Here is a 144179-nt window from a genome sequence, read left to right as displayed (position 1 = left end):
CATTGCTCTGATACCAACTGAAGCGACCCGTCCTAATCCATCTGGACGAAGTCCATATCGATTATAAATGATTCACAACAGTTGATTACATCGCGAGGTACTTGACCTCTATATGATACATTTTACAAACATTGCATTCGTTTTTGAAAAGACAATCTTTCATTACATCGAAAGTTGACAACATGTATACCATTTAGTAATATATCTTACTATAATTGACTTAATAATAATCTTGGTGAACTCAATGACTCGAATGCAACGTCTTTTGAAATATGTCATGAATGACTCCAAGTAATATCTCTAAGATGAGCAATTGCACAGCGAAAGATTTCTTTCGTACCTGAGAATAAACATGCTTTAAAGTGTCAACCAAAAGGTTGGTGAATTCATTAGTTTAACATAAATAATCATTTCATAATTTTTAATAGACCACAAGATTTCATATTTCCATTTCTCATAAACATACGTCCCATGCATAGAGAAAAAAATATCATTCATATGGATTGAACACCTAGTAACCGACATTCACAATATGCATATAAGAATATCCCCATCATTCCGAGATCCTCCTTCGGACATGATATAAATTTCGAAGTACTAAAGCATCCGGTACTTTGGATGGGGCTTGTTGGGCCCGATAGATCTATCTTTAGAGTTCGCGTCAATTAGGGTGTCTGTTCCCTAATTCTTAGATTACCAGACTTAATAAAAAGGGGCATATTCGATTTTGATAATTCAACCATTGAATGTAGTTTCACGTACTTATGTCTATCCCGTAAAACATTTATAAAAAATACGCATGTAATATCAGCCCAAAAATATAAAGGGTAAAAAGACAAATGAAACTCACCTAATGTATTTTGTAGTAAAAATACATATTACGATATTGAACAAATGCAGGGTTGGCCTCGGATTCACGAACCTATTTCAGTAATATACATATTAAAACACATGTAATTGTAATCAGAGAAGTTTATATATATAAACAGTGATATGGATTTTATATAAAAAAAATATTTATAGGTTTCCTTAATAAAATAAATACATTTATTTTATATAAATAAATTAATATTGTTAAGTTATATGTATTGCGTATAGTTTTATTAGTTATTTGATAATTTGATAATATTAAATAAAAAGTTGTATTATCTTCTAATAGTAATAATAGTATTTATTTTTAATAATAATAATAATTATAGTAATAATAACCATGGTAATAATAATGTTAATAAGGTTAAGTTGTATTGTTTTTATAATTTTAAGTATTAATAGCTATATGTAAAATAATAATTTTTAATAGTAATGCTTATAGTAATAAAAATGAAGTCTTAACAATAATGATACTTCTAATATTTTTAATAATTATGCTGATAATAATATTAATGATAATAGTATTAATATTAGTAATAATCATTTTTATGTTAATATTGTTAATAATGATTCTAATAATAATAATAATAATAATAATAATAATAATAATAATAATAATAATAATAATAATAATAATAATAATTATAATAATAATAATAATAATAATAGGGAGTACTTAATAATTAAATAAAATCACGCGGTTTGTTTTCTCCCAAATTAGATCGAATAGCAGAACACACACAGATGGTAACACAATTTAGGGTTTCTTCGATTCATCACAAATCAATCAACTTAACAGCAATCGTTGGTGTTCAATAGGTCATGGATTTATCATCATCATCGTATCCACCATCATCATCTGTCTCTATCATCATCGTTAATCATCACCATCATCAATTGACTAAGAAATCCATCCATCAATTGATTGAGTAAGTAATCAGTTCAATAATGTTTTTCTTAATTTCTTTAACTCCTCTATGTTTTCTGTGTTCTTGTTTGATTTGAACAAAATCATTAATTAATGATGTTCTTGATGAGTTTGAGGATCGGGATCGATAACGATGATGAGGATTAGTGGTATCTAAATAGTGAATCAAAACAAGAACAGAGCCGTATCAAAGTAAAGATAAGATTTATTAGTTTTGTTTGAATTGTTATTTTCTATCTATTAGTATGTAACATACTTATTAGTTGTTTTCTCGTGTTTTCTGTGTTGTTGTAAGGCTATATGTATCCAGTTATAGTTTATAAATAGAGTAAGAATTTGGTTATATGAATTCTATAATTACTGCGTACCATTATAAAAGAGTGCCTGCAGATTGGTGGTTGGGTTGGTTTTTGGCTGCAATATTCGTGACAATCAATGATGGAAGTAGCATAGGTTGCAGTTAATGATGGTGGAGTGGTGGTTGTACAGGACAGTAGTTGCAATAGTTGATATTGTATTAGATGGGTGAGGTATTTGATTCAATATATAATGAGTATAACTTGCAGTAGTTTGCTTGTTGTTATATTGTTTTGGGTATTCTTGATGTTTAACAGATACAAGGTGAAAATGTTGTGTGTTGAATAAAGTGGAGGTGTTTGAAGGTGATGGCAGGTGGTTCGGGTTTGTTTGATAGCCATGAACAGACGTAGCAGTTCGTAGCAGTTGTTGCGGACTAGATAATCATGAACAAGTGTTTGTTTGTGTGATGTTTTGCAGGTGAAATGAGAAGAAGCAGGAAAAGACAGAGGTGATGGTACTTGTGATGATTTTCAACTGGAACAGAAAGACAGATGTGGAATCGTAGCAATGGTAGCAATAGTATTACACAGTGGTTGTTCACATGAATTCTAGGGACGTAATTATGGTGGTGTTGTGAGAAGGAGAAGGATGATTCCAAGGTGATATGCTTTCTCACAGTTCATGTATATGTATAAATATCTATGTTTAAATACAAAGATATATAGATATATATATGTTGGTAGATTTGACCATAAACAGAGAATGTAAATTTTTAAAAGAATTTGTAACACAATATCAATTGTGAGGTTCATTGAGAGTAATGGTGATTGAGATAGGAAACAGAAATTGAAATGAGTACATGTTGTTTTTTTTTGCAGATTTGTTTGATGGGCTTGTTCTGGTTCACGACCAAAGGTAGGAAGAAGTATAGCAGTGACAAGAAAGTAGTTGCAGGAGGGTTTTCAATGGAAGTGATTATGATGAGTTGTGGCTTTAATCGGCATAGACAAGGGATTCGATTTATGAGTAAAAAAATAAATAAAACAAATGCATAAAACAATTTCTGTTACAGTTGATTGTAAGTGGTAGTAGTTGATAGTGTAAAGTCAATTGCTCTCCTTTAACAACTTATATTAATTGGTTTGTATAAGATTTTGATATTGACAGAATTAGTTGGATCATGAAAAGAAAGAAAAAAAATAAAAGTAGAAAGTGATTGTTTACAACTTTGTACGATCTTGATCTTGATATCTAATAGCTTTTGGATTGATTCAGTTGTTTGATTCTGCTTGTAACGAGTTTGACAGTTTAATCACCCTAGGATTAGTGCAAGTAGACTGAATACGTCCTATATATTCATATATATATATATATATATATATATATATATATATATATATATATATATATATATATATATATATATATGTTATATTTATATATTTGATTCTATAGTTTATAATTAGTATTACTAATAATTATTATAACTATAATAATAATACTATCAATGTCATACATACTAATAATACAAGTTTAAAATGATATAATAGTAGTAATATTAATACTAATGATAATGATAACAATTACCATGAATGTATAGCACTAAAATTGTTAATAACAATAATACAAATTGTACTAATGTTGTTAATAACAATAATATTAATAATAATAATAATATATATAAATTTTATATGTTATCTTATTCGTACCAAATTTCAAATATATATATATTTAATTGATATGTTATATTCTTTTATTAAAATAATTTTCGACATAACATTTATAGCTTTTATATATATTCCAATATATATAAGATAATAATTATTATAAAAATCACTTATTTATATACATAAATTTATTTTAGTAACAACTTATTTTGTATAATATTTTTCATATTTAATTTTTAATGAGTTATTAATATTTTATAGTTTCAAATACTTATATTTATATTTATATAAATTTATATATATATATATATATATATATATATATATATATATATATATATATATATATATATATATATATATATATATATATATATATATATATTAGTTATTTACAAATATTTGTTCGTGAATCGTCGGAAGTAATCAAAGGGTAATTTGAAGTTATGAACATAGTTTTTAAAATTTTCGAGACTCAACATTACAGACTTTGCTTATCGTGTCGAAATCATACAAGGATTAAGTTTAAATTTGGTCGGAAATTCCCGGGTCGTCACAAACGGCACTTGCGGCCATACAACGCTTCAAAAGGCGCGGCTTTAATACTCGAATGATAACTGTTGTTGTAAGAGAATTCGTCTAGCGGCAGATGCCTTTCCCAAGACTTTCCGAAGTCAATAACACAGGCACACAACATGTCCTCCAAAGTCTGAATCGTTCGTTCGCTCTGACCGTCGGTCTGGGGGAGATACGCGGTGCTCATGTCGAGACGAGTTCCCAAGGCTTCTTGAAAAGAACACCAGAATCTGGAAGCAAAACGGGGATCGCGATCTGAGATAATTGATAGAGGCACACCATGACGAGATACAACCTCTTTGATGTACAGTTGAGCAAGTCTTTCCATTGTATCTGTTTCTTTCATTGCTAGGAAATGAGCAGATTTGGTAAGACGGTCAACGATAACCCAGATTGTATCATATCCGCCCACCGTCTTTGGTAGCTTCATGATGAAATCCATTGTAATTGCTTCCCATTTCCATTGTGGGATTTCTGGTTGTTGGAGTAATCCAGATGGGCTCTGATGCTCAGCCTTAACCTTCGAGCAAGTCAAACACCTCCCAACATAAGTTGCAACATCCTTCTTAAGATTTGGCCACCAATACTGTTCCTTAAGATCGTGGTACATTTTTCCGGCTCCTGGATGAATTGAATATCTCAACTTGTGTGATTCATCAAGTATAAGGCTTCGTAAATCTCCATAACAAGGTCCCCAAATTCTTCCGGCATAACATCGGAGTCCAGACTCCTTAACCTCGAATTTAGAGACCATGATGTTCAGGTATTCACGAGATATATTCTCCTCCTTGAGAGCCTCTTCTTGGGCTACTCGGATCTGGCTATGGAGGTTCGAATGGATGGTGATGTTCAGAGCCCGAACACAAAGAGGTACCATCCTCTCCTTTTGACTTAAAGCATCGGCTACAACATTGGCCTTACCAGGATGGTAACGAAGTTCACAATTATAGTCGTTCAGCGTCTCAATCCATCATCGTTGTCTCATGTTCAGGTGTTTCTGGTCAAAGATGTGCTGGAGGCTTTTGTGATCGGTGAATATGGTACTCTCTGTCCCATAAAGATAGTGTCTCCACAGCTTCAATGCGAAGAGAACGGCTCCAAGTTCGAGATCGTGAGTAGTGTAGTTTCGCTCATGAATCTTCAGCTGACGAGATGCATAGGCAATGACCTTCGTTCTTTGCATCAATACGCAACCAAAACCATTTTTCGAAGCATCGCATTACACAACGAAGTCGTCACTGCCTTCGGGAAGAGATAAGATAGGTGCGGTGGTTAACTTCTGCTTCAGGGTTTGAAATGCTGCTTCTTGTTTGGTTTCCCAAACGAACTTCTTTCCTTTGTGAGTCAGTGCGGTCAAAGGACGCGCAATCAACGAAAAATCTTCAATAAACCTTTTGTAGTAACCGGCAAGACCTAGAAATTGGCGGATGCGAGTCGGAGTAGTGGGTGCCTCCCACTTGCTGATAGCTTCAATCTTGGTGGGATCAACTTTGATACCTTGATCACTCACAATATGACCCAGAAATTGGACTTCCTTCAACCAAAATTCACACTTGGAGAATTTGGCATAAAGCTGCCCTCGTCTCAAGAGTTCAAGCACTAACTGAAGATGTTGCTCATGTTCTTCTGCGCTCTTGGAGTAGATGAGGATATCATCTATGAAGACGATAACGAACTTATCCAGGTATGGCTTGCATACATGATTCATGAGGTCCATGACCACGGCTGATGAGTTGGTTAATTCGAACGGCATCACGAGAAACTCATAATGACCATAGCGGGTTCTAAACGCAGTCTTCATCACATCACTCTCTTTCACCCTCAACTGGTGGTAACCGGATCGCAAATCGATCTTAGAGTACACGCTCGATCCTTGTAGCTGATCAAAAAGATCGTCAATTCGGGGAAGAGGATATCGATTCTTGATCGTTAATTTGTTGAGTTCACGGTAGTCGATACACATGCGGAAGGATCCGTCCTTCTTCTTCACGAATAAAACAGGCGCGCCCCAAGGCTACGAGCTCGGTTGGATAAACCCTCGGTCGAGCAATTCCTGAAGTTGACTCTGCAATTCTTGCAGTTCTGAAGGTGCCAGATGATAAGGCGCACGAGCTACGGGTGCAGCTCCCGGCACTAGATCGATCTGGAATTCCACGGCTCTCGGTGGCGGTAATCCAGGCAGTTCTTTCGGAAAGACGTCGGGGAATTCATTCACAGTTCGCACATCATTCACACTCTTCTCCTCTGATTCTAAAGCCTTCACGTGTGCTAAAACAGCAAGTCGTCCTTTCTTCATGATCTTCTGCACTTTCATACAACTAATGAGATTCAGCTTCGAGTTACATCTCTCTCCGTAAATAGTCAATGGCTCACCGTCTCCTTGTGGTATACGAAGAGCTTTATCTCCACATATAATATCGGCCCTTACTTTAGTCAACCAGTCCATGCCGACAATCATGTCAAAGCTTCCCAATTTGATGGGTATCAAGTCAATTTCGAAATCTACGCCAGCTATGTTAATAATAGCTTCTCGGCCAATTTGGTCAACTTTCTCAAGTTTCCCATTGGCTACCTTAACTAGAATATTCTCCTCTAAAGGCACTAATGACCAATCTATCTTAGAGCAAAAGTTTCTACAGACATAGCTTCTATCGGCACCAGTATTAAATAGGACAGAGGCTAATAGATTGTTGATAGTGAATATACCTGTAACCAAGTCGGGGTTCTCACGGGCATCCCTTGAGTTCACATTGAAAGCTCTTCCACGCGGTGGTCCTCCGTCCTTTCGCTTGTTGGGACACTCATTCCTAAGGTGGCCCTACTGTCCACACTCATAGCATTTCCTTGGTCCGTTTGGATTTGTCCTCACAGCTGGGAGGGGAATCTTGCAGTTCTTGCCAACGTGCCCGATCCTGTTGCACTTTTCACAGACTGCATTACAGTACTTGGTATGGTGCTTGTAGCACCTCTTGCACTGTGGTAGACTACCCTTGTAGTTGGGGTTCGAGCTAGTGTTCAGGTTAGGGTTCCTTCTGTCGTTAGGCCTCTTAGCGGGGGTTTGATCATAGGTTCTCCCCTTGATATTGTAGTCCCACTTATGCTTCTCATTACTGGCTCCCGATTCGGATTTAGCCTTTTCCGATTCTTTGCTGATAATTTGGTTCATAAGGGTATGCGCCATGCCCATAGCTGCTGGGACATTGGGTGGATTAGAAGAGGTGACATTTCCTTGAATGGACTTGGGAAGTCCCCACAAGTATTGTTCCATTCTCTTAAATTCCGGGTGACCATCGTGGGACACATCAGCGCTAATTCCAGATACCTACGGTTGTAACCTTCAAGATCGTTGCCCACAACCTTTAACTCCCAGAACTCTGCCTCCATCTTCTGTATCTCTGTCCTGGGGCAGTACTCTTCGATCATGGCCCCCTTGAATTCTTCCCACGGAATGGCATAAGCCTCATCAATACCCTTAGCTTGAGCCAGTGTGTTCCACCTGGTTAGGGCACCGTCTAACAGCGTACATGAGGCATACTTGGTTTTGTTCGCCTCTGAGCAGTTGCTGACGCGGAACACAGCTTCTAATTTCTCAAACCACCTAGTCAAACCAACTGGCCCCTCAGTGCCACTAAAGTTGTGGGGCTTGCAGCTTTGAAACTCTTTGTAAGTGCAACCGTTCAGGACGTTCTGGTTAACCGGTGGGGCTGGGGGAATAGCATTTTCCATGGCTGCGGCTACTCGTTCCGCAATCATTTCCTCAATTTGTGCTACTGTGGGTGCTGCTCTTCCGTTTGCCATCGCTCTTCTAAACCGAAATATTGACTTAAGTCAAAATCCAGCATTTAATATATAATAATACAGTATGTGGTAAACAGGGGAACAACACAACGCATGCCAATTAAGTAACGCAACCAGGTATAAATACCGCAAAACCAACATACAGTAACGTAAATAGAACACTGTGCAAGAATTAAACAATACAAAGTTCCATTCATTAATAAAGAGTTGCATACATCCGCATAGGTTTGTACAATACATAAGTAAAACATGAAATACAAACGAGATTATATAATGAAATCTACTACAAAGCTCTATGGTGACGGTGGGTAAAGGATGTCCATTACGTGAGACATCTAGTCCTCGAGCTCAGTTACCCGAGCACGGAGGATCTCCACCTCCCTCGTCAGTTCCTCGACAGAGGGAGGGGCTGGCAGAGCAGGTGGTGCAGATGGTCCAGCACCAGAAGCAGATGCTCCATAGCGGTAAGGCTTACGCACGAAAGGATCAGCAGGGTAAGGCATAACCCGCTTATGGGCGGTAACCCTACGATGCTGACCATGTGCGTCAGTGAACGTTCGACCTCCATTGATCCCCGGAATAACGGTGCCGTCGAAACGGTACCGCTTCTTCGGCGGGGTGGAGGGTGGCTTCACAGGTGCATCATCAGGGTCCTCCTCGTCAGAGTCATCGTCACTAGAGTCGTCTGTGGATGAGTCGTCGGATGATGAATCGTCGAAAACAGCTGGAGGTGGCAGGGCTCGGCGACCGGTAGTCATGATTCGGTATCTGAAAGGTGGGATCAGTATGACACGTCCATCAGGAAGGCGTTGGCACCAATGGTTATGCTCATTACGGAACGGAACGTCCGCGTATTCCCCAGGAATCACCACTACTGGAGCGGGGCTGTGGCTCCGAGGGTCTTGGGGCAAGTAGAGCTGGAATCTCCGGGGGGTCCTGGGCTCCGCTTGAGGTAACCACTGGGGCAGGCGTACGGCTGCTGGTTCCGGAGGATGAAACGCCGGGGTCACTGGTGTGTGTCGCCGACGGGATTGGATGATCGGCAACAGTGGCAGGTGAAGTGGCTGAAGAGTCTGAATCGCTGCCCAAAATGATGACAGGTGGAATATCCGACATCGGAACAGGGAAAAATAACTTTTCCATGTCAGTAAGTCATAAAGCAAGCACGTATTAGGTACTACAGCAACCTAGCATGGCAGTAATAATAACAGTGCTAAACAGAAATAACATGTGAAAGCAGATAGTAATCATGAAATAGCGGAAATAAGCATACAACAAGTTTGCATGGCAGTGAAGATAAGCAATAGCATGCAGTAAGATCATACAGCTGAAAATGTAGACAAAAGCATGCAATAAGTTTCGCAGAAACAAGTACTAGTAAGTTATAGATTAGTCCTATTAGTGAATCCTACTTAGGTTCGGTCTAGACTCACTAATGCAACCTAACTCCCTACAACCAATGCTCTGATACCAAATGTGACGCCCCGTACAAAACCATCGTGTACGATTTGTCATCAACAGGATCTTCACACGGTCAAACACTATATGCTGTTTGAAAACCAGTTTGCATTCATAAACGATAGCGTTTTACAAAAGATAACGTGCATCCTACGAATAGGAGCATAAACATAAGTATTTAACCCTAAGGTCATTACAAAGCCATTGTTTGAAATTAACATAAACTACGAATGCAAAAGAAAAGTTCCATGAATGAGACATCTCTAGATGCAGCGGATAACTAATACAGCAGGTCCTTAACAGCAAGACAGCAAATCTAACAGCGGAAGCAAGAAACCTCTAGGCACCTGAGAAATACAAGCTTAAAAGTCAACACGAATGTTGGTGAGCTATAGTTTAAGTTGTAACAGTAACGTAAGGTAGGCCACGAGATTTTAGTGTAACAAAACAGTATGAAAAGTATATGTATAACCGTGGGCACCCAGTAGCTAGACTTAACGTTTATAACCCCCTGAAAGTACACTTGGCGAGTGCGTATGTTCACGAAGTATTAAACACCCGTTAAATGCTAGCGCGACTAGCCTGAGTGGGGATGTCAAACCCTATGGATCCATATCTAAGATTCGCGTTCACCGGTTCAAAAACCAATGACTAAACGTTACCGTTCTAAGGGGAATGTTTATGCCGTTGTATAAACCACACATATATAAAGTTTAAGTACTCGTGCCTAGTATGTAAAACGTAAAAAGCGCATGTATTCTCAGTCCCAAAATAATTAAAGTAAAAAGGGATGCTATAATTCACAGTGATAAAAGCGGTAAAGTCGGTAATGAAAGTACGCAAGTAGTGTCATAAACCTAGCTTTTCGAATTAAGTTGTCTAGTTTGACTTCTTAAAATTTCAATTTCTGACTTGACGAGTAAAACTTATGATCTATGTCTTGGTTTATTTTAGGGTTTGTATAACTCTAAGGATACATTTTAGGATTTACTTGATTAAGTGTTACTTCACACATTTTGCACAATGTCCTGAAACCTTAGCTTATTAACCTAAACCCTAGACTTATAATTTATATCTTTGTATATAATAACTTAATAAATAAACTTATTAACCAAGTATTTAGATTAAAAACTTGTAACCAATTCACTTTAATATTAAACCTTAGGTTAAGACATTTGTACACTTAAAAATTTATTCACCTTCACACTTAATTTTGATTAACTTATACTTGTCATTGTTTCAATTTAATCAACCTTAACTTACTTTGATTTAAACCTAGCATAAGTTTACTTTCTAAACTTTAAAATTATAATTTAAAACCTAAGCTTATACATTTATGAACTATACAAGTATATGTACATTTAATTTGCAAAATTTAACAAAAATATCAACCTTGATCATAACCAAAACCATCCACCATATTCATCATGCATATAATCACCATTATCCTTATATATATTCATCATGGTCATGCAGGATTACCAACCAAGAAACATAACTATGCAAGCATGATATTAAACAACTATACTATGCAAGCATGCTATTAGTTTAATCTTCCATGCTAGCATGTTTGCATGAACTTTAATGGACACTTGTTTACACCTTACTTAACATTAAGCTTACTAATCACATCCTTTTTCCTCTAAACCACACGTCATCATCATCATATTTACAAGTATCTTACATGTCTTAAACACTTGCAATTTACTTAACCTTTATGTATTAAAGATACTAAGCACATTTGCATGTACTTGCATGGCATTAGACTTGTCATACTCTTCTTTTGCTCTCCTTGTGCCACGCCTACAATACCCTCACCATAAGACCACTTTTTGCTTCTTAAAACTCTAATAACACATTCAATTATCACACTAAATCCTCTTAAGTTACAGCCATTTCTTTCTTCTATGTTCATCTTCATCAACTCATACATCATCATTACTCAAGGTATAATTACCAAGAACACTTCTTTTATTTCTTACCAAGTTACTTTCAAGAGAAATGGGTGTAAAAGCTCAATCTAGAGTGTTAAAAACACTCAATGATGATTACATGGCTAACTCTAATCTTGATCATAAGTAACTAAAAATATGTTTTACATATGTTTAATAACCAAAAATAAACTTAAAATGAAAAGGGATATAGCTAAAATGTATTGAGTTTACTAGTTAGTCCTTAACCTTCATAAGAACCAAGTCAGTCTTCATTTGGTGGAATTTTTAGAAAATACTTACACTCACTTTTGCTACTTTAATTTTTGAGATTCTTAAACTTTTATGAGTCCTAGACTTTCTATAAAAATCCCATGATTTATAAAGTAGCCTAAGTATTTATTTTGTATTATTACTTTTAAAAAGGTCCTGATTTGGACAGAATCTGTCCAACTCACATGTTTCACCAAAAATGTGGTACCAACGTCTAGATATGAAAACTTAGGAGATTTTTATTATAAAGTGGACTAAAAATAGAACATGTTAGGCTTTGGAATCATATAAAAAGCTTAAGAAATGATTAAGATATGACCTTGTACATTTAAACAATGGGATTTAGATTTGCTGAAACTGTCACCACTTAGAATATAAATAAAACGTATCAACTGATGTTTTCTGAGCAAAACGAATTTTTGAACTAAAATATAACTAGATTGGAGTAAGACTTCAAAAGGATAAGTCTAAATAAGTTAATTTACTATTTTTAGTGATATTAAACTTTAAACTAGTCAAAACAGTCCACTTGTAGTAAAATAATTCTATAAAATTCATTTTTATGATATAAATTACAAATCTTATATTTTTAAACCTCCAAAACATATATCTTCACATATAAAATAAGAATTACCTTATATCACTATATTTTAAATAAGAAAATTAACTTCTAACACTACTTGTAAAATCAATCCACATAGAAACCTTAACTTGTAAATAGAGAAATCATCTTTTAAAAAGCCGAGAACACTATGTTACATTTGAACATAAATAAAATCATTATTATTACTAATATTAGTAATAACACACCTCTGACCTTAACTTATGTATTTAGGTCCCGAGCTCGAAGTACATCAAAGTACTTAAACCACAAATCCAAGCTTTATACCGCATAACATCACCTGTGAGTATCATAGTCCCATTTTACTTGCTTTTAGCAAACTTACTATTTTGGGATGAGAAACATGATTCTTTTATGTTTTACATTATGGACATAAGTGCTTAAAACTATATTCTATTGTGTTGATTTTGTGACTTAGCTTAAACCCCGATTCTGATATCGTTAATTACTTGTTTATGGTAAACGCGAATAATGTGGATAGATCTATTTGAGGGTGACTCCTCACATCCAGCATAGTCTTCAGGCTAGCGAATACATAACCTTCGACTTTGTAGCTCTAGCTAAGTGAGACTACATGATTTCGGGTTCTTGATTGTTAAGTTCGATATCGGGAGCTCATGTTTATTTAGAATATATTTACAACTGTTTATACTTGAAAATCTTATGGTCCATACATTTATATACATTAAACCTATGATCTCACCAACATTATTGTTGACATTTTTAAGCATGTGTTTTCTCAGGTCCTGATAAGGCTAAAAAGGAACATATATTTCATAGCATTATCCCCCAAGAAAGACAAGATTTTAGTTGCAATTGTTCCATTTTCAAGTAATATTCGTTTATATTAAATAAGTGCGAAGACAAAAGGCGAAAACGACGAATTGAAGACACAAAGGTCCAAAAAGCTCAAAAGTACAACATACAATTAAAAAGGTTCAAATTATTGATGAGGAACGTCTAAAAATGACAAGAGTACAAGTTACAAAACGCAAAGTACACGATATAAAATAGTACGCAAGGACGTCCGAAAATCCGGAACCGGGACATGAGTCAACTCTCAACGCTCGACGCAACGGTGTAAAAATTACGAGTCAACTATGCACAAGAATAAAATATAATATTTAAATAATTCATAATAAGAATAATATTAAATAATAAAAAGTTGTTAATTGAGCATAGTTAAGGGGTCATAAGTGAAAGTTTGAATTCAAAATTCGTCTATAAAAGAACGAATATCGATTATAGATCTATTCCAAAAATTCTCTCTTTCTATCTTTCTGTAAACATATTTATATATATTATAATTTTAATTTTAATTTTAGATAATAATAATAATGGTATGTTAGCGAATATTGTAAGGATTTAAGTCAGAACTCTGTCCGTGTAACACTACGCGATTAATCATCACTGTAAGCTATGTTCTTCCTTTTTAATTTAATGTCTCGTAACTAAGTTATTATTATGCTTATTTGAGCCGAAGTAATCGTGATGTTGGGCTAAAATATTAAGACGGGGTTATTGAATTTTGTACCATAATTAAGGTTTGGGCAAAAGACCGACACTTGTGGAAATTGGACTATTGACTATTAATAGATGGGGGGTATTGTCTAATTGAGTGACAACTCATTGGAGTCTGTCGAACCTATCTTCAAATTAATTAACCTAATAATTAATAATGATTATGGTTGTCCTATTTAGTGACGTTGTCCTATTATAATCATTTAATTAATTATTCGGGTTGGGTAATTGATTATTCAAACTGATCAAGTGGGTAAATTAATATTCATATCTAATCAAAACAGGGGTGGATTACATACAGTGATAACTGGTGTAATTGTTGACAGAAGTGATAACTGCGTCACAGTTTAAATCCTTAATTAGTTGGAATATTTGACTTCGGGTATAAGGGTAATTTGACGAGGACACTCGCACTTTATATTTATGACCGATGGACTATTATGGACAAAAACCAGATAGGTATCAAATAAATCATGACAAAGGACAATTAACCCGAGTAACAATTAATTAAAATCAAAACGTTAAACATCATGATTACGGAAGTTTAAATAAGCATAATTCTTATATTGTATTTCTCATCGTATCTTTATTTACTGTCATTTTATTACTCTCAATTTTATTTACTGTCATTTTATTTATTGTCATTATTTTACGCACTTTAATTATCGTCATTTATCTTTGCGCTTAAAATATAGAATCGACAAACCGGTCATTAAACGGTAAAACTCCCCTTTTATAATATATTACTACTTATATAATTATGTATATTTTGTATAAATATAGTTGTTAAAAATATAGTAAGTATCACCAGCTCCCTGTGGAACGAACCGGACTTACTAAAAACTACACTACTCTACGATTAGGTACACTGCCTATAGTGTTGTAGCAAGGTTTAGGTATATCCCATCCGTAAATTAATAAAACTTGTGTCATATTTTGTAGTATTTTGTATTAAAAATAATACTATTTCGTACCCTCACGCTACAACATCAAGTTTTTGGCGCCGCTGCCGGGGAGCGCTAAAACGCTATATTTTTTTATTATAATAATATTGAAATAAAATATAATAATATAATAATATTGAAATAGAATATAATAATATAATAATATTGAAATAGAATATAATAATATAATAATATTTTAGAATCAAAATTTGATACGTAAAGTTGACTTTTTTGCTCAGTTGGTCCCTCTATTATACCCCAAATCGCTAGTTTGGTCCCTCAGTTTTTAATTTGGCAATCAGCGTCCCTGAGTTATTTTAATTTTGCAATTGGCGTCCCTCCGTCAAATTTCTGTTAAAAAGCTCCGTTAACCTGGTCATGTGCAATGCATGTGAGGGTAAAATCGTCTTTTTACTAAAACAAGGGACCACCGGCGCAAAACTAAAACTGAGGGACCACTGGCGCAAAAATAAAAACATAGAATTTTTCTCTTTTTTTCTGTTCTTTTTTTTATTCTTTTTTTTCTCTTTTTTTTTTAATTTTTTTCTTTTTTTCTTTTTTTTTAACTTTTTTTTTGTATCGAAACTTTTTTTTAACTTTTTTTAATTCTTTTTTTTAACTTTTTTTTTGTATCGAAACTTTTTTTAACTTTTTTTTAATTCTTTTTTTTAACTTTTTTTTCTTGTTCGAAACTTTTTTTTAACTTTTTTTTTCTTGTTCAAAAAAAATTAATGCCATAGCCGAGACTCGAACCCGAGACCTCTCATTGACCCGACACCTCCCTAACCATCTGAACCATTCTGTTTTTCTGATTAAATGTGAGACCCGTAAATATATAACCCGTATTAATAATGTTTTTATTCCCTTCATCATTTTCTTCAAACCAATCGGCCCAAAACAATACTCAATCGTAATAATCAAAACGTTGAAATGGGTTTTAGGATTAACAAACAGAAACGATTTTACTGGAATGATCAAACACGAAAAGAAAGGAAACAAAAATAAAGAAACAGCAGAAGCAGAAGCTGTTCGTGAAAAAAAAAATATAAACTCAAATCGTGTTTTTGAAATTAAAGCTGTTTTAACCCACGATTCCTAAACAAAATATGTTGCAAATCTTTTATAGAAACTTTCTGAATCATCAATTTCAACAGAAACACTAAAACAAATACGAATTTCGCGATGAACAAAACGTTTGACTTTTACAACCGAAACTTTGACTCGTAAATTCGACTTTGATAACAAAAATTGGAAGTTGATATTTTACAGGAAGTTTCACTAGAGGATTCCTAACAGGACTGCATTATTACTTTTTGAAAATTGAATCGAATTCGAGGTTTTGGCAAAATGGGTCAAGAACAGAGGTGTCGATGGAAAAAAAATATTCCTGTTTAAATTCGATAAAAAAATAACTATAATAATAATAATAATAATAATAATAATAATAATAATAATAATAATAATAATAATAATAATAGTAATAATAATAATAATAATAATAATAATAATAATAATAATAATGAAACCGGGTTGTCACATTTGTTGTATTATTTCGATAAAAAAAAGTTAAAAAAAAGAAGAAAAAAGGAAAAAAAAAGAATAAAAAAAGAACAGAAAAAAAAGAAAAGAAAAAAAAGAGAAAAATTCTATATTTTTATTTTTGCGCCAGTGGTCCCTCAGTTTTAGTTTTGCGCCGGTGGTCCCTTGTTTTAGTAAAAAGACGATTTTACCCTCACATGCATTGCACATGACCAGGTTAACGGAGCTTTTTAACAGAAATTTGACAGAGGGACGCCAATTGCAAAATTAAAATAACTCAGGGACGCTGATTGCCAAATTAAAAACCGAGGGACCAAACTAGCGATTTGAGGTATAATAGAGGGACCAACTGTGCAAAAAAGTCCGTAAAGTTTTAAAAAGTCGTATTTATTAAATACTTCAGGGGTATATTATGTAACTTGTAATTAATAATTTCTATCATATCGCTTTCATGTGAATAGTAAATGAATTAAAAAAAAAAGTTTTGAAAAAAATAATAATTATAAAAAAATTATTAATTTGTAAAAAAAAATCGTTTTTTAAAAAAAAAATTGTAAAAAAAAAAAACGTAAAAAAAACGTAAAAAAAAAAAACGTAAAAAAAAAAAATTATTAAAAAAAAATATATATATTTTTTTAAGATTTTGTCTATAAAAAAAAAATGTTTTTTTTAGTTTTATTACCTTTAGATTTTTAGACTATAGTCGCAACTTTTAGTATTAAGTTTAGTTTTGCTATAGTTATTTTTACTTCTAGAATTTTTAGGCTCTGCCGTAAAATCCCTTAAGTGCTTATTCCTTAGACTAAATTTTAGGTGCTTTAGAATTTTACGACGCCGTTTTTCGCGCTACTTTCTTATTTTTATTTTTCGACGCCTATTTTTCGACCTTTTATTTTTCGACCTTTTTCGACGCGCAATCTTTTTCTTTCTTATTTCTCGCTATTCTAGTTTTAGGACATAGATTTTTATTCTACTTCTTATCTAAATTTCTTAAAATTACAAAAATTTATTTTAAGTGGTTAAATTGATAGACATCAAAATTTTCTGGTTCGTAGTAATAGTTGGATTTGTACGTGGACCGGGTTATTAGAGCCAAACAGTCCTCAATTATATTGAGACCAAACGAATCCTGCCCCTCTGCTGCATCTTTTGGCTATTCGAAACGTGGGCAAAATCAGAAAAGTCTATTAATTGGACAACTTATATAAGTTTTTCTTATTTTTATAACTAATAGGATATTCTGTGAATGCACCGAGCAAAACGTTCACCACCTTTCATACGTTCACCACCTGTAACTCGATCAAGACATCTAGCAAATATTGTCGCCGTTGATTTTTCTTTAGAATCGTCATCTAGACGACCAAGTACTCCAACTCAAATTTCCGATAATCCAATTTTTAAACCCTAAATATAAAGGCTCTCACAACCAAGAACCCGGAGGATATTCAAGGACAATTCCAAGATCCTGAACCACTAATCATTCCTCCTGAACCACAAACCATTAAATCAGAATCCTCTAGTGATTCGTATTAAACAAATTCAATTATGAAAGTAACGGAACCTCTAAGTATGGAAGATCGAATGAGAGCCACACGCACGGGCCAAGGTCACGCCATTATTAAGCCAGAAGTTAATGCGCCAGATTATGAAATCAAAGGACAAATTCTACACATGGTAACTAACCAATGCCAATTCAGTGGTGCACCGAATGAAGATCCTAACGAACACCTTCGTACGTTTAAAAGAATTTGTACACTATTCAAAATCCGAGAAGTGGAAGATGAGCAGATCTATCTCATGTTGTTTCCCTGGACTTTAAAGGGAGAAGCCAAAGATTGGTTAGAATCGTTACCTGAAGGGGCGATTGACACATGGGATGTTTTAGTTGAAAATTTTCTTAAACAATTCTTTCCGGCATCTAAAGCCGTGAGACTTCAAGGAGAAATTGCCACGTTCGTGCAAAAACCAAATGAAACATTATATGAGGCGTGGACAAGATTCGGAAGGATGTTGAGAGGATGTCCTCAACACGGATTAGATACTTTTCAAATAGTGCAAATCTTCTATAAAGGCGTAAACATCGCTACACGAAAAGATATCGACATAACAGCTGGTGGTTCCATTATGAAGAAAACCGCAACTGAAGCTTACAAAATTATTGATAACACAGCCTCCCACTCGCATGAGTGGCACCAAGAAAAAGATATTTTTCGTTCATCTAAAGTGGCTAGAGCCGATTCTAGCCATGACTTTGATTCCGTTTCAGCAAAAATAGATGCTTTCGAAAGACGAATGGAAAAGATGAATAAAGATATTCACGCAATACGAATCAGTTGTGAGCTATGCGGTGGACCACACTTAATGAAAGACTGTCACATTGAACAAACGATGGAACAACGTGAGAATGTTGTCTACATGAACCAAAGGCTGGAAAATAGTTATCAGAATAATTATCAACCGCTAAAGCCAAACTTCAATCGAAATCAAAACATTCTTTACAATCCAAAAGGACCCGACAATAACTCGTATAACCAACAAGATCCGAATAACCAACCAACTCAAAACAACACTGTCAATCAACAAAGAGCTGGCTTGTATAAACCACCACAACAAACCGAAGAGAAAAAGTCAAATCTGGAAGAAGTGGTATTTAAGCTAGTTGAATCTCAAACACAATTTATTGAAACTCAAACTCAAACGAATGAGAGGTTTAATCAGTCATTTAGAACTCAACAAGCTTCTATTTTGAATCTAGAAAAACAAGTAGGTACTCTTGTTAGATTGATGAGTGAAAGGAAACAAGGAAAGCTACCGAGTAATACTGAAGTAAATCCTCGGAATGAAAATGTTAATATGGTTTCAACAAATTCTGAAAAACCAGCATCAGAAGATGGGAAGGTTTTAGATGAGAGTAACAATGAAGAAGTTACACCACCACCACCCGAGTATGTAAAGCCAGTGGTGGCACCATACAAACCACCCATCCCGTTTCCAAGAAAAGGAGTTGAGTATGAGCAAGTGATAGGTAATAAAGATTGTGATACCTCTGGAAAGAAGAAGAAGAAAAAGAATAAGAAAGTACAAGAAACAAAAGCCGTAGAAGTAAACCCGGTGAAGACAGTTCCACCAAAACCTCCTCCTAGGATAGGTGATCCGGGTGAATTTATTGTTCCTTGTCTACTTAGTGATTGTGTCATGTATGATGCACTAGCAGATTTAGGTGCAAGTGTAAGTGTTATGCCTCTTTCATTATATAAGAGATTAGGAGTAGGTAAGTTAAGTCCAACGGATATGAGTGTTCGACTCTTTGATCAAACCATTAAACACCCAGTTGGAATTGTTGACAACCTACCCGTTCAAGTAGGCAATTTAACCTTTCTAGTCGAATTCATTGTCATTAACATAGAAGAGGACCCAAACATTCCTCTAATTTTAGGTCGACCATTCTTAGCGTCCACGAAGGCGTTATTTGATGTAGGAAATGGTAGAATGACACTTAGTAGTGGTGACAAATCGATCACCTTTATGATTCGAAAGACTAAATCTCCACCAACCAAAACCGTTGAACCAGCAAAAACGATTGGTAAGAACCATGTTGTTTTACCAACTCCAACGGTAATACTTAGCAATAATGAAACGCCTAAGTGTGGGGAAAATGAAGTAACACCTAATGATGACATGATAACAAAGAACCCCGTTGTTGATACGAAATTAAATGATCCCGTTATTAATAGTTCAATGAAGAAACTTATTAAACGGATTCGCGATGCTAAAACCAAGGGGAACTTTAAGTTATGTAACCGGTTAGTATCCAATCTATCACCTAAAGAAAAGGAGAAACTAGTTGAAATTGTGGATATTACACAGGAATCCGACCAATGGCTTAAAGAAAAAGTCACGGATATGCAAGTTGATTATGGACCAAGAGAAATTAACGATGAAGTTAATCACAATTTTGACACCACGACTACCTAAGTGTGAGGAGATTCAAATATTCTAAAAAGAAAATGCTGTTTGGAGTTAGTTGTTCTGTTCTCGTGTAGTTCCGAGAATGGAATCCGATTGGTCTTTTCCGCTAGTAGACACTAAAGAACTAGTTTTCTCCCTCCATTCTGAATTTTTGTTTTGTAGGTTTTTTTTATGAAATTAATATGCATTTTAATTTAAGTTTTTAAAAACAAAATTTACTTTAATTCATTAAGTTGAAAAAATGATTTCTAAAATTCGTCGTGAGTTGAAGACTAGGTCATTAAGCCGAAATTACTTTACCCGAGGGCGGGGCGACAAATTTTGTTATCATTATTTTTAATTTTATTGATTTAAAGTATGCCAAAAATATTATACTTTATAAATTTTTGAAAAGTGGGGTTATAAACCAAACTTCAAAAATATATATATATATATATATGTTTGTATTTTATCTTATGTACAAAACAGGGTAAAACAATGCACTTTCAAAGACTGTCATTAAAGTTCAGCAAAAGGTACTAATTTTGACGACAAGACGCAAAACAACAAATATGATATAACAAATGAAGGAATGAACGATGAGGCGCCATCTATCATTCGACGAGCTTTGTAATTACAAACTCGGTATTTTTAATCACTTTTCTACGCTAATCACCCTCATGAATTTAAATTATAGTCTGATTTCATGCAAATGAGGGCATTGCATGATCTTAAGTGTGGGGAAGTGTTATAAATTCTCTCAGGTTTATACTTGGTTTATTTGCCAAATTTTGTGAAAATTTGAAAAATTTTCAATTAAATGAAGTCAAAATCATGTTTATACATATTTATGAACGGTGAAAACTAGGTGATAATACCGAAATTATCGTTACCTCGGAAAGGACATAAATTGAGAAACACCCTAAAACGATTGAATTCATTTAAAATGGAATAAAGGAGAATAAAAAAAGCAAAGAAAGAAACTAAGTGTGGGGAGAATGTACCAAGTTATTCAATTAAAAACTATCTATCACATGTTTCTGTAAAGTTATTGCAGGTACTTTTGTTTTGGACGATTTTAATCAGTATTACCCAATTTACTGTAAGAAAGATGGATCTACACGATGAATCAATTCCATCATTAATAGGAAGTAAAGTCTTCCGAAAAAGAAACGCGCTTCTTGATTTAGGTCATGAAGTTGTCGTCCAGACCAGCTGTAGGTTGACGAAAAATCTAGAAAAGTCATCTCTAAAATCAGCAGGAAATCCACGGACCTCAGCATCAAACAGGGTCGCCATGTGGTCAGATTTATCCTAACCATGAGAAGGATTTATCTCGTACAATGGGGGGCACCGTGCAAATTAGCTTGATAAGACTAATGAATCAGATCCCCAGAAAGGATAATCTCCTTAAAGATTAAAAATCAGCTTTTAAGACTGATATTACTCAATCCTAGATATTGACCTTAAAGATTGAGAATTCAAACTCATGGAATTCAATGATATCTAAACTCGAGCTTGAACGAGAAAATATTTTGATCAAAATTGCAAACCGATTTGTTTTCTGAAAATCCATTTTCAATGCGTTCATTACCATTGAACGTAAAATCCTAGGAATTCACCTGGAATTCATTAGGTCACCTGAACCAAATCGGGTGTCAACCGTAAGAACGGTGGTTGCATAGCATGGTCGGAGACAGGACCTTGTGCCAGACCGAAAAATCATAGGATGATCTTTACTATTGCTCCTACCAAGGATAGTTCTAGCATCCGACACGTTAAAAGACCATAATCATCTGCATGTCACGGGACATTGCCTTAACAGTTTCTTGTTCATCGCTTTCCTTTACAACCGGACGGTAGTTTGCCGAAAGGTAATATACGGAACAAGTAAACTGGATGTGTGCTTTCCAATACCGGGATAGCAGTGGATTACACGAACCTAAATGTTTTTAGCCAAAATATTGATCCACAAATATATTTTGCAACACCAATGGTGGATCAAATCAGAAAACTTATCTAGGGTAAAAGCTAGATTGAATTTTCAAAAGATCAAATGTTTTCATAAAGATCCTATTTCCTAAAGGATCTAAATTTTTATAGTCATGTGGGACTGTAAACCGCCTTTCAAATGTGCACTTTGCTTTGGAAACCGAAAGTAAATCGGCTATTTGATTGCAAGTGTCGTTGACCTAAACCCGAGGCAACTGTGGATGACACACCCACCTTTAACCACATTGTTACTATCATTGTTCATATCGCCGTATTGAAGTCACTGATGTACAAAGTGTGAAGAATAAAGAAGTGATTCAAGTGTTTTTCAAGACTATATTGCTTGAGGACAAGCAATGCTCAAGTGTGGGGATATTGATAAGGCTAAAAAGGAACATATATTTCATAGCATTATCCCCCAAGAAAGACAAGATTTTAGTTGCAATTGTTCCATTTTCAAGTAATATTCGTTTATATTAAATAAGTGCGAAGACAAAAGGCGAAAACGACGAATTGAAGACACAAAGGTCCAAAAAGCTCAAAAGTACAACATACAATTAAAAAGGTTCAAATTATTGATAAGGAACGTCTAAAAATGACAAGAGTACAAGTTACAAAACGCAAAGTACACGATATAAAATAGTACGCAAGGACGTTCGAAAATCCGGAACCGGGACATGAGTCAACTCTCAACGCTCGACGCAACGGTGTAAAAATTACGAGTCAACTATGCACAAGAATAAAATATAATATTTAAATAATTCATAATAAGAATAATATTAAATAATAAAAAGTTGTTAATTGAGCATAGTTAAGGGGTCATAAGTGAAAGTTTGAATTCAAAATTCGTCTATAAAAGAACGAATATCGATTATAGATCTATTCCAAAAATTCTCTCTTTCTATCTTTCTGTAAACATATTTATATATATTATAATTTTAATTTTAATTTTAGATAATAATAATAATGGTATGTTAGCGAATATTGTAAGGATTTAAGTCAGAACTCTGTCCGTGTAACACTACGCGATTAATCATCACTGTAAGCTATGTTCTTCCTTTTTAATTTAATGTCTCGTAACTAAGTTATTATTATGCTTATTTGAGCCGAAGTAATCGTGATGTTGGGCTAAAATATTAAGACGGGGTTATTGAATTTTGTACCATAATTAAGGTTTGGGCAAAAGACCGACACTTGTGGAAATTGGACTATTGACTATTAATAGATGGGGGGTATTGTCTAATTGAGTGACAACTCATTGGAGTCTGTCGAACCTATCTTCAAATTAATTAACCTAATAATTAATAATGATTATGGTTGTCCTATTTAGTGACGTTGTCCTATTATAATCATTTAATTAATTATTCGGGTTGGGTAATTGATTATTCAAACTGATCAAGTGGGTAAATTAATATTCATATCTAATCAAAACAGGGGTGGATTACATACAGTGATAACTGGTGTAATTGTTGACAGAAGTGATAACTGCGTCACAGTTTAAATCCTTAATTAGTTGGAATATTTGACTTCGGGTATAAGGGTAATTTGACGAGGACACTCGCACTTTATATTTATGACCGATGGACTATTATGGACAAAAACCAGATAGGTATCAAATAAACCATGACAAAGGACAATTAACCCGAGTAACAATTAATTAAAATCAAAACGTTAAACATCATGATTTCGGAAGTTTAAATAAGCATAATTCTTTTATTGTATTTCTCATCGTATCTTTATTTACTGTCATTTTATTACTCGCAATTTTATTTACTGTCATTTTATTTATTGTCATTATTTTACGCACTTTAATTATCGTCATTTATCTTTGCGCTTAAAATATAGAATCGACAAACCGGTCATTAAACGGTAAAACTCCCCTTTTATAATATATTACTACTTATATAATTATGTATATTTTGTATAAATATAGTTGTTAAAAATATAGTAAGTATCACCAGCTCCCTGTGGAACGAACCGGACTTACTAAAAACTACACTACTCTACGATTAGGTACACTGCCTATAGTGTTGTAGCAAGGTTTAGGTATATCCCATCCGTAAATTAATAAAACTTGTGTCATATTTTGTAGTATTTTGTATTAAAAATAATACTATTTCGTACCCTCACGCTACAACATCAGGTCCTTAAGCAGCAGTCCGCATACATTCAGGTTGGCTTTTGGGATGTCGTCAGGATGTCGGGACGTCGTTTTAAAAATAAATCATCATGCACTATGTTTAAGTGTTGTACTTTGTTATGTTATGGTTGTAATTGTTGTAGTTTACTTTTAAGTCCCGACATGTAACTCAAAACTTGTACTTGTGTGTTGAAATAAAAACGTTTCCGCTGTCGTACTGGGACACCTATCACGTCACATTTCGGGATCGAAATGGGGTCGTGACAGACATGGAATCAGAGCCCACGTTATAGGGAACCAGGACTGCATTAGTGTGTCTAAGATTCTAGGATGCATTAGTGAGTCGGGTCTATAACGGAGTCATGTTCCGTCTTTCACGTATTTTGGTTTTTTGTTGTCCTTTTGCTTATCAAAACTTCTATATGTTAACTTGTATGTTTTTGTGTGATTGATAATGCTAAAAACGAACATATATTTCATAGCATTATTCCTCAAGAAAGACAAGCTTTTAGTTGCAATTGTCCTATTTACAAGTGATATTCGTTTAAATAATAAAAGGTGAAGACAAAAGGCAGATTCGACGAATTGAAGATGCAAACGACCAAAAAGCTCAAAAGTACAAAAGACAATCAAAGAGGTTCCAATTATTGATAAGAAACGTCTCAAAATTACAAGAGTACAAGATTCAAAATGCAAAGTACAAGATATTAAATTGTACGCAAGGACGTTCGAAAATCCGGAACCGGGACCAGAGTCAACTCTCAACGCTCGACGCAACGGACTAAAAATTTCAAGTCAACTATGCACATGAATATAATATAATATATAATTAATTCTTAAAATTAATATATATATTATATTATATTTAAAAACCGTCGGCATAAAAAAACAAAGACTTTTGAGTCTCCCCAGCTGGCCATGCTATCGCATGGCCTGGAGGAAGAAACTCCATGCGATCGCATGGTGCACAGTTCCAGCCCACATGCCTATAAAAATCGAGCTTTGGTGTAACACAAAACACATCTTTTTCTTCTCCTCATTCATACGTAGTATATATTTATACTTATATTTTAATTTTAATTTTAATTCTAATAATAAGGGTATGTTAGCGAATGTTGTAAGGGTGTAAGTCGAAATTCTGTCCGTGTAACGCTACGCTATTTTTAATCATTGTAAGTTATGTTCAACCTTTTTAATTTAATGTCTCGTAGCTAAGTTATTATTATGCTTATTTAAAACGAAGTAATCATGATGTTGGGCTAATTACTAAAATTGAGTAATTGGGCTTTGTACCATAATTGGGGTTTGGACAAAAGAACGACACTTGTGGAAATTAGACTATGGGCTATTAATGGGCTTTATATTTATTTAACTAAATGATAATTTGTTAATTTTAATATAAAGATTTACAATTGGATGTCCCTATAAATAACCATATACACTCGATCGGACACGATGGGCGGGGTATTTATATGTACGAATAATCGTTCATTTAACCGGACACGGGAATGGATTAATAGTCACTAGAATTATTAAAACAGGGGTGAAATTATGTACAAGGACACTTGGTATAATTGTTAACAAAGTATTAAAACCTTGGGTTACACGCAGTCGATAACCTGGTGTAATTATTAAACAAAGTATTAAAATCTTGTTAAAGTTTAAGTCCCCAATTAGTTGGAATATTTAACTTCGGGTATAAGGATAATTTGACGAGGATACTCGCACTTTATATTTATGACTGATGGACTGTTATGGATAAAAACCAGACGGACATATTAAATAATCCAGGACAAAGGACAATTAACCCATGTGCATAAAACTAAAATCAACACGTCAAACATCATGATTACGAAAGTTTAAATAAGCATAATTCTTTTATTTCATATTTAATTTCTTTTATTTTATATTTAATTGCACTTCTAATTATTGCACTTTTATTTTTTTGTTATTGTATTTAATTGCACTTTTAATTATCGTACTTTTTAATTATCGCAAGTTTATTTTATCGCACTTTTATTTATCGAAATTTCATTATCATTATTTACTTCACGCTTTAAATTAAGTCTTTTAGTTATTCAATATTTTACATTTTGTTTTAACTGCGACTAAAGTTTTTAAAATCGACAAACCGGTCATTAAATGGTAAAAACCCCCCTTTATAATAATAATATTACTTATATATATATTTGTATTTTTATAAAATAAAACTAATATAGCGTTACGCTTTGATTAAAAGATTTTCCCTGTGGAACGAACCGGACTTACTAAAAACTACACTACTGTACGATTAGGTACACTGCCTATAAGTGTTGTAGCAAGGTTTAAGTATATCCATTCAATAAATAAATAAATATCTTGAGTAAAATTGTATCATATTTAATAGTATTTCCTTGTAAAATATAAGCTATTTTATATACACCTCGCATAACATCAAGTATTTTTAGCGCCGCTGCCGGGGAGACATCTAGCTTAAAAGCCGGAAGCGCAACGCTAAATATATAAAAAAAATACGCTTTTGTAAAAATACGTTTTAAATATTCGAAAATATAAAAAGAAAAAAAAATATAAATATTTTTAAGAGTTTGTAAGTTATATAAAAATTTTCTTTATCTTTATTTAAAAAAAAATAAGTTTTATTTAATTTATATAAATATATTACAAAATTTTTATTAAAACAGCAAAACAGGAAAAAAAAATTAAATAAAACATTCGGCCTGCTACTGTTGCAGCCCATAACCTGGCCCAAAATCCTGGCTCATGTGATCGCATGAGCCCGAAGGCATAAACTCATGCGATCGAATGAGATCGTCTGACACGCCACAGTTTACCCTAATTCAGCATTTATTACGGGTATTATTTATTATTATTAATTTAAAACCCTAATTAGGTTATATATATTATATTATTTAGTTTAGTTATTTTATTATTTGTATTATTTAGTTTAATTAGTTTAATTAATTTATAAAATTAATAGTTTTATAAAATAAATAATATAAAAATAATATTTTTATAAAAATTGTAATTTTTGCAACTTTTAGTATATTTTTATATTTTGTCCCTTTTTAATTGTTTTAGCGTAATATTTGTATTTTTCGCTCATATTTAGTTTTAAACTTAGTTTTTGCCATAGTTATTTTTATTTATAGATTTTTAGGCCTTGCCGTAAAATCCCTTAAGTGCTTTTTCTTTAGACTAAGATTTAGGTGCTTTAGAATTTTGCGACACCTTTTTAAGTTTTAGTACCTTTTTAAGTTATTTCCATTTGGGATATAGTTTTACTTGTAAGCTTTAATATTTTTAGACGCCTTTTACCTATGTATCAATTATCATTCCAATTAGTAATCTCAATTTGCGATTATAATTTTAAGTTAGTGATAGTAATAAGGTTGGGTTAGTCAAGTATTTTTAAGTTTTATAAGTCACTCTTTTTCTTTCTTATTTTTCGACGCCTTTTATTTTTCGACCTTTTTCGACGCGCTCTTTTTCTTTCTTATTTCTCGCAATTCTAGTTTTAGGACATAGATTTTTATTCTACTTCTTATCTAAATTTCTTAAAATTACGAAAATTTATTTTAAGTGGTTAAATTGATAGACATCAAAATTTTCTGGTTCGTAGTAATAGTTGGATTTGTACGTGGACCGGGTTATTGGAGCCAACCAGTCCTCAATTATATTGAGACCAAATGATGTTTCGCGAGGTGTATATAAAATAGTTATTAAATTTTAGCAGAAAATACTATTAAATACGATACAATTTTACACAAGATATTTATTTATTTATAGAATGGATATACTTAAACCTTGCTACAACACTTATAGGCAGTGTACCTAATCGTACAGTAGTGTAGTTTTTAGTAAGTCCGGTTCGTTCCACAGGGAGATCTTTAAGCAAAGCTCAACGCTATATTAGTTTACTTTTATAAAAATACAAATATATATATAAGTAATATTATTATTATAAAGAGGGGTTTTTACCGTTTAATGACCGGTTTGTCGATTTTAAAACTTTAGTCGCAGTTAAAATCTAATGTAAAATATAAAATAAATACAAGACTTTAAATTAAAGCGTAAAGTAAATAACGATAATGAAATTGCGAATAATAAAAATGCGATAAAAATTAAATTGCGATAATTAAAAAGTACGATAATTAAAAGTGCGATAAAATGAAATAACAATAAATAAAAGTGCGATAATTAGAAGTGCAATTAAATATACAATAAAGGAAATAAAATATGATATAAAAGAATTATGCTTATTTAAACTTCCGTAATCATGATGTTTGACGTGTTGATTTTAGTTTTATGCCCATGGGTTAATTGTCCTTTGTCCTGGATTATTCAATATGTCCGTCTGGTTTTTGTCCATAACAGTCCATCAGTCATAAATATAAATTGCAAGTGTCCTTGTCAAATTATTATTATACCCGAAGATAAATATTCCAACTAATTGGGGATTCGAATTGTAACAAGGTTTTAATACTTTGTTTAATGAATACACCAGGTTATCGACTGCGTGTAAACCAAGGTTTTACTACTTTGTTAACAATTACACCAATTACCCTTGAATGTAATTTCACCCCTGTTTTAATTATTCTAGTGGCTATTAATCCATTCCCGTGTCCGGTTAAATGAACGATTATTCGTACATATAAATACCCCGCCCATCGTATCCGATCGAGTGTATATGGTAATTTATAGGGACGCCCAATTGTAAATCTTTATATTAACATTAACAAACTTTCATTTAGTTAAACAAATATAAAGCCCATTAATAGCCCATAGTCTAGTTTCCACAAGTGTCGTTCTTTTGTCCAAACCCCAATTATGGTACAAAGCCCAATTACCCAATTTTAGTAATTAGCCCAACATCATGATTACTTCGTTTTAAACAAGCATAATAATAACTTAGCTACGAGACATTAATATAAAAAGGTTGAACATAACTTACAATGATTAAAAATAGCGTAGCGTTACACGGACAGAATTTCGACTTACACCCTTACAACATTCGCTAACATACCCTTATTATTAGAATTATAATTAAAATTAAAATATAAATTATAAATATAAATATATTACGTATATATTGAGAGAGATTGAGAAAAAATAAGGTGTTAAATTCGATCAGAATTCGGTTGGCTTTATAGCCAGAAATGAATTTTGGGGCTCCGCGACTCGCGGCAAAAAGCCCTTCAAACTCCGCGAGTCGCGGAGAGGTATTTTCATTTCACACCCTTGGAGTTTCTGGCTGCCGACGGTTTTAATAATATATATATATAATATATATATAATTAATATAATTAATTATATATTATATTATATTTATATACATAGTTAACTTGTAATTTTTAGTCCGTTGCGTCGAGCGTTAAGAGTTGACTCTGGTCCCGGTTCCGGTTTTTCGAACGTCCTCGCGTACAATTTAATATCTTGTACTTTGCGTTTTGAATCTTGTACTCTTGTGATTTCGAGACGTTTCTTATCAATAATTGGAACCTTTTTGATTGTCTTTTGTTCTTTTGAGCTTTTTGGTCGTTTGCGTCTTCAAATCGTCGAATCTGTCTTTTGTCTTCACCTTTTATTATTTAAACGAATATCACTTGTAAATAGAACAATTGCAACTAAAAGCTTGTCTTTCTTGAGGAATAATGCTATGAAATATATGTTCGTTTTTAGCATTATCAAATATTCCCACACTTGAGCGTTGCTTGTCCTCAAGCAATATTGTCTTGAAATACTAGAATCACTTCTTTATTCTTCACACTTTGTACATCAGTGATTTCTATACGGCGGTATAAACAATGGTAGTAACGATATGGTTTACAGTCCCACATGACTATAAAAATTTAGATCCATTAAGGAAATTGGATCTTTATGAAAACATTTGATCTTTTGAAAATTAAATCTAGTTTTTACCCTAGATAAATTTTCCGGAATAACCCTTTACCGGTGTTTGCAAAATATTTTTGTGGGTTTGGTGGGTTTCAGATTTGAAAATTTTAGCTCAAAACTTGCGGTTTTGTGTCACCCACTTGCTAACCTTGTATTTGGAAAGCAACACGTCCAGTTTACTTGTTCCGTATATTACCTTTCGGCAAACTACCGTCCGGTTGTAAAGGAAAGCGTTGAACAAGCAACTGTTAAGGCAATGTCCCGTGACATGCTTTTGATTATGGTCTATAACGTGTCGGACGCAATTACTATCCTTGGTAGGAGCAATAGTAAAGCTCACCCTTATAATTTGTCGGTCTGGCACAAGGTTCTGTCTTTGACCATGCTATGCAACCACCGTTCTTACGGTTGACACCCGATTTGATTCAGGTGACCTAATGAATTCCGGGTGAATTCCTAGGATTTTACGTTCAATGGTAATGAACGCATTGAAAATGGTTTTTCAGAAAACAAATCGGTTTGTAATTTTTGATCAAAATATTTTCTCGTTCAAGCTCGAGTTTAGATATCATTGAATTCCATGAGTTTGAATTCTCAATCTTTAAGGTCAATCTCTAGGATTGAGTAATATCAGTCTTAAAAGCTGATTTTTAATCTTTAAGGAGATTATCCTTTCTGGGGATCTGATTCATTAGTCTTATCCAGCTAATTTGCACGGTGCCTCCCCATTGTACGAGATAAATCCTTCTCATGGTTAGGATAAATCTGACCACTTGGCGACCCTGTTTGATGCTGAGGTCCGTGGATTTCCTGCTGATTTTAGTGATGACTTTTCTAGATTTTTCGTCAACCTACAGCTGGTCTGAACGACAACTTCATGACCTAAATCAAGAAGCGCGTGTCTTTTTCGGAAGACTTTACTTCCTTTTAATGATGGAATTGATTCATCGTGTAGATCCATCTCTTCTTTTCTTTCATCGGGTAAAACAGTTTAGTTTAGTTCAAAGCAAAAGTATTTTCAGTTATTTGTTACAAATATATGTGACATATGTTTAAAATAACTTGGTAAATTTTCCCACACTTGGCTTTTTATTTTTCTTTTTATCGTCCTCTATTCCATTTTAAATGAATTTTAACATTTTAGTTTGTTTCTCAATTTATGTCCTTTCCGAGGTAACAATAATTTCGGTGTTAAAACCTAGTTTTATCGTTCATAAATATGTATAAACATGATTTTAATTCATTTAATTGAAAATTTTGAAAAATTTTACTAGAATTGGGTAGTCAGTATATAAGACTAGGGCTGTTCTTTTTTATCAGAGAGCACTAGATTCTAATACAACTACTGCTTTACTAGTATTTTTAATGGTAACCAAGTGTTTAATAAAAATTTTTAAAATCCGAAAGAATTTAACCCCTTCCCACACTTAAGATCTTGCAATGCCCTCATTTGCAAGAAATCAGTAACAATTTAAATTATTGAGGGTGATTTGGGGTGTAATTGTACCTGTTTTCTTGAGTAGTTCCTAGATATCATCCTTCTCAACATGATTGTAGTGAAAAATTTGAAGATTAACGGTGAAAAATTGAGTTTTTGGGATGATTTTTGTGGGTTTTTTCGGGTTTTTTCGAAGTGCAGTATGTGTGTGTGTGTTATTCTGTTCGTGCAGCTGGTTATATTTTTTTTCTGTAATTTTGTCCCTCCGCGAGTCGCGGAGGTTTTCACTCAAAACTCCGCGAGTCGCGGAGTTACTTTTTTTTTTTTTTTTTTTTTTTTTTTTTTTTTTATAATCTTTAACTTATAAAACAATTAAGAAATTAATTTTAAAATTTTGTTTCCCTTGTTATTTAGGACGAGGTCGTTTCGGATCGATGTCCTAGTCCGTCCTCCGACAAAATTTTAAAATTTGTCTTTTTGTAGCGATTGTTTTAAAAGCTAAGATTTTTGGGTTTTTTAATGTTTTTGGCATACTTTAAATCAATAAGATTAAAAATAATGATAATAAAAGTTCTCGTCCCTCCCTCGGGTAAAGCAATTTCGGTTCAAAGACCTAGTCTTCAACTTACGACGAATTTTAAAATCATATTTTTAACTTAATGAGATAAAGTAAATTTTTGTTTTTAAATTCACACAACATAAATATAAAATTCAAAATTAAAAATTAAAAAATTCACACCAAACTTATATTAATTTTTTTTCAAATATTTACAATTTTAAAAATATTGTTTTTACAAAGTTTACAATATTAATTTAAGATTTAAATATTAATTTTAAAAACATGGTAAAAATAAAATTGAAAATCTTTTTGTCTTTTTATCCCACTTTAATCAATCAAATATTATCAAAAATATGCGCCCCTCTTTTCGGTAAAGTAATTTCGGTTCTAAGACCTAATTTAACTCATGACGAATTTTTGAAATATTTTGGGTTGATTGATTAAAGATATTTATACCTTAAGAATAAACGTTAAATTTCGCAGTGATGTAATAAATTTTTGAAGGATATCAATAATTTCGGTCGCCAAACCTAATTTTATTTAATACCAATTTAATACTTTTTAGCGAACAAATTAGCGTTTATTATCAAAAGGTTAAAAATAAAAATAAAAATAAAAACTGTACAGACATACCTGTGAAATAGATTTCTTAGTTATATGATCTATTATATTCATAAGATAGTCGGTTTAATTGGTCTTCCATGGCTGCATAGGCGTAACCTCGAGCATTCATTGTCTTTTCTTCTAAACATATGAACGGTCCGTCTCTGCATAAAGTAACAAATTCGGTATTTGAATAGGTTTGATTATTTGAACATTTACCTCCATGTGACCATTTTCCGCATTTGTGACATTTTTCTAGGTGTCGTGCTCTTCTTTTTGCTGCGGATTTTGATTTTCCTTTACCAAATTGTAACTTATTATCTTCGCATCTGGATCCTTTTCTAACTCCGTCCATTCTTTCTCTGATTACTGATACTATTTCACTCGGGAGTATGTCATTATTACGTTTAGTGATCAAAGCGTGTAGCATTAGACCATGGTTTAATTCACAGGCAGTCTTCATTTTGTAAAAACCTAAAAAAAATAAAAATTCAGAATGGGGGGAGAAGACTAGTTCTTTAGGGTCTGCTAGGGAAAGACCATACGTGTTCCATTTTCGAGAACTATACGAAAACAGACAATCTAACTCTAACAGAAATATATATTATCCTTTAAAGACTTGATTCTCCCCACACTTAGTTAGCTGTGGCATCGAAATTGTGATTAACTTCGTTGTTGACCTCCATCGGACCATGTATGTAATGTTTAACTCTGTGACCATTAACTTTAAATTCAATCCCATTTGAATTTATTAATTCTATCGTTCCGTATGGGAAAACTCTTTTGACTATGAATGGTCCAGACCATCTTGATTTCAATTTTCCAGGAAATAGCTTGAATCGTGAATTGAAAAGAAGAACTCTGTCTCCTTCTTTAAATTCTTTTGAACTTCTGATTCTTTTATCATGCCATTTCTTCGTTCTTTCTTTATAGATTAACGAATTTTCGTATGCTTCATGTCTTAATTCTTCTAATTCGTTTAGTTGACTTAATCGTAGACGTCCGGCTTCATGTAAATCAAGATTACATGTCTTCAAAGCCCAAAATGCTTTGTGTTCAATTTCTACTGGAAGATGACATGCTTTTCCATAAACAAGTCTAAAAGGTGTGGTTCCAATTGGAGTTTTGTAGGCTGTTCTAAAAGCCCAGAGTGCATCCTCCAATTTAATGGACCATTCCTTCGGATTTGATCCTACGGTTTTCTCTAGAATACGTTTTAAAGCTCGGTTGGTATTTTCAACTTGTCCACTTGTTTGTGGATGATATGCGGTGGAGATTTTATGAGTTACTCCATATCTTTTAAGAACTTTCTCAAGTTGATTATTACAGAAATGAGTACCCCGATCACTTATTAAAGCTTTCGGTGTTCCAAACCTTGCAAAAAGACGTTTTAAAAAATTTACTACAACTCGTGCATCGTTAGTTGGGAGAGCTTGTGCTTCCGCCCATTTAGATACATAGTCAATGGCTACGAGTATATATAAATTATTATGAGATTTTGGAAATGGACCCATAAAGTCAATACCCCAAATGTCAAATACTTCACATACTTGGATGACATTTTGTGGCATTTCATCACGTTGACTTATTTTTCCGGCCCTTTGACATGCATCACAGGATTTGCAAAGAAGGTGTGCGTCTTTGTAAATTGTAGGCCAATAGAATCCAGCTTCATAAACTTTTCTTGCTGTTAGTTGAGGCCCATAATGCCCTCCTGTTGGTCCTGTGTGACAATGGTTTAAAATTTTACTAGCTTCATCTCCAAATACACATCGGCGTATTATTCCATCGGGACAACTTTTAAATAGATGTGGATCTTCCCAGAAATAGTGTTTTATATCACTGAAGAATTTCTTTCGTCTTTGGTACGATAATCCTTTTTCAAGGAATCCACAAACTAAGTAGTTTGCATAGTCTGCAAACCATGGGATTTCTTTATAATCTATCTTCAATAGATATTCATCAGGAAAGTTGTCTTGTATGGCCGATTCATTCAGAACTTCTAATTCGGGATTTTCAAGACGAGAAAGATGATCAGCGGCGAGATTTTCTGCTCCTTTTTTATCTCGGATTTCAATATCAAACTCTTGTAAGAGTAAGATCCAACGGATTAATCTTGGTTTAGCATCTTGTTTTGAAAATAGGTATCTAAGAGCAGAATGGTCGGTATAGACCACCGTTTTTGCTAGAACGAGATATGATCGAAATTTGTCAAAAGCAAAGACAATAGCAAGGAGTTCTTTTTCAGTAGTTGTATAGTTCGTTTGTGCTCCTTGTAATGTCTTACTAGCATAATATATAGGTTGAAATCGTTTTTCAATCCTTTGTCCTAAAACGGCTCCCATTGCAAAATCACTTGCATCGCACATTAGTTCAAATGGTAGATTCCAATTTGGTGTTATCATGATCGGTGCATTAGTGAGTTTTTCTTTAAGAATATTAAAAGATTTGATACATTCATCTGAAAAGATGAATGGCGCATCCTTTTCTAGGAGTTTATTCATAGGAGTGGCAATTTTAGAAAAATCTTTTATGAAACGTCGGTAAAAACCGGCATGCCCTAGAAAACTCCTAACTCCTCTAACATTGGTGGGATGTGGAAGTTTAGCAATTACATCTACTTTAGCTCTATCCACTTCAATTCCTTCTTTTGAAATTTTATGTCCAAGAACGATGCCTTCTTTAACCATGAAATGGCATTTCTCCCAATTAAGTACTAGATTTGATTTTTCGCATCTAATTAGCATTCGTTCCAGATTAACTAGACATGATTTAAATGTATCACCGAAGACTGAAAAGTCATCCATGAATACTTCCATGCATTCTTCTATCATGTCGTGAAAAATCGCCATCATACACCTTTGAAAGGTTGCAGGGGCGTTGCAAAGTCCAAATGGCATGCGTTTGTAAGCAAAAGTACCATAAGGGCACGTGAATGTGGTTTTTTCTTGGTCCTCGGGTGCTATTGGAATTTGAAAATATCCGGAAAATCCATCTAGAAAACAATAGTAACTATTTCCGGCTAATCTTTCCAACATTTGATCTATGAAAGGTAAGGGAAAGTGATCTTTTCTGGTGGCGTCATTTAATTTTCTATAATCAATACATACACGCCATCCTGTTATAGTCCTAGTAGGAATAAGCTCATTTTTCTCATTTGTGATAACAGTCATGCCACCCTTCTTAGGCACGCATTGAACTGGGCTTACCCATGGACTATCAGAGATTGGATATATCAAACCTGCATCTAGCAGTTTAATAATCTCTTTCTTAACTACATCTTGCATATTAGGATTTAGTCTTCGTTGGTGTTGCACATACGTTTTATGACCTTCTTCGATAAGGATTTTATGTGTGCAATACGAAGGACTTATTCCTTTAATATCATGAATCTTCCATGCAATGGCTGGTTTATGAGCTTTCAACACAGAAATGAGTTGTGATTTCTCATTTTCAGTAAGAGAAGACGATATTATTACAGGCAATTCAGATTCACCATGTAAATAAGCGTATTCCAAATGGTTTGGAAGTGGCTTTAACTCTAATTTCGGAGGTTCTTCTATCGATGATTTATATCGATATCTGTCTTCTTCTTTTAGTATTTGAATTTCTTCTGTTGTTGGTTCATATCCATTAGCTATTAGTGTAGCTAACATTTCAGCTTCATCAATTGGTTCATTACCTTCTCCTAAAGAACATTCTCCTGTTCCTTGTAATTCTGGAAATTCTTCTAATAATTCTGCATGTGCATCTATAGTTTGAATATAATAACATGTATCATCTGCAGATTGTGGTTGTTGCATTGCTCTATCAACTGAAAAGGTAACACTCTCATCCTCTATACTTAGGGTCAGTTTCTTACCGAACACGTCTATCATTGCTTTAGCCGTGTTTAAGAATGGTCTTCCTAATATGAGAGGAACTTGAGAATCTTCTTCCATGTCCAAAACAACAAAATCTACTGGAAATACTAAAGTACCAACTTTAACTAGCATGTTCTCCATTATCCCTCTAGGATATTTTATTGATCTATCGGCTAGTTGTATGCTTATTCTTGTTGGTTTTAATTCTCCAAGGTCTAATTTAGCGTATAGTGAATACGGCATTAGATTTATACTAGCACCTAAATCTGCCAATGCTTCTATTGAACTAAGACTACCCAGAAAACATGGAATTGTGAAACTTCCTGGATCAGATAGTTTTTCTGGTATCTTATTCAACAGCACTGCTGAACAATTAGCATTCATAGTAACAGCCGAGAGTTCTTCCATTTTCTTTCTATTCGTGATTAGATCTTTCAAGAATTTAGCATATCTAGGCATTCCTGAAATTACATCAATGAAAGGAAGATTTACATTTATCTGTTTAAACATATCCAAGAATTTGGATTGCTCGGCTTCAAGTTTTTCTTTCTTCATTTTACTCGGATAAGGAAGTGGTGGTTGGTATGGTTTAACATAAGGTTTATCCTTAACTGTGTTATCTTTATTAACCTTTTCAACTACCGGTTCTTTTTCCTTATCTTGATCAGGTTGTGGTTCTTGTGTAGTAGGAATAGTTTCATCAGAAGTTACAGGTATTTCAGGTGGTTTAAGTGTTGTACCACTTCTTGTGGTAATAGCTTTAGCTGTTTCATTCCGGGGGTTAGCATTTGTATCGCTAGGTAGACTTCCCGGTTTTCTTTCACCTATTAACCTTGCTAGGTTACTTACTTCTTGTTCCAGATTTTGAATAGAAGCTTGTTGATTTCTAAATGCTTGAGCATTTTGTTCATTTGTTTGTTTTTGAGATGTGAAAAACTGCGTTTGAGTTTCAACTAGCTTCGTCATCATATCTTCTAAATTTGGCTTTTTATCATCGGTTTGTTGTGGTGGTTTGTTTTGAAAATTTGGTCTTTGCTGATTGTAAGTATTATTGGATACTTGTTGATTGCTAGGACCTTGTTGGTTGTTGTATGGAATATTTCGGTTATAATTCTGGTTTTGATTGTAAATCGGTCTTGGCGGTTGATAATTATTCTGATAATTATTTCCAGGCCTTTGGTTTATGTATGAAATATTCTCTCTTTGTTCCATTGTTAATTCAATACTGAGACAATCTTTTGTCAAATGTGGTCCTCCACACTGCTCACAACTAATTCGTATAGCATGAATATCTTTAGTCATCTTTTCCATTCGTCTCTCGAAAGCATCTATCTTTGCGGAAATGGAATCTAAGTCATGGCTAGAATCGGCTCTAGCTGCTTTAGATGATCTAATGATGTCTTTTTCTTGGTGCCACTCATGTGAGTGGGAAGCAGTATTATCAATAATTTTGTAAGCATCAGTTTCGGTTTTCTTCATAATAGAACCACCAGCTGCTATATCTATGTCTTTTCTTGTAGTGATGTCGCATCCTCGGTAGAATATTTGTACTATTTGACAGGTGTCTAAACCATGTTGCGGACATCCTCTTAACAACTTTCCATATCTTGTCCACGCCTCATATAGAGTTTCATTTGGTTTCTGTGTGAACGTAACAATTTCTGCTTGAAGTCTTACGGCTTTTGATGCAGGAAAGAATTGTTTAAGAAATTTATCAATTAAAACGTCCCATGTATCGATCGCCCCTTCAGGTAACGATTCCAACCAATCTTTGGCTTCTCCCTTTAAAGTCCAGGGAAATAACATGAGATATATCTGTTCATCCTCCACTTCTCGTATTTTAAATAGTGTGCAGATCCTATTAAAGGTACGTAGATGTTCATTTGGATCTTCCTTCGGCGCACCACTAAATTGGCATTGATTAGTCACCATGTGTAGAATTTGTCCTTTGATTTCATAATCTGGCGCATTAATGTCAGGATGAGTAATTGCGTGACCTTGGCCAGTGCGTTTAGCTCTCATTCGGTCTTCCATACTTAAAGGTTCCAGATTCTCCATAATTGAATTTGTTGAATCGGTATCACTAGATGATTCTGATTTAATAGTTCGTTCCTCAACAATCTCTGTTTGAATGATTGGTGGTTCCGGAGGAAAGTTTAGTGGTTCAGGATCTACGAACCGTTCCTGAATATTTTCTGGATTCTCAATTGTGAGGTTTGTTTCAAAAACTGGATTATCGGAAATTTGAACTGAAGTACTTGGTCGACTGGATGACGATTCTAAAGAAAAATCAACGGCGGTTATATTTGTTAAACGATGTCTTGATCGAGTTACAGGTGGTGAACGTACAAAAGGTGGTGAACGTCTTGCTCGGTGCATTCACAGAATATCCTATTAGTTTTTAAAAGGAAAGAAAAATTATAATAAGTTATCCAATCAATAGACTTTTCTGATTTTGCCCACGTTTCGAATAGCCAAAAGATGCAGCAGAGGGGCAGGATTCGTTTGGTCTCAATATAATTGAGGACTGTTTGGCTCCAATAACCCGGTCCACGTACAAATCCAACTATTACTACGAACCAGAAAATTTTGATGTTTATCAATTTAACCACTTAAAATAAATTTTCGTAATTTTAAGAAATTTAGATAAGAAGTAGAAAAAATTCTAAGTCCTAAAAACTAGAATAGCGAGAAATAAGAGAGAAAAAGAGTTCGTCGCAAAAGGTCGAAAAAGAAAAATGATTGAAAAATAAAAGGTGACGGAAAAATAAAAGAAACTTATAAAAACTTAAAAATACTTAACTAATTTAACCTTATTACTACAACTATCTTAAAATTATAATCGCAAATTGAAATTACTAATTGAAATGATAATTGATACATAGTAAAAGGTCTCTAAAAATATTAAAGCTTACAGGAAAAACTAAATCCCAAATGGAAATAACTTAAAAAGAAACTAAAACTTAAAAAGGCGTCGCAAAATTCTAAAGCACCTAAATCTTAGTCTAAAGAAAAAGCACTTAAGGAATACTACGGCAAAGCCTAAAAATCTAGGAGTAAAAATAACTATAGCAAAAACTAAGTTTAAGATTAATTATGAGCTAAAAAAATACAAAAGTTACGCTACAATGATTAAAAAGGTACAAAATATAAAAATATACAAAAAGTTATAAAAAGTACAATTTTTATAAAAATATTATTTTTATATTATTTATTTAATAAAACTACTAATTTTACAATTTTAATAAAACTAATTAAACAAAATACATATATAAAGTAAAAAGTAAAAATAAAACTAAAATTAATAATAATAATAATAATAATTAAGTTAAATAATAATAATAATAAATTAAAACTCCGTAATTAATGCAACTTTAGGGTTTTGTCCGTGTGTCAGAAGACCTCCGCGAGTTGCGGTGAATAAAGAGGAAAACCCCGCGAGTCGCGGGGTTCAGAAAAACAGTTGACAGGTTTCACTTTTTACGCGTTTTTCTTTATTTTTTTTTTTTTATTTTCTTTTTTTCTGTTTTTAGTTTAAATAAACGATTTTTAATAAAATTTATATTTTTATAAATTAAAATAAAGATAAAGAAACTTATAAAACTTAAATATTTAACAAAATCCTAAAAATACTTATATTTTTGTTTTTCTTTTTATATTTTTCAATAATTAAAACGTAATTTTTACAAAAACGACTTTTAATAAAAGTAGATAAAAATCTTTTTTTTTTTTTTTATTATATTAGCGTTGCGCTTCCGGCTTTTAAGATAGTTCCCCGGCAGCGGCGCCAAAAATACTTGATGTTTCGCGAGGTGTATATAAAATAGTTATTAAATTTTAGCAGAAAATACTATTAAATACGATACAATTTTACACAAGATATTTATTTATTTATAGAATGGATATACTTAAACCTTGCTACAACACTTATAGGCAGTGTACCTAATCGTACAGTAGTGTAGTTTTTAGTAAGTCCGGTTCGTTCCACAGGGAGATCTTTAAGCAAAGCTCAACGCTATATTAGTTTACTTTTATAAAAATACAAATATATATATAAGTAATATTATTATTATAAAGAGGGGTTTTTACCGTTTAATGACCGGTTTGTCGATTTTAAAACTTTAGTCGCAGTTAAAATCTAATGTAAAATATAAAATAAATACAAGACTTTAAATTAAAGCGTAAAGTAAATAACGATAATGAAATTGCGAATAATAAAAATGCGATAAAAATTAAATTGCGATAATTAAAAAGTACGATAATTAAAAGTGCGATAAAATGAAATAACAATAAATAAAAGTGCGATAATTAGAAGTGCAATTAAATATACAATAAAGGAAATAAAATATGATATAAAAGAATTATGCTTATTTAAACTTCCGTAATCATGATGTTTGACGTGTTGATTTTAGTTTTATGCCCATGGGTTAATTGTCCTTTGTCCTGGATTATTCAATATGTCCGTCTGGTTTTTGTCCATAACAGTCCATCAGTCATAAATATAAATTGCAAGTGTCCTTGTCAAATTATTATTATACCCGAAGATAAATATTCCAACTAATTGGGGATTCGAATTGTAACAAGGTTTTAATACTTTGTTTAATGAATACACCAGGTTATCGACTGCGTGTAAACCAAGGTTTTACTACTTTGTTAACAATTACACCAATTACCCTTGAATGTAATTTCACCCCTGTTTTAATTATTCTAGTGGCTATTAATCCATTCCCGTGTCCGGTTAAATGAACGATTATTCGTACATATAAATACCCCGCCCATCGTATCCGATCGAGTGTATATGGTAATTTATAGGGACGCCCAATTGTAAATCTTTATATTAACATTAACAAACTTTCATTTAGTTAAACAAATATAAAGCCCATTAATAGCCCATAGTCTAGTTTCCACAAGTGTCGTTCTTTTGTCCAAACCCCAATTATGGTACAAAGCCCAATTACCCAATTTTAGTAATTAGCCCAACATCATGATTACTTCGTTTTAAACAAGCATAATAATAACTTAGCTACGAGACATTAATATAAAAAGGTTGAACATAACTTACAATGATTAAAAATAGCGTAGCGTTACACGGACAGAATTTCGACTTACACCCTTACAACATTCGCTAACATACCCTTATTATTAGAATTATAATTAAAATTAAAATATAAATTATAAATATAAATATATTACGTATATATTGAGAGAGATTGAGAAAAAATAAGGTGTTAAATTCGATCAGAATTCGGTTGGCTTTATAGCCAGAAATGAATTTTGGGGCTCCGCGACTCGCGGCAAAAAGCCCTTCAAACTCCGCGAGTCGCGGAGAGGTATTTTCATTTCACACCCTTGGAGTTTCTGGCTGCCGACGGTTTTAATAATATATATATATAATATATATATAATTAATATAATTAATTATATATTATATTATATTTATATACATAGTTAACTTGTAATTTTTAGTCCGTTGCGTCGAGCGTTAAGAGTTGACTCTGGTCCCGGTTCCGGTTTTTCGAACGTCCTCGCGTACAATTTAATATCTTGTACTTTGCGTTTTGAATCTTGTACTCTTGTGATTTCGAGACGTTTCTTATCAATAATTGGAACCTTTTTGATTGTCTTTTGTTCTTTTGAGCTTTTTGGTCGTTTGCGTCTTCAAATCGTCGAATCTGTCTTTTGTCTTCACCTTTTATTATTTAAACGAATATCACTTGTAAATAGAACAATTGCAACTAAAAGCTTGTCTTTCTTGAGGAATAATGCTATGAAATATATGTTCGTTTTTAGCATTATCACCAAACGAATCCTGCCCCTCTGCTGCATCCTTTGGCTATTTGAAACGTGGGCAAAATTAGAAAAGTCTATTAATTGGATAACTTATATAATTTTTATTTCCTTTTAAAAAACTAATAGGATATTCAGTGAATACACCGAGCAAGACGTTCACCACCTTTTGTACGTTCACCACCTGTAACTCGATCAAGACATCTAGCTAATATTACCGCCGTTGATTTTTCTTTAGAATCGTCATCCAGTCAACCAAGTACTCCAGTTCAAATTTCCGATAATCCATTTTTTGAACCCGGCCTCACAATTGAGAATCCGGAGAATATTCAGGGACGATTCATAGATCCTGAACCATTAATTTTTCCTCCGGAACCACCAATCATTCAAACAGAGATTGTTGAGGAACGAACCATTAAATCAGAATCCTCTAGTGATTCTGATTCAACAAATTCAATTATGGAGAATCTGGAACCTTTAAGTATGGAAGACCGAATGAGAGCTAAACGCACTGGCCAAGGTTACGCAATTACTCATCCTGACATTAATGCGCCAGATTATGAAATCAAAGGACAAATTCTACACATGGTGACTAATCAATGCCAATTTAGTGGTGCGCCGAAGGAAGATCCAAATGAACATCTTCGTACCTTTAATAGGATCTGCACTCTATTTAAAATCCGAGAAGTGGAGGATGAACAGATATATCTCATGTTATTTCCCTGGACTTTAAAGGGAGAAGCCAAAAATTGGTTGGAATCGTTACCCGAAGGGGCGATTGATACATGGGACGTTTTAGTTGAAAAATTTATTAAACAATTCTTTCCGGCATCTAAAGGCGTAAGACTTCAAGGAGAAATTGTTACGTTCACACAGAAGCCAAATGAAACTCTATATGAGGCGTGGACAAGATTTGGAAAGTTATTAAGAGGATGTCCGCAACATGGTTTAGACACCTGTCAAATAGTACAAATATTCTACCAAGGATGCGACATCACTACAAGGAAAGACATCGACATAGCAGCTGGTGGTTCTATTATGAAGAAAACCGAAACTGATGCTTATAAAATTATTGATAACACTGCTTCCCACTCACATGAGTGGCACCAAGAAAAAGATATCGTTAGATCATCTAAAGCAGCTAGAGCCGATTCTAGCCATGACTTTGATTCCATTTTCGCAAAGATAGATGCTGTCGAGAGACGAATGGAAAAGATGACTAAAGATATCCACTCAATACGAATTAGTTGTGAGCAGTCTGGAGGACCACATTTGACAAAAGATTGTCTCAGTATTGAATTAACAATGGAACAAAGAGAGAATGTTTCATATCTAAACCAAAGGCCTGGAAATAATTATCAGAATAATTATCAACAGCCAAGACCGATTTACAATCAAAATCAGAATTATAACCGAAATATTCCATACATCAACCAACAAGGTCCTAGCAATCAACAAGTATCCAATAATACTTACAATCAGCAAAGACCTAATTTTCAAAACAAACCACCACAAACCGATGATAAAAAGCCGAATTTAGAAGATATGATGACGAAGCTAGTTGAAACTCAAACGCAGTTTTTCACATCTCAGAAACAAACGAATGAACAAAATGCTCAAGCATTTAGAAATCAACAAGCTTCTATTCAAAATCTGGAACAAGAAGTAAGAAACCTAGCAAGGTTAATAGGTGAAAGAAAACCGGGAAGTCTACCTAGTGATACAAATGCAAACCCCCGGAATGAAATAGCTAAAGCCATTACCACAAGAAGTGGTACAACACTTAAACCACCTGAAATACCTGTAACTTCTGATGAAGCTATTCCTACTCCACAAGAACCACAACCTGATCAAGATAAGGAAAAAGAATCGGTAGTTGAAAAGGTTAATAAAGATAACACAGTTAAGACTAAACCTTATGTTAAACCATACCAACCACCACTTCCTTACCCGAGTAAAATGAAAAAAGAGAAACTTGAAGCCGAGCAATCCAAATTCTTGGATATGTTTAAACAGATAAATGTAAATCTTCCTTTCATTGATGTGATTTCAGAAATGCCTAGATATGCTAAATTCTTGAAAGATCTAATCTCAAATAGAAATAAAATGGAAGAACTCTTGGCTGTTACTATGAATGCTAATTGTTCAGCAGTGCTGTTGAATAAGATACCAGAAAAATTATCTGATCCAGGAAGTTTCACAATTCCATATTTTCTGGGTAGTCTTAGTTCAATAGAAGCATTGGCAGACTTAGGTGCTAGTATAAATCTAATGCCGTATTCATTATACGCTAAACTAGACCTTGGAGAATTGAAACCAACCAGAATAAGTATACAACTAGCCGATCGATCAATAAAATATCCTAGAGGGATAATGGAGAACATGCTAGTTAAAGTTGGTACTTTAGTATTTCCAGTAGATTTTGTTATTCTGGACATGGAAGAAGATTCTCAAGTTCCTCTCATATTAGGAAGACCATTCTTAAACACGGCTAAAGCAATGATAGACGTGTTCGGTAAGAAATTGACCCTAAGTATAGAGGACGAGAGTGTTACCTTTTCAGTTGATAGAGCAATGCAACAACCACAATCTGCAGATGATACATACTATTATATTCAAACTATAGATTCACATACAGAATTGTTAGAAGAATTTCCAAAATTACAAGGAACAGGAGAATGTTCTTTAGGAGAAGGAACTGAACCAATTGATGAAGCTGAAATGTTAGCTACACTAATAGCTAATGGATATGAACCAACAACAGAAGAAATTCAAATGCTAAAAGAAGAAGACAGATATCGATATAAATCATCGATAGAAGAACCTCCGAAATTAGAGTTAAAGCCACTTCCAAACCATTTGGAATACGCTTATTTACATGGTGAATCTGAATTACCTGTAATAATATCGTCTTCTCTTACTGAAAATGAGAAATCACAACTCATTTCTGTGTTGAAAGCTCATAAACCAGCCATTGCATGGAAGATTCATGATATTAAAGGAATAAGTCCTTCGTATTGCATACATAAAATCCTTATGGAAGAAGGTCATAAAACGTATGTGCAACGCCAACAAAGACTAAATCCTAATATGCAAGATGTAGTTAAAAAAGAAATTATTAAACTGTTAGACGCAGGTTTAATTTATCCAATTTCTGATAGTCCATGGGTAAGCCCAGTTCAATGCGTGCCTAAGAAGGGTGGCATGACTGTCATTACAAATGAAAAAAATGAGCTTATTCCTACTAGGACTGTAACAGGATGGCGTGTATGTATTGATTATAGAAAATTAAATGACGCCACCAGAAAAGATCACTTTCCCTTACCTTTTATTGATCAAATGTTGGAAAGATTAGCCTGAAATATTTACTATTGTTTTCTTGATGGTTTTTCCGGATATTTTCAAATTCCAATAACACCCGAGGACCAAGAGAAAACCACGTTCACGTGCCCTTATGGTACTTTTGCTTACAAATGCATGCCATTTGGACTTTGCAACGCCCCTGCAACCTTTCAAAGGTGCATGATGGCGACATGATAGAAGAATGCATGGAAGTTTTCATGGATGACTTTTCAGTCTTCGGTGATACATTTGAATCATGTCTAGTTAATCTGGAACGAATGCTTATTAGATGTGAACAATCAAATCTAGTACTTAATTGGGAGAAATGCCATTTCATGGTTAAAGAAGGCATCGTTCTTGGACATAAAATTTCAAAAGAAGGAATTGAAGTGGATAGAGCTAAAGTAGATGTAATTGCTAAACTTCCACATCCCACCAATGTTAGAGGAGTTAGGAGTTTTCTTGGGCATACCGGTTTTTACCGACGTTTCATAAAAGATTTTTCTAAAATTGCCACTCCTATGAATAAACTCCTAGAAAAAGATGCTCCATTCATCTTTTTAGATGAATGCATCAAATCTTTTAATATTCTTAAAGAGAAACTCACTAATGCGCCGATCATGATAACACCAAATTGGAATCTACCGTTTGAACTAATGTGCGATGCAAGTGATTTTGCAATGTGAGCCATTTTAGGACAAAGGATTGAAAAATGATTTCAACCTATATATTATGCTAGTAAGACGTTACAAGGAGCACAAATGAATTACACAACTACTGAAAAAGAACTCCTTGCTATTGTCTTTGCTTTTGACAAATTTCGTTCATATCTCGTTCTAGCAAAAACGGTGGTCTATACCGACCATTCTGCTCTTAGATACCTATTTTCGAAACAAGATGCCAAAACTAGATTAATCCGTTGGATCTTACTCTTACAAGAGTTCGATATTGAAATCTGAGATAAAAGAGGAGCAGAAAATCTCGCCGCTGATCATCTTTCTCGTCTTTAAAATCCCGAATTAGAAGTTCTAAATGAATCGGCCATACAAGACAACTTTCCTGATGAATATCTATTGAAGATAGATTATAATGAAATTACATGGTTTGCAGACTATGCAAACTATTTAGTATGTGGATTCCTTGAAAAAGGATTATCGTACAAAAAACGAAAGAAATTCTTCAGTGATATAAAACACTATTTCTGGGAAGATCCACATTTGTTTAAAAGTTGTCCCGATGGAATAATACGCCGATGTGTATTTGGAGATGAAGCTAGTAAAATTTTAAACCATTGTCACACAGGACCAACAGGAGGGCACTATGGGCCTCAACTAACAGCAAGAAAAGTTTATGATGCTGGATTCTATTGGCCTACAATTTACAAAGACGCACACCTTCTTTGCGAATCCTGTGATGCTTGTCAAAGGGCCGGAAAAATAAGTCAACGTGATGAAATGCCACAAAATGTCATTCAAGTATGTGAAGTATTTGACATTTGGGGTATTGACTTTATGGGTCCATTTTCAAAATCTCATAATAATCTCTACATTATCGTAGCCATTGATTATGTATCTAAATGGGCGGAAGCACAAGCTCTCCTAACTAACGATGCACGAGTTGTAGTCAACTTTTTAAAACGTATTTTTGCAAGGTTTGGAACACCGAAAGCTTTAATAAGTGATCGGGGTACTCATTTCTGTAATAATCAACTTGCGAAAGTTCTTAAAAGATATGGAGTAACTCATAAAATCTCCACCGCATATCATCCACAAACAAGTGGACAAGTTGAAAATACCAACCGAGCTTTAAAACGTATTCTAGAAAAAACCGTAGGATCAAATCCGAAGGAATGGTCCATTAAATTGGAGGATGCACTCTGGGCTTTTAGAACAGCCTACAAAACTCCAATTAGAACCACACCTTTTAGACTCGTTTATGGAAAAGCATGTCATCTTCCAGTAGAAATTGAACACAAAGCATTTTGGGCTTTGAAGACATGTAATCTTGATTTACATGAAGCTGGACGTCTACGATTAAATCAATTAAACGAATTAGAAGAATTAAGACATGAAGCATACGAAAATTCATTAATCTATAAAGAAAGAACGAAGAAATGGCATGATAAAAGAATCAGAAGTTCAAAAGAATTCAAAGAAGGAGACAGAGTTCTTCTTTTCAATTCACGATTCAAGCTATTTCCTGGAAAATTGAAATCAAGATGGTCTGGACCATTCATAGTCAAAAGAGTTTTCCTATACGGAACGATAGAATTAATAAATTCAAATGGGATTGAATTTAAGGTTAATGGTCACAGAGTTAAACATTACATAGATAGTTCGATGGAAGTCGACAACGAAGTTAATCACAATTTCGATACCACAGCTAACTAAGTGTGGGGAGAATCAAGTCTTTTAAGGATTTTATGTATTTCTGTTAGAGTTAGATTGTCTGTTTTCGTGTAGTTCTCGAAAATGGAACCCGAATGGTCTTTCCCTAGCAGACCCTAAAGAACTAGTCTTCTCCCCCCATTCTGAATTTTTATTTTTTTTAGGAAATGAAGACTTCCTGTGAACTAAACCATGGTCTAATGCTACACGCTTTGATCACTAAATCTAATAATGACACACTTCCGAGTGATCTAGTATCAATAATCAGAGAAAGATTGAACGGAGTAAGAAAAGAATCCAGATGCGAAGATAATAAGTTACAATTTGGTAAAGGAAAATCAAAATCCGCAGCGAAAAGAAGAGCACGACACCTAGAAAGATGTCACAAATGCGGAAAATGGTCACATGGAGGTAAATGTTCAAATAATCAAACCTATTCAAACACCGAATTTGTTACATTATACAGAGACGAACCGTTCATATGTTTAGAAGAAAAAACACTGAATGCTCGAGGCTACGCCTATGTAGCCATGGAAAATCAATTAAACTGACTATCTTATGAATGGGATAGATCATATAACTAAGAATACTATCTCACAGGTAAGTCTGTACAGTTTTTACTTTTTATTTTTATTTTTAACCTTTTGATAATAAACGCTAATTAGTTCGCTATAAAGTATTAAATTGGTATTGAATAAAATTAGGTTTGACGACCGAAATTATTGATATCATTCAAAAATTTATTACATCACTGCGAAATTTAACGTTTATTCTTAAGGTATAAATATCTTTAATCAATCAACCCAAAATATTTCAAAAATTCGTCATGAGTTAAATTAGGTCATGGAACCGAAATTACTTTACCGAAAAGAGGGGTGCATATTTTTGATAATATTTGATTGATTAAAGTGGGATAAATGCCAAAAAGATTTTTAATTTTATTTTTTACCATGTTTTTAAAATTAATATATAAATATTAAATTAATATTTTGAACTTTGTAAAATCAATATATTTAAGTTTGTAAATATTTGAAAAATTAATCTTTTTAATATAAGTTTGTATGTATAAAAACAAAAATATAATATAAGTTTGGTGTAAATTTATAATATGAATTTTTAATTTTATGCATTTTAAATTTAAGTTTGGTGTGAATTTAAAAACAAAAATTTACTTTATTTCGCTAAGTTAAAAATATGATTTTTAAAATTCGTCGTGAGTTGAAGACTAGGTCGTTGAACCGAAATTGCTTTACCCGAGGGAGGGACGAGAACTTTTATTATCATTATTTTTAATCTTATTGAATTAAAGTATGCCAAAAACATTAAAAAACCCAAAAATTTTTACTTTTAAAAACCGCGCTTTGATTTGACAAATTTTAAAATTTTGTCGAGGGACAGACTAGGACATCGATCCGAAACGCCCTCATCCTAAAAAGAAACAAATTTTTAAAATTTTATTAATTTTATGTTTTATAAAGTATAAGGTTTTATTAAAAAAAAAAAAAAGGTGAAAACACTGTACCCGGGACTCCATGCGATCGCATGGAGTTTGGCCTTTGGTGCCATACGATCGCATGGGGAGAAAATCCAGGCCAGATACAAACGAGCCAGAGAGATGTTCTTCACACAAAACACACACAAATACACGAAAATACCCCAAAATACTCTCTAAAATTCGCAATTTTCCACCGTAATTCGTCATTTTTCTTGATCTAATCATGCCTAGATTCTCATTCTTCAGCAAAATGGTAAAAATTACACCCCTAAACTCCATAAATTTCTAGTTTTTGTGATAATTACCAATTTTTTACCTAATGCAATTTTGTTAATTTCTAGTGTAATTAGTTTTAAATTGTTAGTATTTTATGCATGTATAACCTAGATTGATGCTATTTAACATGATTTGAAGCCAAAAACTTCAAAAATTTTAGAAATCTAGGGTTTGTGTTCTTGAGCAATTTGGGGCTTTTTGATATAAACAGGTTATGGCCGATTTTTGTCATGAATTATTGCTAAATTGAGTAGTGTAACATGTTTAGATAGTTAAATGATCCAAGCATTGATCCTAAACATGATTTTTAGAGATTAAAGTGGACTTTTTAAGTCCAAAATTCATGAACTTGATTAATTTGATATATTTGCCATTTTAGACTTGTTTATTATTAGTAATGACTATTTTGACATGTTATTTGAGTTAAATGCTTATGAACTTTGTATACATTTTCATATGTGCTTATTTGAAAAGTGTAGAATTGTGAAAAATTATGAAAATGTGTATAAGTTTAATTTTGATTTAACATGTTATAGTGATTGTTTTAAGTTGTTATTTTGCTAACACTAATGTATATTTGGATACACAAATTTTATGTTTAATGTGTTTTTCAGAAAGCCGATACGGGAGGTTCAGGAGCATCATCATCTAGACGACCAGCACCAGCACCAGAACCAGAACCAGAACCAGAAATGCAACACGAACAACAACCACAACAGGAACAACAACAACAGCCTGATCAGCACGTACCTTATTATGATTCGGTACAGTTTGTTGATGAATTCATAGTATTCCCAATGAGGCCGCCAGTAGAATTCCCAACGATTCCTGAGCACACTCTGCATCCTAATCTGAGATTTGATAGGAGATGGAGAGATTACGAGACATATCAAAGGAACAAATTCAAATTGGTAACAAAAAATGTAGAGGTGCCAAGGGTAATCGATTGGGCCCCTTTGGAAACGGTCCATCTAGCTGACCGTGTTTGACAGCTTTTGGTACAAAGGTATGGCAGTTCTTCTTTTACAGATTGGGAACGTCTTTTCACCATTCGTAGGCCTGTATATAAGGAATGGTGTGTTGAGTTGATGAGTACTGTATCACTTGATACAAATATAGTTTGAATAGATGATAGAAGATTTCTTAGGTTTATCCTTGGCGGTAGGATGTACAGAATGTCCATGCTGGACATGGCCAGGGCCTTACAGATATATACTCCTGGTGAGTTGCTATTACCCGATTGTACAAATTTGATTCATTATGGTGAAAGGGTAGATAGCAACTTTGACGCTGACGCCATTTAGAGGCATACGTCACATTTTGATGTTTTTACACGAGCAGGAGGACACTCCTATACACATATTGACAGAGCCGAGCTTCGTATTATTCATAGATTTTTGGCTAACTCGATTACACAGAGAGGTCACAATAAAGAAAAACTTACCTTACATGATTTATTCTACCTAAAGTGTATTCGGGATCCTAGAAGCTTTGTCAATGTCCCTTACTGTGTTGCTTTTTATTTATCTAAAATGGTAGAGGGAATGCAGGACGGGAGTATAATATGAGGAGGTATTTTTGTTACTCTCATTGGAGAGTATTTAGGTGTTGATAGGAACCAAGGGGGTCCATTACAGCTTTGTAGAGAACAGATTGAGCCCTTAGGATTGAAAGTTTATGTGGGTGCTAAGGTATTGAAAAGTAGACGTAACCAGGCAGTACCCTATGAGGGATCTCATCCTCAGGTAGAGAGAGGCTCGGACGAGGAAATGGAGGAGGCGGAAGACATTAGGGATGTCTTTCAAGATGCTATTCTTGACGTCCACGTTCGTATAGATGAGGAAGCAATGACGAACGCGGCCAGACATAGTATGTACGAGCAGTGGAACTCCGAGCGAGTATACGAGGATTATAGGCGACGCCAACATGATAGCTGGGTAGTTCATCAGCACCAAATCATGAGCCAGCTATCATATCAGGTACCAAATAACTATGTACCTACTCGACCTGCTCATTTTCCACCACACAGCCCCGATATCCGACCACCCTTTAATCGGTATGACTATAACCAAGCCTATCAGAACACCTATAACCAATAATGGAACCCACCTGATGAGATGAACTGGAACCCCTATCCAGACTGATTTGGTTCCATTTGGTTATTTATATGATTTTTATATTTTTATCTTTTTACTTATTCATTTTTAAACTGATGTTATTGAATATATTTATGTAATTATTATAATTTTTATTATTATTGTGTACTAATATTTCACATTTAGAATTTGAAAGTGGGATATTAAGTCCCATTTCAAATTGCCATGCATGTTTATATTTGTATGTATGTATATTGTAAATTGTACAAAACAGGGTAAAACATCGCATTTTCAAAGACTGACATTAAATTCAGCAAAAGCTACTAATTTCGACGACAAGAAAAATGTGATGTAACAACAGACGGAATGAACAAATGATATGCACCATTTATCATTCAGTAAACAAACGCCAATATGTTTGAAAACTTTGGTAAAATTTAATCATTTTCACACTAATCACCCTCAATAATTTAAATTGTTACTGATTTCTTGCAAATGAGGGCATTGCAAGATCTTAAGTGTGGGAAGGGGTTAAATTCTTTCGGATTTTAAAATTTTTACTTTATACACTTGGTTACCATTAGAAATACTAGTAAAGTAGTAGTTGTATTAGAATCTAGTGCTGTCTGATAAAGAACAGCCCTAGTCTCATATACTGACTACCCAATTCAAGTAAAATTTTTCAAAATTTTCAATTAAATGAACTCAAAATCATGTTTATACATATTTATGAACGATAAAACTAGGTGTTAACATCGAAATTATTGTTACCTCGGAAAGGACATAAATTGAGAAACAAACCAAAATGTTAAAATTCATTTAAAATGGAATAGAGGACAATAAAAAGGAAAATAAAAGCCAAGTGTGGGAAAAATTACCAAGTTATCTTAAACATATGTCACATATTTCTGTAACAAATAATTGAAGATACTTTTGCTTTGGACTAAACTAAACTGTTTTACCCGATGAAAGAAAAGAAGAGATGGATCTACACAATGAATCAATTCCATCGTTAAAAGGAAGTAAAGTCTTTCGAAAAAGAAACGCGCTTCTTGATTTAGGTCATGAAGTTGTCGTCCAGACCAGCTGTAGGTTGATGAAAAATCTAGAAAAGTCATCTCTAAAATCAGCAGGAAATCCACGGACCTCAGCATAAAACAGGGTCGCCAAGTGGTCAGACTTATCCTAACCATGAGATGATCTTTCTCGTACAATGGGGGGGCACCATGCAAATTAGCTTGATAAGACTAATAAATCAGATCCCCATAAAGGATAATCTCTTTTAAAGATCAAAAATCAGCTTTTAAGACTGATATTACTCAATCCTAGAGATTGACCTTAAAGATTGAGAATTACAAACTCTTGGAATTCAATGATATCTAAACTCGAGCTTGAACGAGAAAATATTTTGATCAAAATTACAAACCGATTTGTTTTCTGAAAACCCATTTTCAATGCGTTCATTACCATTGAACGTAAAATCCTAGGAATTCACCTGGAATTCATTAGGTCATCTGAACCAAATCGGATGTCAACCGTAAGAACGGTGGTTGCATAGTATGGTCAAAGACAGGACCTTGTGCCAGACCGGAAAATTATAAGGGTGAGCTTTACTATTGCTCCTACAAAGGATAGTAATTGCGTCTGACACGTTATAGACCATAATTAAAAGCATGTCAGGGGACATTGCCTTAACAGTTGCTTGTTCAACACTTTCCTTTACAACCGGACGGTAGTTTACCGAAAGGTAATATACGAAGCAAGTATACTGGACGTGTTGCTTTCCTAATACAAGGTTAGCAAGTGGGTTACACAAAACCACAAGTTTTGAGCTAAAATTTTCAAATCTGAAACCCACCAAACCCACAAAAATATTTTGCAAACACCGGTGAAGGGTTATTCCGGAAAACTTATCTAGGGTAAAAACTAGATTTAATTTTCAAAAGATCAAATGTTTTCATAAAGATCCAATTTTCTTAATGGATCTAAATTTTATAGTCACGTGGGACTGTAAACCACATCGTTACTACCATTGTTTATACCGCCGTAAAGAAATCACTGATGTACAAAGTGTGAAGAATAAAGAAGTGATTCTAGTATTTGAAGACTATATTGCTTGAGGACAAGCAACGCTCAAGTGTGGGAATATTTGATAATGCTAAAAACGAACATATATTTCATAGCATTATTCCTCAAGAAAGACAAGCTTTTAGTTGCAATTGTCCTATTTACAAGTGATATTCGTTTAAATAATAAAAGATGAAGACAAAAGGCAGATTCGACGAATTGAAGACGCAAATGACCAAAAAGCTCAAAAGTACAAAAGACAATCAAAGAGGTTCCAATTATTGATAAGAAACGTCTCAAAATTACAAGAGTACAAGATTCAAAATGCAAAGTACAAGATATTAAATTGTACGCAAGGACGTTCGAAAATCTGGAACTGGGACCAGAGTCAACTCTCAACGCTCGACGCAACGGACTAAAAATTTCAAGTCAACTATGCACATGAATATAATATAATATATAATTAATTCTTAAAATTAATATATATATTATATTATATTTAAAAACCGTCGGCATAAAAAAACAAAGACTTTTGAGTCTCCCGAGCTGGCCATGCGATCGCATGGCCTGGAGGAAGAAACTCCATGCGATCACATGGTGCACAGTTCCAGCCCACATGCCTATAAAAATCGAGCTTTGGTGTAACACAAAACACATCTTTTTCTTCTCCTCATTCATACGTAGTATATATTTATATTTATATTTTAATTTTAATTTTAATTTTAATTTTAATTCTAATAATAAGGGTATGTTACCGAATGTTGTAAGGGTGTAAGTCGAAATTCTGTCCGTGTAACGCTATGCTATTTTTAATCATTGTAAGTTATGTTCAACCTTTTTAATTTAATGTCTCGTAGCTAAGTTATTATTATGCTTATTTAAAACGAAGTAATCATGATGTTGGGCTAATTACTAAAATTGGGTAATTGGGCTTTGTACCATAATTGGGGTTTGGACAAAAGAACGACACTTGTGGAAATTAGACTATGGGCTATTAATGGGCTTTATATTTATTTAACTAAATGATAATTTGTTAATTTTAATATAAAGATTTACAATTGGATGTCCCTATAAATAACCATATACACTCGATCAGACACGATGGGCGGGGTATTTATATGTACGAATAATCGTACATATAACCGGACACGAGAATGGATTAATAGTCACTAGAATTATTAAAACAGGGGTGAAATTATGTACAAGGACACTTGGTATAATTGTTAACAAAGTATTAAAACCTTGGGTTACACGCAGTCGATAACCTGGTGTAATTATTAAACAAAGTATTAAAATCTTGTTATAGTTTAAGTCCCCAATTAGTTGGAATATTTAACTTCAGGTATAAGGATAATTTGACGAGGATACTCGCACTTTATATTTATGACTGATGGACTGTTATGGACAAAAACCAGACGGACATATTAAATAATCCAGGACAAAGGACAATTAACCCATGGGCATAAAACTAAAATCAACACGTTAAACATCATGATTACGGAAGTTTAAATAAGCATAATTCTTTTATTTCACATTTAATTTCCTTTATTTTATATTTAATTGCACTTCTAATTATCGCACTTTTATTTTTTTGTTATTGTATTTAATTGCACTTTTAATTATCGTACTTTTTAATTATCGCAAGTTTATTTTATCGCACTTTTATTTATCGCAATTTCATTATCATTATTTACTTCACGCTTTAAATTAATTCTTTTATTTGTTCAATATTTTACATTTTGTTTTAACTGCGACTAAAGTTTTTAAAATCGACAAACCGGTCATTAAACGGTAAAAACCCCCTTTATAATAATAATATTACTTATATATATATTTGTATTTTTATAAAATAAAACTAATATAGCGTTAAGCTTTGATTAAAAGATTTTCCCTGTGGAACGAACCGGACTTACTAAAAACTACACTACTGTACGATTAGGTACACTGCCTATAAGTGTTGTAGCAAGGTTTAAGTATATCCATTCAATAAATAAATAAATATCTTGAGTAAAATTGTATCATATTTAATAGTATTTCCTTGTAAAATATAAGCTATTTTATATACACCTCGCATAACATCAGTGATGACTTAAGATGGCCGCCTCACAAAGCTCGATGTCTTCCAACTACTTTTCTGACCCGATAGCGAACTCAAGCTCAACTGGTGATGATATCTCTGACGAAGACGCGAATGTTTACCAACCATTTTGGAGACGTTAGGGTTGGGTTAGAACCATGATTTCCTCTTGGGTACATGAGGAAGGTACATCTTATCATGAGGTGCATGTTCCACAATCCCGAGGAGGTGTTGATATCTTGACTGGCCAAACTGTTAGGGACACTCTTTTTAGCGTTATTTCCCGAATTCGCCGTCCTGATAATCGTATCTCTAGGGTTTTTCATTCTGTTCATATGTTGTATGATTCCGATAAGCAAGAGGCATTAGAGGCTTCTATTAAGGATCTTAAGGATGACTATGATGACCTTTATGCTAGGGTAGAGCTCAATAAGCAGTGGATGGAGCGACATGCAGATAGTGTTGATAGTATGGAGCGATATGAGGGTAATATTGATAGGATGGAGCGTAACATGATTGATTTTGATTCGAGGTTGGGTGCTATGGAGGCGATGCGTTTAGCAGACTTGCAAATGTTCGCTCAAGATCGCCAATGGAGATCTTAGATTGCTTTGGGAGATTGTGGTGATCCCTACTAGTGTTCTATGACATTAGTATATTTTGACTATCTATCACCTAATCGGATATATATAGGAATAGTAGTAGTGACTTAACTTGTACTAGCAAATTATCTAAGTGAACTGTAATGGGTAGATATTACCCAAGTTTTGTAATTATAAAATGCTAATGGAAAAGGCTTTTATTATTATGAAGTTTAGTTCATTTCCTTAATTGTGCCATTATGTACAATCACTACTATTTATTTTGTATATATTACTCTAAGTAATTGATGTCTCTTTTTGATTATCATGAAGGATAATGCAAACACGAAGGACTTTTACTGACGCTCAAGTTGACGAGATGATTAGTCAAAGGGTTAATTGTAATGACCCGGACTTTTACGATTGATCTATACTTATAAGATTAATATTTACATAAATTAAACCTTACCAACATGATAAGCAATCCAAATTGTTGAGACTTATGTTTTTGAAAAGAGTTTTACACAACGTTTGACCGTCTAGTTTGACCGATGATATCACGAACTATATAATATATGATAATTATACGTTTGTGTATATATATGTATATATACATATTTAACATAATCTAAGGATGTTTTAATATTTCATTTTGTATTAATAACAATAAGATATATATATATATTTTGAAACTACTAACTTAAGTTTTCAAAACAATAACCATACGTAACGTTCTTTGATATAAATACTTATAACCTATAATGTTTATACATATATTGTATATGTAATGTATTTAATCACTTTTTAAGAACTTAAATACATAAAACAATATAAGTATATTCACAAAAGATAACTATATTTGAATCCTCGTTCCATTTTCACAAGATTTCTATACGTATATCTACGGTATATGTACCCGTAACATACCTAGCTTCTATACGTATTTACTATTAGTATATACACATCAAATCACCACCAACCAGCCCTTGTTCATGCCTTATGTATAAGGTAATTACTTTTGTATGATTGTATGACTAATTACACAAGATTACAACATGTGAACTTGTCCTTGTATACCATAAATCACGCCACCACCACCTTAAATACTTCCATCCATTTTCAATTTTTACCACATTACTTCTCTAGTTAGGAACACATACTTACCAGCTTCATGTATCTCTAAGAACTACAGCAAAAATCCTCTCAAGAATTACCTTAAACACCACCATAACAAGATCAAACAAAAACACTACAAAAATACAACTTTCATTTCAAGTTTATGTCTTAAGTTGCTTCCAATCTTTCATCCAACTCCATCACTCTTTTGGTTCTAGGTTTTTACTCCTATTTTACAGCAATCTTGTCCAAGTAACTTGAGGTAGTAACTTTGTTCATAACCTTATTCGATTCATATATATATAGTTATCTTATTTTATGGTATACAATTTTAACAACAAGAACATAGTTTGAATGATTTCAAACTTGTTTGCAAACTAAATAGATCCTTCTAACTTAACTTTTAAAATACTTCAAGACCTGTAATATATCATAAATATATGCTAATTTAACAAGGTATAACTTGGTTTTTCAAAGAACACCTTAAAAACTGAATTTACGACGTCGGAGTGCAACCGGGGGCTGTTTTGGGTTGGATAATTAAAAACTATTTTGAACCTTGAATTGGAGGTTTATTTTCTGGAAAAATGATATTTACTATGAATATGATAACACATAAAAATTTTATGATTTAACTCAAAGTATAAGTATTTTTAGAAAAATAATCATTTAATGTTGTTTGCATAAGGGAAAATGATTAACTTCATAAGTTTCACCAAAGTTTGACCTATGACCTGTGATTTCGAATACAAACTAAGGTATTTACAGTTCATATTCTTAAAGAAGGACTCGATCCAAGGAAGTGGCAAGTTAAACCAACGAAAACGGAGTTGTAACGAAGAAACTATGACTAAAACAAGATCGGATATCCAAAACTAGTTTAGCCACGAAAATAATTGGAGAAAAATTAAATAAATCACATCTTTCTAAAATAACATGATATTTTATATATATGTACTCATAATTTAATTTTATATATTTCAGGATCACCCGTAAACAATACAAGAAGATTAATCATAAGATCCCATGATTGTACGCAATACGTCTTCTTGACAATATAGGTACCATGGGTCAAGATTAATCCCGACCAATACGAATACGATGGGGGTTTTATTTATTTATTAAACACCTAAATATGAACCATTAAAATTGAATTGCTAACTACGGACTAAGAAGACATTAAAAGTATTATAAGTATATATACGTGACGATTGTTTAAAATGAAAATATATTGATATATTATATATGGATAGGTTCGTGATATCAACCGGAGACCAAGTCAAAATATATATATCTTCAAGGCAAAAGTGAGTATATAGTCCCACTTTTAAACTCTAAATATTTAGGGATGAGAATACATGTATTTTATGTTTTACGATATGGACACAAGTAACTGAAAAATATATTCTACGTTGAGTTGTACCACTGGCATACTTCCCTGTAGCTTGGTAACTACTATTTACAGCGGTATTGTAAACGCGAATCCTGTTGATAGATCTATCGGGCCTGACAACCCCAACCGGACTGGACGACCAGTATTCAACGGTTGCACAGTACTTCGTTTCGGTGACTACACTTGGTACGGTGTAGTAAGATTTCATAATAAAGGGAATATGCGACGTGATTAAATGTTAAGTATGGTTACCAAGTGCTCAACCACTTAGAATATTTTTATTAAAATGTTTACATATGAAATCTTGTGGTCTATATTTATACCGCTGCCGGCATTAAACCTATATCTCACCAACTTTATGTTGACGTTTTAAACATGTCTATTCTCAGGTGATAACTAAAAGCTTCCGCTGCAACATGTTGAATTTAAGCAAGATCATGTGTACGCATATTTGTGTCAAAAACAAAACTGCATATCCGAGGAATTGTAATGTAAAATATGCTAGAAATCGTATTGTTATCATCACATGTAAAGTTTGTAAGTCTAAGATTATCGCTAAACGATAATCATCTTTTTTATTGTCTAAAGCTTGTATTAAAATAAGAGTTATGGTTTGTAATGTAAAATAAATGCAGTTGTTCTTTTAAAAATGTCGCATATAGAGGTCAATACCTCGCAATGAAATCATATGCTATCTAACTCGTTCTTATGGTTAAGGACGGGTTATGACATTAATGAAGCTTTAGCCGCTGCTGAGGCACGGAGAGTGCAAGCTAATGCGAGTCAAGCTGGAGGTTCAAGTGGAAATAATGTTCCACAAAGATGTACCTACAAGGAGTTCTCCAACTGCAAACCTTAAACTTTCACTGGAATAGAAGGACCGATTGGTTTGATGAGGTGGTTTGAGAGGTTCGAGTCAGTCTTTCGAATAAGCAACTGTGCAAATACGGATAGAGTAAAGTTTGCTACTTGTACTCTTCAAGATGGTGCCCTGACATGGTGGAACAATTATGCTCAGCCTGCAGGAATGGACGCGTCATATGCAATGCCATGGGAAGAATTCAAACAAGCAATGATCAGTAAGTATTGTCAAAGAAACGAAATTCAGAAACTAGAAATGGAATTGGGGAATTTGAAAATTCAGGGGAATGACATTACGGAATATACAAAACGATTCCTAGAACTTGCCCTATTGTGTCCGGAGTTAGTTACTACTGAAGCAAAGAAGATCGAAAGGTATGTGTGGGGACTTTCGAAAGAAATCCAAGGTAATGTAACGTCATCCAAACCAGAAACACTCCAAAGTGCTATTCAAATGGCACACAACCTAATGGATCAGATTACTCATCATGAAAACTCGGAAGCAACAACAGATACAAAAACTCAAGGCGGTAAGCGTAAGTGGAACGAGAACCAAGGAAATAGTTCTCACCAGAAGAAACAAGATACCACCAAGTTTGAGAATGCTAATGCCAAGAAGAATTATAATGGCAAGAAACCTTATTGCAATCGATGTTATAAGCATCATTATGGAGCTTGTACTATTGTTTGTGATAGGTGCAAAAAGGTGGGGCATATGTCCAAAGATTGTACAGTCAATCTCGCACAGCCAACTGGAAACAAACCTAAAACTTGTTATGGATGTGGACAAGTGGGACACATGAAGAATCAGTCTCCGAATGCCAAGAAGGATGGAAATGCAAAAGGTAGAGCATTTAATATCTCGGCAAAAGGAGCTCGTGAAAATCCTGATTTAGCCACAGGTACATTTCTTCTAAACAACTACATTGCTTATGTACTATTTGATAGTGGTGCTGATAGAAGTTTTATTTCTAAGGACTTTAGTACCGTAATTAACTTACCTCCAACTGCTTTAGATACTAAGTATATCATAGAATTGGCTAATGGCAAAACTTTGAAAGTAGATAAGATCTTTCAAGGTTGTGCTCTAATGTTAGCTGATAAACTATTTGAAGTCGATCTTATGCCTGTTGAGTTAGGTAGTTTTGATGTTATTATTGGTATGGATTGGTTATCTAAGAACCATGCGAACATTGCTTGCATGGAGAAATCCATTCGTATTCCTCTCGCGAATGGTGAAACTTTGGTAGTTCAAGGAGAAAAGAGTGGCGCGAAACTCAACATCATTTCTTGCATGAAGGCTCGAAAATATTTAAGAAAAGGATGTCAAGCCATCCTCGCGCACGTAAAGGCGATGGAGTCAGAGAAGAAGCGACTTGAGGATGTACCGGTAGTAAAGGATTTTCCTGGAGTTTTTCCTGAAGATTTACCTGGTCTTCCTCCACATAGGCAAGTTGAATTTCAAATTGACTTAATTTCGGGAGCTGCACCTGTTGCTCGACCACCGTATCGATTAGCACCTTCAGAATTGCAAGAGTTGTCGAACCAATTACAAGAACTATTGGATAAGGGATTTATTCGACCTAGTTCATATCCCTGGGGGTGCTCCTATCTTGTTCGTAAAGAAGAAAGATGGATCTATGAGGATGTGCATAGATTATCGAGAGTTGAATAAATTGACGATTAAGAATCGGTATCCACTACTGAGAATCAATGATTTGTTTGATCAACTACAAGGATCTAGTGTATATTCGAAGATTGATTTGAGATCTGGTTATCATCAGTTAAGAGTCAAGGAGGATGATATTCCTAAGACAGCTTTTAGGATGCTATATGGCCATTATGAATTCTTAGTCATGTCATTTGGTTTGACTAATGCACCTGCGGTATTCATGGATCTCATGAACCGTGTGAGTAAGCCGTATTTGGACAAGTTTGTTATCGTATTCATCGACGATATTTTGATCTACTCTAAAAGTAAAGAAGAACATGAAGAACACTTGAAGATAATTCTTGGATTGCTAGAGAAAGAGCAATTATACGCCAAGTTTTCAAAGTGTGATTTTTGGTTGCAATCGGTACAATTTTTGGGTCACGTGGTTAGTAGCCAAGGTATTCATGTTGATCCGGCTAAGATCGAGGCTATTGGCAACTGGGAAGTTCTTAAGACTCCAACTCAAGTGAGACAATTTTTAGGTCTTGCTGGATATTACCGAAGGTTTATCCAATATTTTTCAAAGATTGCGCGACCTTTAACTACACTGACTCACAAAGGAAAGAAGTTTGAATGGTTAAAGGAACAAGAGTCTGCATTTCAACAATTGAAGCATAAACTAACTACTGCACCCATATTATCTTTACTCGAGGGAAATGAAGATTTTGTGGTTTATTGTGACGCCTCGTGTCAAGGACTTGGATGTGTTTTGATGTAGCGACAGAAGGTCATTGCTTATGCATCACGACAGCTGAAGGTGCACGAACAGAACTATACAACTCATGATTTAGAATTGGGAGCTGTTGTCTTTGCCCTTAAAATGTGGAGACATTATTTGTATGGAACTAAATGCACTATATTTACGGATCACAAGAGTCTTCAACATATTTTTGATCAGAAACAATTAAATATGCGACAACGGTGTTGGGTTGAATTGTTCAATGATTATGACTGTGAAATCCGTTATCATCCTGGGAAGGCTAACATGGTTGCCGATGCGTTGAGTCGAAAGGAAAAGATTAAACCTCTTCGAGTTAGAGCACTGAATATAACTATTCGTGTAAATCTTGTTTCACAAATCCGAGATGCTCAGTTAGAACCTGTGAAGGAGGAAAATTGGAAGGATGAGGCGATTAAAGGATTGATTAAGCAAATTGAAGTAAAGGGTGATGGGACCCGATACATTGTAGGACGTCTATGGGTACCAAAGTATGGTGAATTAAGAAAACTTATGTTAGATGAAGCGCACAAGACGAGATACTCAATTCACCCTGGAACTGGGAAAATGTATCACGATATCAAGGAATTTTATTGGTGGCCTAACATGAAAGCTGACGTTGCCACTTATGTGAGCCAATGTCTGACTTGTGCGAAAGTCAAAGTGGAGAATCAAAAACTGTCAGGGTTGTTACAACAACCAGAAATCCCACAGTGGAAATGGGAAAGAAAAACCATGGACTTTATAACGAAGCTACCGAGAACCGTGAGTGGTTACGACACTATTTGGGTGATTGTTGATCGTCTCACTAAGTCTGCACATTTCCTACCTATGAAAGAGACGGATAGGATGGAGAAATTGGCACAATTATATTTGAAAGAAGTTATTTCAAGACACGGAGTGCCTGTCTCTATTATATCTGACCGTGACAGTCGATTCACGTCAAGATTTTGGCAATCTTTACAAGAAGCTGTAGGAACTCGTGTGGACATGAGTACCGCCTACCATCCGCAAACTGACGGACAAAGTGAAAGGACCATCCAAACCCTAGAAGATATGTTACGAGCATGTGTTATTGATTTTGGTAATGGATGGGATAAACATCTACCATTAGCAGAATTTTCATATAACAACAGTTATCACGCGAGTATTAAAGCCGCACCATTTGAAGCTCTCTATGGTAGAAAATGTAGATCACCTCTATGTTGGAGTCAAGTGGGTGATAGACAACTCACTGGTCCAGAGATCATACATGAGACTACCGAGAAAATCTTTCAGATTCAAGAGAGATTGAAGACTGCCATGAGCCGACAAAAGAGCTATGCTGATGTTCGAAGAAAATCCTTAGAATTTCAGGTAGGAGATAAAGTCATGCTTAAAGTGTCTCCCTGGAAGGGTGTGATTCGATTTGGGAAATGAGGAAAACTAAGCCCGAGATATGTTGGACCTTTCGAGATAATTGAAAGGATTGGTCCTGTGGCGTATCGTTTGAAACTACCGCAAGAATTGAGTGGTATCCATGATGCTTTTCATGTCTCAAACTTAAAGAAGTGTTTGTTCGATGACAGTCTCGTTATTCCGTTGGAAGAGATTCGTATAGACAATAAACTTCATTTTATCGAGGAACCAGCTGAGATCATGGATCGCGAAGTTAAGCGCTTGAAGCATAGTAGTATTCCGATTGTCAAAATTCGTTGGAATGCTCGTAGAGGATCGGAGTTTACTTGGGAACGGGAGGACCATATGCGGCGGAAGTATCCACATCTTTTCACTGATATCACACAAACGTCAGGTACCACCTAAATTTCGAGGACAAATTTTTTCTTAACGGGTAGGTAATGTCATAAGCCTAGCTTTTCGAATTAAGTTGTCTAGTTTGACTTCTTAAAATTTCAATTTCTGACTTGACGAGTAAAACTGATGATCTATGTCTTGGTTTATTTTAGGGTTTGTATAACTCTAAGGATACATTTTAGGATTTACTTGATTAAGTGTTACTTCACACATTTTGCACAATGTCCTGAAACCTTAGCTTATTACCATAAACCCTAGACTTATAATTTATATCTTTGTATATAATAACTTAATAAATAAACTTATTAACTAAGTATTTAGATTAAAAACTTGTAACCAATTCTCTTTAATATTAAACCTTAGGTTAAGACATTTGTACACTTAAAAATTTATTCACCTTCACACTTAATTTTGATTAACTTATACTTGTCATTGTTTCAATTTAATCAACCTTAACTTACTTTGATTTAAACCTAGCATAAGTTTACTTTCTAAACTTTAAAATTATAAATTAAAACCTAAGCTTATACATTTATGAACTATACAAGTATATGTACATTTAATTGGCAAAATTTAACAAAAATATCAACCTTTATCATAACCAAAACCTTCCACCATATTCATCATGCATATAATCACCATCATCCTTATATATATTCATCATGGTCATGCAAGATTACCAACCAAGAAACATAACTATGCAAGCATGATATTAAACAACTATACTATGCAAGCATGCTATTAGTTTAATCTTCCATGCTAGCATGTTTGCATGAACTTTAATGGACACTTGTTTACACCTTACTTAACATTAAGCTTACTAATCACATCCTTTTTCCTCTAAACCACACATCATCATCATCATATTTACAAGTATCCTACATGTCTTAAACACTTGCAATTTACTTAACCTTTATGTATTAAAGATACTAAGCACATTTGCATGTACTTGCATGGTATTAGACTTGTCATACTCTTCTTTTGCTCTCCTTATGCCACGCCTATAATACCCTCACCATAAGACCACTTTTTGCTTCTTAAAACTCTCATAACACATTCAATTATCACACTAAATCCTCTTAAGTTACAGCCATTTCTTTCTTCTTTGTTCATCTTCATCAACTCATACATCATCATTACTCAAGGTATAATTACCAATAACACTTCTTTTATTTCTTACCAAGTTACTTTCAAGAGAAATGGGTGTAAAAGCTCAATCTAGAGTGTTAAAAACACTCAATGATGATTACATGGCTAACTCTAATCTTGATCATAAGTAACTAAAAATATGTTTTACATATGTTTAATAACCTAAAATAAACTTAAAATGAAAAGGGATATAGCTAAAATGTATTGAGTTTACTAGTTAGTCCTTAACCTTCATAAGAACCAAGTCAGTCTTCATTTGGTGGAATTTTTAGAAAATACTTACACTCACTTTTGCTACTTTAATTTTTAAGATTCTTAAACTTTTATGAGTCCTAGACTTTCTATAAAAATTCCATGATTTATAAAGTAGCCTAAGTATTTATTTTGTATTATTACTTTTAAAAAGGTCCTGATTTGGACAGAATCTGTCCAACTCACATGTTTCACCAAAAATGAGGTACCAACGTCTAGATACGAAAACTTATGAGATTTTCATTATAAAGTGGACTAAAAATAGAACATGTTAGGCTTTGGAATCATATAAAAAGCTTAAGAAATGATTAAGATATGGCCTTGTACATTTAAACAATGGGATTTAGACTTGCTGAAACTGTCACCAATTAGAATATAAATAAAACGTATTCAACTGATGTTTTCTGAGCAAAACAAATTTTTGAACTAAAATATAACTAAATTGGAGTAAGACTTCAAAAGGATAAGTCTAAATAAGTTAATTTACTATTTTTAGTGATATTAAACTTTAGACTAGTCAAAACAGTCCACTTGTAGTAAAATAATTCTATAAAATTCATTTTTATTATATAAATTACAAATCTTATATTTTTAGACCTCCAACACATATACCTTCACATATAAAATAAGAATTACCTTATACCACTATATTTTAAATAAGAAAATTAACTTCTAACACTACTTGTAAAATCAGTCCACATAGAAACCTTAACTTGTAAACCGAGAAATCATCTTTTAAAAAGCTGAGAACACTATGTTACATTTGAACATAAATAAAATCATTATTATTACTAATATTAGTAATAACACACCTCTGACCTTAATTATGTATTTAGGTCCCGAGCTCGAAGTACATCAAAGTACTTAAACCACAAATCCAAGCTTTATACCGCATAACATCACCTGTGAGTATCATAGTCCCATTTTACTTGCTTTTAGCAAACTTACTATTTTGGGATGAGAAACATGCTTCTTTTATGTTTTACATTATGGACATAAGTGCTTAAAACTATATTCTATTGTGTTGAGTTTGTGACTTAGCTTAAACCCCGATTCTGATATCGTTAATTACTTGTTTATGGTAAACGCGAATAATGTGGATAGATCTATTTGAGGGTGACTTCTCACATCCGGCATAGTCTTCAGGCTAGCGAATGCATAACCTCCGACTTTGTAGCTCTAGCTAAGTGAGACTACATGATTTCGGGTTCTTGATTGTTAAGTTCGATATCGGGAGCTCATGTTTATTTAGAATATATTTACAACTGTTTATACTTGAAAATCTTATGGTCCATTTATTATATACATTAAACCTATGATCTCACCAACATTATTGTTGACATTTTTAAGCATGTGTTTTCTCAGGTCCTTAAGCAGGAGTCCGCATACATTCAGGTTGGCTTTTGGGATGTCGTCAGGATGTCGGGACGTCGTTTTAAAAATAAATCATCATGCACTATGTTTAAGTGTTGTACTTTGTTATGTTATGGTTGTAATTGTTGTACTTTACTTTTAAGTCCCGACATGTAACTCAAAACTTGTACTTGTGTGTTGAAATAAAAACGTTTCCGCTGTCGTCTTTAGAAATCGTTAACTATAACTGGGACACCTATCACGTCACATTTCGGGATCGAAATGGGGTCGTGACAGACATGGTATCAGAGACCACGTTATAGGGAACCAGGACTGCATTAGTGTGTCTAAGATTTTAGGATGCATTAGTGAGTCAGGTCTATAACGGAGTCATTTTCCATCTTTCACGTATTTTGGTCTTTTGTTGTCCTTTTGCTTGTCAAAACTTCTGTATGTTAACTTGTATGTTTTTGTGTGATGACTTAAGATGGCCGCCTCACAAAGCTCGATGTCTTCCAACTACTTTCCTGACCCGATAGCAAACTCAAGCTCAACTGGTGATGATAGCTCTGACGAAGACGCGAATGTTTACCAGCCATTTTGGAGACGTTGGGGTTGGGTTAGAACCATGATTTCCTCTTGGGTACAAGAGGAAGGTACACCTTATCATGAGGTGCATGTTCCACCATCCCGAGGAGGTGTTGATGTCTTGACTGGCCAAACTATTAGGGACACTCTTTTTACCGTTATTTCCCGAATTCGCCGTCCTGATAATCGTATCTCTAGGGTTTTTCATTCTGTTCAGATGTTGTATGATTCTGATAAGTAAGAGGCATTAGAGGCTTCTATTAAGGATCTTAAGGATGACTATGATGACCTTTATGCTAGGGTAGAGCTCAATAAGTAGTGGATGGAGCGACATGCAGATAGTGTTGATAGTATGGAGCGATATGCGGGTAATATTGATAGGATGGAGCGTAACATGATTGATTTTGATTCGAGGTTGGGTACTATGGAGGCAATGCGTTTAGCAGACTTGCAAATGTTCGCTCAAGATCGCCAATGGAGATCTTAGATTGCTTTGGGAGATTGTGGTGATCCCTACTAGTGTTCTATGACATTAGTATATTTTGACTATCTATCACCTAATCGGATATATATAGGAATAGTAGTAGTGACTTAACTTGTACTAGCAAATTATCTAAGTGAACTGTAATGGGTAGATATTACCAAAGTTTTGTAATTATAAAATGCTAATGGAAAAGGCTTTTATTATTATGAAGTTTAGTTCATTTCCTTAATTGTGCCATTATGTACAATCACTACTATTTATTTTGTATATATTACTCTAAGTAATTGATGTCTCTTTTTGATTATCATGAAGGATAATGCAAACACGAAGGACTTTTACTGACGCTCAAGTTGACGAGATGATTAGTCAAAGGGTTAATAAAGCTTTTGCCGCTGCTGAGGCACGGAGAGTGCAAGCTAATGCGAGTCAAGCGGGAGGTTCAAGTGGAAATAATGTTCCACAAAGATGTACCTACAAGGAGTTCTCCAACTGCAAACCTCAAACTTTCACTGGAATAGAAGGACCGGTTGGTTTGATGAGGTGGTTTGAGAGGCTCAAGTCAGTCTTTCAAATAAGCAACTGTGCAAATACGGATAGAGTAAAGTTTGCTACTTGTACTCTTCAAGATGGTGCCCTGACATGGTGGAACAATTATGCTCAGCCTGCAGGAATGGACGCGTCGTATGCAATGCCATGGGAAGAATTCAAACAAGCAATGATCAGTGAGTATTGTCCAAAAAATGAAATTCAGAAATTAGAAATGGAATTGGGGAATTTGAAAATTCAGGGGAATGACATTACGGAATATACAAAACGATTCCTAGAACTTGCCCTATTGTGTCCGGAGTTAGTTACTACTGAAGCAAAGAAGATCGAAAGGTATGTGTGGGGACTTTCGAAAGAAATCCAAGGTAATGTAACGTCATCCAAACCAGAAACACTCCAAAGTGCTATTCGAATGGCACACAACCTAATGGATCAGATTACACATCATGAAAACCCGGAAGCAATAACAGATACAAAAACTCAAGGCGGTAATCGTAAGTGGAACGAGAACCAAGGAAATAGTTCTCACCAAAAGAAACTAGATACCACCAAGTTTGAGAATGCTAATGCCAAGAAGAATTATAATGGCAAGAAACCTTATTGCAATCGATGTTATAAGCATCATTATGGAGCTTGTACTATTGTTTGTGATAGGTGCAAAAAGGTGGGGCATATGTCCAAAGATTGTACAGTCAATCTCGCACAGCCAACTGGAAACAAACCTAAAACTTGTTATGGATGTGGACAAGTGGGACACATGAAGAATTAGTGTCCGAATGCCAAGAAGGATGGAAATGCAAAAGGTAGAGCATTTAATATCTCGGCAAAAGGAGCTCATTAAAATCCTGATTTAGTCACAGGTACATTTCTTCTAAACAACTGCATTGCTTATGTACTATTTGATAGTGGTGCTGATAGAAGTTTTATTTCTAAGGACTTTAGTACCATAATTAACGTACCTCCAACTACTTTAGATACTAAGTATATCATAGAATTGGCTAATGGCAAAACTTTGAAAGTAGATAAGATCTTTCAAGGTTGTGCTCTAACGTTAGCTGATAAACTATTTGAAGTCGATCTTATGCCTATTGAGTTAGGTAGTTTTGATGTTATTATCGGTATGGATTGGTTATCTTAGAACCATGCGAACATTGCTTGCACGGAGAAATCCATTCGTATTCCTCTCACGAATGGTGAAACTTTGGTAGTTCAAGGAGAAAAGAGTGGCGCGAAACTCAACATCATTTCTTGCATGAAGGCTCGAAAATATTTAAGAAAAGGATGTCAAGCCATCCTCACACACGTAAAGGCGATGGAGTCAGAGAGGAAGCGACTTGAGGATGTACCGGTAGTAAAGGATTTTCCTGGAGTTTTTCCTGAAGATTTACCTGGTCTTCCTCCACATAGGCAAGTTGAATTTCAAATTGACTTAATTCCGGCAGCTGCACCTGTTTCTCGACCACCGTATCGATTAGCACCTTCAGAATTGCTAGAGTTGTTGAACCAATTACAAGAAATGTTGGATAAGGGATTTATTCGACCTAGTTCATCGCCCTGGGGTGCTCCTATCTTGTTCGTAAAGAAGAAAGATGGATCTATGAGGATGTGCATAGATTATCGAGAGTTGAATAAATTGACGACTAAGAATCGGTATCCACTACCGAGAATCAATGATTTGTTTGATCAACTACAAGGATCTAGTGTATATTCGAAGATTGATTTGAGATCTGGTTATCATCAGTTAAGAGTTAAGGAGGATGATATTCCTAAGACAGCTTTTAGGACGCGATATGGCCATTACGAATTCTTAGTCATGTCATTTGGTTTGACTAATGCACCTGCGGTATTCATGGATCTCATGAACCGTGTGAGTAAGCCGTATTTGGACAAGTTTGTTATCGTATTCATCGACGATATTTTGATCTACTCTAAAAGTAAAGAAGAACATGAAGAACACTTGAAGATAATTCTTGGATTGCTAGAGAAAGAGCAATTATACGCCAAGTTTTCAAAGTGTGATTTTTGGTTGCAGTCGGTACAATTTTTGGGTCACGTGGTTAGTAGCCAAGGTATTCATGTTGATCCTACCAAGATCGAGGCTATTGGCAACTAGGAAGTTCCTAAGACTCCAACTCAAGTGAGACAATTTTTAGGTCTTGCTGGATATTACTGAAGGTTTATCCAAGATTTTTCAAAGATTGCGCAACCTTTAACTACACTGACTCACAAAGGAAAGAAGTTTGAATGGTTAAAGGAACAAGAGTCTGCATTTCAACAATTGAAGCATAAACTAACTACTGCACCCATATTATCTTTACCTGAGGGAAATGAAGATTTTGTGGTTTATTGTGACGCCTCGCGTCAATGACTTAGATGTGTTTTGATGTAGCGACAGAAGGTCATTGCTTATGCATCATGACAGCTGAAGGTGCACGAACAGAACTATACAACTCATGATTTAGAATTGGGAGCTGTTGTCTTTGCCTTTAAAATGTGGAGACATTATTTGTATGGAACTAAATGCACTATATTTACGGATCACAAGAGTCTTCAACATATTTTTGATCAGAAACAATTAAATATGCGACAACGGCGTTGGGTTGAATTGTTGAATGATTATGACTGCGAAATCCGTTATCATCCTGGGAAGGCTAACGTGGTTGCCGATGCGTTGAGTCGAAAGGAAAAGATTAAACCTCTTCGAGTTAGAGCACTGAATATAACTATTCGTGCAAATCTTGTTTCGTAAATCCGAGATGCTCAGTTAGAAGCTGTGAAGGAGGAAAATTGGAAGGATGAGGCGATTAAAGGATTGATTAAGCAAATTGAAGTAAAGGGTGATGGGACCCGATACTTTGCAGGACGTCTATGGGTACCAAAGTATGGTGAATTAAGAAAACTTGTGTTAGATGAAGCGCACAAGACGAGATACTCAATTCACCCTGGAACTGGGAAAATGTATCAGGATATCAAGGAATTTTATTGGTGGCTGATGTTCTACGAGGTGTATATAAAATATCTTATATTTTTACAGGAAAAACTTATTAAATACGACACAATTTTACACAAGATATTTTTTTATTTAGAGAATGGATATACTTAAACCTTGCTACATCACTTATAGGCAGTGTACCTAATCGTACAGTAGTGTAGTTTTTAGTAAGTCTGGTTGGTTCCACAGGGAAAAAAAATCTTTAAACAAAGCTTAACGCTATATTAGTTTTATTTCATAAAAATACAAATATATATATATATAAGTAATATTATTATTATAAAGGGTTGTTTTTACCGTTTAATGACCGGTTTGTCGATTTTAAAAACTTTAGTCGCAGTTAAAACAAAATGTAAAATATTAAATAAATAAAAGACTTAATTTAAAGCGTAAAGTAAATAACGATAATGAAATTGCGATAAATAAAAGTGCGATAAAATAAACTTATGATAATTAAAAAGTACGATAATTAAAAGTGCAATTAAATACAATAACAATAAAAGTGCGATAATTAGAAATGCAATTAAATATAAAATAAAGGAAATTAAATATGAAATAAAAGAATTATGCTTATTTAAACTTCCGTAATCATGATGTTTGACGTGTTGATTTTAGTTTTATGCCCATGGGTTAATTATCCTTTGTCTTGGATTATTTAATATGTTCGTCTGGTTTTTTTCCATAACAGTCCATCAGTCATAAATATAAAGTGCGAGTGTCCTCGTCAAATTATCCTTATACCGAAGTTAAATATTCCAACTAATTGGAGACTTAAACTGTAACAAGATTTTAATACTTTGTTTAATAATTACACCAGATTATCGACTGCGTGTAACCCAAGGTTTAAATACTTTGTTAACAATTATGCCAAGTGTCCTTGTACATAATTTCACCCCTGTTTTAATAATTCTAGTGACTATTAATCCATTCCCATGTCCGGTTAAATGAACGATTATTCGTACATATAAATACCCCGCCCATCGTATCCGATCGAGTGTATATGGTTATTTATAGGGACGTCCAATTGTAAATCTTTATATTAAAATTAACAAACTATCATTTAGTTAAACAAATATAAAGCCCATTAATAGCCTATAGTCTAATTTCCACAAGTGTCGTTCTTTTGTCCAAACCCCAATTATGGTACAAAGCCCAATTACCCAATTTTAGTAATTAGCCCAACATCATGATTACTTCGGATTAAATAAGCATAATAATCACTTAGCTACGAGACATTAAATTAAAAAGGTTGAACATAACTTACAATGATTAAAAATAGCGTAGCGTTACACGGACAGAATTTTGACTTACACCCTTACAACATTTGCTAACATACCCTTATTATTAGGATTTAAAATTAAAATTAAAATTAAAATATAAATATATATATATATTACGTATATATTGAGAGAGAGATATATTTATGATATTTTTACGATCAAACTGCATTTGCTTTTATAGGGATTTGAGTCCAGGGAAGCTCCGCGACTCGCGGCATTTTTTGCCTTCAAACTCCGCGAGTCGCGGAGTTTGTTTTTACAGCTCACCCAGCTTTGGCTCTTTGTTTTCTGACGATTTTTAAATATATTATAATATATATATTAATTTTAAGAATTAATTATATATTATATTATATTCATGTGCATAGTTGACTTGTAATTTTTAGTCCGTTGCGTCGAGCGTTGAGAGTTGACTCTGGCCCCAGTTCCGGATTTTCAAACGTCCTTGCGTACAATTTAATATCTTGTACTTTGCGTTTTGAATCTTGTACTCTTGTAATTTCGAGACGTTTCTTATCAATAATTGGAACCTCTTTGATTGTATTTTGTTCTTTTGAGCTTTTTGGTCGTTTGCATCTTTAATTCATCGAATCTGTCTTTTGTCTTCACCTTTTATTATTTAAACGAATATCACTTGTAAATAGAACAATTGCAACTAAAAGCTTGTCTTTCTTGAGGGATAATGCTATGAAATATATGTTCGTTTTTAGCATTATCAAATATTCTCACACTTGAGCGTTGCTTGTCCTCAAGCAATATAGTCTTGAAATACTAGAATCACTTCTTTATTCTTCACACTTTGTACATCAGTGATTTCTTTACGGCGGTATAAACAATGGTAGTAACGATGTGGTTTACAGTCCCACATGACTATAAAATTTAGATCCATTAAGGAAATTGGATCTTTATGAAAACATTTGATCTTTTTGAAAATTCAATCTAGCTTTTACCCTAGATAAGTTTTCCGGAATAACCCTTCACCGGTGTTTGCAAATTCTTTTTGTGGGTTTGGTGGGTTTCAGATTTGAAAATTTTAGCTTAAAACTTGCGGTTTTGTGTCACCCACTTGCTAACCTTGTATTGGGAAAGCAACACATCCAGTTTACTTGTTCCGAATATTACCTTTCGGTAAACTACCGTCCGGTTGTAAAGGAAAGCGTTGAACAAGCAACTGTTAAGGCAATGTCCCCTGACATGCTTTTGATTATGGTCTATAACGTGTCGGACGCAATTACTATCCTTTGTAGGTGCAATAGTAAAGCTCACCCTTATAATTTGTCGGTCTGGCAGAAGGTCCTGTCTTTGACCATGCTATGCAACCACCGTTCTTATGGTTGACACCCGATTTGGTTCAGGTGACCTAATGAATTCCAGGTGAATTCCTAGGATTTTACGTTCAAAGGTAATGAACGCATTGAAAATAGGGTTTTCAGAAAACAAATCGGTTTGTAATTTTGATCAAAATATTTTCTCGTTCAAGCTCGAGTTTAGATATCATCGAATTCCATGAGTTTGTAATTCTCAATCTTTAAGGTCAATCTCTAGGATTGAGTAATATCAGTCTTAAAAGCTGATTTTTGATCTTTTAAGGAGATTATCCTTTCTGGGGGTCTGATTCATTAGTCTTATCAAGCTAATTTGCACGGTGCCCCCCCATTGTACGAGATAAATCCTTCTCATGGTTAGGATAAGTCTGACCACTTGGCGACTCTATTTGATGCTGAGGTCCGTGGATTTCCTGCTAATTTTAGAGATGACTTTTCTAGATTTTTTCATCAACCTACAGCTGGTCTGGACGACAACTTCATGACCTAAATCAAGAAGCGCGTTTCTTTTTCGAAAGACTTTACTTCCTTTTAATGATGGAATTGATTCATCGTGTAGATCCATCTCTTCTTTTCTTTCATCGGGTAAAACATTTTAGTTTAGTCCAAAGCAAAAGTATTTTCAGTTATTTGTTACAGAAATATGTGACATATGTTTAAAATAACTTGGTAAATTTTCCCACACTTGGCTTTTATTTTCCTTTTTATTGTCCTATATTCCATTTTAAATGAATTCTAACATTTTAGTTTGTTTCTCAATTTATGTCCTTTCCGAGGTAACAATAATTTTGGTGTTAAAACCTAGTTTTATCATTCATAAATATGTATAAACATGATTTTGAGTTCATTTAATTGAAAATTTTGAAATTTTTTACTAGAATTGGGTAGTCAGTATATAAGACTAGGGCTGTTCTTTATTATCAGAGAGCACTAGATTCTAATACAACTACTGCTTTACTAGTATTTTTAATGGTAACCAAGTGTTTAAGATAAAAATTTTAAAAATCTGAAAGAATTTAACCCCTTCCCACACTTAAGATCTTGCAATGCCTCATTTGCAAGAAATCAGTAACAATTTAAATTATTGAGGGTGATTAGCGTAGAAATGATTAAATTTTACCAAAGTTTCCAAACATATTGTTGTTTGTGTTGAATGATAAATGGTGCACATCATTTGTTCATTCCGTCTTGTTGTTATTTCACATATATTTTGCATCTTGTCGTCAAAATTAGTTGCTTTTGCTGAACTTAATGCCAGTCTTTGAAAATGCGTTGTTTTACCCTGTTGTGTACATAAGATAAACTGCAAACATATATACATATTTTTGAAGTTTGGTATATTACTCCACATTAAAAAATTATTAAAATCTAATAATAAAAGTTAGAAAATTATAAAAACTATTACAATATTAACATAAGTATTAAATGTATCAACATTACAAATAATAAAATAAATAAAACTAAGTAGACTAGGGATGATACTGATACCAGTAGAGGTTCCATGCATAACCGTATGTGTTATAGAATGCTTCGGCTGGGTTATACGTAGGATACGGTGGTTGGATCTCTATAGATCAGGGAGGAAATATGGGCGATGGAGTAGGAATATAGTTTCTACCTACATGTTGGCAATGAGCTATGATTTAGTTTTGATGAACTTGCCAATCTTCAAATGCTCGATGTCTAGCATTTTCATACTCTTGTGAAGCTATAAACCTTTGCATTTCTGTCATTTCATTTCCCCCTCCCACATTACCTGGCTGTTGGTTTCTCTCAACCTGTGGATGTCTACCATGGTATTGTACTGCGACGTTATTTCGCCTCTTCAAAACCTTCGCACCATGGTATACATTTAAACCAATTGTATCGCGGGGTTCTGGTTCTTCGACTAATAATCCCCCCCGACTTATATCCACATTGAGATACTCAGCAATTAATGTAATAAATATACCACCTCCTATTATACTGTGCGGTCTCATCCCCCTAACCATAGCTGATAAATAATAACCCACACAATAAGGTATACTTACAGCGCTTTGTGGGTCTCGAATACACATGTGGTAAAACAAATCCTGTTCATTTACCTTTTCCTTATTCTTACCTCGTTGTGTAATCGAATTGGCTAAAAACCTATGAATTACTCTTAACTCTGCTCTATCTATATCCAAATAAGAGTAATTTCCCCCTTTAAATCGGTGATGGCTAGTCATTTGACTCCATACACCATGCGTATCAAAATTTTCATCAATTTTCCTACCGTTCAATATCAACCCTCTACAATCGGCAGATGCTAACTCCTCAGGCGTATATATACGTAAGGCCTGAGCCATATCTAGTAAAGACATGTGGCGCATCGAACCTCCTAACAAAAATCTAAGAAAAGATCGATCGGTTAAACTAACTACCCGATCATTTATTTCTATACTACACAATAATTCTTCACACCATACTTTATATACAAGTCTACGCATGCTGAATAATCGTACCCAATCGTTAAAAGTAGAATTACCATACCTCTATGTAAGTAATTCTCTAATTGGCCCGGCCAATTCTACAGCATCTAATGGTCCCCATTCTATTACCCTAGGTACTTCAACAACTTTAGAATGCAGAGTATGCATGCCCCTTTGGTATTTTGGATAATCTATCCAACGTCTGTCAAATCTCAAGTTCGGGTGCAAATCTTCCAAGTGCATATCTGAAAATCTCATAAATGGATGAGGTATATCTTGTTTATAATAGCTATCAACATCCTGTTGTTCCGCATTCTCAGGAGGAGCATTGCGAGCTTGGGATAAAGATTCACCCCTTTCAGTCTGCAAAACACATCAAACACAATTTTTATGCATCCAAATATGCATTAGTGTCAGCAAAATCATCAATCAAAATAATTACAATGACATGTCCAATTTATATCAAACTTATGCTCATTTTCATATTTTTATCAAATCTACACTTTTTCAAATAAGCATATACGAAAATGTTCACCAAGTTCATAAGCATTCAACTCAAATAACATTTCAAAATAATCATTACTAGCAATTAAACAAGTTTCAAATGGCATTATCTCTCAAAAATCAAATTCATGAATTTTAGACTTGAAAAAGTCCACTTTAATTCTCAAAAATCATGTTTAGGCTCAAAGTTTGGATCATTTAACTACCTAAACATGTTACACTACTTAATTTAGCAATAATTCATGACAAAAATCGGCCATAACCTGTTTATATCAAAAAGCCCCAAATTTGCTCAAGAACACAAACCCTAGATTACTCAAAATTTAAAGTTTAAGGCTTCTAATCATGTCAAATAGCATCAATCTAGGTTATACAAGCATAATACATAAACAATTTAAGCATAATTACACTAAAAAGCATCAAAATCGAATTGGGTATAAAATTGCTCAAGAACACTAATTTTCGGATTAAATGGTGTTTAGGTGTAGAAATTTACCGTTTTTCTTGAGTAATTCCTTGATAGCATCCTTCTCAACATGATTTTAGTTAAAAATGTGATGAAAAACGGTGAAAATTTGTGAATTTCGGAGTGTTTGTGTGTGTATTTTCGAGTGTTTTTTCGCAGTTTTTGTGGTGTGGGGATGGGGACTGATCAGTTCAGCTCGTTATATTTTTTTCTGGATTTTAGTCCCTTCGCGACTTGCGGTGTTTAACGCGAGTCGCGGTGTTTTTTTGTTTTTTTTTTATATAAGCCTTAACTTATAAAACAAATATAAAAAAATTTAAAATTTTGTTTTCCTTTGTTTTAGGACGAGGTCGTTTCGGATCGATGTCCTAGTCTGTCCCTCGATAAAATTTAAAATTTATCTTTTTGTAGCGATTGTTTTAAAAGCTAAGATTTTTGGGTTTTTTTAATGTTTTTGGCATACTTTAATTCAATAAGATTAAAAATAATGATAATAAAAGTTCTCGTCCCTCCCTCGGGTAGAGCAATTTCGGTTCAACGACCTAGTCTTCAACTCACGACGAATTTTAAAAATCATATTTTTAACTTAGCGAAATAAAGTAAATTTTTGTTTTTTAAATTCACACCAAACTTAAATTTAAAATGCATAAAATTAAAAATTCACACCAAACTTAATTAAAAATGCATAATATTAAAAATTCACACCAAACTTATATTATATTTTTGTTTTTATACATACAAACTTATATTAAAAATATTAATTTTTTCAAATATTGACAAACTTAAATATATTGATTTTACAGAGTTCACAATATTAATTTAAGATTTATATATTAATTTTAAAAACATGGTAAAAATAAAATTAAAAATCTTTTTGGCTTTTATCTTACTTTAATCAATCAAATATTATCAAAAATATGCGCCCCTCTTTTCGGTAAAGTAATTTCGGTTCCATGACCTAATTTAACTCATGATGAATTTTTGAAATATTTTGGGTTGATTGATTAAAGATATTTATACCTTAAGAATAAACGTTAAATTTCGCAGTGATGTAATAAATTTTTGAATGATATCAATAATTTCGGTCACCAAACCTAATTTCATCGAATACCAATTTAATACTTTATAGCGTACAAATTAGCGTTTATTATCAAAAGGTTAAAAATAAAAACAAAAATAAAAACTGTACAGACTTACCTGTGAGATAGTATTCTTAGTGATATGATCTATCTCACTCATAAGATAGTCGGTTTAATTGGTTTTCCATGGCTACATAGGCGTAACCTCGAGCATTCAGTGTTTTTTCTTCTAAACATATGAACGGTCCGTCTCTGCATAAAGTAACAAATTCGGTGTTTGAATAGGTTTGATTATTTGAACATTTGCCTCCATGTGACCATTTTCCACATTTGTGACATCTTTCTAGGTGTCGTGCTCTTCTTTTCGCTGCGGATTTTGATTTTCCTTTACCAAATTATAACTTATTATCTTCGCATCTGGATTCTTTTCTTACTCCGTCCAATCTTTCTCTGATTACTGATACTATTTCACTTGGAAGTGTGTCATTATTACGTTTAGTGATCAAAGCGTGTAGCATTAGACTATGGTTTAGTTCACAGGAAGTCTTCATTTCCTAAAAAAAAAAAAAAAAAATCAGAATGGGGGGAGAAGACTAGTTCTTTAGGGTCTGCTAGGGAAAGACCTTTCGGGTTCCATTTTCGAGAACTACACGAAAACAGAAAATCTAACTCTAACAGAAATACATAAAATCCTTAAAAGACTTGATTCTCCCCACACTTAGTTAGCTGTGGTATCGAAATTGTGATTAACTTCGTTGTGGACTTCCATCGGACTATCGATGTAATGTTTAACTCTGTAACTATTAACTTTAAATTCAATTCCATTTGAATTTATTAATTCTATCATTCCGTATGGGAAAACTCTTTTGACTATGAATGGTCCAGACCATCTTGATTTCAATTTTCCAGGAGATAGCTTGAATCGTGAATTGAAAAGAAGAACTTTGTCTCCTTCTTTAAATTGTTTTGAACTTCTGATTCTTTTATCATGCCATTTCTTCGTTCTTTCTTTATAGATTAATGAATTTTCGTATGCTTCATGTCTTAATTCTTCTAATTCGTTTAGTTGACTTAACCGTAGACGTCCTGCTTCATGTAAATCAAGATTACATGTCTTCAAAGCCCAAAATGCTTTGTGTTCAATTTCTACTGGAAGATGACATGCTTTTTCATAAACGAGTCTAAAAGGTGTGGTTCCAATTGGAGTTTTGTAGGCTGTTCTAAAAGCCCAGAGTGCATCCTCCAACTTAATGGACCATTCCTTCGGATTTGATCCTACGGTTTTTTCTAGAATACGTTTTAAAGCTCGGTTGGTATTTTCAACTTGTCCACTTGTTTGTGGATGATATGCGGTGGAGATTTTATGAGTTACTCCATATCTTTTAAGAACTTTCTCAAGTTGATTATTACATAAATGAGTTCCTCGATCACTTATTAAAGCTTTCGGTGTTCCAAACCTTGCAAAAAGACGTTTTAAAAAGTTGACTACAACTCGTGCATCGTTAGTTGGGAGAGCTTGTGCTTCCGCCCATTTAGATACATAATCAATGGCTACGAGAATATAGAGATTATTATGAGATTTTGGAAATGGACCCATAAAGTCAATACCCCAAATGTCAAATACTTCACATACTTGAATGACATTTTGTGGCATTTCATCACGTTGACTTATTTTTCCGGCCCTTTGACAAGCATCACAGGATTTGCAAAGAAGGTGTGCGTCTTTGTAAATTGTAGGCTAATAGAATCCAGCATCATAAACTTTTCTTGCTGTTAGTTGAGGCCCATAATGCCCTCCTGTTGGTCCTGTGTGACAATGGTTTAAAATTTTACTAGCTTCATCTCCGAATACACATCGGCGTATTATTCCATCTGGACAACTTTTAAACAGATGTGGATCTTCCCAGAAATAGTGTTTTATATCACTAAAGAATTTCTTTCATTTTTGGTACGATAATCCTTTTTCAAGGAATCTACATACTAAGTAGTTTGCATAGTCTGCAAACCATGGTATTTCATTATAATCTATCTTCAATAGATATTCATCAGGAAAGTTGTCTTGTATGGCCGATTCATTTAGAACTTCTAATTCGAGATTTTCAAGATGAGAAAGATGATCAGCGGCGAGATTTTCTGCTCCTCTTTTATCTCGGATTTCAATATCGAACTCTTGTAAGAGTAAGATCCAACGGATTAATCTTGGTTTGGCATCTTGTTTCGAAAATAGGTATCTAAGAGCAGAATGGTCGGTATAGACCACCGTTTTTGCTAGAATGAGATATGAACGAAATTTGTCAAAAGCAAAGACAATAGCAAGGAGTTCTTTTTCAGTAGTTGTGTAATTCGTTTGTGCTCCTTGTAATGTCTTACTAGCATAAGATATAGGTTGAAATCGTTTTTCAATCCTTTGTCCTAAAACGGCTCCCATTGCAAAATCACTTGCATCGTACATAAGTTCAAACGGTAGATTCCAATTTGGTGTTATCATGATCGGCGCATTAGTGAGTTTCTCTTTAAGAATATTAAAAGATTTGATGCATTCATCTAAAAAGATGAATGGAGCATCCTTTTCTAGGAGTTTATTCATAGGAGTGGCAATTTTAGAAAAATCTTTTATGAAACGTCGGTAAAAACCGGCATGCCCTAGAAAACTCCTAACTCCTCTAACATTGGTGGGATGTGGAAGTTTAGCAATTAAATCTACTTTAGCTCTATTCACTTCAATTCCTTCCTTTGAAATTTTATGACCAAGAACGATGCCTTCTTTAACCATGAAATGGCATTTCTCCCAATTAAGTACTAGATTTGATTGTTCGCATCTAATAAGCATTCGTTCCAGATTAACTAGACATGTTTCAAATGTATCACCGAAGATTGAAAAGTCATCCATGAAAACTTCCATGCATTCTTCTATCATGTCGTGAAAAATCGCCATCATGCACCTTTGAAAGGTTGCAGGGGCGTTGCAAAGTCCAAATGGCATGCGTTTGTAAGCAAAAGTACCATAAGGGCACGTGAATGTGGTTTTCTCTTGATCTTCGGGTGCTATTGGAATTTGAAAATATCCGGAAAAACCATCAAGAAAACAATAGTAACTATTTCTGGCTAATCTTTCCAACATTTGATCAATGAAAACCTATGAATTACTCTTAACTCTGCTCTATCTATATCCAAATAAGAGTAATTTCCCCCTTTAAATCGGTGATGGCTAGTCATTTGACTCCATACACCATGCGTATCAAAATTTCATCAATTTTCCTACCGTTCAATATCAAGCCTCTACAATCGGCAGATGCTAACTCCTCAGGCGTATATATACGTAAGGCCTGAGCCATGTCTAGTAAAGACATGTGGCGCATCGAACCTCCTAACAAAAATCTAAGAAAAGATCGATCGGTTAAACTAACTACCCGATCATTTATTTCTATACTACACAATAATTCTTCACACCATACTTTATATACAGGTCTACGCATGCTGAATAATCGTACCCAATCGTTAAAAGTAGAATTACCATACCTCTATGTAAGTAATTCTCTAATTGGCCCGGATAATTCTACAGCATCTAATGGTCCCCATTCTATTACCCTAGGTACTTCAACAACTTTAGAATGAAGAGTATGCATGCCCCTTTGGTATTTTGGATAATCTATCCAACGTCTGTGAAATCTCAAGTTCGGGTGCAAATCTTCCAAGTGCATATCTGAAAATGTCATAACTGGATGAGGTATATCTTGTTTATAATAGCTATCAACATCCTGTTGTTCCGCATTCTCAGGAGGAGCATTGCGAGCTTGGGATGAAGATTCACCCCTTTCAGTCTGCAAAACACATCAAACACAATTTTTGTGCATCCAAATATGCATTAGTGTCAGCAAAATCATCAATCAAAATAATTACAATGACATGTCCAATTTATATCAAACTTATGCTCATTTTCATATTTTTATCAAATCTACACTTTTTCAAATAAGCATATACGAAAATGTTCGCCAAGTTCATAAGTATTCAACTCAAATAACATTTCAAAATAATCATTACTAGCAATTAAACAAGTTTCAAATGGCATTATCTCTCAAAAATCAAATTCATGAATTTTAGACTTGAAAAAGTCCACTTTAATTCTCAAAAATCATGTTTAGGCTCAAAGTTTGGATCATTTAACTACCTAAACATGTTACACTACTTAATTTAGCAATAATTTATGACAAAAATCGGCCATAACCTGTTTATATCAAAAAGCCCCAAATTTGCTCAAGAACACAAACCCTAGATTACTCAAAATTTAAAGTTTAAGGCTTCTAATCATGTCAAATAGCATCAATCTAGGTTATACAAGCATAATACATAAACAATTTAAGCATAATTACACTAAAAAGCATCAAAATCGAATTGGGTATAAAATTGCTCAAGAACACTAATTTTCGGATTAAATGGTGTTTAGGTGTAGAAATTTACCGTTTTTCTTGAGTAATTCCTTGATAGCATCCTTCTCAACATGATTTTAGTTAAAAATGTGATGAAAAACGGTGAAAATTTGTGAATTTCGGAGTGTTTGTGTGTGTATTTTCGAGTGTTTTTTCGCAGTTTTTGTGGTGTGGGGATGGGGACTGATCAGTTCAGCTCGTTATATTTTTTTCTGGATTTTAGTCCCTCCGCGACTTGCGGTGTTTAACGCGAGTCGCGGTGTTTTTTTTTTTTTTTTTTTATATAAGCCTTAACTTATAAAACAAATATAAAAAAATTTAAAATTTTGTTTTCCTTTGTTTTAGGACGAGGTCGTTTCGGATCGATGTCCTAGTCTGTCCCTCGATAAAATTTAAAATTTATCTTTTTGTAGCGATTGTTTTAAAAGCTAAGATTTTTGGGTTTTTTTTTAATATTTTTGGCATACTTTAATTCAATAAGATTAAAAATAATGATAATAAAAGTTCTCGTCCCTCCCTCGGGTAGAGCAATTTCGGTTCAACGACCTAGTCTTCAACTCACGACGAATTTTAAAAATCATATTTTTAACTTAGCGAAATAAAGTAAATTTTTGTTTTTTAAATTCACACCAAACTTAAATTTAAAATGCAAAAAATTAAAAATTCACACCAAACTTAATTAAAAATGCATAATATTAAAAATTCACACCAAACTTATATTATATTTTTGTTTTTATACATACAAACTTATATTAAAAATATTAATTTTTTCAAATATTGACAAACTTAAATATATTGATTTTACAGAGTTCACAATATTAATTTAAGATTTATATATTAATTTTAAAAACATGGTGAAAATAAAATTAAAAATCTTTTTGGCTTTTATCTTACTTTAATCAATCAAATATTATCAAAAATATGCGCCCCTCTTTTCGGTAAAGTAATTTCGGTTCCATGACCTAATTTAACTCATGACGAATTTTTGAAATATTTTGGGTTGATTGATTAAAGATATTTATACCTTAAGAATAAACGTTAAATTTCGCAGTGATGTAATAAATTTTTGAATGATATCAATAATTTCGGTCGCCAAACCTAATTTCATCGAATACCAATTTAATACTTTATAGCGAACAAATTAACGTTTATTATCAAAAGCTTAAAAATAAAAATAAAAATAAAAACTGTACAGACTTACCTGTGAGATAGTATTCTTAGTGATATGATCTATCCCACTCATAAGATAGTCGGTTTAATTGGTTTTCCATGGCTACATAGGCGTAACCTCAAGCATTCAGTGTTTTTTCTTCTAAACATATGAACGGTCCGTCTCTGCATAAAGTAACAAATTCGGTGTTTGAATAGGTTTGATTATTTGAACATTTACCTCCATGTGACCATTTTCCACATTTGTGACATCTTTCTAGGTGTCGTGCTCTTCTTTTCGCTGCGGATTTTGATTTTCCTTTACCAGATTATAACTTATTATCTTCGCATCTGGATTCTTTTCTTACTCCGTCCAATCTTTCTCTGATTATTGATACTATTTCACTTGGAAGTGTGTCATTATTACGTTTAGTGATCAAAGCGTGTAGCATTAGACCATGGTTTAGTTCACAGGAAGTCTTCATTTCCTAAAAAAAAAAAATTCAGAATGGGGGGAGAAGACTAGTTCTTTAGGGTCTGCTAGGGAAAGACCATTCGGGTTCTATTTTCGAGAACTACACGAAAACAGAAAATCTAACTCTAACAGAAATACATAAAATCCTTAAAAGACTTGATTCTCCCCACACTTAGTTAGCTGTGGTATCGAAATTGTGATTAACTTCGTTGTGGACTTCCATCGGACTATCGATGTAATGTTTAACTCTGTAACTATTAACTTTAAATTCAATTCCATTTGAATTTATTAATTCTATCATTCCGTATGGGAAAACTCTTTTGACTATGAATGGTCCAGACCATCTTGATTTCAATTTTCCAGGAAATAGCTTGAATCGTGAATTGAAAAGAAGAACTTTATCTCCTTCTTTAAATTGTTTTGAACTTCTGATTCTTTTATCATGCCATTTCTTCGTTCTTTCTTTATAGATTAATGAATTTTCGTATGCTTCATGTCTTAATTCTTCTAATTCGTTTAGTTGACTTAACCGTAGACGTCCAGCTTCATGTAAATCAAGATTACATGTCTTCAAAGCCCAAATGCTTTGTGTTCAATTTCTACTGGAAGATGACATGCTTTTCCATAAACGAGTCTAAAAGGTGTGGTTCCAATTGGAGTTTTGTAGGCTGTTCTAAAAGCCCAGAGTGCATCCTCCAACTTATTGGACCATTCCTTCGGATTTGATCCTACGGTTTTTTCTAGAATACGTTTTAAAGCTCGGTTGGTATTTTTAACTTGTCCACTTGTTTGTGGATGATATGCGGTGGAGATTTTATAAGTTACTCCATATCTTTTAAGAACTTTCTCAAGTTGATTATTACATAAATTAGTTCCCCGATCACTTATTAAAGCTTTCGGTGTTCCAAACCTTGCAAAAAGACGTTTTAAAAAGTTGACTACAACTCGTGCATCGTTAGTTAGGAGAGCTTGTGCTTCCGCCCATTTAGATACATAATCAATGGCTACGAGAATATAGAGATTATTATGAGATTTTGGAAATGGACCCATAAAGTCAATACCCCAAATGTCAAATACTTCACATACTTGAATGACATTTTGTGGCATTTCATCACGTTGACTTATTTTTCCGGCCCTTTGACAAGCATCACAGGATTTGCAAAGAAGGTGTGCATCTTTGTAAATTGTAGGCCAATAGAATCCAGCATCATAAACTTTTCTTTCTGTTAGTTGAGGCCCATAATGCCCTCCTGTTGGTCCTGTGTGACAATGGTTTAAAATTTTACTAGCTTCATCTCCGAATACACATCGGCGTATTATTCCATTTGGACAACTTTTAAACAGATGTGGATCATCCTAGAAATAGTGTTTTATATCACTAAAGAATTTCTTTCATTTTTGGTACGATAATCCTTTTTCAAGGAATCCACATACTAAGTAGTTTGCATAGTCTGCAAACCATGGTATTTCATTATAATCTATCTTCAATAGATATTCATCAGGAAAGTTGTCTTGTATGGCCGATTCATTTAGAACTTCTAATTCGGGATTTTCAAGATGAGAAAGATGATCAGCGGCGAGATTTTCTGCTCCTCTTTTATCTCGGATTTCAATATCGAACTCTTGTAAGAGTAAGATCCAACGGATTAATCTTGGTTTGGCATCTTGTTTCGAAAATAGGTATCTAAGAGCAGAATGGTCGGTATAGACCACCGTTTTTGCTAGAACGAGATATGAATGAAATTTTTCAAAAGCAAAGACAATAGCAAGGAGTTCTTTTTCAGTAGTTGTGTAATTCGTTTGTGCTCCTTGTAATGTCTTACTAGCATAAGATATAGGTTGAAATCGTTTTTCAATCATTTGTCCTAAAACGGCTCCCATTGCAAAATCACTTGCATCGTACATAAGTTCAAACGGTAGATTCCAATTTGGTGTTATCATGATCGGTGCATTAGTGAGTTTCTCTTTAAGAATATTAAAAGATTTGATGCATTCATCTGAAAAGATGAATGGAGCATCTTTTTCTAGGAGTTTATTCATAGGAGTGGCAATTTTAGAAAAATCTTTTATGAAACGTCGGTAAAAACCGGCATGCCCTAGAAAACTCCTAACTCCTCTAACATTGGTGGGATGTGGAAGTTTAGCAATTAAATCTACTTTAGCTCTATCCACTTCAATTCCTTCCTTTGAAATTTTATGACCAAGAACGATGCCTTCTTTAACCATGAAATGGCATTTCTCCCAATTAAGTACTAGATTTGATTGTTCGCATCTAATAAGCATTCGTTCCAGATTAACTAGACATGATTCAAAAGTATCACCGAAGACTGAAAAGTCATCCATGAAAACTTCCATGCATTCTTCTATCATGTCGTGAAAAATCGCCATCATGCACCTTTGAAAGGTTGCAGGGGCGTTGCAAAGTCCAAATGGCATGCGTTTGTAAGCAAAAGTACCATAAGGGCACATGAATGTGGTTTTCTCTTGATCTTCGGGTGCTATTGGAATTTGAAAATATCCGGAAAAACCAACAAGAAAACAATAGTAACTATTTCTGGCTAATCTTTCCAACATTTGATCAATGAAAGGTAAGGGAAAGTGATCTTTTCTGGTGGCGTCATTTAATATTCTATAATCAATACATACACGCCATCCTGTTACAGTCCTAGTAGGAATAAGCTCATTTTTTCATTTGTGATGACAGTCATGCCACCCTTCTTAGGCATGCATTGAACTGGGCTTACCCATGGACTATCAAAAATTGGATAAATTAAACCTGCATCTAGCAGTTTAATTATTTCTTTTTTAACAACATCTTGCATATTAGGATTTAGTCTTCGTTGGCGTTGCACATAGGTGTTATGACCTTCTTCCATAATGATTTTATGTGTGCAATACGAAGGACTTATTCCTTTAATATCATGAATCTTCCATGCAATGGCTGGTTTATGAGCTTTCAACACAGAAATGAGTTGTGATTTCTCATTTTCAGTAAGAGAAGACGATATTATTACAGGTAATTCAGATTCACCATGTAAATAAGCGTATTCCAAATGGTTTGGAAGTGGCTTTAACTCTAATGTCGGTGGTTCTTCTATCGATGATTTATATCGATATCTGTTTTCTTCTTTTAGCACTTAAATTTCTTCTGTTGTTGGTTCATATCCATTAGCTATTAGTGTAGCTAACACTTCAGCTTCATCAATTGGTTCAGTTCCTTCTCCTAAAGAACATTCTCCTGTTCCTTGTAATTCTGGAAATTCTTCTAACAATTCTGCATGTGAATCTATAGTTTGAATATAATAACATGTATCATCTGCAGATTGCGGTTGTTGCATTGCTCTATCAACTGAAAAGGTAACACTCTCATCCTCTATACTTAGGGTCAATTTTTTACCAAATACGTCTATCATTGCTTTAGCCGTGTTTAAGAATGGTCTTCCTAATATGAGAGGAACTTGAGAATCTTCTTCCATGTCCAGAACAACAAAATCTACTGGAAATACTAAAGTACCAACTTTAACTAGCAAGTTTTCCATTATCCCTCTAGGATATTTTATTGATCGATCGGCTAGTTGTATACTTATTCTGGTTGGTTTCAATTCTCCAAGGTCTAGTTTAGTGTATAGTGAATACGGCATTAAATTTATACTAGCACCTAAGTCTACTAATGCTTCTATTGAACTAAGACTACCCAGAAAACATGGAATTGTAAAACTTCCTAGATCAGATAGTTTTTCTGGTATCTTATTCAACAGCACTGCTGAACAATTAGCATTCATAGTAACAGCCGAGAGTTCTTCCATTTTCTTTCTATTTGTGATTAGATCTTTCAGAAATTTAGCATATCTAGGCATTCCTGAAATTACATCAATGAAAGGAGGATTTACATTTATTTGTTTAAACATATCCAAGAATTTGGATTGCTCGGCTTCAAGTTTCTCTTTTTTCATTTTACTCGGGTAAGGAAGTGGTGGTTGGTATGGTTTAACATAAGGTTTAGCCTTAACTGTGTTATCTTGTTCAGGTTGTGGTTCTTGTGGAGTAGGAATAGCGTTATCAGAAGTTACAGGTATTTCAGGTGGTTTAAGTGTTGTACCACTTCTTGTGGTAATGGCTTTAGCTGTTTCATTCCGGGGGCTTGCATTTGTATCACTAGGTAGACTTCCCGGTTTTCTTTCACCTATTAGCCTTGCTAGTTTACTTACTTCTTGTTCCAAATTTTGAATAGAAGCTTGTTGATTTCTAAATGCTTGAGCATTTTGTTCATTAGTTTGTTTTTGAGATGTGAAAAACTGCGTTTGAGTTTCAACTAGCTTCGTCATCATATCTTCTAAATTCGGCTTTTTATCATCGGTTTGTGGTGGTTTGTTTTGAAAATTAGGTCTTTGTTGATTGAAAGTATTATTGGATACTTGTTGATTGCTAGGACCTTGTTGGTTGTTGTATGGAATATTTCGATTATAATTCTGGTTTTGATTGTAAATCGGTCTTGGCGGTTGATAATTATTCTGATAATTATTTCCAGGCCTTTGGTTTATGTATGAAATATTCTCTCTTTGTTCCATTGTTAATTCAATACTGAGACAATCTTTTGTCAAATGTGGTCCTCCACACTGCTCACAACTAATTCGTATTGAGTGGATATCTTTAGTCATCTTTTCCATTCGTCTCTCGACAGCATCTATCTTTGCGAAAATGGAATCTACGTCATGGCTAGAATCGGCTCTAGCTGCTTTAGATAATCTAACGATATCTTTTTCTTGGTGCCACTCATGTGAGTGGGAAGCAGTGTTATCAATAATTTTATAAGCATCAGTTTCGGTTTTCTTCATAATAGAACCACCAGCTGCTATATCGATGTCTTTTCTTGTAGTGATGTCGCATCCTTGGTAGAATATTTGTACTATTTGACAGGTGTCTAAACCATGTTGCGGACATCCTCTTAATAACTTTCCAAATCTAGTCCACACCTCATACAGAGTTTCATTTGGTTTCTGTGTGAACGTAACAATTTCTCCTTGAAGTCTTACGGCTTTAGATGCCGGAAAGAATTGTTTAAGAAATTTTTCAACTAAAACGTCCCATGTATCAATCGCCCCTTCAGGTAACGATTCCAACCAATCTTTGGCTTCTCCCTTTAAAGTCCAGGAAAATAACATGAGATATATCTGTTCATCCTCTACTTCTCTTATTTTAAATAGTGTTTAGATCCTATTAAAGGTACGAAGATGTTCGTTTGGATCTTCCTTCGGCGTATCACTAAATTGGCATTGATTAGTCACCATATGTAGAATTTGTCCTTTGATTTCATAATCTGGCGCATTAATGTCTGGATGAGTAATTGCGTGACCTTGGCCAGTGCGTTTAGCTCTCATTCGGTCTTCCATACTTAAAGGTTCCAGATTCTCCATAATTAAATTTGTTGAATCGGAATCACTAGAGGATTCTGATTTAATGGTTCGTTCCTCAACAATCTCTGTTTGAATGATTGGTGGTTCCGGAGGAAAAATTAATGGTTCAGGATCTATGAATTGTCCCTGAATATTCTCCGGATTCTCAATTGTGAGGTCGGGTTCAAAAAATGGATTATCGCAAATTTGAACTGGAGTACTTGGTCGACTGGATGACGATTCTAAAGAAAAATCAATGGCGGTAATATTTGCTAGGTGTCTTGATCTAGTTACAGGTGGTGAACGTACAAAAGGTGGTGAACGTCTTGCTCGGTGCATTCACTGAATATCCTATTAGTTTTTAAAAGGAAAGAAAAATTATATAAGTTATCCAATTAATAGACTTTTCTGATTTTGCCCACGTTTTGAATAGCCAAAAGATGCAGCAGAGGGGCAGGATTCGTTTGGTCTCAATATAATTGAGGACTGTTTGGCTCCAATAACCCGGTCCACGTACAAATTCAACTATTACTACGAACCAGAAAATTTTGATGTCTATCAATTTAACCACTTAAAATAACTTTTCGTAATTTTAAGAAATTTAGATAAGAAGTAGAATAAAAATCTATGTCCTAAAACTAGAATTGCGAGAAATAAGAAAGAAAAAGAGCGCGTCGAAAAAGAAAAGGGTTGAAACATAAAAGGCGTCGAAAAATAAGAAATAATAAAAAAAATGACTTATAGAACTTAAAAACACTCGACTAACCCAACCTTATTACTATCACTAACTTAAAATTATAATCGCAAATTGAGATTACTAATTGGAGTGATAATTGATACATAGGTAAAAGGCGTCGAAAAATAAAAATAAGAAAGTAGTGTGTTGAAACTTAAAAAGGCACTAAAAACTAAAAATTAAAAGTTGCTTATAAAAATATTAAAGCTTACAAGTAAAACTATATCCCAAATGGCAATAACTTAAAAAGAAAATAAAACTTAAAAAGGCGTCGCAAAATTCTAAAGCACCTAAATCTTAGTCTAAAGAAAAAGCACTTAAGGGATTTTACGGCAAAGCCTAAAAATCTAGAAATAAAAATAACTATGGCAAAAACTATGAATTAAAACTAAATACGAGCGAAAAATACAAATATTACGCTAAAATAATTAAAAAGGGACAAAATATAAAAATATACTAAAAGTTGTAAAAAGTACAATTTTTATAAAAATATTATTTTTATGTTATTTATTTATTAAAACTATTAATTTTACAATTTAATTAAACTAAATTAAATTAAATAAAACAAAATAAACTAATTAAAACTAAATGTTATAATAAAAATACCCTAATTAGGGTTTAGAATTAATAATAATAATAATTATCTCGTAATTAATGTTGTTAGGGTTCCTGTGTACCCGTGTCAGGCTGCTCCGCGACTTGCGGTATTCCTGGCTCCAAACTCCGCGAGTCGCGGGGTTTCAAATTTCAGATTAGGTGAACTCGTTTGACAGGTTTCGACGTAATTATTTTTTTATTTATTTTTCTGTTTTTAATTTAATTAATATATTTATATAATTTAAATAAAACTTATCTTTAAAAACTAAAATAGAAATAAAATACTTTATAATTTTATAAAATCTTAAAAAAATAGATTTATATATATATATATATATATATATATATATATATATATATATATATATATATATATATATATATATATATATATATATATATATATATTTTTTTTTTTTTTGGTTTTTGATTTTATGTTTTAATAAAAACAAAATATTTAAATAAAACTTATATTTTTTTTAAAAAAAATAAAGAAACTTTATAAAACTTAAATATTTAACAAACTCTTAAAAATATTTATATTTTTATTTTTCTTTTTATATTTTCGAATATGTTAAAACGTATTTTTACAAAAGCATATTTTAATAAAAGTAAACTAAAAATAAAAATCTTTTTGTTTTTTATATATATTAGCGTTGCGCTTCCGGCTTTTAAGCTAGATGTTCCCCGGCAGTGGCGCCAAAAATTACTTGATGTTCTGCGAGGTGTATATAAAATAGCTTATATTTTTACAGGAAAAACTTATTAAATACGATACAATTTTACACAAGATATTTATTTATTTAGAGAATGGATATACTTAAACCTTGCTACAACACTTATAGGCAGTGTACCTAATCGTACAGTAGTGTAGTTTTTAGTAAGTCCGGTTCGTTCCACAGGGAAAAAAAATCTTTAAACAAAGCTTAACGCTATATTAGTTTTATTTCATAAAAATACAAATATATATATAAGTAATATTATTATTATAAAGGGGGGTTTTTACCGTTTAATGACCGGTTTGTCGATTTTAAAAACTTTAGTCGCAGTTAAAATAAAATGTAAAATATTAAATAAATAAAAGACTTAATTTAAAGCGTAAAGTAAATAACGATAATGAAATTGCGATAAATAAAAGTGCGATAAAATAAACTTGCGATAATTAAAAAGTACGATAATTAAAAGTGCAATTAAATACAATAACAATAAAAGTGCGATAATTAGAAGTGCAATTAAATATAAAATAAAGGAAATTAAATATGTAATAAAAGAATTATGCTTATTTAAACTTCCGTAATCATGATGTTTGACGTGTTGATTTTAGTTTTATGCCCATGGGTTTATTGTCCTTTGTCCTGGATTATTTAATATGTTCGTCTGGTTTTTGTTCATAACAGTCCATCAGTCATAAATATAAAGTGCGAGTGTCCTCGTCAAATTATCCTTATACCCGAAGTTAAATATTCCAACTAATTGGGGACTTAAACTGTAACAAGATTTTAATACTTTGTTTAATAATTACACCAGATTATCGACTGCGTGTAACCCAAGGTTTTAATACTTTGTTAACAATTATGCCAAGTGTCCCTATACATAATTTCACCCCTGTTTTAATAATTCTAGTGACTATTAATCCATTCCCGTGTCCGGTTAAATGAACGATTATTCGTACATATAAATACCCCGCCCATCGTATCTGATCGAGTGTATATGGTTATTTATAGGGACGTCCAATTATAAATCTTTATATTAAAATTAACAAACTATCATTTAGTTAAACAAATATAAAGCCCATTAATAGCCCATAGTCTAATTTCCACAAGTGTCGTTCTTTTGTCCAAACCCCAATTATGGTACAAAGCCCAATTACCCAATTTTAATAATTAGCCCAACATCATGATTACTTCGGATTAAATAAGCATAATAATAACTTAGCTACGAGACATTAAATTAAAAAGGTTGAACATAACTTACAATGATTAAAAATAGCGTAGCGTTACACGGACAGAATTTCGACTTACACCCTTACAACATTCGCTAACATACCCTTATTATTAGGATTTAAAATTAAAATTAAAATTAAAATATAAATATATATATATATATTACGTATATATTGAGAGAGAGATAGATTTATGATATTTTTACGATCAAACTGCGTATGCTTTTATAGGGATTTGAGTCCATGGAAGCTCCGCGACTCGCGGCATTTTTTGCCTTCAAACTCCACGAGTCGCGGAGTTTGTTTTTACAGCTCACCCAGCTTTGGCTCTTTGTTTGCCGACGATTTTTAAATATATTATAATATATATATCAATTTTAAGAATTAATTATATATTATATTATATTCATGTGCATAGTTGACTTGTAATTTTTAGTCCGTTGCGTCGAGCGTTGAGAGTTGACTCTGGTCCCGGTTCCGGATTTTCGAACGTCCTTGCGTACAATTTAATATCTTGTACTTTGCGTTTTGAATCTTGTACTCTTGTAATTTCGAGACGTTTCTTATCAATAATTGGAACCTCTTTGATTGTATTTTGTTCTTTTGAGCTTTTTGGTCGTTTGCGTCTTTAATTCGTCGAATCTGTCTTTTGTCTTCACCTTTTATTATTTAAACGAATATCACTTGTAAATAGAACAATTGCAACTAAAAGCTTGTCTTTCTTGAGGGATAATGCTATGAAATATATGTTCGTTTTTAGCATTATCAGTGGCCTAATATGAAAGCTGACGTTGCCACTTATGTGAGCCAATGTCTGACTTGTGCGAAAGTCAAAGTGGAGAATCAAAAACCGTCAGGGTTGTTACAACAACCAGAAATCCCACAGTGGAAATGGGAAAGAATAACCATGGACTTTATAACGAAGCTACCGAGAACCGTGAGTGGTTACGACACTATTTGGGTGATTGTCGATCGTCTCACTAAGTCTGCTCATTTCCTACCTATGAAAGAGACGGATAGGATGGAGAAATTGGCACAATTATATTTGAAAGAAGTTATTTCAAGACACGGAGTGCCTGTCTCTATTATATCTGACCGTGACAGTCGATTCACGTCAAGATTTTGGCAATCTTTACAAGAAGCTCTAGGAACTCGTGTGTACATGAGTACCGCCTACCATTCGCAAACTGACGGACAAAGTGAAAGGACCATCCAAACCCTAGAAGATATGTTACGGGCATGTGTTATTGATTTTGGTAATGGATGGGATAAACATCTACCATTAGCAGAATTTTCATATAACAACAGTTATCACGCGAGTATTAAAGCCGCACCATTTGAAGCTCTCTATGGTAGAAAATGTAGATCACCTCTATGTTAGAGTCAAGTGGGTGATAGACAACTCACTGGTCCAGAGATCATACATGAGACTACCGAGAAAATCTTTCAGATTCAAGAGAGATTGAAGACTGCCATGAGCCGACAAAAGAGCTATGCTGATGTTCGAAGAAAATCCTTAGAATTTCAGGTAGGAGATAAAGTCATGCTTAAAGTGTCTCCCTGGAAGGGTGTGATTCGATTTGGGAAACGAGGAAAACTAAGCCCGAGATATGTTGGACCTTTCGAGATAATTGAAAGGATTGGTCCTGTGGCGTATCGTTTGAAACTACCGCAAGAATTGAGTGGTATCCATGATGCATTTCATGTCTCAAACTTAAAGAAGTGTTTGTCCGATGACAGTCTCGTTATTCCATTGGAAGAGATTCGTATAGACAATAAACTTCATTTAATAGAGGAACCAGCTGAGATCATGGATCGCGAAGTTAAGCGCTTAAAGCATAGTAGTATTCCGATTGTCAAAGTTCGTTGGAATGCTCGTAGAGGACCGGAGTTTACTTGGGAACGGGAGGACCATATGCGGCGGAAGTATCCACATCTTTTCACTGATATCACACAAACGTCAGGTACCACCTAAATTTCGAGGACGAAATTTTTCTTAATGGGTAGGTAATGTCATAACCCTAGCTTTTCGAATTAAGTTGTCTAGTTTGACTTCTTAAAATTTCAATTTCTGACTTGACGAGTAAAACTGATGATCTATGTCTTGGTTTATTTTACGGTTTGTATAACTCTAAGGATACATTTTAGGATTTACTTGATTAAGTGTTACTTCACACATTTTGCACAATGTCCTGAAACCTTAGCTCATTACCATAAACCCTAGACTTATAATTTATATCTTTGTATATAATAACTTAATAAATAAACTTATTAACCAAGTATTTAGATTAAAAACTTGTAACCAATTCACTTTAATATTAAACCTTAGGTTAAGACATTTGTACACTTAAAAATTTATTCACCTTCACACTTAATTTTGATTAACTTATACTTGTCATTGTTTCAATTTAATCAACCTTAACTTACTTTGATTTAAACCTAGCATAAGTTTACTTTCTAAACTTTAAAATTATAAATTAAAACCTAAGCTTATACATTTATGAACTATACAAGTATATGTACATTTAATTGGAAAAATTTAACAAAAATATCAACCTTGATCATAACCAAAACCGTCCACCATATTCATCATGCATATAATCACCATCATCCTTATATATATTCATCATGGTCATGCAAGATTACCAACCAAGAAACATAACTTTGCAAGCATGATATTAAACAACTATACAATGCAAGCATGCTATTAGTTTAATCTTCCATGCTAGCATGTTTGCATGAACTTTAATGGACACTTGTTTACACCTTACTTAACATTAAGCTTACTAATCACATCCTTTTTCCTCTAAACCACACGTCATCGTCATCATCATATTTACAAGTATCCTACATGTCTTAAACACTTGCAATTTACTTAACCTTTATGTATTAAAGATACTAAGCACATTTGCATGTACTTGCATGGCATTAGACTTGTCATACTCTTCTTTTGCTCTCCTTGTGCCACGCCTACAATACCCTCACCATAAAACCACTTTTTGCTTCTTAAAACTCTCATAACACATTCAATTATCACACTAAATCCTCTTAAGTTACAGCCATTTCTTTCTTCTTTGTTCATCTTCATCAACTCATACATCATCATTACTCAAGGTATAATTACCAAGAACACTTCTTTTATTTCTTACCAAGTTACTTTCAAGAGAAATGGGTGTAAAAGCTCAATCTAAAGTGTTAAAAACACTCAATGATGATTACATGGCTAACTCTAATCTTGATCATAAGTAACTAAAAATATGTTTTACATATGTTTAATAACCTAAAATAAACTTAAAATGGAAAGGGATATGGCTAAAATGTATTGAGTTTACTAGTTAGTCCTTAACCTTCATAAGAACCAAGTCAGTCTTCATTTGGTGGAATTTTTAGAGAATACTTACACTCACTTTTGCTACTTTAATTTTTGAGATTCTTAAACTTTTATGAGTCCTAGACTTTCTATAAAAATCCCATGATTTATAAAGTAGCCTAAGTATTTATTTTGTATTATTACTTTTAAAAAGGTCCTGATTTGGACAGAATTCGTCCAACTCACATGTTTCACCAAAAATGAGGTACCAACGTCTAGATATGAAAACTTAGGAGATTTTCATTATAAAGTGGACTAAAAATAGAACATGTTAGGCTTTCGAATCATATAAAAAGCTTAAGAAATGATTAAGATATGGCCTTGTACATTTAAACAATGGGATTTAGACTTGCTGAAACTGTCACCACTTAGAATATAAATAAAACGTATTCAACTGATGTTTTCTGAGCAAAACGAATTTTTGAACTAAAATATAACTAGATTGGAGTAATACTTCAAAAGGATAAGTCTAAATAAGTTAATTTACTATTTTTAGTGATATTAAACTTTAAACTAGTCAAAACAGTCCACTTGTAGTAAAATAATTCTATAAAATTCATTTTTATGATATAAATTACAAATCTTATATTTTTAGACCTCCAACACATATACCTTCATATATAAAATAAGAATTACCTTATATCACTATATTTTAAATAAGAAAATTAACTTCTAACACTACTTGTAAAATCAGTCCACATAGAAACCTTAACTTGTAAACCGAGAAATCATCTTTTAAAAAGCCGAGAACACTATGTTACATTTGAACATAAATAAAATCATTATTATTACTAATATTAGTAATAACACACCTCTGACCTTAACCTATGTATTTAGGTCCCGAGCTCGAAGTACATCAAAGTACTTAAACCACAAATCCAAGCTTTATACCGCATAACATCACCTATGAGTATCATAGTCCCATTTTACTTGCTTTTAGCAAACTTACTATTTTGGAATGAGAAACATGCTTCTTTTATGTTTTACATTATAGACATAAGTGCTTAAAACTATATTCTATTGTGTTGAGTTTGTGACTTAGCTTAAACCCCGATTCTTATATCGTTAATTACTTGTTTATGGTAAACGCGAATAATGTGGATAGATCTATTTGAGGGTGACTCCTCACATCCGGCATAGTCTTCAGGCTAGCGAATGCATAACCTTCGACTTTGTAGCTCTAGCTAAGTGAGACTACATGATTTCGGGTTCTTGATTGTTAAGTTCGATATCGGGAGCTCATGTTTATTTAGAATATATTTACAACTGTTTATACTTGAAAATCTTATGGTCCATACATTTATATACATTAAACCTATGATATCACCAACATTATTGTTGACATTTTTAAGCATGTGTTTTCTCAGGTCCTTAAGCAGGAGTCCGCATACATTCAGGTTGGCTTTTGGGATGTCGTCAGGATGTCGGGACGTCGTTTTAAAAATAAATCATCATGCACTATGTTTAAGTGTTGTACTTTGTTATGTTATGGTTGTAATTGTTGTACTTTACTTTTAAGTCCCGACATGTAACTCAAAACTTGTACTTGTGTGTTGAAATAAAAACGTTTCCGTTGTCGTCTTTAGAAATCGTTAACTATAACTGGGACACCTATCACGTCACATTTCGGGATCGAAATGGGGTCGTGACAAGTAGTAAGTCGGTCCGAAAGGTCGTCAACATAAATCAAGGTTACTAGGTCAGTAGGTGGTCTTTATAAATTCTAATAGTGCATAAAATAAGTTTAAGTGTCATCATCATCATCGTTCATCATCAAAAAGCTAAGTAAGTTCGACAAGAATAGAGATCGAAACAATAGGCTGACTTCGGTCAGCTGCTACGACCTCTATGTAAATCGAAAAGATGCATAGTCAGTGGCTATGGCTCCGTATATGAGTCCCCTAACGTCTGACCAATTTTCAGAACCTAACTCGTCTTCGTTTGACCGTGGCGATGGTTTAAGTGCGAGTAGGTCATAAATTTCAGCACAACGTTAATAGGGTGTAGTGACTCTCAGAGGACCATAAATCCTAAACCGTAACTCGGATTAAGACGAGGCCTTAACGGAAAATCATCTACTCGAACCAAAATAAATGAAAATAAACTTTCCAGTAGCCTAGGTGGCCTTATCAGATACGAAAATTAGTGGACAAGTGCTCCGGTGGGGTTCTTGGTGCTTGATGCTCATCACGGTTCTCATCCTTGATGCTTGTAGCTTCAAGTGTACAACTCGTTGATGGTTTAGCATCACTTTTGACCAAGATTCTACCATCAATACACAATATGTTAAGACCAAGTGGTAACACGACTCATTTAAGAGTCTTAGATGGATGATGAACCAAGGTTACATCATATCCTTAGTCTTAACACAAATACAAGTCCTATTTACAAACAAAGTTACAAACTTTACATCAATCAAACAAGTATGAACATGATCTAAGTCAAATGAAGTGATGGAACCCTAAGCTAGAGAGCTTGGATCCCTTTCACACAATTTATAAGGTCACAAAGCTAGCAAGCTTGAACCTTTAGTGTTCTTGAAGATCTTGAAGCATAAAGCTTGGATCTTTAAGTTACATGAAGACCATAAACACAAGTTTTGATCTTTATAATAAAATAACAAGATCATAAGCTAGAAAACTTAAATCCAACAATAAGATATGAAGATTCAAGCTAGAAAGCTTGCATCTTGGTTGTTCTTGAAGATCTTGAAGCATAAAGCTTGGATCTTTAAGTTACATGAAAATTACATACACAAGTTTAAATCTTTTTAACAAAATAACATGATTAAAGCTAAAATAATCTAGATCTACAAAGTTGGTGAAGATTCAAAGCTAGAAAGCTTGAATCTTCCATGTTCTTGAAGGATTCATGCTTAAATCTACAAGATCTAATCAAGATCAAAGTTAAAGAACTTGATCTCCATGAATGATGATGAACACGAAATAGAAAAGAGGAGAAGAAGAAGAATTTTAATACTTACAAGTTTCTAGAATGAGAAAGGCTAGAAAGGAAATAAGAGAGCAAGTGTGTGTGAAATTCAAATGAGAGCAAGTGTTAAATGGATGAAATGAAGCTAGTATTTATAGTGAAATGAGGGTGAGGGTGGTGGTGGTAGCCGTGATTTTGAGGGGGGAACAAGGGGGACAAAAAGTTACTTTTTGGTTAATGTTTGTCTAAAGTAGGTACTTATGCTAGGATGCCATGTAACATTATGGATAATACTTGACATTTTTGCTAGTATGTTCCCTCTAATTAAATGGGTAATTATCTTATATATTAATGGGTCACTAGTAATTAATAAGTGGGCTAATTAATTGGGCCACTAGCTAGAGTAGGGTGGGCTTAAGTCCAACAAGGTAGAAAGTCCAACAAGACTAACTAGTAAGCATAATTAAATTCTACGCGTAATTAAGCATCCAAAAACCCAGGTAATTATTATTATAAAATAATAATTAATATTTCGCAGTCATAATATTCCGGTTACGAAAAAAGTCAAACGTGTACGCAGTCCGCGGTTTATTCGAAACGTCAAGTAACACTAACGGTTAAAAAGCATCCGGTGAACAAGTTAAGTATCCTACGTACTCTAAGGCACGTTTTAACATATAATTGGAAGTAAACCACGTATATCAAGTTTCCAGAGTATAAAGTAGCATAGTACGCACAAAATAGCAGTTTCGCAAAAATACAAGGCACGAAAGCACGAAAGCAGGTCGAAAAAGTCGGGTCGTTACACAGCCAATCCTAAAAATTGGCGTATATGTTTCGGAGTTTTCGAGATTTCCCATTTTTCAACAGTTTCAATCTTCGTCGGATCCACCTGAATACCTTCTTTGTTCACTATGTGACCGAGGAATTGAACTTCTTCCAACCAAAATGCACACTTTGAAAATTTAGCGTACAGTTTTTCTTTCCTCAACAACTCTAGCACTTTTCTCAAATGTTCTTCATGCTCTTGATCATTCTTTGAGTAAATAAGTATGTCATCGATGAAAACAATGACAAACTTGTCAAGGTATAGTCCACACACTCGGTTCATGAGGTCCATGAACACAGCTGGTGCGTTAGTCAACCCAAACGGCATAACCATAAACTTGTAATGACTGTAACGCGTTCTGAAAGCAGTCTTCGGAATATCATCCTCCTTCACCCGCATTTGATGATATCCGAAACGTAAATCAATCTTCGAATAAACTGACGAACCTTGTAATTGATCAAATAAGTCGTCGATTCTCGGTAGTGGGTAACGGTTCTTAATGGTAAGTTTTTTCAACTCTCGGTAGTCGATACACAACCTGAATGTACTATTTTTCTTCTTGACAAACAAAACAGGAGCTCCCCATGGTGATGTACTTGGTCGTATGAAACCACGTTCTAAAAGTTCTTGTAGTTGGCTTTGGAGTTCCTTTATTTCGCTGGGTGTGAGTCTGTATGGAGCACGAGCTATTAGTGCAGCTCCTGGTACAAGATCTATTTGAAATTCAACAGATCGGTGGGGAGATAGTCCCGGTAATTCTTTCAGAAATACATCGGGAAATTCTTTTGCAACGGGAACATCATTGATGTTCTTTTCTTCGGTTTGTACTTTCTCGACATGTGCTAGCACAACATAGCAACCTTTTCTTATTAGCTTTTGTGCCTTCAAGTTACTAATAAGGTTTAGCTTCGCGTTGCTCTTTTCTCCATACACCATTAAGGTTTTTCCTTCTTCTCGTACAATGCGAATTGCATTTTTGTAACATACGATCTCTGCTCTCTCCTTTTTCAACCAATCCATGCCAATTATCACATCAAAACTCCCTAACTCTACTGGTGTCAAATCAATCTTAAACGTTTCACTAACCAGTTTAATTTCTCGATTTCGACATATTTTATCTGCCAAAATTAATTTACCGTTTGCTAATTCGAGTAAAAATTTATTATTCATAGACGTCAATGGACCACTTAATTTAGCACAAAAATCTCTACTCATATAGCTTCTATCCGCACCCGAATCAAATAAAACATAAGCAGGTTTTTCATCGATAAGAAACGTACCCGTAACAAGCTCCGGGTCTTCTTGCGCTTCTTTCGCATTAATGTTAAAAACTCTCCTACGGCTTTGTCCATTATTATTTCCCTGGTTTGGGCACGTAGTTTTGTAGTGGCCCTTCTTTCCGCATCCGAAACAAATAATGTGGGCAGTATTTGTTCTTTTAGTCGCTGGTTCGAATGCTTCACACTTCACTGCAGCATGACCCTTCCTATTACATTTGGTACATAGTACTTCACAAAATTTACCCGGATGATATCCTTCACACCTATAGCATGGAATTTTCTGATTGTTGTCGTCATTGTTGTTATTGAGATCGCTATTGGGATTGATGTGGTTGTTATTGTTGTTGGGACGTTTGGTGAAATTATTGTTGTTAGGACGCTTGTTGTAGTTGTGATTGGGATTGCGATTGTTGTTGTTGCGATTGATGTTGCAGTTGTTAGGATAGTTGTTGCGATTGTGGTTGTGATTGTTGTTGTTGTTGTTGTTGCATTGGTAACTCTTGTCACTGTTTTTCTCCCACTTTCTCTTGACTTGTTTCGTGTTGGCCTCTTCGGCCACCTGTTCTTTAATCCTTCCCTCAATCTGATTTATGAGTTTGTGAGCCATTTGACTTGCCTTTTGTATGGAGGCGGGCTCGTGTGAACTCACATCTTCTTGAATCCTTTCTGGTAACCCTTTTACAAATGCGTCAATCTTCTCCTCTTCATCTTCGAACGCTCTTGGACACAATAGACTCAACTCTGTGAATCGTCGTTCGTACGTGGTGATGTCAAAACCTTGCGTTCGTAATCCTCTAAGCTCTACCTTAAGGTTATTGACCTCGTTTCTGGGATGATACTGCTCGTTCATCAAGTGCTTGAATGCTGACCACGTTAGTGCGTAAGCAGCATCTTGTCCCACCTGCTCTAGATAGGTGTTCCACCATGTTAATGCAGTACCTGTGAAGGTATGCGTAGCGTACTTTACTTTGTATTCTTCAGTACATTTACTTATGGCAAACACCGATTCAACCTTTTCGGTCCACCGTTTCAATCCGATTGGACCCTCGGTTCCATCGAATTCCAAAGGTTTGCAGGCAGTGAATTCTTTGTAGGAGCATCCTACATGAGTTCTTGTGGAATTTGTTCCACTGCTAGAACCAGAGTTATTATTGTTATTTTGCATTGCGGCTTGCACCGCAGCTATGTTCGCAGCAAGGAAAACATGGAAGTCTTCCTCGCTCATGTTCAAGTTCTGACGAGTAGTCGGTGTCATTTCCTTCAAAAATAGCCAAAAGAATTAAGTTAATCATATAGAATATTAAGAGTAGTCAATAGTATTTCATAGCATAATATGAACTTATTTATAAAAGCTTTTTCTTCATATTAGCATTTTATAATTTTAATTCGGGTAGTACCTAGCCGTTAAGTTCATACTTAGTAGCTAATATACAATTCAACTACTACAATTCTATATGAAAAGCTGATTACAATAATATTTCATATTCAAACTTATATACAATATTTTGCAAACTTACAATACCGCTATTTTACATATAGCATGAAATATAGCACATAAAAACTTTGATACAAAGAAGTTGTGACAACAATCCTAGTTAATACGCAAGTCGTTCAGCAAAGGCAATAAAAACACGTAATTCATACATCCAAAAACAAGTCATGCATTCTGGTTTTACTAAGACTACTTCCCATCGTTGGTCTTGTGGAACATAACCGTTGTGGCCGTTGACAAGACAGCATGTTGTAACATCGTCGAAGGGACGAGGGTTTCATAATGTCCAACAACCCCGTAATAATCTAAAAACCTTGTTTCTCACCCCAACTACTGAATCCGTCACTTGTGGGAAGGTTTTATTTAAAAGTTGAAATCCGATGTTATTTTTCTCACTTTGGTGAGAAGCGAACATCACTAACCTGTAAGCACAACATGCTTCTTTATGTTGCATGTTAAAAGCTCTTTCTAACTCACGAAACCCTATGTTGTTATATGTTGAGTCAAAATAGGTTCTTAACCCATAGCGTAAAATTGCATTTGGGTTCCCCACATTTAATGCTTTAAAGAAAACACGTCGTAACTTACGGTCTCCCCAATGTGATATACCCCACCTATCAAAGGAAAGCCTTTTATAAACTAAGGCATTTCTGGAAAGTTTTTCAAATGTTTGACAAGTTAATTTCGCCATAACTAAATGTGTTGGTGAATTGAGACCGACTCTAGACAAGATTTCCTCAATCATATCCTCTGGTAGGTCTTCTAAAATATTCGGTTGTCTATCCTTAACGTCAATTTTGTTTTTATACTGTAAAATATACAATGATTAGATTCGTAAAAGATAATTAACAAACAATACAAAAAAAATTTACATAGAACATAAAAGTACAAGCACACTACAATACATATAATACACAACATAATTACAACCCTCTAATCTGAATTACTGGTCTCTTCTTCTTTGGACTTGGTTCGTTTTCCTAATTTTCTAGGGATATATGGTGTTCCTCTAATACGAGCCGTTGTTTTCCACAATGGTTTAGAAAAACCTGGTGGTTTAGAGGTTCCCGGGTTATTGGTACATTTTAGGAAATACGGATGTTACAGATACATAAAAAGTTCATCGTGGTTGGAATCAGGTTTCTCTATTTTTATACCTTTTCCCCTATTATTTTCTTTTGCTTTATTAAATTGGGTCGAGGTAATTTCTATAACATCATCGGAATCCTCATCAGGATCCGATTCATCGGAAAATTGGTAATCTTCCCAATATTTTTCTTCCTTGGCGGAAACACCATTGACCATTTTTAACTTTGGTCCGTTGGTTGAGGATTTTCTTTTATTTAATCGATTTACTGTAGGTATCAATATTTCTTCCTCCGGAACCTCTTTTTTTTTCTTCCGGTTCCTCCTCGGGAATTTGTGAATCTTCCCAATATATATTTGACTCTTCATTGTTATTAGATGAGTCGATGGGATTTGTACTAGAGGTAGACATCTATCACACAATATCAAACATGTTAAGAAATTAATTTATCACATAATATTTACATGTTACAATGTGTAGTTTCCAACAAAAAAAAATATTAAGCAATCATTTTTAAAGAAGACACGGTCGAAGTCCAGACTCACTAATGCATCCTAACAAACTCAATAAGACACACTAATGCAAATTTTCTGGTTCTCTAAGACCAACGCTCTGATACCAACTGAAATGTCCCGTTCATATCGATTTATAAACGTTCCATATTAGTTGATTTTGTTGCGAGGTTTTGACCTCTATATGAGACGTTTTTCAAAGACTGCATTTGATTTTAAAACAAACCATAACCTTTATTTTATCGATAAAGGTTTAAAAATATTACGACGATTATCAAATAATGATAATCTAAAATATAGCGTTTTCACACGATTATTACATAATGGTCTACAATAATATTACACATCAATTTAAGTCTTCGAATGCAGTTTTTAAACAATATTATACAAGCATGCTGACTCCAACTTTTGTCCATAAATTAGCATGCAACAGCAGAAGCTCTTAATAATCACCTGAGAATAAACATGCTTTAAACGTCAAAAAAAATGTTGGTGAGTTATAGGTTTAGCCTATATATTTATCAAATAGTAATAATAGACCACAAGATTTAATATTTCCATTTCTCATAAACAGCATGCAATATGCATAAAAATCATTCATATGATGAACACCTGGTAACCGACCTTAACAGGATGCATATAGAATATCCCCATCATTCCGGGACTCTCATCGAACATGATAAATTGAAGTACTAAAGCGTCCGTAACTGGGATGAGGCTTGTTGGGCCAAATAGATCTATCTTTAGGATTCGTGTCAATTGGTGGCAATTATAATAAACACCAATTCTTAGGCTACCAAGCTAAAAAGGGGCATATTCGGTTTAATAATTCAACATAGAATGTAATTTTGATCACTTATGTCTATTTTGTAAAACATTTATAAAACTGCATGTATTTTCATCCTAAAAATAATAGATTTTAAAAGTGGGACTATAACTCACTTTCACATATTTTTACTTTGTCGGGAAGTAAGACTTGGCCACTGGTTGATTCACGAACCTATAACAAATATGTACATATATATCAAGGTATGTTCAAATTATATTTACAATATTTTTAATACGTTTTAATGTTTTAAGTTTATTAAGTCAGCTGTCCTCGTTAGTAACCTACAACTAGTTGTCCACAGTTAGATGTACAGAAATAAATTGATATAAATTATCTTGAATCAATCCACGACCCAGTGTATACACGTCTCAGGCTAGATCACAACTCAAAGTATATATATTTTTAGAATCAACCTCAACCCTGTATAGCTAACTCAATCATTACTGCATATAGAGTGTCTATGGTTGTTCCAAATAATATATATACATGGGTCGATATGATATGTCAAAATATTTGCATACGTGTCTATGGTATCCCAAGATTACATAATATATTAGAATACATGTATAATATAATATAAGTTAGCTAGGATATAATTTGTATAGATTTGTTACAAATTTCACGTAGCTACAACAAGCAAAATTATCCAATTTGTTTTACCCATAACTTCTTCGTTTTAAATCTGTTTTGAGTGATTCAAGTTGCTATGATTTCATATTGAACTTAATTTTATGAATCTAAACAGAAAAAGTATAAGTCTATAGTCATAAATAAAGGTTACAAGTCGTCTTTGTAAAGGTAGTCATTTCAGTCGAAAGAACGACGTCTAGATGACCATTTTGGAAAACATACTTCCACTTTGAGTTTAACCATGATTTTTGGATATAGTTTCATGTTCATAAGAAAAATTATTTTCCCAGATGAACAACTTTTAAATCAAAGTTTATCATAGTTTTTAATTAGCTAACCCAAAACAGCCCGCGGTGTTACTACGACGGCGTATATCCGGTTTTACGGTGTTTTTCGTGTTTTCAGGTTTTAAATCATTAAGTTAGCATATCATATAGATATAGAACATGTGTTTAGTTGATTTTAAAAGTCAAGTTAGAAGGATTAACTTTATTTGCGAACAAGTTTAGAATTAACTAAACTATGTTCTAGTGATTACAAGTTTAAATCTTCGAATAAGATAGTTATAGATAGTTATATATATATGAATCAAATGATATTATGAACATCATTACTACCTCAAGTTTAGTAGGTAAACCTACTGGAAGTAACAAAAATTGATCTAGCTTCAAAGGATTCTTGGATGGCTTGAAAGTTCTTGAACTAGAATCATGACACGAAAATAAGTTCAAGTAAGATTTTCACTCGAAATAAGATAGTTATAGTTATAGAAATTGAATCAAATTTTAAATATGAGTATTACCTTGTATTAGAAAGATATCTTACTGTAAATAAGAAAGATTTCTTGAGTTTAGATGATTACTTGGATTGGATTAGAAAGCTTGGAAGTAATCTTGCAAACTTGATAGTATTCTTAATTTATTAAACTAGAACTTCTAGAATTTATGAAAAACACTTAGAACATGAAGATAGAACTTGAGAGAGATCAATTAGATGAAGAAAATTGAAGAATGAAAGTGTTTGTAGATGTTTTTGGTTGTTGGTATATGGATTAGATATAAAGGATGTGTAAGTTTGTTTTCATGTAAATAATTCATGAATGATTTATAATATTTTTTGTAATTTTGTGAGATATTTCATGCTAGTTGCCAAATGATGGTTCCAACATGTTTAATGACTCTCATGGGCTGCTAAGGAGATGATGATTTACTATATATTCCAATAGTATATACATCTTAGAAGCTGTGTATTGTACGAGTACGAATACGGGTGCATACGAGTAGAATTGTTGATGAAAATGAATGAGGATGTAATTGTAAGCATTTTTGCTAAGTAGAAGTACTTTGATATGTGTCTTGAAGTCTTTCAAAAGTATACTAATACATATTAATACACTACATGTATATACATTTTAACTGAGTCGTTAAGTCACCGTTAGTCGTTACATGTAAGTGTTGTTTTGAAATCTTTAAGTTAACGATCTTGTTAAATGTAATTAATCCATTGTTATAATACTTAAATAAGATGTTAAATTGTTATGTTATCATAATAACATGGTTTATAAATATATCTTAACATCATATATATATGTTAAAATACTATTACAACGATAATCGTTACATATATGTCTCGTTTTGAAATCCTTAAGTTAGTAGTCTTGTTTTTACATATGTAGTTCATTGTTAACACACTTAATGATTTACTTAATTATCATTTTATCATGTTAAATATAGTGTAACAATATATTAATATGATACATATGTATTTAGTAAGATGTTGTTATAACGATAATCGTTATATATATCATTTTCGAGTTTCTTAAATCAATAATCTCATTTGTTTGTATATAACTCATTGTTAACATATTTATGAAGATACTTACTTGTCATAATCTCATGTTAACCATACATACATATATATATATATATATATATATATATATCCATTTATGTAACACCATGTAGTTTTTACAAGTTTTTAACGTTCGTGAATCGCCAGTCAACTTGGGTGGTCAATTGTCTATATGAAACTCATTTCAAATAATCAAGTCTCAACAAGTTTGATTGCTTATCATGTTGGAAACATTTAATCATGTAAATATCAATCTCATTTAATATATAAATATATAAACATGGAAAAATTTCGGGTCACTACACGATTATCAATTATGATAGGGGATATCCTTAATCGACTGTTGAGTTCCTCAACAATTATCATTAGATACGATTTCGGAGATAATTAGGTGACTACCTTCAAACGTAACAGATCATTCATGACTTCTGAATATCAGATGATCGTTATTCTTATTATGATTGTCTAATGCCAAGAATTCATAAGTTACATCTATCAGTACATCACACAACAGATAAACATAAATGTTCAAATCAGTCATTACTAATCAAATATATCAACTCTCGGTACAGTAATTTCTTCATGTCCAGCATATTCATCAAAACAAGCTCATTTTCAGATTTTTTTAACTTTTTAGGGTTTTCCGGTGAGGCATTTTACACTTTTTAGGAATTTTCTGTTGAAGCACATACTCCCCGTAAAATACTAAAACATAAAATCTTTTTGTCTTTTAGCATTTTAACAAAGGAAAAACAGAAAATAACTACAGACTAGCCTGTAATCAAGGAAATACAGACAGAAAGCAAAAATATGCAATACAGATAATAAGAAACTAAAATCTATATGTCATGCATCCTACATGTAAAGTCTAAATCACTTTGTCTCGATCAACAATGTCATTCATCTCTAATAGTAGCAAGAACCTAGGTTTATCAAAAGCCTTAGTGAATAAGTCAGCCCTCTGGTCCTTATTACCTATTCTCTTAACCTCAATAATCTTTTTCTCATGGCTATCCCTAAGAGTAACACCTATGTGTTTAGTCATAGAATGTTGCACAGGATTCTTAGTAATTGCCATAGCAGCAGTATTATCAAAATAAAGAGGAGAGAAAGAGATTCTTAGTCCGTAATCGCAAAGTTGTTGTTGGATCCAAATAACTTGCGAACAGCAACTTGCGACAGCAATATATTCAGCTTCACACGTGGAAAGCGTAACTGCAGTTTGTTTCTTGCATTGCCAGGTCACCAGCCTTTCACCTAAAAATTGACATCCTCCTGATGTAGATTTGTTGTTGATTTTGCAACCTGCATAGTCTGAATCACTATATGCTACAAGATCAAACTTCTCTTCATTCGAATACCATATGCCGAGATTGGGAGAATGCAACAGATAACGAAGAATTCTTTTGGCAGCTGTAAGATGAACAGTATTTGGATTAACTTGATAACGAGCACACAGACATGTTGCGAACATAATATCCGGCCTAGATGTAGTGAGATACATAAGCGATCCGATGATTGCTCGATAGTATATAGGATCAATAGGTTCCTCTTCACAGTCTAACGAAATACCATGATTCACAGCTAGCGGGGTCGACACAGGATGCTCTTGAGTCATACCAAAACGTTCGAGTATATCATTTACATACTTTACTTGATGAAGAAAAATACCATTACTAGTCTGTTCGACTTGTAAACCAGGAAAATAATGTAAGAAACCCAATTTGCTCATTTCGAATTCGTCCTTCATCACCTGTTCGAACTCATCGATGAGTTCCTGCTTAGTAGCACCAAAAATAATGTCGTCTACATATATCTGGACCAAAATAATATCATCATCTTTTACCTTCGTGAACAGAGTATAATCTACCGTGCCTATTTGATAACCTTTTTCGATCAGATAACTTGACAAACGTCCATACCAAGCTCTTGGGGCTTGATGTAAACCATATAGAGCTCTACGTAACCGGTAAACTTTGTCAGGATGAAGATGATCTTCAAAACCCGAAGGTTGACTGACATATACTCGTTCGTTTAGCTTGACCTAAAGAAATGCACTCTTGACATCCATTTGAAACACTTTGAACTTCATAAATGAAGCAAAAGTCAGAAAAATGCGAATGGCTTCCAATCTGGCAACAGGAGCAAAAACTTCATCATAATCGAATTCTGAATCTTGCTGATAACCTTTAGCGACTAATCTTGCTTTGTTACGGATGACATTGCCATCTTCTTCAAATTTGCACTTTCATACCCATTTGAGATCAATAACTTTAGCACTATGCGGTTTAACAACTAGCTTCCAAATATCTAGACGATGGAATTGCTGAATTTCTTCTTGCATTGCCATAACCCAATCAACATGCTTCAAGGCTTCCTTAGTTGTCTTTGGCTCTATTCTAGAAATATGACATGAGTACTCATAATATGCAGCAGCAGCTTCCATATGAATATCAACTTAACTATCAAACTGAACTTGCCTTCTTGTTCTAACACATGCATTTGGATCTCCAATAATATTCTCTCTAAGATGAGGAGCTGTAGTTCTGGGAACTGGTTGTGCAAGAACAGGTATCTCAGGTTGTACATTCGTGGTATCTCCAATATCTTCATGATTATCAGAATTCTCACTTGAAATATCAGATCCGCAGGTGTCGTACACTGGATCAACATCTTGATCTAAATCTTGAATTGGTTCATTGACAGTGGGTAATGGAGTTGGAGTTGGAGCAGATATAGATACTTCTGGTTCATTCTGTAAATCAAACAACATTTGTAACTCAACTTCATTCTCCGTATGATCTAGAGCAAGATTGAATGAGTCAATCAGCTCGTCATAGTTATAAATCCAAGGATGACTCTTCAGAGCATTCTTCATATGATTCCTTTGGACGTCAACTTCAGACCATTCTTTAACACATCTTGTCTCATTGTTAAAAACTCGCTTGTTAGGAGAACTATACCTAAGAAATACTCCAGTGACCACTTTTGAATCCAGTAACCACTTTTGAATCAAACTTACTTCCTGATTTTCTTTTCAAAATGGTACAGGGTGCACCAAATGGTTCTAGATGCTTCAAAGACAATTTTCTCCCATGCAATAGCTCATAGCAAGTTTTACCCAGTCGTTTAACAATCAGAACGCGATTCATAGTGTAACATGCATTTCTAACAGCTTCACTCCAAAAATGAACAGGTAACGACGAATCTGCTAGCATTGTTCTAGCTGTCTCTATCAATACTTTATTCTTTCTTTCAGCAACACCATTCATCTGAGGAGCGTATGCAGAACTGAACTGCATATTGATACCTTTCTCAATACAAAAACCTGCAAGATACTGATTCTTGAATTCTGTACCGTTATCGCATCGAATCTTCCTTACCTTAAGATTAAAACATGTTTCTAATCGATTGATTAGCACTTTTAAATTATCAAATGTGTCAGACTTCTCTTTTAAAAACATTACCCAAGAGAATCTTGAATAATCATCAGTTACCACCAGACAATACTTACTTCCATCAATGCTTTCAAAACGAATTGGACTGAAAATATCCATGTGTTTCAAGCAGAGCAGAGATTGGATTATACTTCACCAGTTTATGAGCTTTCTTGCTCTGCTTACCCTTCTTACATGGAACACATGTTCCTGGAATCTAAAAAGACCGAAGATCAACACCTTCTACAAGATTATTGTGAACCAGATGGTTCATCTTCCGAAAACTTAAATGACCCATGCGTTTGTGCCATGTAATAGAATCTTGTTCAGTCTCTCTAGAAACAAAAGCTTGATGATGTTCAGCAGTTGAAGTAGCAACATTCATATCTAGCATATATAAATCAGCTTGTCTACGAGCCTTCATCAAAATCATTTCAGGAGGAATCACAAACTCTGGCTTCAAAATTTAGCTGAATTCGTCATCAAATGCTACCTTGAAAGATTTTTCACAGATTTGTGAAACCGACAACAAATTGTTTGCACGCTCTTGACAATAGTTCACTTTGTCGAAACTAACTTTTTCATTCTTCAATAAACCTTGAGCTGAAATATGACCTCCTTTATCTCCGGAAAATGTAACATAACCTCCCGTAATTGGGTGTACATCCGAAAGAAGAGATAGCTGTCCAGTCATATGTCTCGAAGCGCCGCTATCCACTATCCAGGTGTTGTTTGCAGGTACCCTGGTTTCCTGCATATCACATTAAGAAAATTAATTGATAATGGGAACCCACGCCCGGACGGCTGTAGGTTGTCCATTAACACCCATAGATTGAACTTCCATCCATTTCCCGTTTGAGTCCGGTGGAATCTCATCATTAGAAACCGTAAACTTAGACAGTTTAGAAGTAGTAAAATTGATCTTCTGGTTTTTCACATTTTGCTCATTTTCGGAGCGATTAGCTCGTGGTATGGTACGAGAAAAGTATCTTCGACGACTAGCTTTTTGCGAAGGCGGTCGTGCCTTTGATTCAAAAGCTCTACTATGATCACTTGATTTGGCAACTCTTGCCTCAGTATCCTGTTTAGGAACCTTAATCTTCACAGGAGAAATTGACCTATTGACGTTCTTTCTCTTATACTCTCCATAGACAACCTTTGTCGTATGATTTTTAACATGAACTTCATCATTAACAGGTGAACCTGTTTTATGAGTATAAGATGATCCGTGATCATCATATGTGAGGTCAATCTTCTGTCTTGGTGATCTATATATTCTAGGACAATTAGCAGCAATGTGTTCAAAAATAGCACAACTAAAACATTGACGAAACTCCCTATGTCCTCTAAAGTCATACAAGTTATTAGAATTTGAAGATGATGGATCTTATGTTCTTACTAACACATGAGAATCATTTGTTTTATTTCTTGGAACAGGTGTCGGTGTAACAGGAGGAACCGGTCTATTAGCAAATCTAGGATTTCTCAAGATTTTAACAGGACCTTTCGGTGTTCTAACTCTACTTGACTTAGAGTTATCTCCTAACCCAGTTTTCCTATCTTCCTCACGATCTAGAGCACCTTCAGCAGTATCATCAGAAGTTGTATTCTTAGTTGAACTACATTTTTTATTCTTTTCAACATAATCTTCTTAACTAGGAGGGATACAATCTTCTGGTCGACCATCAACTACGTTAGCATTAATAAATGTGTTCTGAAAAGGAGGAGATGCAGAACTATATCCAATACCCTTTCCCTTGGTGTCATTAAGTTCCACCATTAATGTATTCCATTGTGACGCACTTGCCCAACATTTCATTTTGATTGAAATTGCCTCTAAATCAGCTTTAACGCATTCATTTTCTTTCTTTAGTTCATTAATTGTGTCAACACATTTAATTAAAGCTTGATTTATGTCAAAGTTATAACATTTAAGATGGTGAAGTTGTTTTTTATAAACTTTGATTTGCTCTTTCAATTTATTTTCAACCTTAGTGGTCACATGGTCAGCATGCCATTTTTCTTTCATCTCCGCATATGCCTTTGTTAAATTATCTATTGTTACCTTAGATTCAGCACATTTAACACATTCAATAACAGTAGATGGATCAGAAGATACCTATTGAGCGTTATTTGATGAGGAAGTCTCAGACATAAATGCAAAGAAATCTGTCTTTTTCCCATCATCGAGCTCATCTTCTGATTCTGACGAGTCTGTAAGAAACTCTGATGTATCAGCATCTTTACCCAAATGAATCTGCTCAAGTCTGTCCCAAATATCCTTAGCTCTTGTCAAACCGGAAACCTTTTCAAGATCACTTTCTAATAAGCACATCTTCAGTAAATCTACTGCTTGCTTGTTCAATGCTTCAAACTCAGAGTGATCTACTCCAGTATGATCAGATTTATCTTCAACCTCTGATTCTGACGTCTTGTCCGAATCATCAACATCTGAACTTACACTCTCAAGATCTAAACCTTCACCCAAAAGAACTAACATTTCCAATTCAGCACCAAACATTTTACCCCATTTGTCTAGTTCCGTATTAGAATCAACCAATGTCTCTTCACTCTGATTAGCCTCTAGAGTTTCTTCAAACACAGAGGTATCACCATAGTTATCCTTCCAACTATTGAAGTAGTAGACCTCTAACGATGTTGGTGAAATACTTCCAGATTCAGGTGTACGAGGAACTGAATCACATGCCTTCTTGAATTTATCTTTAACCATCTTTTGAATCTTCTCTTTCCGAATGATTCATGATAACTTTTTAGCTCTTTCAGCACGAGCAGTCAGCTTCTCAATTATACTTTGACCGATAACACAGTCTTCTTTTTCTTCCGAAATCTTGGCCATGTTAGCTTTAGGTTGTTGATCATCAACATTCAATTTGATAGACCAATCATCATCGTCTCCATGAATGACAACTAAAGCTTTGTTCGGACCCTCAGCTGTATCAGCTTCATTTACTTTATCAGTAATGTAAATCTCACGCTTTGTAGATTGACTCTGAGAACTGTAGTTCTGATTCTTGAACGGATTACGATTACCCTGCTTCTTCTATTTTATGCACTGTCTTGAAAAATGACCTAATTCTCCACAGTTGTAACAAGTAACAGAATTCATATTAAAAACCAGTTTTGTATCTTTGGTCAGACTGATTGGTTTTCCAGTTCGCTCTTCGTAATCTCTAGCTCGTCTCACAAGATTTGCCATTCCCCACATAATATCCATCTTTTCTGCTTCATCTTTATCAAGCTGATGATAATATTCTGTTGTTAGATGAATGTTGCCTACACGACCATCAAGATAACTGTCATAAGAATTAACAAGGCTTGACAATAAAGCTATATCTTCACTAATCTTTTCTTTTCCAGCTTTTCTCAAGTTCTCGATCTTAAGTGCAGAAAGAACATCTGATGCAATCGGTGTAGATGACTCTGTAGTATTGGTAGTAGGCTGTGATTGAGTATTGAGAGAACATGGTGAAACTTGTGGTGGATACGACGTTTGTTGAATAGGTGCACTGCTTACATTCAAAACATACATATTCTGATTGTTTGTAGTAAAAGCCGACTTAGGCGGTGTATAACCATTTGGACAATACATTTTCGTGTCTTGAACTTGTTTAGACCTCTTGACTTTGTTTAACAACTCTAGTTCTTCTTCCTGAAGTCTTGCAATAAACGAGTTCACTGTATCAGTAGCTAATTCTCCACTGGTCTTCATAGTTAATACGAAACCATTCCATTCTAACGGTAATGCTCCAGCTAGACATGTTACTTTGTCTTTCTCTTCAATGGTTACATCATGCTTGTGTATTTTAGCCAGCAAATGACGATATCTTTCAACTAATTCCATAATAGACTCTCCAACTTACCAGTGAAAACGATCAAACTCAGCTTTCAGTTCTAACCCTTTTCTTGTTCTGTAAGATGAATTCCCTTCATTGAAGGTACGAAGTGCTTCCCATATCTTGAACTAATTATCGTGACACCGAAATTGATGAAAAATTGGACCATCAAGAGCACTTGTCAAGTTACAGTACATCTTCTTTTCCAAGTTATACTCATCACGTTCTTCCGAAGGCATATTATATAACGTATACAGTTCATTTGTCATAGGTGAACTTGGCCATTGAAATTCAGTTTCAATATACTTCCAAAATTTCGTGTCCTGACCATCAGACCATATCTTAAATCTCGACTTCCAAGTAGAATAATTATCCATATTCATTTACCTCAGACATTTCGTACCACTTCCTGATTCACTCTCAGCAAGAAGTAATCGTTGAGTCATATTCGTAATGCTCTGAACTAAAGGTGCAGCTATCGCATAGTCGTTTGAATTAAACATCTTGAAAACTTTACCAAAGGTAAACCGTGTGGTTCAGGATATCAACCGTACGTGTGATAGTATCAACCATACGTGTCACAGTCTTAAGCGTACGTGTCACTTCTCAATCGTACGTTTCACAACTTAACCAAAAGAACCAGTCACAAAGTCTCAAATGTGCGAGTGAAAATCACCCATGTGATTACTCGTACGTGTCACTGTCAACCGCGTGATCACTCGTATGATCAGACTGTAGTCACTTAACCTCAAAAGGTTATGCTAACCCGTGCATGTGAGTTCACGAGTGACAGTCAACCGTGTAGTCAACCGCGCGTGTGATCAAGAAAATTGACCCACTCGTGTGAACTGCTGTTCCGCTTAAATTACCCAAAAACCTTAAAAATTGATACTAAACCTCAATTTCTTCGTCCAATAGCTGGATTAACACTAAACTAACATAAACACACTCTCTAAAAACAATTACACACGTAAAAATGATTCATTTTTGATTAAAATCACTTTTAACTCAAAAACCCAAATAATAAACTCATTAATCACCAAAAATCACTAGATGATGTTGAAATCACAAGCAAAGCTCTGATACCAATGATGAAACATGACTAGGAACTTCAAAATTGACAGGTTTAATTCACACAAAGGCGGAATTAGTGAATCAAACCATAACTAGTGAATATGAGGAGCTTTTTAGGATTAAATTAGTTAAACCACAACAAGGGTGTGATTAGATTAATGCCTAGAGCTATTATTCACTACCTGGAGTGATTTGGGTTGAGAGGGAACTGAATTAGGGTTTTCCAGATCCGAGTGGTGTGTGTGAGAGAGACTTAACCTAAAATGAAGAACATAACACTTATATACCTCTGCTATTGACTCACCCGTACGCGTCATCCATCACACGTATGAGTTGGCTTCATCAGCTGTACGGGTGATCACTCACTGGTGTCATCTCATTTAGGTTATAATTGTGACTTAGCTCAGAATTAACCGTGCGTATGAGCCTGTCAGCCGTACGAGTGAGACTTCACTCGCACGTCTGACTAAGTCTAACATAGTCAAACATCCATATCGCGTTCCTACAGTACCTGTAACCACATACAAACACAGATAGGATAATAACGAGCGATCATTGTATCCCATAAACTGAAGTACCTACAATGGACGTAGGCTAGATGTCTAGGGACTTACATAAAATGCATCAACAATGTTAGATCCCGTGCATCAATTGCTAGGACCGTTTGATCAAGGAACAAGCTTCGATTAGCAATTTGAGCATAAAAGTGATAAATATGATGAACATGATGAATAATGAGATGAACACAATAAACACAGCTGATTCAAGCCAAGATTAATTGTAATAAACTTGATAAACGATTACAATAAGAGATTATACTAATCTAGCTATCAAATCTTCATTTCCATGGTGTTTGGAGCATCAAATCACCATGGATCCTCTCCACCATGATGGTGAAGAGGAGGAGCACTCACCTCACACACACTCTAGTGTTCTTGGTGGAAACCTCAAATGACCAAGAACAAGGAAAACTCTATTTATAGGTCTGCCCATTCTGTCAGCTCACACGCACGTTTCAGTGCTCATCTGTACGCCTGACAGTATCACACGTACGAGTGACATTTGTCACTCGTGTGTTTGACCAATAATAAACATTTGGTCACATATGCTCCTGCGACATGAGTTTTCTTGTTCAATACATCCCTAGGTGAACAACGTAGACCTAAACCATTCTCAGGTTGTTCGACAGCCATGGACAACTCCATTTCGTGCACTAACAATTCCCCCTTGGACATTGCTGGCGAATCTTGCTGTCGATAAGTCGTTGAAAACACCTCTTGCAATCTTCAGTCAGTCTCTGCAGTGGAACCGGGTCTTCTGAATCTTCAGGTTTCATTAAAGATCTTCTTGAATGCATGTAATACAGAACTTCGCACCTCAACAATTTTTAGTCATTGAAATTCCACCTTACGAATTGTCGTTTGATATTTTCGAATAGACTTCAAATCCACTTGCACTTACCCACAGAACCAATTGCAGCAGTACTCCCCCTAAGACTGAAATAAGATCAATCTTTGTTTAACTTGAGTTGAAGTGTCGAAACTCTGAAGCTTCCCCTTAAAAGTACATGGGCTCATCTTTAAAGCTCGATCATTGGCTCCCGCATGTAGTCCCAATGATTTTGTAGTCGATCAGTGGCTATTGGTTTGGTAGCTTGATCGTCAAACTCCCCATATGATGTAGAAACTTCTTCGAATCTCTAACTTAACCAGTCATTCAGATTACCATCTCTGACGAACTCTTCAGATAAAAGACACTCTCAAATTATCTTGACTGTAGAATCTTCTTTCTCATCGTTCAATGTATCCCATTCTCTCAATAATTTGCTCAAGCATAAATGTCTTCATCACAACTTGCCTACTGTAATGGGCAAAATATTAGAGAAATCCGATCCACAGTTTATCTGATTTATCACATCATCAATCTGGTATCTCATGATTGCGCATCACTCTCATCAATTCTCATGACAGAGTGGAATCTTCTCAAACACATGCTCTATATCCAGCGGAATTTCCACAACCAGCTTCCATCACACAATGGAACTCTCGAAATTGGGAATTTAAAATGCTTTGGCCCATAAATAATCAGATGAATCTGATTACCCCACAATAATACTTCATAACACTCGTATCTCGTGTACTCATCTTACACGGACGATGCGGAATTAAACACGTCGTTGGCCCATAAATAGTCAGATGCTCTTGGCTGCCCCACTAATCTTCACATAACACAAGTGCTTTACTTAAACACTTACTAACTAAGTTCAACGGACTAAGGAGGTTGTCCACTAAACTTTGTATATCAATGCTTCAGTTAATAGTAAATGTAGTGACCCGAACTTTTCCATGTTTATATATATTAATTGAGATTGATATTTACATGACTAAAAGTTTCCAACGTGTTAAGCAATCAAACTTGTTAAGACTTGATTAAATGAAATATGTTTCATATAGACAATTGATCACCCAAGTTGACCGGCGATTCACGAACGTTACAAATTTGTAAAAACTACATGTTGTGGTATATATAGACATATATATATTGTTGACATGAGATTATGATGAGTAAGTATCTCACTAAGTATATTAACAATGTGTGATATACATAAGAAATGAGATTACTAAGTTAAGAAACTCGAAATGATATATATAACGATTATCGTTATGATAACGTCTACTAAATACATATGTATCATATTAAGATATTGATACACTATATTTAACATGATAAAATGATATTTAAATATATCATTAAGTGTATTAACAATGAACTACATATGTAAAAACAAGACTAATAACTCAAGAATTATGAAACGAGACTTATATGTAACGATTATCGTTGTAACGATATTTTAATGTATATATCATATTAAGAGATATTCATACATCATAATATCATGATAATATAATAATTTAACATCTAATTTGATATAATAAACATTAGGTTAACAACATTAATTGAGATCGTTAACTTAAAGGTTTCAAAACAACACTTACATGTAACGACTAACGAAGACTTAACGACTCCATTAGAATGTATATACATGTTGTGTTTTGATATGTATTCTTACACTTTTTAAAGACTTCAAGACACATATCAAAGTATTTCTACTTAACAAAAATGCTTACAATTACATCCTCGTTCAGTTTCATCAACAATTCTACTCGTATGCACCCGTATTCGTACTCGTACAATACACAGCTTTTAGATGTATGTACTATTGATATATACACTCCAATGATCAGCTCTTAGCAGCCCATGTGAGTCATCTAACACATGTGGGAACCATTATTTGGCAACTAGCATGAAATATCTCATAAAATTACAAAAATATTAGTAATCATTCATGACTTATTTACATGAAAACAAAATTACATATCCTTTATATCTAATCCATATACCAACGACCAAAAACACCTACAAACACTTTCATTCTTCAATTTTCTTTATCTAATTGATCTCTCTCAAGTTCCATCTTCAAGTTCTAAGTGTTCTTCATAAATTCCATAAGTATAGTTTCATAAAAATCAAGAATACTTCCAAGTTTGCAAGTCTACTTCCAAGCTTTCTAATCCATTCCAAGTAATCATCTAAGATCAAGGAACCTTTGTTATTTATAGTAGGTTATCTTTATAATTCAAGGTAGTATTCATATTCAAACTTTGATTCAATTTCTACAACTATAACAATCTTATTTCGAGTGAAAATCTTACTTGAACTGTTTTCGTGTCATGATTCTGCTTCAAGAACTTTCAAGCCATCCAAGGATCCTTTGAAGCTAGATCCATTTTTCTCATTTCCAGTAGTTTTATCCAGAAAACTTGAGGTAGTAATGATGTTCTTAACATCATTCGATTCATACATATAAAGCTATCTTATTCGAAGGTTTAAACTTGTAATCACTTGAACATAGTTTAGTTAATTCTAAACTTGTTCGCAAACAAAAGTTAATCCTTCTAACTTGACTTTTAAAATCAACTAAACACATGTTATATATCTATATGATATGCTAACTTAATGATTTAAAACCTGGAAACACGATGAACACCATAAAATTGGATATACGCCGTCGTAGTGAAACCGAGGGCTGTTTTGGTTTGGATAATTAAAAACTATGATAAACTTTGATTTAAAAGTTGTTCTTCTAGGAAAATGATGTTTCATATGAACATGAAACTATATCCAAAAATCTTGGTTAAACTCAAAGTGAAAGTATGTTTTTCAAAATGGTCATCAAGATGTCGTTCTTTCGAGGGAAATGACTACCTCTTTAGTAATTGACATGTAACTTAAATTTTCGACTATAAACCTATACTTTTTCTGTTTGTATTCTTAAAATTGAGTTCAATATGAAACCATAGCAATTTTATTCACTCAAAATGGATTTAAAATGAAGAAGTTATGGGTAAAACAAGATTGTATATTTTTGATCTTTTTAGCTACGGGAAATGTTTAACAAATCTATACAAATCATATCCTAGCTAACTTATATTGTATTATACATGTATTCTAATATATTATGTAATATTAGGATACCATAGACACGTATGCAAATGTTTTGACATATCATATCGACCCATGTATATATATTATTTGGAACAACCATAGACACTCTATATGCAGTAATGTTGGAGTTAGCTATACAGGGTTGAGGTTAATTCCAAAAATATATATACTTTGAGTTGTGATCTAGCCTGAGACGTGTATACACTGGGTCATGGATTGATTCAAGATAATATATATATCGATTTATTTCTGTACATCTAACTGTGGACAACTAGTTGTAGGTTATTAACGAGGACAGCTGACTTAATACACTCAAATAATTAAAACATAATAAAAATGGTTGTAATTATATTTTGATCATACTTTGATATATATGTATATATTTATATAGGTTCGTGAATCGATCCGTGGCCAAGTCTTATTTTCGAGGAAGGAAATATCTGTGAAAGTGAGTTATAGTCCAACTTTTAAAATCTAATATTTTTGGGATGAGAATACATGCAGGTTTTATAAATGATTTATAAAATAGAAACAAGTACGTGAAACTACATTCTATGGTTGAATTATCGAAATCGAATATGCCCCTTTATATTAAGTCTGGTAATCTAAGAATTAGGGAACAGACACCCTAATTGACGCGAATCCTAAAGATAGATCTATTGGGCCTAACAAACCCCATCCAAAGTACCGGATGCTTTAGTACTTTGAAATTTATATCATATCCGAAGGGTGTCCCGGAATGATGGGGATATTCTTATATATGCATCTTGTTAATGTCGGTTACCAGGTGTTCACCATATGAATGATTTTTATCTCTATGTATGGGATGTGTATTGAAATATGAAATCTTGTAGTCTATTGTTACGATTTGATATATATAGGTTAAACCTATAACTCACCAACATTTTTGTTGACGTTTAAAGCATGTTTCTTCTCAGGTGAATACTAAGAGCTTTCGATGTTGCATGCTAAAATAAGGACAAGATTTAGAGTCCATGTTTGTATGATATTGTGTAAAAACTGCATTCAAGAAACATATGTCGATGTAATATATTTCTATTGTAAACCATTATGTAATGGTCATGTGTAAACAGTATATTTTAGATTATCATTATTTGATAATCTACGTAATGCTTTTAAAACCTTTATTGATAAAATAAAGGTTATGGTTGTTTTAAAAATGAATGCAGTCTTTGAAAAACGTCTCATATAGAGGTCAAAACCTCGCAACGGGACATTTCAGTAAACATCTTCTCTCACTATCAATAACGCTTGAGTAGGTCGATGTTGATTATGCATCTTATAAATACTCCCACAATTAAAAATCTAAAGTAGCTATGCACGAATCAAAATAAGATACGTGTGACACCAAAACTGCACGTGATGTCGCATTGGTACTTCTGGCGTGTAAACCAAGTCAGGTCAGAATAATCATGATGCAAGACCTAGTGAGTCACTAAATTCTCAAACGTGTAAGCTTAATATATATTTCCGGCACTAATCACCTCTCTTGCGCTTCTCGATACAATCACGTCTCAAATCATCTCAAACACACATCAGTCGATATAAATTGACTTTGTTGGTTGACAAACACATAAGCTCATGGGTTAAATCGAGTCTCTGAATCAAATTCGGAAAGATAAACTTCCTTTGTTTCATGGCAATTTTGTTGAATCTTTAAGCATAAAGGACCATGGTTGAAAAGTATAGTCACTTACATGCTTCAAGGACCATGGCTGAAAAATTCACAAGACTTGAGGGACCAAAAGTGAAAAGTTTGAAACTTTAGGGACCAAACGTGTAAATTTTCCAAAGTTCAGGGCTAAAAATTAATTTTTTAGAAAGTTGAGGGACCAAAAGTGAAAATTCTGAAAAAGATTTCAAAATTTTGCACTGGAAGTCCCTTGGAATTTAACAGCCATTAACTGACTTAACTGGAACAGTTAACTAAAGGACTAACAGTGTTAAATATTTAATTGGGTTGTTGTTGGGTCAAGAGATCGGGTCGGATCAGTTGTGTGGATTCGGGTTTTGTATCCGTTTGCTGGTTCACGAGTTATAAGTTACTGATGGGTGACTTATGAATTTGGATTACACAAGCGTCCATGTACATTATGTCCAGGGTTAGGAGACCAAGGACAAAAGTGGATGACAAGGTGGACCAGCTGGCAACATCTCTCCTCCTTCTTTCTGAATACAGCCGAAAAAATCTCTCACCAGGTGGGACCCACCTGAAAATATTCTGATAGTGCTCCAAATGAACATATATTTAGGCACAATATCCTTCCAATATGTAAAGCTTTTAGTTGTAATTGTTTTATTTTTATGTAATATTCGTTTAAATAAATAAGTGCGAAGACAAACGAAGAAAACGACGATTTGAAGACGCAAACGACCAAAAAGCTAAAAAGTACAAAGTACAATCCAAGTGGTTCAATTTATTGATGAGAAACGTCTAAAAATCACAAGAGTACAAGTTACAAAATGCAAAGTACACGATATTAAATCGTACAAAAGGACGTTCGAAAATTCGGAACCGGGACCTGAGCCAAGAAGAAACGCGCGACGCAACGGACCTAAAATTACAAGTCAACTATGCACATAAATATAATATAATATATAAATAATTCTTAAAATTATATATATATTTATTAAAACCGTCGGCAAATTAAAAGACAAAAATATGTGAGCTGGATCTGGCAGCCATGCGATCGCATGGGAAATAGGCATAAAACCCATGCGATCGCATGGGTTACTGTAGCAGGCCAAAATGCTATAAATACCAGGCCTGTGCTCGAGCTTCAAACACACTCTTTTATGTTTTCAAATTCAGTTTTTAATTTTTATTTTATGTAATTTAGTTTTAGGAGTAGGAGTAGGTTAATTTAGTGGTTACATTTCTACAAGTTTGGGTAGCGTAACATTTATTTTACGGGTTTTCAAGTCGAAGTTCTGTCTGTGTAAAGCTACGCGATAAATACTCAATGTAAGTTATGTTCTCCTTTTTAAATTAATGTCTTGTAACTAAGTTATTATTATGCTTATTTAAATTGAAGTAATCATGATGTTGGGCTAAATATTAAAGATGAGGTAATTGGACTTTGTACCATAATTGGGGTTTGAACAAAAGAATGACACTTGTGGAAATTAGACTATGGGTTATTAATGGGCTTTATATTTGTTTAATTGAATGATAGTTCGTTAATTTAATATAAAGATTTACAATTGGACGTACCTATAAATAACCATATACATTCGATCGGACACGATGGGCGGGATATTTATAAGTACTAATAATCGTTCATTTAACCGGACACGGGAATGGATTAATAGTCAATGGACTTATTAAAACAGGGGTGAATTATATACAAGGAAAATTGGTGTAATTATAGTTTAAGTCCCCAATTAGTTAGAATATTTGACTTCGGATATAAGGATAATTTGACGAGGACACTCGCACTTTATATTTATGACGGATGGACTGTTATGGACAAAACTAGATGGACATATTGAATAATCCAGGACAAAGGACAATTAACCATGGTAATAAACTAAAATCAACACGTCAAACATCATGATTACGGAAGTTTAAATAAGCATAATATTTTTATTTCATATTTCATCGTACCTTTATTTACTGTCATTTTAATTACTGCAATTTACTTTATCGTAATTTAAATTCTGTCATTTATATTATCGTCATTTATCTTTACGCTTAAAATATAAAATCAACAAGCCGGTCATTAAACGGTAAAAACCCCCTTTTATAATAATATTACTATATATAATTATATATTTTTATATAAATATAGTTGTAAAAAAAATATAGTGTTAAACTCAGCTAACTCCCTGTGGAACGAACCGGACTTACTAAAAACTACACTACTCTACGATTAGGTACATTGCCTATAAGTGTTGTAGCAAGGTTTAGGTATATCCCATTCAATAAATAAATAAATAACTTGTGTAAAATTGTATCATATTTAATAGTATTTCCTTGTAAAAATTAATAGTATTTCGTATACACCTCGCATAACATCAAGTTTTTGGCGCCGCTGCCAGGGACCCTGCGAAACGCTATATTTTTACGCTATAATTCTTATCTCTAATTTTGTAAAAATATTTTCTATTTATATAAAAAAATAAAATAAAAAATAAAAAAAATACTATATATATATATATATATATATATATATATATATATATATATATATATATATATATAAAAAGTGTTAATTAAAAAGTTTTTATAATTTTAAAAAAAATTAATTTTCTATTTTTAGTTTATAATAAAAAAACTTAATAAGTGTTTTTATATAAGTTTATTTTAAATTTTTATAAATATTATGTAACAGTTACAAAAATAAAAAATAATAAAAAAAAGTTTGAAATCAAAATAATTAATAAAATTATTAAACGGGTCGAAGCTGTTCGAAGCCCGAATGAATTCTGGAATTGTTGGGCCATGCGATCGCATAACCCAGAAGACAAAAACCCATGCGGTCGCATGAGCTGTTCTGACAAGCCAAATCAGAGGCATTTATTACGCAGATATAAATTTATTATTATTATTTAGTTTTTAGGGTTTAATTAAAATATTAATTAGTAATTTAGTTTTATTTTTAGTTTTAATTAATTTTATTAAGTTTAATAATTATTATTAACTATATAAATTAATACTTTTATAAAATAATAATATAAAAATAATATTTTTATAAAAATAAGTGATTTTATCATTTTTTGTTTCTTTTTATAATTTGTATATTTTAAACATTTAATTCGTAATTTGTATATTTTTCATTCGTAATTAGTTTTAAGATTAGTATTTTGCCGTAGTTAATTTTTATTTCTAGATTTTAAGACTTTGCCGTAAAATCCCTTAAGTGCTTTTTCTTTAGACTAAGATTTAGGTGCTTTAGAATTTTACGACGCCATTTTAAAATTTCAGTACTTTTTAAGTTATTGCCGTTTTGGATATAGAATTCCTTTTAAGCTTTAATACCTTTAGACATAACTTTTAATATTTAGTTTTTAGAAAACTAAGTTTTGAAGCTTTATTTTCTTATTTTTATTTTTCGGCTATTTGTTTTTCGACATTTATTTTTCGACCTTTTATTTTTCGACGTTTTTCGACACGCTCTTTTTCTTTCTTATTTCTCGACGCTCTAGTTTTTAGGACTTGGAATTTTTTTTTTTCTATTTCTTCTCTAAAATTTCAAAACGAAAAATTATTTTAAGCAGTTAAATTGATAGACATCCAAATTTTCTGGTTCGTAGTAATAGTTGGATTTGTTAGTGGCGAGTTGTGGGCTTCCGATTTAAAGGGTCCTGGCTACCTGCTGCATCTATTGGCTATTCGAAATGTGGGCAAAATCAGAAAAGTCTATTAATTTGATAACTTATGTAATTTTAAGTTTTATAACAAATAGGATAATTAGTAAATGCACCACATTGTAGCTAAAATTTGGTAATAAGCGCATTATGGAAAATCTCGAGAATATTTTGGAAACTTTTTATGACATCTGAAATCAATTTAATCAATACTCTCAAACAGGTGTTGATGACAATTCGTTCGGTCAATCTTGGATCACGAATGACGAAACAATAACTGGTTGTGAAATCTGTGGAGATTATCACTCAACATGGGAATGTTATTATTACGTTCCTATGGAAAATTATGCACCCATGGAACCTGAATGGAATGATTATGAGGAATACAATTCTAATTGGGATTATTCCCAAGAATATATCCAAACTCAACAACCAGAAGACGAGGAAAATTATGTGCCTGAAAATTCTTCAGATTATATGAAAATCAAACTCGAAGAACTTGATGCTCAAAATGAACAAATGAGAGAGTTTGTAAATCGGCAAGCTGAAACTCTATCAGATTACACACCTGTTGATCTGAGGAGTCGTGTGCAAGAAAATCTCATATCATCGAATTTTGATGAATTCGAGAGCTCCGAAATCACCAACTATCCCGATGATACTTTTTATTCAGTCTTACCAATTTCACAACATATCGACACATTAGCCTCTACCAACGAAATCATCGATCCATCAATGGATGAAGAAGAAGTAAGGGTGACAAATTGGTACTCTTGGGAAAATGATAACGTTGAAAATTTTACCCCCGAGACCAAAATGGTGGGACCGATAAGTACCATTAATGAAGAAGAATTTGCTTCGATCCCGAAATTCACCATTCCACAACCTTCTAACCCAATATTCTCAATAGACGAGTCATCTACCAAAGATGAACTACAAGCTGTAATAGATATTGACACCTCGAATTTCACCCAATTGAGTAGTAGAGGTGAAAACCTTGATCCCGAGAATGAACGAAAGGAAATGTTAGGAATTGTCCACCCTATAGAAATATGTATGTCGGTGTATATCGATCCATTTGACCAAGAACCAGAAAAGAGACATATCCAGTTACTAAAAGCTACACTTAAAAAAGAATTAAGTAGTGACGATCGGGTGGATCTAAACTTTAAACACATTGATATATTTTATACCACCCAAGATGTAAATAACTGGCTCACTATTTTAATTCGTGGAACTTATTCTACCGACTTCACATGTCGTCAGCTAAGTATGGGGAAGTCTAACCCCACTTAACGTTAAATTCGGGGTTCGGGTTAGTGCATAACTCGTTAATAAACATGCATAATAAGTTAGGGTAAAAGAAGCATTTTCAAAGATTAGTAAACAGTTCAGAAAAGAAACCGTTTTTGAAGAAAAACATGTGTGATAAAACAAGAAGGAATTAACAATGAGGCGCGCCATCTATCATTCGACGAGCTTTGTAATTACAAACTGGGTATTTTTAATCACTTTTCTACACTTATCACCCTCGTGAATTTATAATTATAGTCTGATTTCATGCAAATGAGGTCATTGCATGATCTCAAGTGTGGGGAAGGGTTATAAATTCTCTCGGGTTTGCACTTAGTTTATTTGCCAAATTTTGTGAAAATTTTAAAAATTTTCAAATAAATGAATTCAAAATCATGTTTATACATATTTATGAACGATGAAAACTAGGTGTTAATACCGAAATTATCGTTACCTCGGAAAGGACATAAATTGAGAAACACCCTAAAATATTTGAATTCATTTAAAATGGAATAAAGGAGAATAAAAAGGCAAAGAAAGAAACTAAGTGTGGGGAGAATGTACCAAGTTATTCAATTAAAAAAACTATCTATCACATGTTTCTGTAAAGTTATTGCAGGTGCTTTTGTTTTGGACTAAATTGACTGTTTTACCCGCAATATTATAATAAAGATAAAAGAAAAGATGGATCTACACGATGAATCAATTCCATCATTAAAAGGAAGTAAAGTCTTCCAAAAAAGATACGCGCTTCTTGATTTAGGTCAAGAAGTTGTCGTCCAGACCAGCTATAGGTTGACGAAAAATCTAGAAAAGTCATCTCTAAAATCAGTAGGAAATCCACGGACCTCAGCATCAAACAGGGTCGTCAAGTGGTCAGACTTATCCTAACCATGAGAGGATCTTTCTCGTAAAATGGGGAGGGCGCCGTGCAAATTAGCTTGATAAGACTAATGAATCAGACCCCCAGAAAGGATAATCTCCTAAAAGATTGAAAATCAGCTTTTAAGCCTGATATTACTCAATCCTTGAGATTGACCTTAAAGATTGAGAATTACAAACTCATGGAATTCAATGATGTCTAAACTCGAGCTTGAACGAGAAAATATTTTGATCAAAAATACAAACCGATTTGTTTTCTGAAAACCTATTTTTAATGCGTTCATTACCATTGAACGTAAAATCCTAGGAATTCACCTGGAATTCATTAGGTCACCTGAACCAAATCAGGTGTCAACCGTAAGAACGGTGGTTACATAGCATGGTCAAAGACAGGACCTTGTGCCAGACCGAAAAACTATAGGGTGATCTTTACTATTGCTCCTACAAAGGATAGTAATTACATCCGACACGTTTTAGACCATGAACATCTGCATGTTATTAGATATTGCCTTAACAGTTGCTTGTTCAACGCTTTCCTTTACAACCGGACGGTAGTTTACCGAAAGGTAATATACGGAGCAAGTATACTGGACGTATGCTTTCCTAAATACAAGGTTAGCAAGTGGGTGACACAAAACCGTAAGTTTTGAGCTAAATTTGAAAATATGAAACCCACGCAACCCACAAAAATATTTTGCAAACACCGGTGAAGGGTTATTCCGGAAAACTGATCTAGGGTAAAAGCTAGAATAAATTTTCAAAAGATCAAATGTTTTCATAAAGATCCAATTTCCTTAAAGGATCTAAATTTTTAATAGTCATGTGGGACTGTAACCACATCGTTACTATCATTGTTTATACCGTCGTATCAAAATCACTGATGTATAAAGTGTGAGAATAAAAAAAGTGATTCGAGTGAAGTGTGATTTAATTTCAAGTTCTGTATTGCTTGAGGACAAGCAACGCTCAAGTGTAGGGATATTTGATAGTGCTCCAAATGGACATATATTTAGGCACAATATCCTTCCAATATGTAAAGCTTTTAGTTGTAATTGTTTTATTTTTATGTAATATTCGTTTAAATAAATAAGTGCGGAGACAAAAGAAGAAAATGACGATTTGAAGACGCAAACGACCAAAAAGCTAAAAAGTACAAAGTACAATCCAAGTGGTTCAATTTATTGATGAGAAACGTCTAAAAATGACAAGAGTACAAGTTACAAAACGCAAAGTACATGATATTAAATTGTACGAAAGGACGTTCGAAAATCCGGAACCGGGACCTAAGCCAAGAAGAAACACGCGACGCAACGGACATAAAATTACAAGTTAACTATGCACATAAATATAATATAATATATAAATAATTCTTAAAATTATATATATATTATATATATTTATTAAAACAATCGGCAAATTAAAAGACAAAAATATGTGAGTTGGATCTGGCGACCATGCGATCGCATGGGAAATAAACATAAAACCCATGCGATCGCATGGGTTACTGTAGCAGGCCAAAATGCTATAAATACCAGGCCTGTGCTCGAGCTTCAAACACACTCTTTTATATTTTCAAATTCAGTTTTTAATTTTTATTTTATGTAATTTAGTTTTAGGAGTAGGAGTAGGTTAATTTAGTGGTTACATTTCTACAAGTTTGGGTAGCGTAACGTTTATTTTACGGGTTTTCAAGTCGAAGTTCTGTCTGTGTAAAGCTACGCGATAAATACTCAATGTAAGTTATGTTCTCCTTTTTAAATTAATGTCTTGTAACTAAGTTATTATTATGCTTATTTAAATCGAAGTAATCATGATGTTGGGCTAAATATTAAAGATGGGGTAATTGGGCTTTGTACCATAATTGGGGTTTGAACAAAAGAACGACACTTGTGGAAATTAGACTATGGGTTATTAATGGGCTTTATATTTGTTTAATTGAATGATAGTTCGTTAATTTAATATAAAGATTTACAATTGAACGTACCTATAAATAACCATATATACTCGATCGGACACGATGGGCGGGATATTTATAAGTACTAATAATCGTTCATTTAACAGGACAAGGGAATGGATTAATAATCAATGGACTTATTAAAACAGGGGTGAATTATATACAAGGAAAATTGGTGTAATAATAGTTTATGTCCCCAATTAGTTGGAGTATTTGACTTCGAATATAAGGATAATTTGACGAGGACACTCGCACTTTATATTTATGACTGGTGGACTGTTATGGACAAAAACCAGATGGACATATTGAATAATCCTGGATAAAGGACAATTAACCATGGTAATAAACTAAAATCAACACGTCAAATATCATGATTACGGAAGTTTAAATAAGCATAATATTTTTATTTCGTATTTCATCGTACCTTTATTTACTGTCATTTTAATTACTGCAATTTACTTTATCGCAATTTAAATTCTGTCATTTATATTATCGTCATTTATCTTTACGCTTAAAATATAAAATTGACAAACCGGTCATTAAACGGTAAAAACCCCCTTTTATAATAATATTACTATATATAATTAAATATATTTTATATAAATATAGTTGTAAAAAAAATATAGTGTTAAACTCAGCTAGCTCCCTGTGGAACGAACCGGACTTATTAAAAACTACACTACTCTACGATTAGGTACACTGCCTATAAGTGTTGTAGCAAGGTTTAGGTATATCCCATTCAATAAATAAATAAATAACTTGTGTAAAATTGTATCATATTTAATAGTATTTCCTTGTAAAAATTAATAGTATTTCGTATACACCTCGCATAACATCATATTCCCTTTAATTACCATAAGCAGCCGACAAAATGAGCTAGTGGTGGGGTCTGCTAGTTTTCTTCTTTACTTTTAATAGCCGACAAACAAGGTGTACCATTAGTGGGACCCGCGTGTTTTTCCCTTTCTTTCATTTGACAGCCGACAAACATAAGGAACAAGTGGGGTCCGCTACTAGACAATATTCCATTTAATTACGAAAATGCCACGACTGGTTCACTGTTTGTCTTTCTTCCTCACAACCAAAACCTAACTCATACGTTTAACCTATTTAAATATAAAACTCACGATTCAGCTTCATCACACGTACGCACTCATGATCAGACGTATATTCCACCTAGCCACTCATACGGTCCAGCTTATCATCGTGTTCTTCATTGTATTGCAGATTCCGGCAGTCCCTGGTGGTTCTCATGGTGGTTCATGGCTGTGATAATGGCAAAACACTCAAATCTCAAACAAAATGGCTAAAATTTGACAGGGAGCAACCTTAGAACCAGCTAAACACAAACCCATTAATAAATCATTCAAACAAACTCCACAATTCCAGTTCTTAATCGATTTCAGTTTCAAAACTTTGAAAACAAAAATTTCTTAGAAAACACTCATAACCACGAATTGGAAGCTGTAAATTTGAGGAAATGATCACAAGATGATTACCAACAACTCCTAATTCTTAGATTTTCCAGATTCGTGCTAAATCCCCAAAACCCAAATTTTGTCAACAAAAGTCAAAACCGAGCTCTAAACTTCAATTTCATCAAATTGTAGCTGTTTAATCTAATATTGTTTGATCTTAGGCTCTGATACCATTTGCTAGATCCCGTGCATCAATTGCTAGGATCGTTTGATCAAGGATCAAGCTTCGATTAGCAATTTGAGCATAAAAGTGATAAATATGATGAACATGATGAATAATGAGATGAACACAATAAACACAGCTGATTCAAGCCAAGATTAATTGTAATAAACATGATAAACGATTACAATAAGAGATTACACTAATCTAGCTATCAAATCTTCATTTCCATGGTGTTTGGAGCATCAAATCACCATGGATCCTCTCCACCATGAAGGTGAAGAGGAGGAGCACTCACCTCACACACACTTTATTTATAGTTCTGCCCATTCTATCAGCTCACACGCACGTTTCAGTGCTCATCTGTACACCTGACAGTATCACACGTACGAGTGACATTTGTCACTCGTGTGTTGACCAATAATAAACATTTGGTCACATATGCTCCTGCGACATGAGTTTTCTTGTTCAATACATCCCTAGGTAAACAACGTAGACCTAAACCATTCTCAGGTTGTTCGACAGCGATGGACAACTCCATTTCGTGCACTAACAATTGTCTTCTCTTTGGAGATAGAGGTTGTATTCTTCTCGGATTGCCATAATTCGTTCTGTTAAGCTAGCATGAAATCAATTGTTGATTTACGGTTGGCTTCGAGAATATCTTCAAATTCATCGGTATCATTGATGAAGGTTATCATGTTTGTGTGTGTAGATATGACCAGAATCCGATCTGAAGAAGAGTCCGGCTCCTCATGATTTGGTTCGGTTGGAGAGTGTGAGTTATTCAGAATGTCTTCATGTTGCTTTTCCTCGTCATCATCGGTATAGTGTTCTCATGAGGATGCGTCTGATGAACGGGTTTCTTCAGTATTCTGATTCTCCACTTTGATACTTGCAGGGTCAATTTTTATTTCCTTAACCTCAGCCTTGTCAGTCTTCTTCTTGAAGCGAATAATTAAACTGTGAACTTCCGTCTCAAGCCTCATTAATTCTTCGTGATGCTTAATGCTTAGAGATGGTACATTCGCAATTTATTTTACGTCTTCCATTTCCTCTTCCTCTTCAGATTCCTCCTCTTCCTCTATTTCTTCATTGAGATCCTCTTCTTCCATTTCTGGGTCATCTACAGATTGTGATTCGACACCCATCTCGATATCATTGGCTGGTGGTGAAGATTCATCATCGGAAGTGATCCGTCTGGTGGAAATAGCAAACATCTTTGCCTGTCCAGAAAGATCGGTTGGTTGGTTAATTTTGAAGGTAACACTCTCCCCATGTGATCGCAAGATCAAGGTTAGATTGTACACATCAATGACAGTCCTAGCCGTATTCATGAAAGGTCTTCCTAACACTACTGGTGTGTGTAGGTCTTCCTTAATATCTATTACTACGAAATCCGTAGGATATAAGAATTTATTGACTTTCACCAAGACGTTCTCAACTATGACCTTAGGGTATCGAATCGTGTGATCGGCAAGTTGGATTGTCATTTTAGTTGGTGACAAGTCTCCTAACTCTAATCTGTTGTAGAGAGAGTAGGGGATTAGGTTGATACTTACTCCTAAATCTGCAAGCGCATGAATGGTTCCAGATTAGTTGATTGAACACGGGAAAATGAATCGACCTGTATCTCCTAGCTTTGGAGGTAGAGAGTTTCTGAGTAATGTAGAGCATTCTTCATTCAGTGAAATTTTGTTAGAATCTGATATCCTCTCCTTTGTAGAGAGAAGCCTCTGGATGTATCTCTTCTAGTTGGGGACTTTGGACATAGTGTCCTGGAATCTTCCATCAAGTTTGAAGGAATCAAGTTTGGATGGTTCCTCCTGTAGGCTTCCAGGATAGGGTACACGAACTGGAGTTACAGGGGTCAACTTCTGACTATATGTCGATTTGTTCTTGAGCCTAGCTGACCTTCTCTGTGGTTCTTCCTCTGGGATTATGAAATCCATTTGCTTAGCTTCCTCTATGTGGGGATTTTGGATAGTATTACTTGGTAACCTTCCCTGTGGTTGGGTTTCAAGGCGTTGCGATAACTGTCCGAGCTGCGTCTCCAGACTTTTGAGTAGAGCCAATTGATTTCTCATTAGTATCTCCGTCTGATCTTGTCTGGATGCAGTTCTATGATTTAGCTGTTGTTGTCCTTGAATGAACTGAGTCAACTGATCATCAGCTCCGAGAGTGGGGTTAGTTGCTTTTGTAATCTGGGTGGTAGGGGAATTTTCCTCGACTGGTGGACCAGTGAGTGGAAGTGGTTTATCGTAGGTCAATTGAGATTGTTGGGTTGGATAAGGTGGGTAGCGATAGCGAAAAGGCTGGTTGCTTCGCTAGAATTGATTAACCCTAGGTTATTGATTGAATCCGGGATTTGGTGGACGAGCTGGGTATTGAATGTAACAGATTGAACCATTAGGGTTTTCGTACTCAACTTGATATTCTTCAGTGGGTTGTGTGTTAGTACAATTAACATAAGCTTGAGCTTGGTTGACCTGCTGCGGCTGCGTCTTCAATTCTTTAAGTTGTTTAGCGAGAGATTCCATCTTATTCGTGAGGGATTTGATGGCCTCCATTTGATTGTTAAGTGCGGAGAGTGGGGCAGATGATGTAGCTGTTTCACCACTGTTCCAGTCGTGATGATGCATTGTCATGTTTTCAAGCAACTCACATGCTTCGTCTGCGGTTTGGTTCATCAGATTCCCTTAAGCTGCTGCATCGATCGTCGTCCTATGATTTACCGTAAGACCATTGTAGAAGGTACAGATTTGGGCTGACCGTTCTAGCTGGTGATTAAGGTATTTCTTCAGCAGGTTTTGAATCACTCCCATGCAGTGTAAACAGATTCATCGTAACTTTGTTTGAAGTTAATGATGTCATTCTTTAGTTTGGTTTGTTTAGAAGGAGAGAAATATTTGGTTAGGAATTTAGTAGCCATCTCCATCCATGAAGTGATAGAATCTTTTTTCCAGTCCTTCGAACAAGGTTTGAGCATGATGAGTGAGAGAATAGGGAAACAAGTATAGCCAAACTATATCTTGTCCTATCCCTGGATATTTATAGGAGTTCGAAAGAGATATGAATTTATCAAGGTGAGAACTAGGATCGTCATTCGTAATCCATGAAACTGACGGCTATTCTGGATGAGCTGGATGATATGATGTTTTAACTCGAACGAGTGTCCTTGAATCTCTGGAAATCTGATTAGTCCTCCTTGACCTTCAGTCGAGGGTTTGGTATTTTCTGCTAAAGCAACGCGTAACGCTATTCAATTTCTGATTCGTGCTTCCTTGCATGCTTTAGAGATTATAGCATGTAGATCAGGTACGATTAACAACGGCCCTGGTCTAGATCGGGTTTGGGTCATACACAGGGTATGCCTTTTGTTTTTAATTTCAAGCAGATAAACTAAATTTCTAAAGTAATCTAAGGTAAGCTAAGCTAGCCTAAGGTAGTCTTAATCTAAGGTAGTCTCATTCTAAAGTAATCTAATTTTAAAGTTATCTAATTTAACTAACTATCCTAAGGTTGAATATGTTTTTGGTTCTGGCTACTGATTCCCTGGTAATTCGATGACAGAGCTCCGTACAAACTATTCAACAAACCAAGTGGCCAGGCCGACTACGGAGAGGCAGGATCCTTTTAGTCCCAATATAATTGGAGACTGTTCGGAAAATCCAACAACCAAGTCCGTGTATAATTGTCTTTCTTAGACACCACTAAATGCTTGTGAATAAGTTTGATAGAGAGCAGTATTGTCTGATACCAGTTTCCCGGCAGCGGCGCCAAAAACTAGCTTCCCTCTTGATATGGCCAAAATGGACGGTTTTATTTGTGCGGTGTCATCAGGTCACAACACGTCAGAATCAACCACCAAGAGGGGGGTACTGTTTTAAATTTATATTTAGCAGGGCCTAAATCGTACTACTCATTAGTATGAGTAAGGGAAGTATGACCTAGAGTCGTATTTTTTGAGATATCAGTAGAATCGAACCTATATTTAATCCTAAGATAGTTATGAAGGAGTAGTTGATAGTTAAAGCTAAGGGGTATAAAATACTATTAAATTTTACAAGGAAATACTATCAAATACGATACAATTTTACACAAGATATTTATTTATTTATAGAATGGATATACTTAAACCTTGCTACAACACTTATAGGCAGTGTACCTAATCGTACAGTAGTGTAGTTTTTAGTAAGTCCGGTTCGTTCCACAGGGAATCTTTTAAACAAGCATAACGCTATATTAGTTTTATTTTATAAAAATACGAATATATATATGTATAAGTAATATTATTATTTTAAAGGGGGTTTTTTACCGTTTAATGACCGGTTTGTTGATTTTAAAACTTTAGTTGCAGTTAAAACAAAATGTAAAATATTAAATAAATAAAAGACTTAATTTAAAGTGTAAAGTAAATAACGATAATGAAATTGCGATAAATAAAAGTGCGATAAAATAAACTTGAGATAATTAAAAAGTATGATAATTAAAAGTGCAATTAAATACAATAACAATAAAAGTGCGATAATTAGAAGTGCAATTAAATATAAAATAAAGGAAATTAAATATGAAATAAAAGAATTATGCTTATTTAAACTTCCGTAATCATGATGTTTGACGTGTTGATTTTAGTTTTATGCCCATGGGTTAATTGTCCTTTGTCCTGGATTATTTAATATGTCCGTCTGGTTTTTGTCCATAACAGTCCATCAGTCATAAATATAAAATACGAGTGTCCTCGTCAAATTATCCTTATACCTGAAGTTAAATATTCCAACTAATTGGGGACTTAAACTGTAACAAGGTTTTATTACTTTGTTTAATAATTACACCAGGATATCGACTGCTTGTAACCCAAGGTTTTAATACTTTGTTATCAATTATGCCAAGTGTCCTTGTATATAATTTCACCCCTGTTTTAATAATTCTAGTGACTATTAATCCATTCCCGTGTCCGGTTAAATGAACGATTATTCGTACATATAAATATCCCGCCCATCGTGTCCGATTGAGTGTATATGGTTATTTATAGGGACGTCCAATTGTAAATCTTTATATTTAAAATTAACAAACTATCATTTGGTTAAACAAATATAAAGCCCATTAATAGCCCATAGTATAATTTCCACAAGTGTCGTTCTTTTGTCCAAACCCCAATTATGGTACAAAGCCCAATTACCCAATTTTAGTAATTAGCCCAACATCATGATTACTTCATTTTAAATAAGCATTATAATAACTTAGCTACGAGACATTAATGAAAATAATATAAACATAACTTACAATGATTAAAAATAGCGTAGCGTTACACGGACAGAATTTCGACTTACACCCTTACAACATTCGCTAACATACCCTTATTATTAGGATTTAAAATTAAAATTAAAATTAAAATATAAATTTTATATATATATATATATATATATATATATATATATATATATATATATATATATTTACGTATATATTGAGAGAGATAGATTATGGATATTTTTACGATCAGAATGCGTTGCCTTTTATAGGAATTTTTGTCCAGGTGAGCTCCGCGAGTCGCAGCCTTTTCCTTCTTTGAACTCCGCAAGTCGCGGAGTTCGATTTTACAGCTCACACCATTTTGGAGCCTTTCTTGCCGACGGATTATTATATAAATATAATATATATATATATATATATATATATATATATATATATATATATATATATATATATATATATATATATATATATATATATATATATATATATATATATATATATATATATATATATATATTTATAAAATTAATTATATATTATATTATATTTATATACATAGTTAACTTGTAATTTTTAGTCCGTTGCGCGAGCGTTGAGAGTTGACTCTGGTCCCGGTTCCGGATTTTCGAACGTCCTTGCGTACAATTTAATATCTTGTACTTTGCGTTTTGAATCTTGTACTCTTGTAATTTTGAGACGTTTCTTATCAATAATTGGAACCTCTTTGATTCTATTTTGCACTTTTGAGCTTTTTGGTCGTTTGCGTCTTCAATTCGTCGAATCTGTCTTTTGTCTTCACCTTTTATTATTTAAACGAATATCACTTGTAAATAGGACAATTGCAACTAAAAGCTTGTCTTTCTTGAGGAATAATGCTATGAAATATATGTTCGTTTTGTACATCAGTGATTTTTTTACGGCGGTATAAACAATGGTAGTAACGATGTGGTTTACAGTCCCACATGACTATAAAATTTAGATCCTTTAAGGAAATTGGATCTTTATGAAAACATTTGATCTTTTTGAAAATTCAATCTAGCTTTTACCCTAGATATGTTTTCCAGAATAACCCTTCACCGGTGTTTGCAAATTCTTTTTGTGGGTTTGGTGGGTTTCAGATTTGAAATTTTTGCTCAAAACTTGTGGTTTTGTGTCACCTACTTGCTAACCTTGTATTGGGAAAGCAACACATCCAGTTTACTTGTTCCGTATATTATCTTTCGGTAAACTACCGTCCGGTTGTAAAGGAAAGCGTTGAACAAGCACTGTTTAAGGCAATGTCCCCTGACATGATTTTAATTATGGTCTATAATGTGTCGGACGCAATTACTATCCTTTGTAGGAGCAATAGTAAAGCTCACCCTTATAATTTTTCGGTCTGGCATAAGGTCCTGTCTTTTACCATGCTATGCAACCATCGTTCTTACGGTTGACACCCGATTTGGTTCAGGTGACCTAATGAATTCCAGGTGAATTCCTAGGATTTTACGTTCAAAGGTAATGAACGCATTGAAAATAGGGTTTTCAGAAAACAAATCGGTTTTAATTTGATCAAAATATTTTCTCGTTCAAGCTCGAGTTTAGATATCATCGAATTCCATGAGTTTGTAATTCTCAATCTTTAAGGTCAATCTCTAGGATTGAGTAATATCAGTCTTAAAAGCTGATTTTTGATCTTTAAGGAGATTATCCTTTCTGGGGGATCTGATTCATTAGTCTTATCCAGCTAATTTGCACGGTGCTCCCCCCATTGTACTAGATAAATCCTTCTCATGGTTAGGATAAATCTGACCACATGGCGACCCTGTTTGATGCTGAGGTCCGTGGATTTCCTGCTAATTTTAGAGATGACTTTTTTAGATTTTTCATCAACCTACAGCTGGTCTGGACGACAACTTCCTGACCTATATCAAGAAGAGCGTTTCTTTTTCGGAAGACTTTACTTCCTTTTAATGATGGAATTGATTCATCGTGTAGATCCATCTTTCTTACAGTAAATTGGGTAAAACAGTTAATTATCGTCCAAAACAAAAGTATTTTCAATTATTTGTACAAAAATATGTGATATATATTTTGAATAACTTGGTGAAAATTTCCCACACTTGGCTTTTATTTTCCTTTTTGTTCTCCTCTATTCCATTTTAAATGAATTCTAACATTTTGGTTTGTTTCTCAATTTATGTCCTTTCCAAGGTAACAATAATTTCGGTGTTAACACCTAGTTTTATCGTTCATAAATATGTATAAACATGATTTTGAGTTCATTTAATTGAAAATTTTGAAAAATTTTACTAGAATTTGGTAGTCAGTATATAAGACTAGGGCTGTTCTTTATTATTAGAGAGCACTAGATTCTAATACAACTGCTGCTTTACTAGTATTTCTAATGATAACCAAGTGTATAAAGTAAAAAATTTTAAAATTCCTAAAGAATTTAACCTCTTCCCACACTTAAGATCTTGCAATGCCCTCATTTGCAAGAAATCAGTAACAATTTAAATTATTGAGGGTGATTAGTGTAGAAATGATTAAATTTTACCAAAGTTTCCAAACATATTTGTGTTTGTTTGCTGAATGATAAATGGTGCACATCATTTGTTCATTCCGTCTTGTTGTTATTTCACATATATTTTGCATCTTGTCGTCAAAATTAGTTGCTTTTGCTGAACTTAATGTCAGTCTTTAAAAATGCGTTGTTTTACCCTGTTGTGTACATAAGATAAACTGCAAACATATATACATATTTTTGAAGTTTGGTATATTACCCCACATTCAAAAATTATTAAAATCTAATAATAAAAGTTAGAAAATTATAAAAACTATTACAATATTAACATAAGTATTAAATGTATCAACATTAAAAATAATAAAATAAATAAAACTAAGTAGACTAGGGATGATACTGCTACCAGTAGGGGTTCCATGCATAACCGTATGTGTTATAGAATGCTTCGGCTGGGTTATACGTAGGATACGGTGGTTGCGTCTCTATAGACCAGGGAGGAAATATGGGTGTTGGAGTAGGAATATAGTTTCTACCTATATGTTGGCAATAAGCTATGATTTGGTTTTGATGAACTTGCCAATCTTTAAATGCTCGATGTCTAGCATTTTCGTACTCTTGTGAAGCTATAAACCTTTGCATTTCTGTCATTTCATTTCCCCCTCCCACATTACCTGGCTGTTGATTTCTCTCAACCTGTGGATGTCTTCCATTATATCTTACTGTGGTGTTATTTCGCCTTTTCAAAACCTTTGCACCATGATATACATTTAAACCAATTGTATCGCGGGGTTCTGGTTCTTCGATTAATAATCCCCCCGACTTATATCCACACCGAGATATTCAGCAATCAAAGTAATAAATATACCACCTCCTATTATACTGTGCGGTCTCATGCCCCTAACCATAGCTGATAAATAATAACCCACACAATAAGGTATACTTACAGCGCTTTGTGGGTCTCGAATACACATGTGGTAAAACAAATCCTGTTCATTTACCTTTTCCTTATTCTTACCTCTTTGTGTAATCGAATTAGCTAAAAACCTATGAATTACTCTTAACTCAGCTCTATCTATATCCAAATAAGAGTAATTTCCCCCTTTAAATCGGTGATGGCTAGTCATTTGACTCCATACACCATGTGTATCAAAATTTTCATCAATTTTCCTACCATTTAATATCAACCCTCGACAATCGGCAGATGCTAACTCCTCAGGCGTATATATACGTAAGGCCTGAGCCATGTCTAGTAAAGACATGTGGCGCATCGAACCTCCTAACAAAAATCTAATAAAAGATCGATCGGTTAAACTAACTACCCGATCATTTATTTCTATACTACACGATAATTCTTCACACCATACTTTATATACAGGTCTACGCATGTTGAATAAACGTACCCAATCGTTAAAAGTAGAATTACCATACCTCTGTGCAAGTAATTCCCTAATTGGCTCGGCTAATTCTACGGCTTCTAACGGTGCCCATTCTATTACCCTAGGTACTTCAACAACTTTAGAATGAAGAGTATGCAATCCCCTTTGGTATTTTGGATAATCTTTCCAACGTCTGTCAAATCTCAAGTTCGGGTGAAAATCTTCCAAGTGCATATCTGAAAATGTCATAACTGGATGAGGTATATCTTGTTTGTAATAATTATCAACATCTTGTTGTTCCGCATTCTCAGGAGGAGCATTGCGAGCTTGGGATGAAGATTCACCCCTTTCAGTCTGCGAAACACATCAAACATAATTTTTGTGCATCCAAATATGCATTAGTGTCAGCAAAATCATCAATCAAAATAATTACAATGACATGTCCAATTTATATCAAACTTATGCTCATTTTCATATTTTTATCAAATCTACACTTTTTCAAATAAGCATATACGAAAATGTTCGCCAAGTTCATAAGCATTTAACTCAAATAACATGTCAAAATAATCATTACTAGCAATTAAACAAGTTTCAAATGGCATTATCTCTCAAAAATCAAGTTCATGAATTTTAGACTTGAAAAAGTCCACTTTAATTCTCAAAAATCATGTTTAGGCTTAAAGTTTGGATCATTTAACTACCTAAACATGTTACACTACTTAATTTAGTAACAATTCATGACAAAAATCGGCCATAACCTGTTTATATCAAAAAGCCCTAAATTGCTCAAGAACACAAACCCTAGATTACTCAAAATTTGAAGTTTAAGGCTTCTAATCATGTTAAATAGCATCAATCTAGGTTATACAAGCATAATACATAAACAATTTAAGCATAATTACATTAAAAAGCATCAAAATCGAATTGGGTAAAAAATTGCTCAAGAACACTAATTTTCGGATTAAATGGTGTTTAGGTGTAGAAATTTACCGTTTTTCTTGAGTAATTCTTCGATAGCATCCTTCTCAACATGATTTTAGTAAAAAATGTGATGATTTTTGGTGAAAAATTTCGATTTTTAGGAGTGTTTTTCGCTATTTTTGGCAGTATGTTTGTGGGTGTGGGTGGTGTGGACTGATCAGTTCGGGCCTTTTATTTTTTTCTGTAATTTTGGTCCTCCGCGACTTGCGGTGTTTTTGTTCTTCAAATTCCGCGAGTCGCGGCGTTTGGTTTTTTTTTTTTTTTTTTTTAATAAGCCTTAACTTATAAAACAAATTTAAAATAAATTGAAAATTTTGTTTTCCTTTGTTTTAGGATGAGGTCGTTTCGGATCGATGTCCTAGTCCGTCCCTCGACAAAATTTTAAAATTTGTCTTTTTCAAGTGATTGTTTTAAAAGCTAAGATTTTTGGGGTTTTTTTTTAATGTTTTTGGCATACTTTAATTCAATAAGATTAAAAATAATGATAATAAAAGTTCTCGTCCCTCCCTCGGGTAAAGCAATTTCGGTTCAAAAACCTAGTCTTCAACTTACGACGAATTTTAAAAATCATATTTTTAACTTAACGAAATAAAGTAAATTTTTGTTTTTAAATTCACACCAAACTTAAATTTAAAATGCATAAAATTAAAAATTCACACCAAATTTAAATTTAAATATGCATAAAATTAAAAAATTCACACCAAACTTATATTATATTTTTGTTTTTATACATACAAACTTAAAAATATCAATTGTTCAAATATTTACAATTTTAAATATATTAATTTAAAAAGTTTACAATATTAATTTAAGATTTATATATTAATTTTAAAAACATGGTAAAAATAAAATTAAAAATCTTTTTGGCTTTTTATCCCACTTTAATCAATCAAATATTATCAAAAATATGTGCCCCTCTTTTCGGTAAAGTAATTTCGATTCCATGACCTAATTTAACTCATGACAAATTTTTGAAATATTTTATGTTGATTGATTAAAGATATTTATACCTTAAGAATAAACGTTAAATTTTGCAGTGATGTAATAAATTTTTGAATGATATCAATAATTTCGGTTGCCAAACTTAATTTTATTCAATACCAATTTAATACTTTATAGCGAACAAATTAGCGTTTATTATCAAAAGGTTAAAAATAAAAATAAAAATAAAAACTATACAGACTTACCTGTGAGATAGTATTCTTAGTGATACGATCTATCCCACTCATAAGATAGTCGGTTTAATTGGTTTTCCATAGCTACATAGGCGTAACCTCAAGCATTCAGTGTTTTTTCTTCTAAACATATGAACGGTCCATCTCTGCATAAAGTAACAAATTCGGTGTTTGAATAGGTTTGATTATTTGAACATTTACCTCCATGTGACCATTTTCCGCATTTGTGACATCTTTCAAGGTGTCGTGCTCTTCTTTTTGCTGCGGATTTTGATTTTCCTTTACCAAATTGTAACTTATTATCTTCGCATCTGGATTCTTTTCTTACTCCGTCCAATTTTTC

At 33.8% G+C, this 144179-nt stretch overlaps 3 protein-coding genes across 3 annotated transcripts; all 3 read left to right on the top strand.

The window, feature by feature from the left end:
• Positions 1–60374: 60374 nt before the first annotated feature.
• On the top strand, positions 60375–62775 carry LOC139870627 (uncharacterized). The gene is made up of 2 exons (XM_071858408.1): positions 60375–61945; positions 62448–62775. The coding sequence occupies exons 1-2, from the start codon at positions 60375–60377 to the stop codon at positions 62773–62775; spliced, it is 1899 nt and encodes a 632-aa protein (XP_071714509.1).
• A 5458-nt stretch (positions 62776–68233) lies between these two features.
• On the top strand, positions 68234–70079 carry LOC139870626 (uncharacterized). The gene is made up of 3 exons (XM_071858407.1): positions 68234–68367; positions 68708–69709; positions 69848–70079. The coding sequence occupies exons 1-3, from the start codon at positions 68234–68236 to the stop codon at positions 70077–70079; spliced, it is 1368 nt and encodes a 455-aa protein (XP_071714508.1).
• Positions 70080–70253: 174 nt separating this feature from the next.
• LOC139870625 (uncharacterized) lies at positions 70254–113252 on the top strand. Its single transcript, XM_071858406.1, has 5 exons — positions 70254–70513; positions 71117–71282; positions 71706–71945; positions 95141–95620; positions 113205–113252. Exons 1-5 carry the CDS (start codon positions 70254–70256, stop codon positions 113250–113252), a joined length of 1194 nt encoding a protein of 397 aa, XP_071714507.1.
• The last annotated feature ends 30927 nt before the right edge of the window (positions 113253–144179 follow it).

Source organism: Rutidosis leptorrhynchoides, chromosome 10, assembly GCF_046630445.1.
Source record: "Rutidosis leptorrhynchoides isolate AG116_Rl617_1_P2 chromosome 10, CSIRO_AGI_Rlap_v1, whole genome shotgun sequence".
In the NCBI taxonomy this organism is placed as follows: domain Eukaryota; kingdom Viridiplantae; phylum Streptophyta; class Magnoliopsida; order Asterales; family Asteraceae; genus Rutidosis; species Rutidosis leptorrhynchoides.
Note: the sequence above shows the minus strand (reverse complement) of the source record. Positions and strands in the feature narration are given on the sequence as shown.

What these genes read in the sequence shown, in the direction of transcription:
- LOC139870627 (XM_071858408.1), top strand. Translation starts at nt 60,375, where the DNA reads ATGAGGTGGTTTGAGAGGTTCGAGTCAGTCTTTCGAATAAGCAACTGT. An exon ending in CCTAGTTCATATCCCTGGGG is followed by an intron (nt 61,946 to 62,447) that starts GTGCTCCTATCT and finishes TCACGTGGTTAG; the next exon opens with TAGCCAAGGTATTCATGTTG.
- LOC139870626 (XM_071858407.1), top strand. Translation starts at nt 68,234, where the DNA reads ATGGAGCGACATGCAGATAGTGTTGATAGTATGGAGCGATATGCGGGT. An exon ending in CGTTTAGCAGACTTGCAAAT is followed by an intron (nt 68,368 to 68,707) that starts GTTCGCTCAAGA and finishes ATTATCATGAAG; the next exon opens with GATAATGCAAACACGAAGGA. An exon ending in GTGGGACACATGAAGAATTA is followed by an intron (nt 69,710 to 69,847) that starts GTGTCCGAATGC and finishes ACTATTTGATAG; the next exon opens with TGGTGCTGATAGAAGTTTTA.
- LOC139870625 (XM_071858406.1), top strand. Translation starts at nt 70,254, where the DNA reads ATGGAGTCAGAGAGGAAGCGACTTGAGGATGTACCGGTAGTAAAGGAT. An exon ending in CCCTGGGGTGCTCCTATCTT is followed by an intron (nt 70,514 to 71,116) that starts GTTCGTAAAGAA and finishes ATATTACTGAAG; the next exon opens with GTTTATCCAAGATTTTTCAA. An exon ending in AGGGAAATGAAGATTTTGTG is followed by an intron (nt 71,283 to 71,705) that starts GTTTATTGTGAC and finishes CGAGATGCTCAG; the next exon opens with TTAGAAGCTGTGAAGGAGGA.